This window comes from Ascaphus truei, unplaced genomic scaffold (genome assembly GCF_040206685.1).
Source record: "Ascaphus truei isolate aAscTru1 unplaced genomic scaffold, aAscTru1.hap1 HAP1_SCAFFOLD_1082, whole genome shotgun sequence".
NCBI lineage: Eukaryota > Metazoa > Chordata > Amphibia > Anura > Ascaphidae > Ascaphus > Ascaphus truei.
In genome coordinates, this window is record NW_027453948.1 from 1 (window position 1) to 117,955 (window position 117,955).

The window sequence follows — 117,955 nt, forward strand, 5'->3', positions numbered from 1 at the left end:
CTCTCCCTCCTCTCTCCTTGTCACCCCATCTCTCTCCCTCTACCTTCTCTCTCCCTCATACCTTCTCTCTCCCTATATCTCATTCGCTCTTCCCTACCCATGCTCTCTACCCTTCCTTCTCTCTCCAATCTCTCCCATTCCTTTGCCTCCCCTTTCCTTCGCTCTCCCTCTCCCTTCTCTCTCTCTCCACTCCCTTCTCTCTCTCTCCACTCCCTACTCTCTCTCTCCCCCTCCCTTCTCTCTCCCTCTCCCTATAACCTCCCTCGTCAATTCCCTCTACCCTCTCTCACTCCACTCCCTTCTCTCACTCTCCCTTTCTCTCTCCTCTCTCCCTCTCCCTCTCTCTCCCTCACCCTTCTCTCTCCCTTTTCCTTGTCACTCCCTCATCACTCTCTTTCTCTCCCTTCTCTCTCTCTCTCCCTTTTCTCTCTCCCTCTTCCTTTCGCTCTCCCTTTCCTTCTCTCTCCCTTTTCCTTCTCTCTCCCTTTTCCTTCTCTCTCCTTTTCCCTTCTCTCTCCCTTTCTTTCTCTCTCCCTTTTCTCACTCCCTTCTCTATCCCTCTGCCTTTCTCTCCCTTCTCTCTCCCTATCCCTTCTCTCTCCTCTTCCTTCTCTCTCCCTCTTCCGTCTCTCTCCCTTTCCATGCTATCTCCCTTTTCCTTATCTCTCCATTCTCTCCTTTCCTTTCCCCTACCCTTTCCTTCGCTCTCCCTCTCCCTTCTCTCTCTCTCCACTCCCTTCTCTCTCTCCCCCTCCCTTCTCTCTCCCTCTCCCTTAATAACTCCCTCGTCATTCCCTCTCCCTCTCCCTTCTCTCTCTCAACCATTCCTTTCTCTCTCACCCTCTTCCTTCTCTCTGTCTCTCCCTCTCTCTTCTCTCTCTCCCTTCTCTCTCCTCTCTCCCTCTCCCTTCTCTCTCACTCTCCCTTCTCTCTCCATTTTCCTTGTCACTCCCTCATCTCTCTCTCTCTCTCTCTCTCTCTCTCTCTCCCTTCTCCATCTTCCTTCTTCTCCATCTCCCTTCTCTCTACATCTACCTTCTCTCTCTCCGTATCCCTTCTCTCTCTCCCTCTTCCTTCTCTCTCTCCCTCTTCCTTCTCTCTCTCCCTCTTCCTTCTCTCTCCCTCTTCCTTCTCTCTCCCTATCCCTTGTCGCTCCCTCTCCCTTGTTTCTACCTCTCCCTTGTCTCTCCATTCTCTCTCCCTCTTCCTTCTCTCTCCTCTTCCTTCTCTCTCCCTCTTCCTTCTCTCTCCCTCTTCCTTCCCTCTCCCTCTCCCTTCTCTCTCTCCCTTCTCTCTCTCCTCTCTCCCTCTACCTTCTCTCTCCCTCTCCCTTCTCAATCCCTTTTCCTTGTCACTCCCTCATCACTCTCTCTCTCTCCCTTCTCTCTCTCGTCCCTTCTCCATCTTCCTTCTTTCTCCATCTCCCTTCTCTCTACAATCTACCTTCTCTCTCTCCCTATCCCTTCTCTCTCTCCCTGTCCCTTCTCTCTCTCCCCTATCCCTTCTCTCTCTCCCTATCCTTCTCTCTCTCCCCTTCTTCTCTCTCCCTATCCCTTGTCGCTCCCTCTCCCTTGTTTCTACCTCTCCCTTGTCTCTCCATTCTCTCTCCCTCTTCCTTCCCTCTCCCTCTTCCTTCTCTCCCATCTTCCTTCTCTCTCCATCTTCCTTCTCTCTCCATCTTCCTTCTCTCTCCATCTTCCTTCTCTCTCCCTTTCCATTCTCTCTTTCCATTTTCCTTTTCCTCCCTTTTCCTTCTCTCTCCCTCTCCCTTCTCTCTCCCTCCTCTCTCCCTTGTCTCCCCCTTCTATCTCCCTCTCCCTATACCTTCTCTCTCTCCTCTTCCTTCTCTCTCCCTCTTACTTCTCTCTCCCTTTCCATGCTCTCTCCCTTTTCCTTATCTTTCCATTCTCTCCCTTTTCCTTTCCCCTCCCCTTTCCTTCGCTCTCCCTCTCCCTTCTCTCTCTCTCTCTCCACTCCCTTCTCTCTCTCTCTCCCCCTCCCTTCTCTCTCCCTCTCCCTTATAACTCCCTCGTCATTCCCTCTACCTCTCTCTCTCCCTCTCCCTTCTCTCTCTCTCTCCCTTTCCCTTCTCACTCACCCTCTTCCTTCTCTCTGTCTCTCCCTCTCCCTTCTCTCACTCTCCCTTCTCTCTCTCCTCTCTCCCTCTCTCCTTCTCTCTCCCTCTCCATGCTCTCTCCCTTTTCCTTATCTCTCCATTCTCTCCCTTTTCCTTTCCCCTCCCCTTTCCTTCGCTCTCCCTCTCCCTTCTCTCTCTCTCCACTCCCTTCTCTCTCTCTCTCCCCCTCCCTTCTCTCTCCCTCTCCCTTATAACTCCCTCGTCATTCCCTCTACCTCTCTCTCTCCCTCTCCCTTCTCTCTCTCCCTTCTCTCTCTCTCCCTTTCCCTTCTCTCTCACCCTCTTCCTTCTCTCTGTCTCTCCCTCTCCCTTCTCTCTCTCTCCCTTCTCTCTCTCCTCTCTCCCTCTCCCTTCTCTCTCCCTTCTCTCTCCCCTTTTCCTTGTCACTCCCTCATCACTCTCTCTCTCTCCCTCTCTCTCTCTCTCTCTCTCCCTTCTCTCTCTCTCCCTTCTCCATCTTCCTTCTTTCTCCATCTCCCTTCTCTCTACATCTACCTTCTCTCTCTCCGTATCCCTTCTCTCTCTCCGTATCCCTTCTCTCTCTCCGTATCCCTTCTCTCTCTCCCTATCCCTTTTCTCTCTCCCTCTTCCTTCTCTCTCCCTATCCCTTGTCGCTCCCTCTGCCTTGTTTCTACCTCTCCCTTGTCTCTCCATTCTCTCTCCCTCTTCCTTCCCTCTCCCTCTTCCTTCCCTCTCCCTCTTCCTTCTCTCTCCATCTTCCTTCTCTCTCCATCTTCCTTCTCACTCCATCTTCCTTCTCTCTCCCTTTCCATTCTCTCTCCCTTTTCCTTTCCGCTCCCTTTTCCTTCTCTCTCCCTCTCCCTTCTCTCTCCCTCCTCTCTCCCTTGTCACCCCCCTCCTCTCTCCCTCTCCCTTCTCTCTCCCTATCCCTTCTCTCTCCCTTTCCTTGTCTCTCCCTCTCCCTTGTCTCTCCATTCTCTCTCCCTTTTCCTTCCCTCTCCCTTTCCTTCTCTCTCCCTTTTCCTTCTCTCTCCCCTTTCCTTCTCTCACCTTTTCCCTTCTCTCTCCCTTTTCTTTCTCTCTCCCTTTTCTCACTCCCTTCTCTATCCCTCTGCCTTTCTCTCCCTTCTCTCTCCCTATCCCTTCTCTCTCCCTCTTCCTTCTCTCTCCCTCTTCCGTCTCTCTCCCTTTCCATGCTATCTCCCTTTTCCTTATCTCTCCATTCTCTCCCTTTTCCTTTCCCCTACCCTTTCCTTCGCTCTCCCTCTCCCTTCTCTCTCTCTCCACTCCCTTCTCTCTCTCCCCCTCCCTTCTCTCTCCCTCTCCCTTATAACTCCCTCGTCATTCCCTCTCCCTCTCCCTTCTCTCTCTCAACCATTCCTTTCTCTCTCACCCTCTTCCTTCTCTCTGTCTCTCCCTCTCTCTTCTCTCTCTCCCTTCTCTCTCCTCTCTCCCTCTCCCTTCTCTCTCACTCTCCCTTCTCTCTCCATTTTCCTTGTCACTCCCTCATCTCTCTCTCTCTCTCTCTCTCTCTCTCTCTCTCTCCCTTCTCCATCTTCCTTCTTCTCCATCTCCCTTCTCTCTACATCTACCTTCTCTCTCTCCGTATCCCTTCTCTCTCTCCCTCTTCCTTCTCTCTCCCTCTTCCTTCTCTCTCCCTCTTCCTTCTCTCTCCCTCTTCCTTCTCTCTCCCTCTTCCTTCTCTCTCCCTCTTCCTTCTCTCTCCATCTTCCTTCTCTCTCCATCTTCCTTCTCTCTCCATCTCCCTTCTCTCTCCCTCCTCTCTCCCTTGTCACCCCCTTCTCTCTCCCTCTCCCTTCTCTCTCCCTATCCCTTCTCTCTCCCTTTCCTTGTCTCTCCCTCTCCCTTGTCTCTCCATTCTCTCTCCCTATCCCTTCTCTCTCCCTCTTCCTTCTCTCTCCCTCTTACTTCTCTCTCCCTTTCCATGCTCTCTCCCTTTCCATGCTCTCTCCCTTTTCCTTATCTCTCCATTCTCTCCCTTTTCCTTGCCTCCCCTTTCCTTCGCTCTCCCTCTCCCTTCTCTCTCTCTCCACTCCCTTCTCTCTCTCTCCACTCCCTTCTCTCTCTCTCCCCCTCCCTTCTCTCTCCCTCTCCCTTATAACTCCCTCGTCATTCCCTCTACCTCTCTCTCTCCCTCTCCCTTCTCTCTCTCTCCCTTTTCTCTCTCCTCTCTCCCTCTCCCTTCTCTCTCCCTCTCCCTTCTCTCTCCCTTTTCCTTGTCACTCCCTCATCACTCTCTTTCTCTCCCTTCTCTCTCTCTCTCCCTTTTCTCTCTCCCTCTTCCTTCGCTCTCCCTATCCCTTCTCTCTCCCTTTCCTTGTCTCTCCCTCTTCCTTGTCTCTCCATTCTCTCTCCCTTCTCATTCTCTCTCCCTTTTCCTTCTATCTCCCTTTCCTTCTCTCTCCCTTTCCTTCTCTCTCCCTTTTCCTTCTCTCTCCCTTTTCCTTCTCTCTCCCTTTTCTTTCTCTCTCCATTTTCTCACTCCCTTCTCTATCCCTCTGCCTTCTCTCTCCCTTCTCTCTCCCTATCCATTCTCTCTCCCTCTTCCTTCTCTCTCCCTCTTCCTTCTCTCTCCCTTTCCAATCTCTCTCCCTTTTCCTTGTCTCTCCATTCTCTCCCTTTTCCTTTCCCCTCCCCTTTCCTTTGCTCTCCCTCTCCCTTCTCTCTCTCTCCACTCCCTTCTCTCTCTCTCTCTCTCCCCCTCCCTTCTCTATCCCTCTCCCTTATAACTCCCTGATCATTCCCTCTACCTCTCTCTCCCCCTCTCCCTTCTCTCTCTCTCCCTTTCCCTTCTCACGCACCCTCTTCCTTCTCTCTGTCTATCCCTCTCCCTTCTCTCTCTCCCTTCTCTCTCTCCTCTCTCCCTCTCCCTTCTCTCTCCCTCTCCCTTCTCTCTCCCTTTTCCTTGTCACTCCCTCATCACTCTCTCCCTCTCCCTTCTCTCTCCCTCTCCCTTCTCTCTCCCTATCCCTTCTCTCTCCCTATCCCTTCTCTCTCCCTTTCCTTGTCTCTCCCTCTCCCTTGTCTCTCCATTCTCTCTCCCTCTTCCTTCTCTCTCCCTCTTCCTTCTCTCTCCCTTTTCCTTCTATCTCCCTTTCCTTCTCTCTCCCTTTTCCTTCTCTCTCCCTTTACCTTCTCTCTCATTTTGCCTTCTCTCTCCCTTTTCTCTCCCTTTTCTCTCCCTTTTCTCTACCTTTTCTCTCCCTTTTCTCTCCCTTTTCTTTTCCTTTTCTCTCCCTTTTCCTTTTCTCTCCCTTTTCCTTTTCTCTCCCTTTTCCTTTTCTCTCCCTTTTCCTTTTCTTTCCCTTTTCCTTTTCTCTCCCTCACCCTTCTCTCTCCCTTCTCTCTCCATCTCCCTTCTCTCTACATCTACCTTCTCTCTCTCCGTATCCCTTCTTCCTCTCCCTATCCCTTCTCTCTCTCCCTATCCCTTCTTTCTCTCCCTATCCCTTCTCTCTCTCCCTCTTCCTTCTCTCTCCCTATCCCTTCTCTCTCCCTTTCCTTGTCTCTCCCTCTCCCTTCTCTCTCCCTTTTCTTTCTCTCTCCATTCTCTCTCCCTTTTCTCACTCCCTTCTCTATCCCTCTGCCTTCTCTCTCCCTTCTCTCTCCCTATCCCATCTCTCTCCCTCTTCCTTCTCTCTCCCTCTTCCTTCTCTCTCACTTTCCATGCTCTCTCCCTTTTCCTTGTCTCTCCATTCTCTCCCTTTTCCTTTCCCCTCTCCTTTCCTTCGCTCTCCCTCTCCCTTCTCTCTCCCTCCTCTCTCCCTTGTCACTTCCATCTCTCTCCCTCTCCCTTCTCTCTCACTATCCCTTCTCTCTCCCTTTCCTTGTCTCTCCCTCTCCCTTATCTCTCCATTCTCTCTCCCTCTTCCTTCTCTCTCCCTTTTCCTTCTATCTCCATTTCCTTCTCTCTCCCTTTTCATTTTCTCTCCCTTTTCCTTTTCTCTCCCTCTCCCTTCTCTCTCCCTCTCCCTTCTCTGTCCCTCCTCTCACACTTGTCTCTCCCTGCTTTCTCTCTCTCCCTTCTCTCTCCCTCTCTTCTCTCTCCCTCTCCCTTCTCTCTCCCTCTCCCTTCTCTCCATTTTTTTCTCTCTTACTCCCACTCTATCTCTTTCACTTCAACCCGTCTCTTGCTCTCACACACATTTCTTTCTTCCACTTCTCTCTCTCTCTTTTTCTTTCTCAAACCCTCTCTTTCTCTCCCTGCTCTCTATTACTCTCCCTGACTAGCATCCCTGCTCCTTCTAAATCACCTGTATTTTACTCTCACAAATGTCCTTTCTTTCTCTCTCTCTCTTTCAAGGACTACCACTCTCCCCTCTCTCTCACAAACCCCTCTCTCACTCAGTCTAAGCATTGTTTATTTAGTTCATCAGTGAAAGAGGGTCCTCAACTGCATTGCTCTAAAGGGGATTGCATTATATTTTTTCACTTATCTTGGGTAAAATTTATTTGCAGTATGAAAATAGGTAAGTTCGTCTATCAAGATGATGTTCACAAAGGACATACTAACAAGGAGGTAAGTAGTTGAGGTAAGTGAGTACACCTACACAATGCATTGCTTTTATCTCTCAGGATATAAAGCTTTGAGTTGATTTCTCTCCCTTTACACGAGTGTGCCCTTTTAGAGTCAGGCAGTGAACTCTTCGCTACTGTCCCATCTGCAGCGCTAGCTCGACTGTAAATTGGGGGAAGAAAGCATACCTCTTTACGGACGATAGACAGTAGTGCTTCTTCACTCCTAGCATACGGCAGAGGATAAGCTCCGCTCTGTACAAAACGGATCTAGTCCTCAATGTCCAAGTACTTAGTAGTGAGGTAAAAGCTAGCTCTTTACCTCTAAGGGTGCCTCTCGCTAACATGCAACGAATGCAAGAGTTTTCAAATTTTTGAATGACTAACTGCATATAAATGCAACATGTCAATTGGATAGGGAATAGAATATATACAACAAAATAGAAAGGGCAGGCTCACAGACTGATTCCATGCCCTCCCTCACCCGCTCTTGACCCATGTTCACTATCACCCACCACCTCATCCACCTTCACCCTCACACTCATCCACCTTCACCCACCCACCATTGCCCCCTCACCAACACCTTCACTCACCCACACCTTCACTCATCCCCCTACCTCACCTACATTCACCAACCTTTAACCCCACTTAAACACACCCTCCCTCTTCCACCTTAATCCTCACCCTCCCTCACCCATGTTCACTCTACCTTACTGGCCTCAACCTTACCTACAAAGCCTCCTATACCCATATTAACCATCCCTCACCCACCTTCAACATCACCTTCCCACACCCTCCTTCACCCAACCTCCCTCACCCACCTTCTACCCTCATCATCCATATTAAAATTCACCTTCACCACCCTTACCTGCACACCAATACCCAGCCTCACCCTTGCCCACTCACCCATACCTGAACTGACCCACACTTTTTTCACCCACCTTCATCCTCACCCTCCCAGACACATTTACTCACCCTCCCTAATCCACCTTCAACACCACCTACCCACTCTCTTCATCATCCACCTTCCCTCAAAAACCTTCAACCTCCTTACCCACACCCACCATACATCCCTAAACCTCCCTCACCCACCTACCCACAACCTCCCTCACGTTCTTACCCACTTACACTTTTTCTTACCACACTTTCAACCCCAAACCACACCCTCCCTATATTGTTCAGAACTTAACTCTCATTGGCCAAGTACCTAAATGAGTCACATAACTAAAAATGTTCTATTCTTTTTTCACCAAACACAAATACAAAAATAATCGTAAGGGTCAACCCTAACCCTAACTTTCAACGCTAACCCTAACTCTTCTCTGATTGGTTAGTACCCAAATGAGTCACATACCTAAATTTTCGTATTCCCCTATAACCCTAACCCTAACCCTAACCCTAACCCTAACCCTAACCCTAACTCTAAATTTTCGTATTCCCCTATAACCCTAACCCTAACCCTAACTTTCAACCCTAACCCTAACCCTAACTTTCAACCCTAACTTTCAACCCTAACTTTCAACCCTAACTTTCAACCCTAACTCTTCTCTGATTGGTTAGTACCCAAATGAGTCACATACCTAAATTTTCGTATTCCCCTATAACCCTGGGCCAAACAAAAATAGAAAAATAATCCTAAGTGTCAACCCTAACTTTCAACCCTAACTTTCAACCCTAACTTTCAACCCTAACTTTCAACCCTAACTCTTCTCTGATTGGTTAGTACCCAAATGAGTCACATACCTACATTTTCGTATTCCCCTATAACCCTAACCCTAACCCTAACCCTAACCCTAACCCTAACCCTAATCCTAAGTGTCAACCCTAACTTTCAACCCTAACTTTCAACCCTAACTCTTCTCTGATTGGTTAGTACCCAAATGAGTCACATACCTAAATTTTCGTATTCCCCTATAACCCTGGGCCAAACAAAAATAGAAAAATAATCCTAAGTGTCAACCCTAACTTTCAACCCTAACTTTCAACCCTAACTTTCAACCCTAACTTTCAACCCTAACTTTCAACCCTAACTCTTCTCTGATTGGTTAGTACCCAAATGAGTCACATACCTACATTTTCGTATTCCCCTATAACCCTGGGCCAAACAAAAATAGAAAAATAATCCTAAGTGTCAACCCTAACTTTCAACCCTAACTTTCAACCCTAACTTTCAACCCTAACTTTCAACCCTAACTCTTCTCTGATTGGTTAGTACCCAAATGAGTCACATACCTAAATTTTCGTATTCCCCTATAACCCTGGGCCAAACAAAAATAGAAAAATAATCCTAAGTGTCAACCCTAACTTTCAACCCTAACTTTCAACCCTAACTTTCAACCCTAACTTTCAACCCTAACTCTTCTCTGATTGGTTAGTACCCAAATGAGTCACATACCTAAATTTTCGTATTCCCCTATAACCCTAACCCTAACCCTAACCCTAACCCTAACCCTAACCCTAACCCTAACCCTAACCCTAACCCTAACCCTAACTTTCAACCCTAACTTTCAACCCTAACTCTTCTCTGATTGGTTAGTACCCAAATGAGTCACATACCTAAATTTTCGTATTCCCCTATAACCCTAACCCTAACCCTAACCCTAACCCTAACCCTAACCCTAACCCACCTAAATTTTCGTATTCCCCTATAACCCTAACCCTAACCCTAACCCTAACCCTAACCCTAACCCAACCCTAACTTTCAACCCTAACTTTCAACCCTAACTTTCAACCCTAACTTTCAACCCTAACTTTCAACCCTAACTCTTCTCTGATTGGTTAGTACCCAAATGAGTCACATACCTAAATTTTCGTATTCCCCTATAACCCTGGGCCAAACAAAAATAGAAAAATAATCCTAACTTTCAACCCTAACTTTCAACCCTAACTTTCAACCCTAACTTTCAACCCTAACTCTTCTCTGATTGGTTAGTACCCAAATGAGTCACATACCTAAATTTTCGTATTCCCCTATAACCCTGGGCCAAACAAAAATAGAAAAATAATCCTAAGTGTCAACCCTAACTTTCAACCCTAACTTTCAACCCTAACTTTCAACCCTAACTCTTCTCTGATTGGTTAGTACCCAAATGAGTCACATACCTAAATTTTCGTATTCCCCTATAACCCTAACCCTAACCCTAACCCTAACCCTAACCCTAACCCTAACCCTAACCCTAACCCAAACAAAAATAGAAAAATAATCCTAAGTGTCAACCCTAACTTTCAACCCTAACTTTCAACCCTAACTTTCAACCCTAACTTTCAACCCTAACTTTCAACCCTAACTCTTCTCTGATTGGTTAGTACCCAAATGAGTCACATACCTAAATTTTCGTATTCCCCTATAACCCTGGGCCAAACAAAAATAGAAAAATAATCCTAAGTGTCAACCATAACTTTCAACCCTAACTTTCAACCCTAACTTTCAACCCTAACTTTCAACCCTAACTTTCAACCCTAACTCTTCTCTGATTGGTTAGTACCCAAATGAGTCACATACCTAAATATTCGTATTCCCCTATAACCCTAACCCTAACCCTAACCCTAACCCTAACCCTAACCCTAAATTTTCGTATTCCCCTATAACCCTAACCCTAACCCTAACCCTAACCCAACCCTAACTTTCAACCCTAACTTTCAACCCTAACTTTCAACCCTAACTTTCAACCCTAACTCTTCTCTGATTGGTTAGTACCCAAATGAGTCACATACCTAAATTTTCGTATTCCCCTATAACCCTGGGCCAAACAAAAATAGAAAAATAATCCTAAGTGTCAACCCTAACTTTCAACCCTAACTTTCAACCCTAACTTTCAACCCTAACTTTCAACCCTAACTCTTCTCTGATTGGTTAGTACCCAAATGAGTCACATACCTAAATTTTCGTATTCCCCTATAACCCTAACCCTAACCCTAACCCTAACCCTAACCCTAACCCACCTAAATTTTCGTATTCCCCTATAACCCTAACCCTAACCCTAACCCTAACCCTAACCCAACCCTAACTTTCAACCCTAACTTTCAACCCTAACTTTCAACCCTAACTTTCAACCCTAACTTTCAACCCTAACTCTTCTCTGATTGGTTAGTACCCAAATGAGTCACATACCTAAATTTTCGTATTCCCCTATAACCCTGGGCCAAACAAAAATAGAAAAATAATCCTAACTTTCAACCCTAACTTTCAACCCTAACTTTCAACCCTAACTTTCAACCCTAACTCTTCTCTGATTGGTTAGTACCCAAATGAGTCACATACCTAAATTTTCGTATTCCCCTATAACCCTGGGCCAAACAAAAATAGAAAAATAATCCTAAGTGTCAACCCTAACTTTCAACCCTAACTTTCAACCCTAACTTTCAACCCTAACTCTTCTCTGATTGGTTAGTACCCAAATGAGTCACATACCTAAATTTTCGTATTCCCCTATAACCCTAACCCTAACCCTAACCCTAACCCTAACCCTAACCCTAACCCTAACCCAAACAAAAATAGAAAAATAATCCTAAGTGTCAACCCTAACTTTCAACCCTAACTTTCAACCCTAACTTTCAACCCTAACTTTCAACCCTAACTTTCAACCCTAACTCTTCTCTGATTGGTTAGTACCCAAATGAGTCACATACCTAAATTTTCGTATTCCCCTATAACCCTGGGCCAAACAAAAATAGAAAAATAATCCTAAGTGTCAACCATAACTTTCAACCCTAACTTTCAACCCTAACTTTCAACCCTAACTTTCAACCCTAACTCTTCTCTGATTGGTTAGTACCCAAATGAGTCACATACCTAAATTTTCGTATTCCCCTATAACCCTGGGCCAAACAAAAATAGAAAAATAATCCTAAGTGTCAACCCTAACTTTCAACCCTAACTTTCAACCCTAACTTTCAACCCTAACTTTCAACCCTAACTTTCAACCCTAACTTTCAACCCTAACTTTCAACCCTAACTCTTCTCTGATTGGTTAGTACCCAAATGAGTCACATACCTAAATTTTCGTATTCCCCTATAACCCTAACCCTAACCCTAACCCTAACCCAAAATAATCCAAACTTTCAACCCTAACTTTCAACCCTAACTTTCAACCCTAACTTTCAACCCTAACTCTTCTCTGATTGGTTAGTACCCAAATGAGTCACATACCTAAATTTTCGTATTCCCCTATAACCCTAACCCTAACCCTAACCCTAACCCTAACCCTAATCCTAAGTGTCAACCCTAACTTTCAACCCTAACTTTCAACCCTAACTTTCAACCCTAACTTTCAACCCTAACTCTTCTCTGATTGGTTAGTACCCAAATGAGTCACATACTTAAATTTTCGTATTCCCCTATAACCCTGGGCCAAACAAAAATAGAAAAATAATCCTAAGTGTCAACCCTAACTTTCAACCCTAACTTTCAACCCTAACTTTCAACCCTAACTTTCAACCCTAACTCTTCTCTGATTGGTTAGTACCCAAATGAGTCACATACCTAAATTTTCGTATTCCCCTATAACCCTAACCCTAACCCTAACCCTAACCCTAACCCTAACCCTAACCCTAACCCAACCCTAACTCTTCTCTGATTGGTTAGTACCCAAATGAGTCACATACCTAAATTTTCGTATTCCCCTATAACCCTGGGCCAAACAAAAATAGAAAAATAATCCTAAGTGTCAACCCTAACTTTCAACCCTAACTTTCAACCCTAACTTTCAACCCTAACTTTCAACCCTAACTTTCAACCCTAACTTTCAACCCTAACTCTTCTCTGATTGGTTAGTACCCAAATGAGTCACATACCTAAATTTTCGTATTCCCCTATAACCCTAACCCTAACCCTAACCCTAACCCTAACCCTAACCCTAACCCTAACCCTAACCCTAACCCTAACCCTAACCCTAACCCTAACCCTAACCCTAACCCTAACCCTAACCCAAATGAGTCACATACCTAAATTTTCGTATTCCCCTATAACCCTGGGCCAAACAAAAATAGAAAAATAATCCTAACTTTCAACCCTAACTTTCAACCCTAACTTTCAACCCTAACTTTCAACCCTAACTTTCAACCCTAACTCTTCTCTGATTGGTTAGTACCCAAATGAGTCACATACCTAAATTTTCGTATTCCCCTATAACCCTGGGCCAAACAAAAATAGAAAAATAATCCTAAGTGTCAACCCTAACTTTCAACCCTAACTTTCAACCCTAACTTTCAACCCTAACTTTCAACCCTAACTCTTCTCTGATTGGTTAGTACCCAAATGAGTCACATACCTAAATTTTCGTATTCCCCTATAACCCTGGGCCAAACAAAAATAGAAAAATAATCCTAAGTGTCAACCCTAACTTTCAACCCTAACTTTCAACCCTAACTTTCAACCCTAACTTTCAACCCTAACTTTCAACCCTAACTCTTCTCTGATTGGTTAGTACCCAAATGAGTCACATACCTAAATTTTCGTATTCCCCTATAACCCTGGGCCAAACAAAAATAGAAAAATAATCCTAACTTTCAACCCTAACTTTCAACCCTAACTTTCAACCCTAACTTTCAACCCTAACTCTTCTCTGATTGGTTAGTACCCAAATGAGTCACATACCTAAATTTTCGTATTCCCCTATAACCCTGGGCCAAACAAAAATAGAAAAATAATCCTAACTTTCAACCCTAACTTTCAACCCTAACTTTCAACCCTAACTTTCAACCCTAACTTTCAACCCTAACTCTTCTCTGATTGGTTAGTACCCAAATGAGTCACATACCTAAATTTTCGTATTCCCCTATAACCCTGGGCCAAACAAAAATAGAAAAATAATCCTAACTTTCAACCCTAACTTTCAACCCTAACTTTCAACCCTAACTTTCAACCCTAACTTTCAACCCTAACTCTTCTCTGATTGGTTAGTACCCAAATGAGTCACATACCTAAATTTTCGTATTCCCCTATAACCCTGGGCCAAACAAAAATAGAAAAATAATCCTAAGTGTCAACCCTAACTTTCAACCCTAACTTTCAACCCTAACTTTCAACCCTAACTTTCAACCCTAACTCTTCTCTGATTGGTTAGTACCCAAATGAGTCACATACCTAAATTTTCGTATTCCCCTATAACCCTGGGCCAAACAAAAATAGAAAAATAATCCTAACTTTCAACCCTAACTTTCAACCCTAACTTTCAACCCTAACTTTCAACCCTAACTTTCAACCCTAACTCTTCTCTGATTGGTTAGTACCCAAATGAGTCACATACCTAAATTTTCGTATTCCCCTATAACCCTAACCCTAACCCTAACCCTAACCCTAACCCTAACCCTAACCCTAACCCTAACCCTAACCCTAACCCTAACCCTAACCCTAACCCTAACCCTAACTTTCAACCCTAACTTTCAACCCTAACTTTCAACCCTAACTCTTCTCTGATTGGTTAGTACCCAAATGAGTCACATACCTAAATTTTCGTATTCCCCTATAACCCTGGGCCAAACAAAAATAGAAAAATAATCCTAAGTGTCAACCCTAACTTTCAACCCTAACTTTCAACCCTAACTTTCAACCCTAACTTTCAACCCTAACTCTTCTCTGATTGGTTAGTACCCAAATGAGTCACATACCTAAATTTTCGTATTCCCCTATAACCCTGGGCCAAACAAAAATAGAAAAATAATCCTAAGTGTCAACCCTAACTTTCAACCCTAACTTTCAACCCTAACTTTCAACCCTAACTTTCAACCCTAACTCTTCTCTGATTGGTTAGTACCCAAATGAGTCACATACCTAAATTTTCGTATTCCCCTATAACCCTAACCCTAACCCTAACTTTCAACCCTAACTTTCAACCCTAACTTTCAACCCTAACTTTCAACCCTAACTTTCAACCCTAACTCTTCTCTGATTGGTTAGTACCCAAATGAGTCACATACCTAAATTTTCGTATTCCCCTATAACCCTGGGCCAAACAAAAATAGAAAAATAATCCTAAGTGTCAACCCTAACTTTCAACCCTAACTTTCAACCCTAACTTTCAACCATAACTTTCAACCCTAACTCTTCTCTGATTGGTTAGTACCCAAATGAGTCACATACCTAAATTTTCGTATTCCCCTATAACCCTGGGCCAAACAAAAATAGAAAAATAATCCTAAGTGTCAACCCTAACTTTCAACCCTAACTTTCAACCCTAACTTTCAACCCTAACTTTCAACCCTAACTCTTCTCTGATTGGTTAGTACCCAAATGAGTCACATACCTAAATTTTCGTATTCCCCTATAACCCTGGGCCAAACAAAAATAGAAAAATAATCCTAAGTGTCAACCCTAACTTTCAACCCTAACTTTCAACCCTAACTTTCAACCCTAACTCTTCTCTGATTGGTTAGTACCCAAATGAGTCACATACCTAAATTTTCGTATTCCCCTATAACCCTGGGCCAAACAAAAATAGAAAAATAATCCTAAGTGTCAACCCTAACTTTCAACCCTAACTTTCAACCCTAACTTTCAACCCTAACTTTCAACCCTAACTCTTCTCTGATTGGTTAGTACCCAAATGAGTCACATACCTAAATTTTCGTATTCCCCTATAACCCTGGGCCAAACAAAAATAGAAAAATAATCCTAAGTGTCAACCCTAACTTTCAACCCTAACTTTCAACCCTAACTTTCAACCCTAACTCTTCTCTGATTGGTTAGTACCCAAATGAGTCACATACCTAAATTTTCGTATTCCCCTATAACCCTAACCCTAACCCTAACCCTAACCCTAACCCTAACCCTAACCCTAACCCTAACCCTAACCCTAACCCTAACCCTAACCCTAACCCTAACCCTAACCCTAACCCTAACCCTCTCCCTCTCCCTCTCCCTCTCCCTCTCCCTCTCCCTCTCCCTCTCCCTCTTCCTTCCCTCTCCCTCTTCCTTCTCTCTCCATCTTCCTTCTCTCTCCATCTTCCTTCTCTCTCCATCTTCCTTCTCTCTCCCTTTCCATTCTCTCTCCCTTTTCCTTTCCGCTCCCTTTTCCTTCTCTCTCCCTCTCCCTTCTCTCTCCCTCCTCTCTCCCTTGTCACCCCCTCCTCTCTCCCTCTCCCTTCTCTCTCCCTATCCCTTCTCTCTCCCTTTCCTTGTCTCTCCCTCTCCCTTGTCTCTCCATTCTCTCTCCCTTTTCCTTCCCTCTCCCTTTCCTTCTCTCTCCCTTTTCCTTCTCTCTCCCTTTTCCTTCTCTCTCCTTTTCCCTTCTCTCTCCCTTTTCTTTCTCTCTCCCTTTTCTCACTCCCTTCTCTATCCCTCTGCCTTTCTCTCCCTTCTCTCTCCCTATCCCTTCTCTCTCCCTCTTCCTTCTCTCTCCCTCTTCCGTCTCTCTCCCTTTCCATGCTATCTCCCTTTTCCTTATCTCTCCATTCTCTCCCTTTTCCTTTCCCCTACCCTTTCCTTCGCTCTCCCTCTCCCTTCTCTCTCTCTCTCCACTCCCTTCTCTCTCTCCCCCTCCCTTCTCTCTCCCTCTCCCTTATAACTCCCTCGTCATTCCCTCTCCCTCTCCCTTCTCTCTCTCAACCATTCCTTTCTCTCTCACCCTCTTCCTTCTCTCTGTCTCTCCCTCTCTCTTCTCTCTCTCCCTTCTCTCTCCTCTCTCCCTCTCCCTTCTCTCTCACTCTCCCTTCTCTCTCCATTTTCCTTGTCACTCCCTCATCTCTCTCTCTCTCCCTCTCTCTCCCTTCTCCATCTTCCTTCTTCTCCATCTCCCTTCTCTCTACATCTACCTTCTCTCTCTCCGTATCCCTTCTCTCTCTCCCTCTTCCTTCTCTCTCTCCCTCTTCCTTCTCTCTCTCCCTCTTCCTTCTCTCTCTCCCTCTTCCTTCTCTCTCCCTATCCCTTGTCGCTCCCTCTCCCTTGTTTCTACCTCTCCCTTGTCTCTCCATTCTCTCTCCCTCTTCCTTCTCTCTCCCTCTTCCTTCTCTCTCCCTCTTCCTTCTCTCTCCCTCTTCCTTCTCTCTCCCTCTTCCTTCTCTCTCCCTCTTCCTTCTCTCTCCCTCTTCCTTCTCTCTCCCTCTTCCTTCTCTCTCCATCTTCCTTCTCTCTCCATCTTCCTTCTCTCTCCATCTTCCTTCTCCCTCCCTCTTCCTTCTCTCTCCCTTTTCCTTTCCCCTCCCTTTTCCTTCTCTCTCCCTCTCCCTTCTCTCTCCCTCCTCTCTCCCTTGTCACCCCCTTCTCTCTCCCTCTCCCTTCTCTCTCCCTATCCCTTCTCTCTCCCTTTCCTTGTCTCTCCCTCTCCCTTGTCTCTCCATTCTCTCTCCCTATCCCTTCTCTCTCCCTCTTCCTTCTCTCTCCCTCTTACTTCTCTCTCCCTTTCCATGCTCTCTCCCTTTCCATGCTCTCTCCCTTTTCCTTATCTCTCCATTCTCTCCCTTTTCCTTGCCTCCCCTTTCCTTCGCTCTCCCTCTCCCTTCTCTCTCTCTCCACTCCCTTCTCTCTCTCTCCACTCCCTTCTCTCTCTCTCCCCCTCCCTTCTCTCTCCCTCTCCCTTATAACTCCCTCGTCATTCCCTCTACCTCTCTCTCTCCCTCTCCCTTCTCTCTCTCTCTCCCTTTTCTCTCTCCTCTCTCCCTCTCCCTTCTCTCTCCCTCTCCCTTCTCTCTCCCTTTTCCTTGTCACTCCCTCATCACTCTCTTTCTCTCCCTTCTCTCTCTCTCTCCCTTTTCTCTCTCCCTCTTCCTTCGCTCTCCCTATCCCTTCTCTCTCCCTTTCCTTGTCTCTCCCTCTTCCTTGTCTCTCCATTCTCTCTCCCTTCTCATTCTCTCTCCCTTTTCCTTCTATCTCCCTTTCCTTCTCTCTCCCTTTTCCTTCTCTCTCCCTTTTCCTTCTCTCTCCCTTTTCTTTCTCTCTCCATTTTCTCACTCCCTTCTCTATCCCTCTGCCTTCTCTCTCCCTTCTCTCTCCCTATCCATTCTCTCTCCCTCTTCCTTCTCTCTCCCTCTTCCTTCTCTCTCCCTTTCCAATCTCTCTCCCTTTTCCTTGTCTCTCCATTCTCTCCCTTTTCCTTTCCCCTCCCCTTTCCTTTGCTCTCCCTCTCCCTTCTCTCTCTCTCCACTCCCTTCTCTCTCTCTCTCCCCCTCCCTTCTCTATCCCTCTCCCTTATAACTCCCTGATCATTCCCTCTACCTCTCTCTCCCCCTCTCCCTTCTCTCTCTCTCCCTTTCCCTTCTCTCGCACCCTCTTCCTTCTCTCTGTCTATCCCTCTCCCTTCTCTCTCTCCCTTCTCTCTCTCCTCTCTCCCTCTCCCTTCTCTCTCCCTCTCCCTTCTCTCTCCCTTTTCCTTGTCACTCCCTCATCACTCTCTCCCTCTCCCTTCTCTCTCCCTCTCCCTTCTCTCTCCCTATCCCTTCTCTCTCCCTATCCCTTCTCTCTCCCTTTCCTTGTCTCTCCCTCTCCCTTGTCTCTCCATTCTCTCTCCCTCTTCCTTCTCTCTCCCTCTTCCTTCTCTCTCCCTTTTCCTTCTATCTCCCTTTCCTTCTCTCTCCCTTTTCCTTCTCTCTCCCTTTACCTTCTCTCTCATTTTGCCTTCTCTCTCCCTTTTCTCTCCCTTTTCTCTCCCTTTTCTCTCCCTTTTCTCTCCCTTTTCTCTCCCTTTTCTCTCCCTTTTCTTTTCCTTTTCTCTCCCTTTTCCTTTTCTCTCTCTTTTCCTTTTCTCTCCCTTTTCCTTTTCTCTCCCTTTTCCTTTTCTTTCCCTTTTCCTTTTCTCTCCCTCACCCTTCTCTCTCCCTCTCCCTTCTCTCTCCATCTCCCTTCTCTCTACATCTACCTTCTCTCTCTCCGTATCCCTTCTTCCTCTCCCTATCCCTTCTCTCTCTCCCTATCCCTTCTCTCTCCCTATCCCTTATCTCTCCCTTTCCTTGTCTCTCCCTCTCCCTTCTCTCTCCCTTTTCTTTCTCTCTCCCTTCTCTCTCCCTTTTCTCACTCCTTTCTCTATCCCTCTGCCTTCTCTCTCCCTTCTCTCTCCCTATCCCATCTCTCTCCCTCTTCCTTCTCTCTCCTTCTTCCTTCTCTCTCACTTTCCATGCTCTCTCCCTTTTCCTTGTCTCTCCATTCTCTCCCTTTTCCTTTCCCCTCTCCTTTCCTTCGCTCTCCCTCTCCCTTCTCTCTCCCTCCTCTCTCCCTTGTCACTTCCATCTCTCTCCCTCTCCCTTTTCTCTCACTATCCCTTCTCTCTCCCTTTCCTTGTCTCTCCCTCTCCCTTGTCTCTCCATTCTCTCTCCCTCTTCCTTCTCTCTCCCTTTTCCTTCTATCTCCATTTCCTTCTCTCTCCCTTTTCATTTTCTCTCCCTTTTCCTTTTCTCTCCCTCTCCCTTCTCTCTCCCTCTCCCTTCTCTGTCCCTCCTCTCACACTTGTCTCTCCCTGCTTTCTCTCTCTCCCTTCTCTCTCCCTCTCTTCTCTCTCCCTCTCCCTTCTCTCTCCCTCTCCCTTCTCTCAATTTTTTTCTCTCTTACTCCCACTCTATCTCTTTCACTTCAACCCGTCTCTTGCTCTCACACACATTTCTTTCTTCCACTTCTCTCTCTCTCTTTTTCTTTCTCACACCCTCTCTTTCTCTCCCTGCTCTCTATTACTCTCCCTGACTAGCATCCCTGCTCCTTCTAAATCACCTGTATTTTACTCTCACAAATGTCCTTTCTTTCTCTCTCTCTTTCAAGGACTACCACTCTCCCCTCTCTCTCACAAACCCCTCTCTCACTCAGTCTAAGCATTGTTTATTTAGTCCATCAGTGAAAGAGGGTCCTCAACTGCATTGCTCTAAAGGGGATTGCATTATATTTTTTCACTTATCTTGGGTAAAATTTATTTGCAGTATGAAAATAGGTAAGTTCGTCTATCAAGATGATGTTCACAAAGGACATACTAACAAGGAGGTAAGTAGTTGAGGTAAGTGAGTACACCTACACAATGCATTGCTTTTATCTCTCAGGATATAAAGCTTTGAGTTGATTTCTCTCCCTTTACACGAGTGTGCCCTTTTAGAGTCAGGCAGTGAACTCTTCGCTACTGTCCCATCTGCAGCGCTAGCTCGACTGTAAATTGGGGGAAGAAAGCATACCCCTTTACGGACGATAGACAGTAGTGCTTCTTCACTCCTAGCATACGGCAGAGGAGAAGCTCCGCTCTGTACAAAACGGATCTAGTCCTCAATGTCCAAGTACTTAGTAGTGAGGTAAAAGCTAGCTCTTTACCTCTAAGGGTGCCTCTCGCTAACATGCAACGAATGCAAGAGTTTTCAAATTTTTGAATGACTAACTGCATATAAATGCAACATGTCAATTGGATAGGGAATAGAATATATACAACAAAATAGAAAGGGCAGGCTCACAGACTGATTCCATGCCCTCCCTCACCCGCTCTTGACCCATGTTCACTATCACCCACCACCTCATCCACCTTCACCCTCACACTCATCCACCTTCACCCACCCACCATTGCCCCCTCACCAACACCTTCACTCACCCACACCTTCACTCATCCCCCTACCTCACCTACATTCACCAACCTTTAACCCCACTTAAACACACCCTCCCTCTTCCACCTTAATCCTCACCCTCCCTCACCCATGTTCACTCTACCTTACTGGCCTCAACCTTACCTACAAAGCCTCCTATACCCATATTAACCATCCCTCACCCACCTTCAACATCACCTTCCCACACCCTCCTTCACCCAACCTCCCTCACCCACCTTCTACCCTCATCATCCATATTAAAATTCACCTTCACCACCCTTACCTGCACACCAATACCCAGCCTCACCCTTGCCCACTCACCCATACCTGAACTGACCCACACTTTTTTCACCCACCTTCATCCTCACCCTCCCAGACACATTTACTCACCCTCCCTAATCCACCTTCAACACCACCTACCCACTCTCTTCATCATCCACCTTCCCTCAAAAACCTTCAACCTCCTTACCCACACCCACCATACATCCCTAAACCTCCCTCACCCACCTACCCACAACCTCCCTCACGTTCATACCCACTTACACTTTTTCTTACCACACTTTCAACCCCAAACCACACCCTCCCTAAATTGTTCAGAACTTAACTCTCATTGGCCAAGTACCTAAATGAGTCACATAACTAAAAATGTTCTATTCTTTTTTCACCAAACACAAATACAAAAATAATCGTAAGGGTCAACCCTAACCCTAACTTTCAACGCTAACCCTAACTCTTCTCTGATTGGTTAGTACCCAAATGAGTCACATACCTAAATTTTCGTATTCCCCTATAACCCTGGGCCAAACAAAAATAGAAAAATAATCCTAAGTGTCAACCCTAACTTTCAACCCTAACTTTCAACCCTAACTTTCAACCCTAACTCTTCTCTGATTGGTTAGTACCCAAATGAGTCACATACCTAAATTTTCGTATTCCCCTATAACCCTGGGCCAAATAAAAATAGAAAAATAATCCTAACTTTCAACCCTAACTTTCAACCCTAACTTTCAACCCTAACTTTCAACCCTAACTTTCAACCCTAACTCTTCTCTGATTGGTTAGTACCCAAATGAGTCACATACCTAAATTTTCGTATTCCCCTATAACCCTGGGCCAAACAAAAATAGAAAAATAATCCTAACTTTCAACCCTAACTTTCAACCCTAACTTTCAACCCTAACTTTCAACCCTAACTTTCAACCCTAACTTTCAACCCTAACTTTCAACCCTAACTTTCAACCCTAACTTTCAACCCTAACTCTTCACTGATTTGTTAGTACCCAAATGAGTCACATACCTAAATTTTCGTATTCCCCTATAACCCTAACCCTAACCCTAACCCTAACCCTAACCCTAACCCTAACTTTCAACCCTAACTCTTCTCTGATTGGTTAGTACCCAAATGAGTCACATACCTACATTTTCGTATTCCCCTATAACCCTGGGCCAAACAAAAATAGAAAAATAATCCTAACTTTCAACCCTAACTTTCAACCCTAACTTTCAACCCTAACTTTCAACCCTAACTCTTCTCTGATTGGTTAGTACCCAAATGAGTCACATACCTAAATTTTCGTATTCCCCTATAACCCTGGGCCAAACAAAAATAGAAAAATAATCCTAAGTGTCAACCCTAACTTTCAACCCTAACTTTCAACCCTAACTCTTCTCTGATTGGTTAGTACCCAAATGAGTCACATACCTAAATTTTCGTATTCCCCTATAACCCCGGGCCAAACAAAAATAGAAAAATAATCCTAAGTGTCAACCCTAACTTTCAACCCTAACTTTCAACCCTAACTTTCAACCCTAACTTTCAACCCTAACTTTCAACCCTAACTTTCAACCCTAACTTTCAACCCTAACTTTCAACCCTAACTCTTCTCTGATTGGTTAGTACCCAAATGAGTCACATACCTAAATTTTCGTATTCCCCTATAACCCTAACCCTAACCCTAACCCTAACCCTAACCCTAAAAATAATCCTAAGTGTCAACCCTAACTTTCAACCCTAACTTTCAACCCTAACTTTCAACCCTAACTTTCAACCCTAACTTTCAACCCTAACTTTCAACCCTAACTTTCAACCCTAACTCTTCTCTGATTGGTTAGTACCCAAATGAGTCACATACCTAAATTTTCGTATTCCCCTATAACCCTAACCCTAACCCTAACCCTAACCCTAATTCCCCTATAACCCTGGGCCAAACAAAAATAGAAAAATAATCCTAAGTGTCAACCCTAACTTTCAACCCTAACTTTCAACCCTAACTCTTCTCTGATTGGTTAGTACCCAAATGAGTCACATACCTAAATTTTCGTATTCCCCTATAACCCTGGGCCAAACAAAAATAGAAAAATAATCCTAAGTGTCAACCCTAACTTTCAACCCTAACTTTCAACCCTAACTTTCAACCCTAACTTTCAACCCTAACTCTTCTCTGATTGGTTAGTACCCAAATGAGTCACATACCTAAATTTTCGTATTCCCCTATAACCCTGGGCCAAACAAAAATAGAAAAATAATCCTAACTTTCAACCCTAACTTTCAACCCTAACTTTCAACCCTAACTTTCAACCCTAACTCTTCTCTGATTGGTTAGTACCCAAATGAGTCACATACCTAAATTTTCGTATTCCCCTATAACCCTGGGCCAAACAAAAATAGAAAAATAATCTTAAGTGTCAACCCTAACTTTCAACCCTAACTTTCAACCCTAACTTTCAACCCTAACTTTCAACCCTAACTCTTCTCTGATTGGTTAGTACCCAAATGAGTCACATACCTAAATTTTCGTATTCCCCTATAACCCTGGGCCAAACAAAAATAGAAAAATAATCCTAACTTTCAACCCTAACTTTCAACCCTAACTTTCAACCCTAACTTTCAACCCTAACTTTCAACCCTAACTCTTCTCTGATAGGTTAGTACCCAAATGAGTCACATACCTAAATTTTCGTATTCCCCTATAACCCTGGGCCAAACAAAAATAGAAAAATAATCTTAAGTGTCAACCCTAACTTTCAACCCTAACTTTCAACCCTAACTTTCAACCCTAACTTTCAACCCTAACTTTCAACCCTAACTTTCAACCCTAACTTTCAACCCTAACTCTTCTCTGATTGGTTAGTACCCAAATGAGTCACATACCTAAATTTTCGTATTCCCCTATAACCCTGGGCCAAACAAAAATAGAAAAATAATCCTAAGTGTCAACCCTAACTTTCAACCCTAACTTTCAACCCTAACTTTCAACCCTAACTCTTCTCTGATTGGTTAGTACCCAAATGAGTCACATACCTACATTTTCGTATTCCCCTATAACCCTGGGCCAAACAAAAATAGAAAAATAATCCTAAGTGTCAACCCTAACTTTCAACCCTAACTTTCAACCCTAACTTTCAACCCTAACTTTCAACCCTAACTTTCAACCCTAACTTTCAACCCTAACTTTCAACCCTAACTCTTCTCTGATTGGTTAGTACCCAAATGAGTCACATACCTAAATTTTCGTATTCCCCTATAACCCTGGGCCAAACAAAAATAGAAAAATAATCCTAAGTGTCAACCCTAACTTTCAACCCTAACTTTCAACCCTAACTTTCAACCCTAACTTTCAACCCTAACTCTTCTCTGATTGGTTAGTACCCAAATGAGTCACATACCTAAATTTTCGTATTCCCCTATAACCCTGGGCCAAACAAAAATAGAAAAATAATCCTAAGTGTCAACCCTAACTTTCAACCCTAACTTTCAACCCTAACTTTCAACCCTAACTTTCAACCCTAACTTTCAACCCTAACTTTCAACCCTAACTCTTCTCTGATTGGTTAGTACCCAAATGAGTCACATACCTAAATTTTCGTATTCCCCTATAACCCTGGGCCAAACAAAAATAGAAAAATAATCCTAAGTGTCAACCCTAACTTTCAACCCTAACTTTCAACCCTAACTTTCAACCCTAACTCTTCTCTGATTGGTTAGTACCCAAATGAGTCACATACCTACATTTTCGTATTCCCCTATAACCCTGGGCCAAACAAAAATAGAAAAATAATCCTAAGTGTCAACCCTAACTTTCAACCCTAACTTTCAACCCTAACTTTCAACCCTAACTTTCAACCCTAACTTTCAACCCTAACTTTCAACCCTAACTTTCAACCCTAACTCTTCTCTGATTGGTTAGTACCCAAATGAGTCACATACCTAAATTTTCGTATTCCCCTATAACCCTGGGCCAAACAAAAATAGAAAAATAATCCTAAGTGTCAACCCTAACTTTCAACCCTAACTTTCAACCCTAACTTTCAACCCTAACTTTCAACCCTAACTCTTCTCTGATTGGTTAGTACCCAAATGAGTCACATACCTAAATTTTCGTATTCCCCTATAACCCTAACCCTAACCCTAACCCTAACCCTAACCCTAACCCTAACCCTAACCCTAACCCTAACCCTGGGCCAAACAAAAATAGAAAAATAATCCTAAGTGTCAACCCTAACTTTCAACCCTAACTTTCAACCCTAACTTTCAACCCTAACTTTCAACCCTAACTCTTCTCTGATTGGTTAGTACCCAAATGAGTCACATACCTAAATTTTCGTATTCCCCTATAACCCTAACCCTAACCCTAACCCTAACCCTAACTTTCAACCCTAACTTTCAACCCTAACTCTTCTCTGATTGGTTAGTACCCAAATGAGTCACATACCTAAATTTTCGTATTCCCCTATAACCCTGGGCCAAACAAAAATAGAAAAATAATCCTAAGTGTCAACCCTAACTTTCAACCCTAACTTTCAACCCTAACTTTCAACCCTAACTCTTCTCTGATTGGTTAGTACCCAAATGAGTCACATACCTAAATTTTCGTATTCCCCTATAACCCTGGGCCAAACAAAAATAGAAAAATAATCCTAAGTGTCAACCCTAACTTTCAACCCTAACTTTCAACCCTAACTTTCAACCCTAACTTTCAACCCTAACTTTCAACCCTAACTCTTCTCTGATTGGTTAGTACCCAAATGAGTCACATACCTAAATTTTCGTATTCCCCTATAACCCTGGGCCAAACAAAAATAGAAAAATAATCCTAAGTGTCAACCCTAACTTTCAACCCTAACTTTCAACCCTAACTTTCAACCCTAACTTTCAACCCTAACTCTTCTCTGATTGGTTAGTACCCAAATGAGTCACATACCTAAATTTTCGTATTCCCCTATAACCCTAACCCTAACCCTAACCCCTATAACCCTGGGCCAAACAAAAATAGAAAAATAATCCTAAGTGTCAACCCTAACTTTCAACCCTAACTTTCAACCCTAACTTTCAACCCTAACTTTCAACCCTAACTTTCAACCCTAACTTTCAACCCTAACTCTTCTCTGATTGGTTAGTACCCAAATGAGTCTTACCTAAATTTTCGTATTCCCCTATAACCCTGGGCCAAAAAAAAATAGAAAAATAATCCTAACTTTCAACCCTAACTTTCAACCCTAACTTTCAACCCTAACTTTCAACCCTAACTTTCAACCCTAACTCTTCTCTGATTGGTTAGTACCCAAATGAGTCACATACCTAAATTTTCGTATTCCCCTATAACCCTGGGCCAAACAAAAATAGAAAAATAATCCTAAGTGTCAATCCTAACTTTCAACCCTAACTTTCAACCTTAACTTTCAACCCTAACTCTTCTCTGATTGGTTAGTACCCAAATGAGTCACATACCTAAATTTTCGTATTCCCCTATAACCCTGGGCCAAAAAAAAATAGAAAAATAATCCTAAGTGTCAACCCTAACTTTCAACCCTAACTTTCAACCCTAACTTTCAACCCTAACTTTCAACCCTAACTCTTCTCTGATTGGTTAGTACCCAAATGAGTCACATACCTAAATTTTCGTATTCCCCTATAACCCTGGGCCAAACAAAAATAGAAAAATAATCCTAAGTGTCAACCCTAACTTTCAACCCTAACTTTCAACCCTAACTTTCAACCCTAACTTTCAACCCTAACTTTCAACCCTAACTCTTCTCTGATTGGTTAGTACCCAAATGAGTCACATACCTAAATTTTCGTATTCCCCTATAACCCTGGGCCAAACAAAAATAGAAAAATAATCCTAAGTGTCAACCCTAACTTTCAACCCTAACTTTCAACCCTAACTTTCAACCCTAACTTTCAACCCTAACTTTCAACCCTAACTCTTCTCTGATTGGTTAGTACCCAAATGAGTCACATACCTAAATTTTCGTATTCCCCTATAACCCTGGGCCAAACAAAAATAGAAAAATAATCCTAAGTGTCAACCCTAACTTTCAACCCTAACTTTCAACCCTAACTTTCAACCCTAACTTTCAACCCTAACTTTCAACCCTAACTCTTCTCTGATTGGTTAGTACCCAAATGAGTCACATACCTAAATTTTCGTATTCCCCTATAACCCTGGGCCAAACAAAAATAGAAAAATAATCCTAAGTGTCAACCCTAACTTTCAACCCTAACTTTCAACCCTAACTTTCAACCCTAACTCTTCTCTGATTGGTTAGTACCCAAATGAGTCACATACCTAAATTTTCGTATTCCCCTATAACCCTAACCCTAACCCTAACCCTAACCCTAACCCTAACTTTCAACCCTAACTTTCAACCCTAACTCTTCTCTGATTGGTTAGTACCCAAATGAGTCACATACCTAAATTTTCGTATTCCCCTATAACCCTAACCCTAACCCTAACCCTAACCCTAACCCTAACCCTAACTTTCAACCCTAACTTTCAACCCTAACTTTCAACCCTAACTTTCAACCCTAACTTTCAACCCTAACTTTCAACCCTAACTCTTCTCTGATTGGTTAGTACCCAAATGAGTCACATACCTAAATTTTCGTATTCCCCTATAACCCTGGGCCAAACAAAAATAGAAAAATAATCCTAAGTGTCAACCCTAACTTTCAACCCTAACTTTCAACCCTAACTTTCAACCCTAACTCTTCTCTGATTGGTTAGTACCCAAATGAGTCACATACCTAAATTTTCGTATTCCCCTATAACCCTAACCCTAACCCTAACCCTAACCCTAACCCTAACTTTCAACCCTAACTTTCAACCCTAACTTTCAACCCTAACTCTTCTCTGATTGGTTAGTACCCAAATGAGTCACATACCTAAATTTTCGTATTCCCCTATAACCCTAACCCTAACCCTAACCCTAACCCTAACTTTCAACCCTAACTTTCAACCCTAACTTTCAACCCTAACTTTCAACCCTAACTCTTCTCTGATTGGTTAGTACCCAAATGAGTCACATACCTAAATTTTCGTATTCCCCTATAACCCTAACCCTAACCCTAATCCTAACCCTAACCCTAACCCTAACTTTCAACCCTAACTTTCAACCCTAACTTTCAACCCTAACTCTTCTGATTGGTTAGTACCCAAATGAGTCATATACCTAAATTTTCGTATTCCCCTATAACCCTGGGCCAAACAAAAATAGAAAAATAATCCTAAGTGTCAACCCTAACTTTCAACCCTAACTTTCAACCCTAACTTTCAACCCTAACTCTTCTCTGATTGGTTAGTACCCAAATGAGTCACATACCTAAATTTTCGTATTCCCCTATAACCCTGGGCCAAACAAAAATAGAAAAATAATCCTAAGTGTCAACCCTAACTTTCAACCCTAACTTTCAACCCTAACTTTCAACCCTAACTTTCAACCCTAACTCTTCTCTGATTGGTTAGTACCCAAATGAGTCACATACCTAAATTTTCGTATTCCCCTATAACCCTAACCCTAACCCTAACCCTAACCCTAACCCCTATAACCCTGGGCCAAACAAAAATAGAAAAATAATCCTAAGTGTCAACCCTAACTTTCAACCCTAACTTTCAACCCTAACTTTCAACCCTAACTTTCAACCCTAACTTTCAACCCTAACTTTCAACCCTAACTTTCAACCCTAACTCTTCTCTGATTGGTTAGTACCCAAATGAGTATTACCTAAATTTTCGTATTCCCCTATAACCCTGGGCCAAAAAAAAATAGAAAAATAATCCTAACTTTCAACCCTAACTTTCAACCCTAACTTTCAACCCTAACTTTCAACCCTAACTCTTCTCTGATTGGTTAGTACCCAAATGAGTCACATACCTAAATTTTCGTATTCCCCTATAACCCTGGGCCAAACAAAAATAGAAAAATAATCCTAAGTGTCAATCCTAACTTTCAACCCTAACTTTCAACCTTAACTTTCAACCCTAACTCTTCTCTGATTGGTTAGTACCCAAATGAGTCACATACCTAAATTTTCGTATTCCCCTATAACCCTGGGCCAAAAAAAAATAGAAAAATAATCCTAAGTGTCAACCCTAACTTTCAACCCTAACTTTCAACCCTAACTTTCAACCCTAACTTTCAACCCTAACTCTTCTCTGATTGGTTAGTACCCAAATGAGTCACATACCTAAATTTTCGTATTCCCCTATAACCCTGGGCCAAACAAAAATAGAAAAATAATCCTAAGTGTCAACCCTAACTTTCAACCCTAACTTTCAACCCTAACTTTCAACCCTAACTTTCAACCCTAACTCTTCTCTGATTGGTTAGTACCCAAATGAGTCACATACCTAAATTTTCGTATTCCCCTATAACCCTGGGCCAAACAAAAATAGAAAAATAATCCTAAGTGTCAACCCTAACTTTCAACCCTAACTTTCAACCCTAACTTTCAACCCTAACTCTTCTCTGATTGGTTAGTACCCAAATGAGTCACATACCTAAATTTTCGTATTCCCCTATAACCCTGGGCCAAACAAAAATAGAAAAATAATCCTAAGTGTCAACCCTAACTTTCAACCCTAACTTTCAACCCTAACTTTCAACCCTAACTTTCAACCCTAACTTTCAACCCTAACTCTTCTCTGATTGGTTAGTACCCAAATGAGTCACATACCTAAATTTTCGTATTCCCCTATAACCCTGGGCCAAACAAAAATAGAAAAATAATCCTAAGTGTCAACCCTAACTTTCAACCCTAACTTTCAACCCTAACTTTCAACCCTAACTCTTCTCTGATTGGTTAGTACCCAAATGAGTCACATACCTAAATTTTCGTATTCCCCTATAACCCTGGGCCAAACAAAAATAGAAAAATAATCCTAAGTGTCAACCCTAACTTTCAACCCTAACTTTCAACCCTAACTTTCAACCCTAACTCTTCTCTGATTGGTTAGTACCCAAATGAGTCACATACCTAAATTTTCGTATTCCCCTATAACCCTGGGCCAAACAAAAATAGAAAAATAATCCTAAGTGTCAACCCTAACTTTCAACCCTAACTTTCAACCCTAACTTTCAACCCTAACTTTCAACCCTAACTCTTCTCTGATTGGTTAGTACCCAAATGAGTCACATACCTAAATTTTCGTATTCCCCTATAACCCTAACCCTAACCCTAACCCTAACCCTAACCCTAACCCTAACCCTAACTTTCAACCCTAACTTTCAACCCTAACTCTTCTCTGATTGGTTAGTACCCAAATGAGTCACATACCTAAATTTTCGTATTCCCCTATAACCCTGGGCCAAACAAAAATAGAAAAATAATCCTAAGTGTCAACCCTAACTTTCAACCCTAACTTTCAACCCTAACTTTCAACCCTAACTCTTCTCTGATTGGTTAGTACCCAAATGAGTCACATACCTAAATTTTCGTATTCCCCTATAACCCTGGGCCAAACAAAAATAGAAAAATAATCCTAAGTGTCAACCCTAACTTTCAACCCTAACTTTCAACCCTAACTTTCAACCCTAACTTTCAACCCTAACTTTCAACCCTAACTCTTCTCTGATTGGTTAGTACCCAAATGAGTCACATACCTAAATTTTCGTATTCCCCTATAACCCTGGGCCAAACAAAAATAGAAAAATAATCCTAAGTGTCAACCCTAACTTTCAACCCTAACTTTCAACCCTAACTTTCAACCCTAACTTTCAACCCTAACTTTCAACCCTAACTCTTCTCTGATTGGTTAGTACCCAAATGAGTCACATACCTAAATTTTCGTATTCCCCTATAACCCTAACCCTAACCCTAACCCCTATAACCCTGGGCCAAACAAAAATAGAAAAATAATCCTAAGTGTCAACCCTAACTTTCAACCCTAACTTTCAACCCTAACTTTCAACCCTAACTTTCAACCCTAACTTTCAACCCTAACTTTCAACCCTAACTCTTCTCTGATTGGTTAGTACCCAAATGAGTCTTACCTAAATTTTCGTATTCCCCTATAACCCTGGGCCAAAAAAAAATAGAAAAATAATCCTAACTTTCAACCCTAACTTTCAACCCTAACTTTCAACCCTAACTTTCAACCCTAACTCTTCTCTGATTGGTTAGTACCCAAATGAGTCACATACCTAAATTTTCGTATTCCCCTATAACCCTGGGCCAAACAAAAATAGAAAAATAATCCTAAGTGTCAATCCTAACTTTCAACCCTAACTTTCAACCTTAACTTTCAACCCTAACTCTTCTCTGATTGGTTAGTACCCAAATGAGTCACATACCTAAATTTTCGTATTCCCCTATAACCCTGGGCCAAAAAAAAATAGAAAAATAATCCTAAGTGTCAACCCTAACTTTCAACCCTAACTTTCAACCCTAACTTTCAACCCTAACTTTCAACCCTAACTCTTCTCTGATTGGTTAGTACCCAAATGAGTCACATACCTAAATTTTCGTATTCCCCTATAACCCTGGGCCAAACAAAAATAGAAAAATAATCCTAAGTGTCAACCCTAACTTTCAACCCTAACTTTCAACCCTAACTTTCAACCCTAACTTTCAACCCTAACTCTTCTCTGATTGGTTAGTACCCAAATGAGTCACATACCTAAATTTTCGTATTCCCCTATAACCCTGGGCCAAACAAAAATAGAAAAATAATCCTAAGTGTCAACCCTAACTTTCAACCCTAACTTTCAACCCTAACTTTCAACCCTAACTTTCAACCCTAACTCTTCTCTGATTGGTTAGTACCCAAATGAGTCACATACCTAAATTTTCGTATTCCCCTATAACCCTGGGCCAAACAAAAATAGAAAAATAATCCTAAGTGTCAACCCTAACTTTCAACCCTAACTTTCAACCCTAACTTTCAACCCTAACTTTCAACCCTAACTTTCAACCCTAACTTTCAACCCTAACTCTTCTCTGATTGGTTAGTACCCAAATGAGTCACATACCTAAATTTTCGTATTCCCCTATAACCCTGGGCCAAACAAAAATAGAAAAATAATCCTAAGTGTCAACCCTAACTTTCAACCCTAACTTTCAACCCTAACTTTCAACCCTAACTCTTCTCTGATTGGTTAGTACCCAAATGAGTCACATACCTACATTTTCGTATTCCCCTATAACCCTAACCCTAACCCTAACCCTAACCCTAACCCTAACCCTAACTTTCAACCCTAACTTTCAACCCTAACTCTTCTCTGATTGGTTAGTACCCAAATGAGTCACATACCTAAATTTTCGTATTCCCCTATAACCCTAACCCTAACCCTAACCCTAACCCTAACCCTAACCCTAACTTTCAACCCTAACTTTCAACCCTAACTTTCAACCCTAACTTTCAACCCTAACTTTCAACCCTAACTTTCAACCCTAACTCTTCTCTGATTGGTTAGTACCCAAATGAGTCACATACCTAAATTTTCGTATTCCCCTATAACCCTGGGCCAAACAAAAATAGAAAAATAATCCTAAGTGTCAACCCTAACTTTCAACCCTAACTTTCAACCCTAACTTTCAACCCTAACTCTTCTCTGATTGGTTAGTACCCAAATGAGTCACATACCTAAATTTTCGTATTCCCCTATAACCCTAACCCTAACCCTAACCCTAACCCTAACCCTAACTTTCAACCCTAACTTTCAACCCTAACTTTCAACCCTAACTCTTCTCTGATTGGTTAGTACCCAAATGAGTCACATACCTAAATTTTCGTATTCCCCTATAACCCTAACCCTAACCCTAACCCTAACCCTAACTTTCAACCCTAACTTTCAACCCTAACTTTCAACCCTAACTTTCAACCCTAACTCTTCTCTGATTGGTTAGTACCCAAATGAGTCACATACCTAAATTTTCGTATTCCCCTATAACCCTAACCCTAACCCTAACCCTAACCCTAACCCTAACTTTCAACCCTAACTTTCAACCCTAACTTTCAACCCTAACTCTTCTGATTGGTTAGTACCCAAATGAGTCACATACCTAAATTTTCGTATTCCCCTATAACCCTGGGCCAAACAAAAATAGAAAAATAATCCTAAGTGTCAACCCTAACTTTCAACCCTAACTTTCAACCCTAACTTTCAACCCTAACTCTTCTCTGATTGGTTAGTACCCAAATGAGTCACATACCTAAATTTTCGTATTCCCCTATAACCCTGGGCCAAACAAAAATAGAAAAATAATCCTAAGTGTCAACCCTAACTTTCAACCCTAACTTTCAACCCTAACTTTCAACCCTAACTTTCAACCCTAACTTTCAACCCTAACTTTCAACCCTAACTTTCAACCCTAACTCTTCTCTGATTGGTTAGTACCCAAATGAGTCACATACCTAAATTTTCGTATTCCCCTATAACCCTGGGCCAAACAAAAATAGAAAAATAATCCTAAGTGTCAACCCTAACTTTCAACCCTAACTTTCAACCCTAACTTTCAACCCTAACTTTCAACCCTAACTTTCAACCCTAACTCTTCTCTGATTGGTTAGTACCCAAATGAGTCACATACCTAAATTTTCGTATTCCCCTATAACCCTAACCCTAACCCTAACCCCTATAACCCTGGGCCAAACAAAAATAGAAAAATAATGCTAAGTGTCAACCCTAACTTTCAACCCTAACTTTCAACCCTAACTTTCAACCCTAACTTTCAACCCTAACTTTCAACCCTAACTTTCAACCCTAACTCTTCTCTGATTGGTTAGTACCCAAATGAGTCTTACCTAAATTTTCGTATTCCCCTATAACCCTGGGCCAAAAAAAAATAGAAAAATAATCCTAACTTTCAACCCTAACTTTCAACCCCAACTTTCAACCCTAACTTTCAACCCTAACTTTCAACCCTAACTCTTCTCTGATTGGTTAGTACCCAAATGAGTCACATACCTAAATTTTCGTATTCCCCTATAACCCTGGGCCAAACAAAAATAGAAAAATAATCCTAAGTGTCAATCCTAACTTTCAACCCTAACTTTCAACCTTAACTTTCAACCCTAACTCTTCTCTGATTGGTTAGTACCCAAATGAGTCACATACCTAAATTTTCGTATTCCCCTATAACCCTGGGCCAAAAAAAAATAGAAAAATAATCCTAAGTGTCAACCCTAACTTTCAACCCTAACTTTCAACCCTAACTTTCAACCCTAACTTTCAACCCTAACTCTTCTCTGATTGGTTAGTACCCAAATGAGTCACATACCTAAATTTTCGTATTCCCCTATAACCCTGGGCCAAACAAAAATAGAAAAATAATCCTAAGTGTCAACCCTAACTTTCAACCCTAACTTTCAACCCTAACTTTCAACCCTAACTTTCAACCCTAACTTTCAACCCTAACTCTTCTCTGATTGGTTAGTACCCAAATGAGTCACATACCTAAATTTTCGTATTCCCCTATAACCCTGGGCCAAACAAAAATAGAAAAATAATCCTAAGTGTCAACCCTAACTTTCAACCCTAACTTTCAACCCTAACTTTCAACCCTAACTCTTCTCTGATTGGTTAGTACCCAAATGAGTCACATACCTAAATTTTCGTATTCCCCTATAACCCTGGGCCAAACAAAAATAGAAAAATAATCCTAAGTGTCAACCCTAACTTTCAACCCTAACTTTCAACCCTAACTTTCAACCCTAACTTTCAACCCTAACTTTCAACCCTAACTCTTCTCTGATTGGTTAGTACCCAAATGAGTCACATACCTAAATTTTCGTATTCCCCTATAACCCTGGGCCAAACAAAAATAGAAAAATAATCCTAAGTGTCAACCCTAACTTTCAACCCTAACTTTCAACCCTAACTTTCAACCCTAACTCTTCTCTGATTGGTTAGTACCCAAATGAGTCACATACCTAAATTTTCGTATTCCCCTATAACCCTGGGCCAAACAAAAATAGAAAAATAATCCTAAGTGTCAACCCTAACTTTCAACCCTAACTTTCAACCCTAACTCTTCTCTGATTGGTTAGTACCCAAATGAGTCACATACCTAAATTTTCGTATTCCCCTATAACCCTGGGCCAAACAAAAATAGAAAAATAATCCTAAGTGTCAACCCTAACTTTCAACCCTAACTTTCAACCCTAACTCTTCTCTGATTGGTTAGTACCCAACTGAGTCACATACCTAAATTTTCGTATTCCCCTATAACCCTAACCCTAACCCTAACGTTTATCTCTATGGCAATGAACAGACCCGCTTATTGCCCCCCCGGTCCGACCCCCCAGAGATGGACTCCAACTGGACAAGCACAGTCTCACCAAGTATGTGGAGGGCACTGATCGGATTGACATGTTTCTAAGGAACTTTGAAACGCAGTGCCGGCGGTACGGGGTGCTTCCCCAGCATAGGGTTGCACGCCTGGACCCGCTACTCTCCAGCTTGGCTAAACAGACTTTGATGGCGCTTACAGAGGAGTTTGCTGATGACTATGACCACCTGAAAGAACTTTTGCTGTTTCAGCATGGTTTTACCCCTGAAGCTTACCGGGGTAAGTTCCGGCTGGAGGAGAGGCACCCTCAGGAGACCTATGTCACTTATGTGACCCGCATGGCTTTGTATGGGTTACACTGGGTGGAGGGCTCTGAGGCCAAGACTTACCAACGCCTGCTGGACCTCATCTTTCAGGAGCAGCTCATGCAGCAGTGCCCGCTGGCGGTGAGGGCTTTTGTGTATGATAAAAAGCCCAAGACCTACACCGAGGCGGCGAGGATGGCAGATGACTATGTGGTCAGCCGGTCCCAGATGACCGCCAAGGTACCAGCCAAAGCGGTAACCCCACCGGCGCCGGCCAAGAAAGCTGTGAGTACCCCCCAGTGGACCCAAAAGCCGCCTGCGGGCAGCGGGTCACAGAAGGCGGGAGAGCTCCGGCATGAGCGCCGGTGCTACAATTGCAACAGCACTGGTCACATCAGACCAGATTGCCCGGAACCCCTGCGTTCCAACGGACCCTATCGAGGGCAACGCACCCCAGCTGCAAAGCCGGTAGCCCGCGTGCGGGTGGCTTCCACCAAAGAACCAGGACCGGTCATGGAAACAACTCCCAGCGAGACGTCCCATGTCACCCCTACCCCGGTTTCTTCAGTGCCTACAGCCAGGAGCGGAGGACATCACAGCGCAGACCTGCAGCAGACGGACGGCAGGAGCAAGCATCTCACCCCGGTCACAGTCGGTGACCGGCAAGCAGTTGGCTTACTTGATTCAGGAGCTGCAGTGACCCTGGTCCGACCTGATATGGTCCGGCCAGAGGAATTGATCCCAGGCCCTGGGATACAGATCACTGTGGCTGACGGAGAGCCACGTTTCCTGCAGGTGGCCCGCATTTTTTTGGATTGGGGGTGGGCAAGGGTGTGCGGGAGGTGGGGGTTTTACCAGGTTTGGATGCTGAAATTCTTTTGGGCAATGACCTGGGACCGATGACCTGCACCTACGACCGTGTGCCCCAGCCCGCTGCAGTGGCGGCGGTTACCCGGAGCCAGACCGCGGCAATGTCGGCGGTGGCCACCCCAGTCCCCCAGCCTTTGGGACCAACGTTAGCGGAGGGCACAGAGGAGCCCAGGGAGGTAAGCCAGGATCAGTTGCAACCACAGGCTGACTTACTGTTCCCCCTTACCGTGTCCCCTTCCCCTGACAATGACATGACTGGGGGGGGGGGCAGATTTAGGAGCCCAGTTTAGGGAGGCAGTGAAGGCAGACCCTACCCTGGCCGGCGTGAGACTTCGGGCGTCCGAATCTCAGGCAGGGGAGGGCACTGAGCGCTGCCTATGGCATAAGGGACTCCTATACAGAGAAGAAGGGAACCCGAGAATAGAGAAGGGATTGACCGGTAAGCGACAGCTAGTAGTACCCCAGGGGTACCGACAGCAATTGTTACGGGTAGCTCACTCTATTCCGTTAGCGGGACATCAGGGGGTCACCAGAACGCGAGCCCGGTTATTGCAGCGTTATTTCTGGCCGGGGGCATCCAGGGATGCGGCTGATTTCTGCCGCTCCTGTGATGCCTGCCAGCGAGTAGGTAAGGCGGGCGACCGTGTGAAGGCACCCCTGAGACCCCTACCGATAATAGGGGAACCCTTCCAGAAGGTAGCGATGGACCTGATAGGACCCCTCATGATTCCTAGCAGGTCAGGGAAGTGCTACATCCTCACGGTGGTGGATTTTGCCACCCGGTACCCTGAGGCGGTAGCGCTGGGCACCATAAGTGCCAAGACAGTGGCAGCAGCTTTGCTGAACATTTTTGCTAGGGTAGGTTTCCCTAGTGAGATCCTAACTGATCAGGGGTCGCAGTTCATGAGTGAACTGTTACATTGTCTCTGGGATGCCTGCGGTGTACAGCACCAGCGCACTTCCCCTTACCATCCCCAAACAAACGGATTATGTGAGAGGTTTAATGGTACCCTGAAGCAGATGCTTCGGACCTTTATAGAGGTGGAGGGGAAAGACTGGGAGATTCACCTGCAGCACTTGCTGTTTGCATACCGAGAGGTACCGCAAGAATCTACAGGCTTCTCCCCCCTTCGAGCTACTATATGGCCGCAGGGTACGTGGACCTCTGGACCTCTTCCGTGAGGGATGGGAGGGGGAGACTACTGCTACTGATGCTTCAGTGATCCAGTATGTAGTAGATCTCAGAGACCGGTTAGAGATGCTTATGGGGGTGGCCCAGGACCACCTCAGGGCTGCTCAGACCAAGCAGAAGCAATGGTATGACCAGCAGGCCGTAGCAGAGAATTCATCCCAGGACAGCAGGTGCTTGTTCTCAAACCCACTCGGGAGAACAAGCTGATGGCTGCCTGGTCGGGACCGTACCCGGTTATCCGAAAGGTGAATGAGTGCAACTATGTTGTACAGGTAGCGCCTGAGAGGCACAAGACATATCACATTAATATGTTAAAGGAATACAGAGCACCGAGTATGGGAGCAGTAATGGCCATTTGTAGCCCACTGCTGGAGGATCCGGCGAGCAATGCTCTGCCTGATCTCCTAGGGGAGGCAAAGCAAGGAAACACTGTTGAGCAGGTAGAGATCGGGGCACAGTTGAGTGCTAGGCAGAAGGGAGAAGCCAGGGACATGCTAGCTCAGTATAGCGCCCTCTTCACTGACATGCCAGGGACCACACATCTCACCAAACACCCAGTACACACAGGGGACCTGCAGCCTCTGCATAAGCACGCTTATAGAGTGTCAGCAGAGGTCAAGACAAGTATGGAGAGAGAGATTGAGGAGATGCTGACCCTAGGGGTAATTACTCCGTCCCAGAGCCCTTGGGCAAGTCCAGTAGTCCTAGTGCCTAAGAAGGACAAAACCACCCGGTTTTGTGTGGACTACCGGTTGCTCAATGCTGGGACGGTGTCAGATGCTTACCCCATGCCCCGCATGGATGAGTTACTAGATGAACTCGTGGGGGCAAAGTATCTGACCACCATGGATCTGAGCAAAGGCTACTGGCAGATTCCCCTGACCCTGGAGGCTAGGGAGAAGTCAGCATTCATCACTCCAAGTGGCCTCTATGAGTTTTTGGTGATGCCATTTGGGATGAAGAATGCCCCGGCTACCTTCCAACGCCTGGTCAATAGGTTACTGGAAGGGATGCAGAGCTATGCCAGGGCTTACTTAGATGACATTGCTGTCTTTAGTAATTCCTGGGAATCCCACATAGGACATGTAGCTGCGGTGCTGGATAGAATCAGGGAGGCTGGGCTTACCTTAAAACCCACTAAGTGTATGGTAGGTATGGCAGAAGTCCTGTACTTAGGGCACAGGGTGGGTGGAGGGCATTTCAAGCCAGAGCCAGCCAAGGTAGAAGCCATAGGTCAGTGGCCTGTTCCAAAAACCAAGAAACAGGTCATGGCCTTTTTGGGCACCGCAGGGTACTACAGGAAATTTGTCCCACAGTACAGCGCCGTGGCCAAACCCCTGACTGATCTGACTAAGAAGCAACTGCCTGTGCTTATTACCTGGTCTCCTGCTGTGAAACTGCTTTCCAGGCACTGAAAGCTGCGCTTGCTGAGGCCCCCATCCTGGCTGCCCCAGATTATACCAAGCATTTTCTTATTCAGACTGATGCCTCAGACTTTGGTGTGGGGGCTGTGTTGAGCCAGGTGGGGGACGACGGCAAAGAGCACCCTGTGGTGTATCTCAGTCGCAAACTGCTCCCCAGGGAGGTGGCATATGCCACCATTGAAAAGGAGTGCTTGGCCATTGTGTGGGCACTCAAAAAGCTCCAGCCCTATGTCTATGGGAGGGCTTTCACGGTCATTACCGACCACAATCCCCTGAGCTGGCTACAGAGGGTATCAGGGGAAAATGCCAAACTGCTGAGATGGAGCTTGGCTTTGCAAGAATTTGAATTCACCATTCAGCACAAAAAGGGTAGTGAAAACAGCAATGCTGATGGACTTTCACGCCAGGACTATCCCTCTGAGACTGAATTCATTAATGGTGCCAGCAGTGCCCCACTCCCCGTCAGGGCCAGTGGGCCACAGGACACGCATTAAGAAGGGGAGGTGTAGAGGGAGAGAGGGGGTGGCCCGGTATTAAAGGGGTTGCACCCCATTTGGCCACCCCTGACCGCACCAGGGAGACAAGGGGTTAACTGGGCTGAGGTCCAGAAATGTGATGTAACCCTTGTTATGACATGTAAATGTATTTTCCCCTGTTCCATTGTAATGTCTGGTTACTCAGTGTTTGCATCACACACACACTAGAATCCATCCGGGAGCACAAGGGTTAATAATTCTTTAATGATTATAGCTCTTTGTGTAAGTTTCCCGCCTTTTCGGGCACCATTTTGCAGGTCCCCATTGGCCGCCATTAGGGCTCAATGCATTTCAATAGGAATTTGTGCTGTTTTCGTCCTGTTTCCTGTAGTGACCAGCAGGTGGCGTCCGAGAGGGAGAGCGGCGGTTTCCCATTGAAAGTCAATGGGCTCATTGACTTCAATGGAGATGCCTCGAGGTAACCTAGTTGGCTGCCGTCCAGACCGCAAACCGCAAAGCGGATACAATGTCCTTCAAAAGAGCTAAAATCACTGGGTCAAGTTCAACGTCAATTAGCGGGGAAATAAACTGTTTTAGGGCACCTAGGGATAAAATTCTTTTTGCCCCTAGTTCCTAAGCGTCCCCCCACTCGACCACCACCGGGTCCCCGAATCCTGGACCCCCGATAAGGGTCGAACCAGATAGAGCGGGTCGCGCCATAGGCTTTGCCGGCGGCGGCAGAAACGGCTCAGAAAAATGACTAAGTGAGAAATGCTGAATTTTAGGAATCCATATCTCCGGTTCCGGAGGGTTCAGCGGATCAGGGTTTGGGGTATCTGTAGCCACTGCTCCGGCATCGCTGCAGAACCATCCTTGACCCGCTTGGACCAACCCGACGGAGTATGGACCCCCTTGAAGTTCGGGACTTTTCCCATAAACTTCAATGGCAGAAAACCCCCATTGACTTCAATGGCGGCGATTTACCATTGAAAGTCTATGGCGGAGCTGCCCGTTGTTTTCAATGGGGATTTAGTGAAAAGCTGAGATTTCTTTTTCAATGGAGATTTTTGTATTAAAATGATTTAATGTGCATTGGTGTAACTTCGGTTTCTTAGGTCGTAGCAAGTCGCTTTTTGGACCATATGGTGTCCCAGTTCTGGCAATGCGAACTGGGAAGTTTGGACCTGCTAAACCTAACGGAACCGGATATTTTAATACGTTTATGTTTTATGCTTAATAGTGTATCTTAAGGTATGGACAAAGACCCAGAAGAGATTCTTTTGGGCCATAAGGTAGCAGATGGCCCTGGGGACGCCGCTATGTCTAGGATTTAAGTGCTGTTCAAAGAGTTTTATCACCCTCACTGTTTATCCGAAGCCCAAACCAGGGCAGGTCTTAAGTGTTCCAGTTAACACCTTTCAACAAAGGTTTTCCTGCCAGAACTCCAAATGGTAGACTGTCTGGCATTCCTGACGTAAATGTGGGGCTTCAGAAATGAGACCCCCAGAGTTCTACTGCGCATGTGCCAACTAGCAGGGGGGCATGGGTCAGAATGCTTTCCCACGTTAGTGAGTGGCTGGAGGTAATTGTAAACCAATCCCCTGTGCTTAAGGTTAAGAATAGAAGGAGAATGGTTTATAAACTGCTGTCCACCCATATATCCTTTGTCTTCGTTTGCTGATATGGTTACCTGATATCACCTGAATGATTTCCTCACTGCTGAAAGAAATGCTACATCATACTTCTCATTCCCCAACCCTTAAGTAAGTGTACTTCTTGTTCGTTACTGTATTATCTGTTGTGTTCACCTATATTCTAAGGAATAAATACAATTTATTATATCTTAAGCCTCGTTCAGTTCAAACCCAATTATTTTTGTGTAATATTAATAAGCCTGTGGAAGCTATCGTCACAAGGAGGTATTATAGTGTGTATTGTGGGGAGAATTAGTGTGTGTGTTGTTTGGGAGTGATATTCGGGAGGATTGTGTGTGCAGAAGGAAGAATGAGTGAGGGGGGAGTAAGGGAGCAGGATTGAATGAGAGGGGGTCATTGAGTGATAGCGGGGAGGGGAGGGAAGAGTGAGGAGAGTGGGTGTAGGAGGGAGCAGTGCAAGAGACCGTCGGGGGCAGAATACATGGTGAGAAGGGAGGCTGCCTAGAAGCATAAAAATCTACTTCACCACTGTTCTGTACTCTCTTCAATACTCTGTGTTACAGATCTCTCTGGCAAGAAATGGGGTCCAATGGCAAAGACTGCTCTAAATAAGATAGTATAAATGAACACAGAGAGAAATTCCAAAGAGTAACCCAAGAAAATACAAGTGAAATCTAATCGTAAGGTAATTAGTCCCATTAAGTGAAATACATAAAGGAATAGTCCATAAAAAAGCACAAAGGAAAAAAATAGGAGTACTTTATTGTGATGTTACATTTCAGAGAATATAAAATTATAGGAAAACAATTCCACTTTGTTCAGAAAACCAGAAAGTCTTGGTCCCAGGTGGACTGAATTTTTATTGCAAATAAGTTCCTTAATACACAAGTAAAGAATATAGTTACTTATTCTATTCTCTACTGTAAGACGTGCCACATTGCCCAATATTTGGGTACAGTGCCCAGATTGTGACCATGCACTACAGAGGTGAGATTCCCCCAACTCCAATTTGCTACACACTCCAAGAGAGATTATTGTGATCAGAGGTGGAATGAGAGGGGTGAGAAGGGTCGCTGCCCAGGGAGTAGCCTGACAGGGGGTACAGAAATCTCTTTTGGTGCATATATTGCGGAGCTGCATTGATTGACTTGTCAATCAGCTCTGCTGCCTATCCCATTGACATCATGATCCGGCACTGTGATCAGCTGCAGCGCTGACCCAGGTGTGTTAGTGCAGCACTTTACAGGGAGGGAACAGAGGTTGTGGATGACAGATGCTGGGGATAGGCCATGAGTACGGGCCAGAGTAAGGTGGAGACTTTCTGTACTCTGCATACAGGACACTGCATGCATGACAGTGTCTGTGTGTGTGTGTGTGTGTGTGTGTGTGTATTCCAAGTGTCAGTGTGCATAAGTAAGTGTGCTCTGTAAGTATGCCTGTGTGGCAGGTATAGGGGGGTGGTTCAGCTGGAGGAACTTATCCAGGCACAAAAGCACATAGATGCCCCAGATTATACCACCCCAAATGCTGATAATATCCTGCTGCACTTTACAGAAGATGATGCAGATGTCAGTGGGTGGTGGGTTCATTAAATCCATCCATCATATCATAGCCACACTGTGCATATGATGTACTGAATCAATCACAGGAAGACATCTCCATGGTAGGGGTAGAAGTTAACAGAATATGTCCAGCACTGTGGTGTGTAGCCCATAAATAATAATTGTGCACATTACAGAACATACTTGCAACTGCAAGATCATTTTGCTGCTTGTAGTGTTTGCTCTTGTCCTGTGCAGTGTTGTCGTAGATCCGTCTCTTCAGTGTTCACTGCAATAAAAGTAAGACATTGCATTAATATTACAGAAGTTTGGGAGCTGAAATCCCACTATGCTGCAGACATTTTCCCTTTGCATAAGATTCTTGTGATTATATCTCAATGATGATCAATAACAACTACATCATAACACAGCCGCTCAATACAAAATATGTATTTGCTATCAATGGTCATGGAGGCCAAACGTCACACAATGTACAGATATACTGCTGCGGCCGAGTTTATTCGAGCATTTGCCCGTTCTTGGCCGCAGCAGTAACCTGGCGCGCGCCGGAGGGTGCCGGGCGCACGCCGAAGCAGCGGAGGAGCGCCCTCCGATCGGGGCTTTCTCCCTTCCGCTGCCGGGTCCGTCGGATCCCCCGGAACCCCCTGCCGCTGTCCCCCACATCGCGGGACACCAGTGCTCCCTCGGGGAGCCCTGGACGCGCGTGCAGGGGGCGCAGGCACCCGATGACGCGTGACCGTGCATCGGTGATGCGCGGCACGCTGAGGGAGTGCGGCTAGCACGCCGGGGCATCCCCCGGCTTGCGGTGCTAGCCGTGCTTCAATAAAACGTGTCGGTAGTGTAGCAAGGATTATTTCTTCCTCTGGTGCATTATGATGGGATGTGTTGTAAGATTCTGCATTATTAGCATCACTGAATCTTTTGGAAACTGAGTAATATTCTATGTTTTAATGCAATATTATGGATGATCAGCCGGTAAAATAAAGCTTACTGTATCTGTAGCCATGCTCTACCCATGATGTGCTGAATCAATGACTGCAGAGTGATTCAGAGTGGTAAACATGACTGGAACTCATCTCTGAATAGAGGACAGAACAGCAGTGCAGAGTAGGAGGTGAATGTATCTCAAATGGAAGACTTAGTAGCTGTGTGGGGAGTAGACAGTACAGACTGATCAAATAAATAGTTAAAGGAGTATCTTCAACATTACTTGGCTTTGTTATCAACATTGAAGTTTCTCTTGTTTTTTCTGTTCTTTAAATCACTACTACTGATGCCATGTGTAACCTGTACTGAGAGATATACACTCTACTGGCCTAGATGAAACCATATGATGCAAACAGGATTCATCCCACTCCAGATTCATATGATTGCACCACTTCAACCTTTAATAAAACACATAGAACTACAGCAGTGCGCTACTGCACATGTTCTTGTTATGAATGGTAGTAGATGTGGTCCTTGGGTCAATACTTCATACAGCAGCCACACTCTACTCATGATGTATTGAATCAACAAAAACCTGCATGGTACAGATCACAGGAAGGGTAGAGTAGAGGGGAATATGTCCAATGCGAAACCCTTAGCAGCTGGATTGTGTGGAGTCAACAAAACGACAAATACTAAATGAGAAATATACACATTGCTTATCTGTCTCTGTGTAGTCATTTTCCTCCTCTTCAACGGTCTTTCAAAATTTCTCTTCTGACAGAAAAGAAACACATGGCTTCAATATTCACTGTTCTTCCCTCCTGAAATAAAAGTTAAGCATTGCATGGTTATGATCATACATACAATGAACCTTGCGCCAAACCATGTGATCCAAAGTAAATCCACCTCCCTCCCATAGCTGTGTTCCTTCTAGAGCTTCTACCACACAAGTCATTAATGTTCGTGACACTGTACTGCAGTCACAGTCTGCACACAAAGTACTGAATCAATTACATCACACTGAAAAGGCAGTCTACATGATGCAATAGTTAACCATAATAACTCTGTCATGCAAATGACAGGAAAACCTATATGTATATCATTAGGGGAGAGGGGAAAAATAATTAAAAAATAAGTGCGACAAATAAAAACAGATTATAGGAAAGTAAATCCTTGCCCTGGGAACTTTACAATCTAATAGAAATGTTAGAAGACTTAAAGAGAGGCAGCAGTTGGGGGAAGAAGTGCAGTAGATGACAATGCTTGTCCTTAATGGTGGGTACAATTAGTAGAAAGCACATCTTGGGAACAATAGTTGTTAGCAGTGACTGTGGGTGTGGGACAGTAGCCACGAGTCAAAGTTTTTTAAATGCTTGATTTAAGTCGTGAATTTTAAGATTGGTCTTACATGTGGGTGGAAGAGGTTATGTTGGCATATACTGAGTGTGAGGAAGTTTCACATGTACGGTGCAGTGATGGAAAATGGTTTCAGGCAAGTGAGAGAACAGTAGAGGTGAAAGAAGTTTACAGGAGACAGTTATGGTTATAGTGCAAGAGACAAGCAAGGGCATAACGAGAGATCAAAGATGATATGCAAGAAGGAGCAGATTAATGGAGAGCCTTAACAAAAAGGTAAGGAGGAGAACTTTGTAGGTGATACAAAAACTTGATGGGATGCCAGGACAGGGATTTAAGGAGATGAGCAGAGACTGTTGTGGGAGAAAGTGAGATAATTCAAGCAGCAGAGTTTTGCATAGGAGAAAGTTGTGAAGCATGGAGGCCTGTTAGTAGTATGTTAAAATAACCTATAGGATAACAGTATACATTGGAGTTTTAGCAGTAGGTTGAGAGGGGAAAGGGAAGATCTTGGCAATATTACAGAGAAAGAGGCAACACATTTTACCCATAGCCGTGCATGTGAATGGAGATGGAATTGAAGAGCCAAATGTTACTCCTATGCAACATGTTTGATGACAAGATAGATGGTAGTACTGTTTACTGTGATGGAGAAAGGGGATAATATGAGCCCAGTGTTAGACATTAAGTTTAAGGCAGTGGAGTGCCATCCATGAGCATATAGCCAGGAGACAACCCAAGAGTAGGGACTGGATTGCAGGAGTGAGAACAGGGGTGGATAGATTTGTGTGTGTATCATCCGCATAGAGATTATATCTAAGGCCAAAAGCATTGATGAAGTCACCAAATGATAGTATGTAGAGAGAAAGAGAGATCTCAGAACAGAGCCCTGATGTATACCCACAGACAGATCAATAGAAGACGAAGACATGTTAGCAACAGAGATGGAGAATGTGTGACAGGAAAGTTATGATGAAAACCAGGATAGAACTTTGTTACTGATACCAAGAGAGAGTTTAGAATATGAAGGAGGAGAGTGATTGAGAGCATCAAACGCAGCCGATAGATCAAGTCGGATTAGTAGGGAAAAACCTTGGGAATTAGCTTTAAGCACAGTCTGTAGAACGTGCTGTACGAAAGGCAGGTTGTAAAGGATCCAGGAGGGCATGTGATTTAAGAATGTTGACACTAGCAATTAGAAGGCAAACAGCATGAGGGATACAGAGCGGTAGTTAGTAAGGCACATAGGGTGTAGTTTGTTTCTGACAAAAGGGTGACCGCTACAGGCTTAAAGTAAGAGGGCAAAAATCCAGAGAATAGGGAGAAATTGAAGATGTGGGTGAGAGTGGGGACTAAGAGATGCAGTAAGGTGTGAGGGGATACGATCTAGAGGGCATGTGGTAGAGGGAGAATAGAAGATGATTAGCTTCCAGCTCTGTAAGAGAAGAAAAGGAGTCAAGTGCAGAAGGAGATTTGGGAAGAAGGAGAGAAGGGGGAAGGGACAGAAGGAATCTCCTTTTGGGTGGCATCCACCTTGCCTCTGAAGTAGTCAAATGCTTGAGGAGAAGTGAAGGAAGGATGGCAAGTGGGAGGAGAAGGTCAGTGGAGGGAGTCAAATACAGAGAAAAAAAACAGCGTAAATTAAATTTGAGTGTTGATGAGTGTGGAAAAAAGTAGTGTATTTAGCCCTAGAGAGCAGCTTTATACAGGACAGGAGACATTTTTACTGTAGAAAAATCAAACAAAGTGTGAGATTTCCTCCGTAGGTATTAAGAACAGCGAGTGGAAGTGTGATGAGTGTGTTTGGGAATTTAGCCAAAGGTGTGGGTTAGAGGGATGAGTGTGTCAGAGCCTATAGGGGGCATATAGATAGGAGGATAGCATTGTAAGAGTTAATAAGATTGTTAGTTTAAGCAGAAAGAAAGAGAGAGAAGAGAGAAGAGAGGTTAGAGTAGATGTCAGAGGAGAGTTTAATTAAGCAGAGGCAAATCAGTGGGACAGGTAAGATGCGGTGAGGGGAATGACTGATTGTGACTGATGAGAGCAGAAGAGGTTATGTACAACTAGAGCCTTGTTAGTAAGAGTGGACATTCCAGAGGGCACAGGAGAAGGGAAGAGAAAAGTAAGGAAAGGAATGTGGATTACATTAGATAGGTTAACACTCTTAGTAGGGAGGCCTGATGTGTATATGAGCCGGTCCAAGATTATAAGAGATATCCCCCAACATCAGCGAGCATAGAAGGAGACACAGAGATAGGTGTAGAGAGAGACAGAGATAGGGATATGTAGAGAGAGAAGGGCGTCAAGAGAATGAGACAGATAGGCGTAGAGAGAGGAGACATAGAGAGAGGGGGCTTTGAGAGGGGGGCGTAGAGAATGAGGGAAGGTGGAAGAGAATAGGATGTGCAGGAGTGCATTTCATTGAGCAGTGCAGAAATAGCTGCAATAGAGGTCTGTACAAATGGTGCTTTGTGTAGACACATGCAAAGGTAGGGGAAGGAAAGTGTATAGAACATGTGGATAAAAGCAGGAGTGTGGAAGTTAGAGAAATTAGAAAAGTTTTACAGAGGAGTGAGGAAACAGTAAACAGAAAGAACAAGAGAGAGGTTACATTGGGATGACGTGCTGTGGTAGAGAGAAATGCTAGGAGAGAGCCTCCAGATATTAGAGGACATGAATTGAGAGAGCAAATGTATAAATCAAAACCGGAGGGGGAGGTATAGCACGAAAGCTTGCACAGCAGTTGATGAAGATTATAGTCTTAAAGTTGCGTGTACCTGTCAGGGCACTCAAGAAGGTCAATGCTCACAAGTGCAGAGTTCATGAAGAAATGCTGAATCCAGTTCCCCTCCAATTTAATTTTAATATAACTTTTTCATTCTTCATTACTGCAAAAAGCAAACAAAACAAAACCACATTGCATTACTATTTTCAAAATGGATTGAATGACATATTCAACAGTAACTGTGTGATGCCAATATTGCCTTCTCACTCGTAGGCCAGTACGGTCAGGTACCCAGTACTGATAAAACAATAAGTGCCCGTACTAAGTACCAATATGAATTATAAGGAAATGTAAAATCTCCAGGTCTCTCTCCATCTCTGCAACAGATATATGGATAAGCCCATATTAAGGCATCACGTGACCGGAGCCGTCACTGACTGGGTATACGCAAAGATGCAGGGAGATGCAAAGAAAGGGAGGGAGAGAGACAGGGAGAAGATGGGAAACGGAGGGAGGCACGGATGGCAGGCCTCTCTCTTTCACTGGTGCATGCAAGGAGCTGGTCCCAACATCCACAAAGTGTGTGTGTATTATTGGTTGTGTTTTATGGCGGTAGGAGGATAGTGTGTATATTGTGTGTGTGTGGGAGTATTATATTGTGTGTAGGGTATTATAGTGTGTATATTATGTTGAGGTGCAGAGGAGAGTGTTAGATTGGGTATCTTGTGTTAGGGGGTATTGTGTATATTGTGTTTAAGACTATAATATTATTGGGGAGATTATTATTGAGGAGGTATTAAAGTGTGTATTGTGGGGAGTATTAGTGTATGTATTATTTGTGGGTGACAGATGCTGTGGGTAGGCCAAGAGTACGGGCCAGACTAAGGTGGAGACTTTCTGTACTCTGCATACAGGACTCTACATGCACTGCAGAGGTGAAATTCCCCCAACTCCAATTTGCTACACTCTCCAAGAGAGAATATTGTGATCAGAGGTGGAAGATGAGCAGGGTCACTGCCCAGGGAGTAGCCTGTCAGGGGGCATGGAAATCTCTTTTGGTGCGTATGTTGCCACGTGGCATTGATTGACCGGTCAATTAGCACTGCTTCCTATCACAGTGACATGATCCGGTGCTGTGATCGGTTGCAGCGCTGACCAAGGTGTGTTAGTGCAGCAATTTACAGGGAGGGAACAGAGGTTGTGGGTGACAGATGCTGGGGGTAGGCCAAGAGTACGGGCCAGAGCAAGGTGGAGATATTCTGTACTCTGCATGCCCATCCTGCATGCCCAGGACTCTGCATGCATGCCAGTGGCTGTGGGGTGTGTGTGTGTAGGTATGCCAAGTGTCAGTGTGCATAAGTAAGTGTGCTGTGTGTGTAAGTAAGTTTGCCTGTGTGGCAGGAGGTGTAGGGGGGTGGGGGGCGGGGGGCGGTTCAGCTGGAGGACTTTACCCAGCACAAAAGCACATAGATGCCTCTGATTATATCACCCCAAATGCTGATAATATCCTGCTGTAGATGCACTTTACAGAAGATGATACAGATGTCATCAGTGTTTGGTGGGTTCATTAAATCAATCCATCATATAATAGCCACACTATGCATATGATGTACTGAATCAGTAACACCAATCACAGGAAGACATCTCCATGGTAGGGGTAGTGTTGAAGTTAACAAAATATGTCCAGCACTGTGGTGTGGAGCCCATACATAATAATTGTGCACATTACCAGAACAACATATTGTCAACTGCATGATCATTTTGCTGCTTGTAGTGTATACTCTTGTCCTGTGCAGTGTTGTAGTAGATCCGTCTCTTCGGTGTTCACTGCAATAAAAGTAAGACATTGCATTAATATTACAGAAGTTTGGGGGCTGAAATCCCACTATGCTAATGACAGTTTCCCTTTGCATAAGATTCTTGTGATTATATCTCAATGATGATCAATAACAACTACATCATAACACAGCTGCTCTATACAGAATATGTATTTGCCATCAATGGTCATGGAGGCAATATGTCACACAATGTACATATATAGCAAGGATTATTTCTTCCTCTGGTGTATTATGATGGGAGGGTGAGATTCTGCATTATCAGCATCAGTAAATCTGTAGGAAACTGAGTGATATTCTATTTTTTAATGCAATATTAGGGTAAAATAAAGCTTGCTGTATCTATAGCCATGCTCTACCCATGATGTGCTGAATCAATGACTGCAGAGCGATTTAGAGTGGTAAACATGACTTGAACTCATCTCTGAATAGAGGGTAGCACAGTAGTGCAGAGTAGAAGGTGAATGTATCTCAAATGGAAACCCTTAGCAGCTGTGTGGGGAGTAGACAGTACAGACTGACCAAGTAAATAGTAAAAAGTAGTAACTTCAACATTACTTGGTTTTGTTCTCCACTCCTGTTTTTCTGTTCTTTAAATCACTAATACTGATGCCATATGTAACCTGTACTGAGAGTTATATACTCTACTGGCCTAGATCAAATTAAATGATGCAAACAGGATCCCTCCCACTCAAGATTCATATGATTGCACCACCTCAACCTTTCATAGCAATAACATAGAACTGCAGCAGTGCGCTACTGCACATGTTCTTGTTATGAATGGTAGTAGATGTGGTCCTTGGGTCAGTACTTCATACTGTAGCCACACTCTATTCATGATGTATTGAATCAACAAAAATCTGCATGGTACAGATCACAGGAAGGGGTGGAGTAGAGGTGAATATGTCCAATGCGAAACCCTTAGCAGCCGGATTTTTTGGAGTCAATAAAACGACAAATACTAAATGAGAAATATACACATTGCTTATCTGTCTCTGTGTAGTCATTTTCCTCCTCTTCAACTGTCCTTCAATTTTCTATTTTGCAAGAAAATGAACACATGGCTTCAATATTCACTTCTGTTCTGCAGTCTTTCCTCTTGAAATAAAAAAGTTAAGCATTGCATTATTATTATTATAATTATTATTGACGATACATACAATGAACCTTGCTCCAAACCATGTGATACAAAGCAAATCCACCTCCCTCCCACAGCTGTGCTCCTTCTAGAGCTTCTACCACACAAGTTATTCATGTCAGTGAAACTGTACTGCAGTCCCGGTCTGCACACAATCTACTGAATCAATGACATCACACTGTGTCACACAATGTCATGCTAACGACAGGAAACAATCTTTGTATATATCTTTGTATATATAATAATAATAATAATAATAATAATAAAAAAATAAGACAGGACAGACACTCCTACATTGCAATCAATAGAAAATAACTGGGACAGGCACTTCAAGGATGCATACGGTCCCGGATAAACTGTAGCTACCTATACACGTGTGCCTTGTCTCTAGACTCTGCATATATCTCTATTTATATACCACCCATTGTGTACTCAGCGCTTTACAAGAGAGACCAAAAAGTACAGGAAATTATTATACAATAAGTTCAACAAACAAAAACAGACAATAGGAAAGTAAATCCCTGTCCTGGGTAGTTTACAATCTAAGAGAAATGTAAGGAGACTTACAGAGAGACAACAGGTGGGGGAACAAGTGCAGTAGATGACAATGCTTGTCCTTAATGGTGGGTACTTGTAGTATAAAGCACTTCTTGGGAACAATAGTTAGTGACTGAATGAGTGACAGTAGCAACGAGTAAAAGCTATTGAAATGCTTCATTTAAGTTGTGAATTTTAAGGTTGATCTTAAATGTGGGTGGAAGAGGGTATGTTGGCATATACTGAGTGTGTGTGAGTTTCACAGGTAAATTGATGGGAAAGGGTTTCAGGCAAGAGAGCGAGTGCGCAGTAGAGGTGTAAGAAGTATAATGGAGACAGCTATTAGTAGAGCTTAGGAGACGAGGAAGGGCATAACGAGACCAAAGATGATATGTAGGAAGGAGCAGATGAATAGAGAATAGTGTTGGACTGGGTCCTCAACTATAAAAAAATGGGTAACGGGTACCCGGCCAAAATGAAAGGTTCTACCCGGTCGGGTACACGGTTTGGCACTTACCTTCCGGGTGGCGGTGACATCTAGGATCAGCAGCAGTCCTGTGACGGTGGCAGCATCTGTGGTGTCTTCAGCCGGCGGGGGAGCTGCAGGCTCACAGACACAGCTTACCTGCTTCGGTGCTGTGGAAGTGATTCCTGCAGCTCCCCCCGCCAGGTGAAGACACCTCTGATGCTGCCAACATCAGAGGACTGCTGCTGCTGATCCTAGATGTCTTAGGAAAGGTAAGTATAAAAGATTATTTCCAGCTGCCCTGACATTACCCGACGCCGGGTATTACCCGGCCAAGTCCACTTCTCAGTGGCCGGTTTCGAGTAATGTCCGGGTAGCTGGAAATGTGTCGGGTAACGCCGGGTACTCGGTACACCACTAATAGAGAACCTTAACAAAAAGGTAAGGAGGAGAACTTTGTAGGTGATCTGAAACTTGATGGGAAGCAAGGAGAGGGATTTAAGGAGGAGGAGGAGGAGATGAGCAGATACTGTTGTGGGAGAAAGGGAAATTATTCAAGCAGCAGAGTTTTGGATAGATTGCAAATGAGAAAGTTGTGAAGCAGGGAGCCCTGTTAGCAGTATGTTAACCCATACGATAAGGGCATGCATTGGCGTTTTAGCAGTAGATTGACAGAGAAAAGGGCAAATCTTGGAAATATTACAGAGAAAGAATCGACAAACTTTAGCCAGTGTCGTGAATGAAGATGGAAAGGGAAGAGTCAAATGTTACTCCTAGGCAATGTGCTTTCATGACAGGATGATGGTAGTACTGTTTACTGCGATGGAGAAAGGTGATATTAGGCCAGATTTAGGGGGAAATATGAGGAGCTCAGTTTTAGACATTAGGTTTAAGGCAGAAGAGTGTCATCCATGGAGGATATAGCCAGGAGGCGACCCGAAACTAGGAACTAAATTGCAGGAGTGACGGTAGGGTGGATAGGTGTGTGTATCATCTGCATAGAGATGATATCAAGGGCCAAAATAGTTGATAAGGTCAACTAGTGATAGTATGTAGTGAGAGAGGTCCCAGAACAGAGTCCTGAGGTATACCAACAGACAAAACAACAGGAGACAAAGACACATTAGCAACAGAGATGGAGAATGTGTGATGGAGAAGTATGATGAAAACCAGGATATAAGTTTGCTGCGGATACGAAGAAAGAGTTTAGAATATGAATGAGAAGAGTGATTGACAGTATCAAAAGCAGAAGAGAGATCAAGCAGGATTAGTAAGTAAAATGGACCTTGGGAATTTTCTTTATGTACATAATTGGTTACATTGGGAAAGGCAGATTGTGAAGGGCCCAGAGGAGCATGTGATTTAAGAATGTTGATCAAACGGGAGATCACAAGACGTTCTAGCAATTAGGAGGCAAATGGTAGGACGGATACAGGGCGATAGTTAGAAATTCACACAAGGTCAAGGTTATTTTTGAGAATAGGGGTGACCACTGCATGCTTAAAAGGAAGAGTTGAAAGAGCCAAAGGATATGGAGGAATTGAAGATGTGGGTGAGAGTGAGAATATAGGATTGAGAGGGCATGTGGTAGAGGGAGAAGAGAAGATCAGGTTCCAGCTTTGTGACAGGAGAAAAGGAGTCAAGAGTGCAATGAGATCTAGATAGAAAAAGAGAGAGGGGGAAGGGAGAGAACGAATCTACTTGTGGATGGCATCCACCTTGCCTCAAGTGAGCAAAGGCTTGAGGAGAAATAAAGGATGGATGTTAAGTGGGAGGAGAAAGTCAGTGGTGGGACTCAAATACATAGAAGACAGTGTGAATGAAATTGGAGTGTTGATGAGTGAGGAAAAAGTAGTGTTTGACCTTAAAAAAAGGAGCAGAGTTTTACAGAACAGGACAAAGGTTTAGTGTAGAAAATCAGACTGTGAGATTTCCTCCATAGGTGTTAAGAGCAGCAGTGTGATGTGATGAAGTGTGATGAGAGCGTGCTTGTGAATTAAACCAATGCATGGGTTAGGCTGCGTCTATAGTAAGCACGCAACAGATGGCAAAGTTAGCGCATGCCTGTCGCTCCAGCAATCCCTGCACTGAGGTCCGAGGCGACGGGGAGGCCCTGCATCGCTCGCACGCACTGTGGACAACCAAGCGTGTGCCCATGATAATCACGGCCTTAGAGGGATGAGTGTGTCAGAGCCTAGAAGGGGCATATAGATGATGGAGGAGGAGGGAGGAGGAGATGATAGCATTGTAAGAGTTAACAAGATAGCTAGTTTAAGCAGAAAGTGAGGAGAGGTTAGAGATAAGGGTAGATGTCAGAGGAGAGAGTTCAATTAAGCTGAGGTATCGAGTAGGACAGGGGTGAGGGGAATGAGAAGTGGTGGATGATGAGAGCAGAAGAGGTCATGTACAAATAGACCATGTTAGTCGTAGAGCAGACATTCCAGAGGGCACGTGAGAAGGGAAGAGTAAAGTGAGACAAGGAATGTGGATTACATTAGATGGGTTAATACGCTTAGCAGGGAGGTGGAGAGAGAGGCAAGAGGCAGAGGGTGGTGTAGGGGTAGAGGAAGAGATGTTGCATGTACCTTGTCAGAACATTAAAGAACGTCAATTCACACTGGTGCAGAGTTGATGATGAAATGCTGAATCCAGTTCACGTCCAATTCAATTTTAACAGAACTTTTTCATTCTTCATTACTGCAAAAAAAAATTAAAAAACAATGCATTACTATTTTCAAAATGGATTGAATTCCCCCACCAATGACTATGTGTTACCAATATATCCCTCTCAGTCCCACTGCAGCACATACTGTACCAGTGTGAAAGTAAGAAGGTACACAGTACCGGTAAAACAATACGTGCCGGTACTATGCACCATATGAATTATAAGGGGATGTAAATCTCCCAGTCTCTCTCCATATCCGCAACAGAGCGGGCTCCGGTCAGTGGCATGGATGCCCATATATGGGTATGCTCATATTTGGGCATCCCATGTCACTGACCGGAGCCGGCTCTGAGTATAGGGATATATGCGGAGACGCACAGGTGCAAGGAAATGGGAGGAGGCACGGTGAGAAACAGGGAGAGACCACAGGAAGATAGAGGGCAACAACTTCCACAAGGTACTTGTATGGGTATAATTGTTTGTATTTTGTGCAGAGGGGGTAATTTCAGATAAAATACAATTCTCCACCCTCTACGAAACAATTCCACTTTGTTCAGTAAGCCAGAAAGTCTTGGTCCCATGTGGACTGAATTTAATGCAAATAAGGTCCTTAATACACAAGTAAAGAATAAAGTTACTTATTCTCTACTGTAAGAAGTGCCACATTGCCCACTATTTGGGTCCTGTGCCCAGATTGTGACCATGCATGGCAGAGGTGAGATTCCCCCAACTCCAATTTGCTACACTCTCCAAGAGAGATAATTGTGATCAGAGGTGGAACTAGGGGAGGGTGTGAGCAGGGTCACTGCCCAGGGAGTAACCTGACTGGGGGCACGGAAATCTCATTTAGTGCATATGTTGCGGCACTGCATTGATTGACCGGTCAATCTGCACTGCTGCCTGTCACAGTGACATCCTGATCGGGCACTGTGATCAGCTATAGCACTGACCCAGGTGAGATAGTTCAGCACTTTACAAGGAGGGAACAGATGTTGTGGGTGACAGATGCTGGAGGTAGGCCAAGACTGTTGGCCAGAGTAACGTGGAGACTTACTGCACTCTGCATGCCCATCCTCTCCCTGACATCAGGGGAAGGAAGTGGCCCTGGGGTGTGTGTAGGTATGCCAGATGTCAGTGTATGCATAAGTAAGTATGCCTGTGTAGTGGGAGGTGTAGGGGCGTTAAGCTGGAGGACTTAAAACAGGCACAAAAGCACATAGATACCTCTGATTATACCGCACCAAATGCTGATAATATCATGCTGTAGCTGCACTTTACAGAAGATGATGCAGATGTCATCATTGGTTGGTGGGTTCATTAAATCAATCCATCATATCATAACCACACTGTGCATATGATGTACTGAATCAGTAACACCAGGAAGACATCTCCATGTTAGGAGTAGAGTTGAAGTTAACAGAATATGTCCAGCACTGTGGTGTGTAGCCCATAAATAATAATTGTGCACATTACCAGAACAACATACTGTCAACTGCAAGATCATTTTGCTGCTTGTAGCGTATGCTCATCCTGTACAGTGTTGTAGTAGATCCGTCTCTTCAGTGTTCACTGCAACAAAAGTAAGACATTGCATTAATATTACAGACGTTTGGGGGCTGAAATCTCACTTCGCTGCGGACAATTTCCCTTTGCATAAGATTCTTGTGATTATGTCAATGATGATCAATAACTGCATCATAACACAGCCGCTCTATACAGAAGATGTACTTGCTCTCATTGGTCATTGAGGTAATACGTCACACAATGTACAGATATAGCAAGGATTATTTCTCCCACTTGTGCATTATGGCATTATGATGGGAAATGTTGTGAGATTCTGCATTATCAGCATCACTGAATCTTTTGGAAATTAAGTGATATTCTATGTTTTAATGCAATATTATGGGTGATCAGCCGGTAAAATAATAATAGCTTGCTGTATCTGTAGCCATGCTCTACCCATGATGTGCTGAACCAATGACTGCAGAGAGATTCAGAGTGCTAAACATGACTGGAACGCATCTCTGAATAATGGGCAGCAAAGCAGTGCAGAATAGGAGGTGAAAGTATTTAAAATGGAAGATCCTTAGCAGCTGTGTGGAGAGTAGACAGTACAGACTGACCAAGTAAATGGTAAAAGGAGTAACTTCAACATTACTTGGCTTTGTTCTCCACATTGAAGCTTTCCTCCTCTTTAAATCACTAATACTGATGCCATGTGTAACCTGTACTGAGAGTTATATAATCTACTGGCCTAGATGAAACCATATGATGCAAACAGGATCCATCCCACTCCAGATTCATAGAATTGAACCACCTCAACCTTTCATAACAATCACATAGAACTGCAGCTGTGCGCTACTGCACATGTTCTTGTTATGAATGGTAGTAGATGTGGTCCTTGGGTCTTTACTTCATACTGTAGCCACACTCTACTCATGATGTATTGAATCAACGAAAACTTGCATGGTTCAGATCACAGGAAGGGGTAGAGTAGAGATGAAAATATTCAATGTGAAACCCGTAGCAGCCGGATTGTGTGGAGTCAATAAAACGACAAATACTAAATGGTAAATGAGAAATATACACATTGCTTATCTGTCTCTGTGTAGTAATTTTCCTTCTCTTCAACTGTCCTTCAAATTTTCTCTTTTGCAAGAAAAGGAACACATGGCTTCAATATTCAATTCTGTTCTGCAGTCATCCCTCCTGAAATAAAAGTTAAGCATTGCATTGTTATTATGATAATACAGTAGCGACATCTTTTATTGCACTGAATGCCGCCGGCAAGCCGGGATCTACCCCAGCTGCCGCCAGTAACAACCGCGCGCCGCCGCGTTTCCCCCACGCACCCCCCCTCCACTTCGCGTGCAATTTAAATCCCTTCCCGACCCCGTACAAGGCTCCTGCTATGCCGCTCTGCTTCCCCGCACCCCCGCTTACCTTCATTTGATCTCCAGGGGTGTCGGGGAAGCCTGCGGAAGCCGGGGAAGACGGGGAAGCCGGGCGCGCATGTTACTGTGACGTCACAGTGCGCCGCCACGCGCCGCGGCTACCCGCTTCCCAGACGCATGCAGCCGGCGGCTTTTACTCGAATAAAAGCTGCCGCTGCTGTACATACAATAAACCTTGCTCCAAACCATTTGATGCAAAGCAAATCCACCTCCCACCCACAGCTGTGCTCCTTCTAGAGCATGCATGTCAAACTCCAGTCCTCGAGGGTCCCAAACAGGCCAGGTTTTCAGTAGGGATATCCTGAAAACCTGGCCTGTTTGCGGCCCTCGAGGACTGGAGTTTGACATCCTTGTTCTTGAGCTTCTACCACGCAAGTCATCCATGTGAGTGACACTGTACTGCAGTCCTGGTCTGCACACAATCTACTGAATCAATGACATCACACTGTAAAGGCAATCTACAAGATGTATTAGTTGTCCACACTTCCGAAATGTTACTTTTATGTCCAAATCACTTATTCCCATGACCTGATATTTGTATTTGTTATTTATAGGATTGTCACAAAGAGTTGATGAGGTCACCAAATGATAGTATGTAGAGAGAAAGAGAGATCTCAGAACAGAGCCCTGATGTATACCCACAGACAGATCAATAGAAGACGAAGACATGTTAGCAACAGAGATGGAGAATGTGTGACAGGAAAGTTATGATGAAAACCAGGATAGAACTGTGTTACGGATACCAAGAGAGAGTTTAGAATATGAAGGAGGAGAGTGATTGAGAGCATCAAACGCAGCAGATAGATCAAGTAGGATTAGTAGGGAAAAGTGACCTTGGGAATTTGCTTTAAGCACAGTCTGTAGAACGAGCTGTACGAAAGGCAGGTTGTAAAGGATCCAGGAGGGAATGTGATTTAAGAATGTTGACATTCTAGCAATTAGGAGACAAACAGCAGGAGGGATACAGGGCGGTAGTTAGTAAGGCACATAGGGTGTAGGTTGTTTCTGAGAAAAGGGTGACCACTACAGGCTTAAAGTAAGAGGGTAAAGAGCCAGAGAATAGGGAGGAATTGAAGATGTGGGTGAGAGTGGGGACTAAGAGATGCAGTAAGGTGTGAGGGGATACGATCTAGAGGGCATGTGGTAGAGGGAGAAGAGAAGATGATTTGCTTCCAGCTCTGTAAGAGAAGAAAAAGAGTCAAATGCAGAAGGAGAATTAGGTAGAAGGAGAGAAGGGGGAAGGGACAGAAGGAATCTCCTTGTGGGTGGCATCCACCTTGCCTCTGAAGTAGTCAAATGCTTGAGGAGAAGTGAAGGAAGGATGGCAAGTGTGAGGAGAAGGTTAGTGGAGGGAGTCAAATACAGGGAAAAAAAGACAGCGTAAATTAAATTTGAGTGTTGATGAATGTGAAAAAAAAGTAGTGTGGTTTGGCCCCAGAGAGCAGCTTTATACAGGACTGGAGACATTTTTACTGTAGAAAAATCAAATATCAATTGTGTGATTTCCTTCATAGGCATTAAGAACAGCGAGTGGAAGTGTGATGAACATGTTTGGGAATTTAGCCAAGGGTGTGGGCTAGAGGGACAAGTGTGTCAGAGCCTAGAGGGGGCATATAGATAGGAGGATAGCATTGTAAGAGTTAATAAGATTGTTAGTTTAAGCGGAAAGAGAGAGAGAGCAGAGAGGTTAGAGTAGATGTCAGAGGAGAGTTTAATTAAGCAGAGGCAAATCAGTGGGACAGGTAAGATGGGGTGAGGGGAATGACTGATTGTGAATGATGAGAGCAGAAGAGGTCATGTACAACTAGAGCCTTGTTAGTCAGAGAACGGACATTCCAGATGGCATAGGAGAAGGGAAGAGAAAAGTAAGGAAAGGAATGTGGATTACATTAGATAGGTTAACACTCTTAGCAGGGAGGCAGAGGCAGGGAGGCCCGATGTGTATATGAGCAGGTTCAAGATTATAAGAGATATCCCACACATCAGCAAACATAGAAGGAGACACAGAGATAGGTGTAGAGAGAGACAGAGATAGCTCTATGTAGAGAGAGAGGGACGTAGAGAGAATGAGACAGATAGGCGCAGAGAGAGGGGGCGCAGAGAGAGGAGGCGCCAAAAGAGGGGGCGCAGAGAGAGGGGGCACAGAGAATAGGATATTAAAGAGTGCTTTTCATTGAGCAGTGCAGAAATAGCTGCAATAGAGGTCTGTACAAATGGTGCAGTGTGTAGACACATGCAAAGGTAGGGGAAGGAAAGAGGAGAACATGTGGATAAAAGCAGGAGTGTGGAAGTTAGAGAAATTAGAAAAGTTTAACAGAGGAGTGAGGAAACAGCCAGCAGAAAGAACAAGAGAGAGGTTACATTGGGATGACGTTCTGTGGTAAAGAGAAAATGCTAGGAGAGAGCTTTCAAATATTAGAGGACATGAATTGAGGGAGCAAATGTATAAATCAAAACCTGAGGGGGAGGTATAGCACGAAAGCTTGCACAGCAGATTATAGTCTTAATGTTGCGTGTACCTGTCAGGGTATTCAAGAAGTTAAATTCTCACAAGTGCAGAGTTCATGATGAAATGCTGAATCTAGTCCCCCTCCAATTTAATTTTAATATAACTTTTCCATTCTTCATTACTGCAAAAAGCAAACAAAACAAAACCACATTGCATTACTATTTTCAAAATGGATTGAATGGCATATTCAACAGTGACTGTGTGATGCCAATATTCCCCACTCACTCGTAGTGAAGCACATATTGTACTAGTGTTGAAAGTAGGCCGGTAGAGTCAGGTACGCAGTACTGATAAAACAATAAGTGCCCGTCGTAAGTACCAGCTCCGCAACAGTGCGGGCATCACATTAGTGACGTGGATGAACATATATGGATAAGCCCATATTAAGGTATCACGTGACCAGAGCCGTCACTGACTGGGTATACGTAAAGACGCAGGGAGATGCAAGGAAAGGGAGGGAGAGAGACAGGGAGAAGATGTGAAACGGAGGAAGGCACGGATGGAGGGAGTTCTTCCGAGCTTCTGCGGGCCTCTCTCTTTCACTGGTGCATGCCGGGAGCTGGTCCCAACATCCACAAAGTGTGTGTGTATTATTGGTTGTATTTTATGGGGGTAGGAGGGTAGTGTGTATATTGTGTGTGTGGGAGTATTATATTGTGTGTAGAGGTGCAGAGGAGAGTACTAGATTGTGTATCTTGTGTAAGGGTGTTGTGTATATTGTGTTTGGAGCTATAATATTATTGGGGAGATTAGTATTGAGGAGGTATTATAGTGTGTATTGTGGGGAGTATTAGTGTGTGTATTGTTTGTGGGTGACAGATGCTGGGGGTATGCAGCAATCCCTGCACTGAGGTCCGAGGCGGCTCTGCATCGCTCGCACGCACTGTGGATGACCAAGCATGTGCCCATGATAATCATGGCCTTACAGGGATGAGTGTGTCAGAGCCTAGAAGGGGCATATATATGATGGAGGAGGGAGGAGGAGGAGGGAGGAGGAGGAGATGATAGCATTGTAAAAGTTAACAAGATAGTTAGTTTAAGCAGAAAGTGAGGAGAGGTTAGAGATAAGGGTAGATGTCAGAGGAGAGAGTTCAATTAAGCTGAGGTATCGAGTAGGACAGGGGTGAGGGGAATGAGAGGTGGTGGATGATGAGAGCAGAAGAGGTCATGTACAAATAGACCTTGTTAGTCAGAGAGCAGTCATTCCAGAGGGCACGTGAGAAGTGAAGAGTAAAGTGAGACATGGAATGTGGATTACATTAGATGGGTTAATACGCTTAGCAGGGAGGTGGAGAGAGAGAGGCAAGAGGCAGAGAGTGGTGCAGGGGTTGAGGAAGAGATGTTGCATGTACCTTATCAGAACATTAAAGAACATCAATTCACACTGGTGCAGAGTTGATGATGAATCCAGTTCACCTCCAATTCAATTTTAACAGAAATGTTTCATTCTTCATTACTGAAAAAAAAGAAAAGTAAAAAACATTTCATTACTATTTTCAAAATGGATTGAATTCCCCCAACAATGACTATGTGTTACCAATATATCCCTCTCAGTCCCACTGCAGCATATACTGTACCAGTGTGAAAGTAGGAAGGTACACAGTACCGGTAAAACAATACGTGCCGGTACTATGCACCATATGAATTATAAGGGGATGTAAATCTCCCAGTCTCTCTCCATATCCGCAACAGAGCGGGCTCCGGTCAGTGGCATGGATGCCCATATATGGGTATGCTCATATTTGGGCATCCCATGTCACTGACCGGAGCCGGCTCTGAGTATAGGGATATATGCGGAGACGCACAGGTGCAAGGAAATGGGAGGAGGCACGGTGAGAAACAGGGAGAGACCACAGGAAGATAGAGGGCAACAACTTCCACAAGGTACTTGTATGGGTATAATTGTTTGTATTTTGTGCAGAGGGGGTAATTTCAGATAAAATACAATTCTCCACCCTCTACGAAACAATTCCACTTTGTTCAGTAAGCCAGAAAGTCTTGGTCCCATGTGGACTGAATTTAATGCAAATAAGGTCCTTAATACACAAGTAAAGAATAAAGTTACTTATTCTCTACTGTAAGAAGTGCCACATTGCCCACTATTTGGGTCCTGTGCCCAGATTGTGACCATGCATGGCAGAGGTGAGATTCCCCCAACTCCAATTTGCTACACTCTCCAAGAGAGATAATTGTGATCAGAGGTGGAACTAGGGGAGGGTGTGAGCAGGGTCACTGCCCAGGGAGTAACCTGACTGGGGGCACGGAAATCTCATTTAGTGCATACACTACCGACACACTTTATTGAAGTGTGGTCGGTACCGCAAGCCGGGAAATCTCCCGGCTTGCTAGTGGCCGCCCCTCGGCGTGCCGCGCGTCATAGACGCGCGGTCACGCGTCATCGGGAGCGTGCGCCCGCTGCACGCATGTCCAGGGGCTCCCCGAGGGAGCCCTGGTGTCCCGCGATCGCGGGACAGCGGCAGGGGGTTCCGGGGGACCCGGCGGACCCGGCAGCGGTAGGGAGAGCGCCCCGATCGGAGGGCGCTCTTCCGCTGCTTCGGCGTGCGCCCGTCACACTCGGGCGCGCGCCAGGCTACTGCTGCGGCACAGAACGGGCAAATGCTCGAATAAACTGTGCCGCAGCAGTATGTTGCGGCACTGCATTGATTGACCGGTCAATCTGCACTGCTGCCTGTCACAGTGACATCCTGATCGGGCACTGTGATCAGCTATAGCACTGACCCAGGTGAGATAGTTCAGCACTTTACAAGGAGGGAACAGATGTTGTGGGTGACAGATGCTGGAGGTAGGCCAAGACTGTTGGCCAGAGTAACGTGGAGACTTACTGCACTCTGCATGCCCATCCTCTCCCTGACATCAGGGGAAGGAAGTGGCCCTGGGGTGTGTGTAGGTATGCCAGATGTCAGTGTATGCATAAGTAAGTATGCCTGTGTAGTGGGAGGTGTAGGGGCGTTAAGCTGGAGGACTTAAAACAGGCACAAAAGCACATAGATACCTCTGATTATACCGCACCAAATGCTGATAATATCATGCTGTAGCTGCACTTTACAGAAGATGATGCAGATGTCATCATTGGTTGGTGGGTTCATTAAATCAATCCATCATATCATAACCACACTGTGCATATGATGTACTGAATCAGTAACACCAGGAAGACATCTCCATGTTAGGAGTAGAGTTGAAGTTAACAGAATATGTCCAGCACTGTGGTGTGTAGCCCATAAATAATAATTGTGCACATTACCAGAACAACATACTGTCAACTGCAAGATCATTTTGCTGCTTGTAGCGTATGCTCATCCTGTACAGTGTTGTAGTAGATCCGTCTCTTCAGTGTTCACTGCAACAAAAGTAAGACATTGCATTAATATTACAGACGTTTGGGGGCTGAAATCTCACTTCGCTGCGGACAATTTCCCTTTGCATAAGATTCTTGTGATTATGTCAATGATGATCAATAACTGCATCATAACACAGCCGCTCTATACAGAAGATGTACTTGCTCTCATTGGTCATTGAGGTAATACGTCACACAATGTACAGATATAGCAAGGATTATTTCTCCCACTTGTGCATTATGGCATTATGATGGGAAATGTTGTGAGATTCTGCATTATCAGCATCACTGAATCTTTTGGAAATTAAGTGATATTCTATGTTTTAATGCAATATTATGGGTGATCAGCCGGTAAAATAATAATAGCTTGCTGTATCTGTAGCCATGCTCTACCCATGATGTGCTGAACCAATGACTGCAGAGAGATTCAGAGTGCTAAACATGACTGGAACGCATCTCTGAATAATGGGCAGCAAAGCAGTGCAGAATAGGAGGTGAAAGTATTTAAAATGGAAGATCCTTAGCAGCTGTGTGGAGAGTAGACAGTACAGACTGACCAAGTAAATGGTAAAAGGAGTAACTTCAACATTACTTGGCTTTGTTCTCCACATTGAAGCTTTCCTCCTCTTTAAATCACTAATACTGATGCCATGTGTAACCTGTACTGAGAGTTATATAATCTACTGGCCTAGATGAAACCATATGATGCAAACAGGATCCATCCCACTCCAGATTCATAGAATTGAACCACCTCAACCTTTCATAACAATCACATAGAACTGCAGCTGTGCGCTACTGCACATGTTCTTGTTATGAATGGTAGTAGATGTGGTCCTTGGGTCTTTACTTCATACTGTAGCCACACTCTACTCATGATGTATTGAATCAACGAAAACTTGCATGGTTCAGATCACAGGAAGGGGTAGAGTAGAGATGAAAATATTCAATGTGAAACCCGTAGCAGCCGGATTGTGTGGAGTCAATAAAACGACAAATACTAAATGGTAAATGAGAAATATACACATTGCTTATCTGTCTCTGTGTAGTAATTTTCCTTCTCTTCAACTGTCCTTCAAATTTTCTCTTTTGCAAGAAAAGGAACACATGGCTTCAATATTCACTTCTGTTCTGCAGTCATCCCTCCTGAAATAAAAGTTAAGCATTGCATTGTTATTATGATAATACATACAATAAACCTTGCTCCAAACCATTTGATGCAAAGCAAATCCACCTCCCACCCACAGCTGTGCTCCTTCTAGAGCATGCATGTCAAACTCCAGTCCTCGAGGGTCCCAAACAGGCCAGGTTTTCAGTAGGGATATCCTGAAAACCTGGCCTGTTTGCGGCCCTCGAGGACTGGAGTTTGACATCCTTGTTCTTGAGCTTCTACCACGCAAGTCATCCATGTGAGTGACACTGTACTGCAGTCCTGGTCTGCACACAATCTACTGAATCAATGACATCACACTGTAAAGGCAATCTACAAGATGTATTAGTTGTCCACACTTCCGAAATGTTACTTTTATGTCCAAATCACTTATTCCCATGACCTGATATTTGTATTTGTTATTTATAGGATTGTCACAAAGAGTTGATGAGGTCACCAAATGATAGTATGTAGAGAGAAAGAGAGATCTCAGAACAGAGCCCTGATGTATACCCACAGACAGATCAATAGAAGACGAAGACATGTTAGCAACAGAGATGGAGAATGTGTGACAGGAAAGTTATGATGAAAACCAGGATAGAACTGTGTTACGGATACCAAGAGAGAGTTTAGAATATGAAGGAGGAGAGTGATTGAGAGCATCAAACGCAGCAGATAGATCAAGTAGGATTAGTAGGGAAAAGTGACCTTGGGAATTTGCTTTAAGCACAGTCTGTAGAACGAGCTGTACGAAAGGCAGGTTGTAAAGGATCCAGGAGGGAATGTGATTTAAGAATGTTGACATTCTAGCAATTAGGAGACAAACAGCAGGAGGGATACAGGGCGGTAGTTAGTAAGGCACATAGGGTGTAGGTTGTTTCTGAGAAAAGGGTGACCACTACAGGCTTAAAGTAAGAGGGTAAAGAGCCAGAGAATAGGGAGGAATTGAAGATGTGGGTGAGAGTGGGGACTAAGAGATGCAGTAAGGTGTGAGGGGATACGATCTAGAGGGCATGTGGTAGAGGGAGAAGAGAAGATGATTTGCTTCCAGCTCTGTAAGAGAAGAAAAAGAGTCAAATGCAGAAGGAGAATTAGGTAGAAGGAGAGAAGGGGGAAGGGACAGAAGGAATCTCCTTGTGGGTGGCATCCACCTTGCCTCTGAAGTAGTCAAATGCTTGAGGAGAAGTGAAGGAAGGATGGCAAGTGTGAGGAGAAGGTTAGTGGAGGGAGTCAAATACAGGGAAAAAAAGACAGCGTAAATTAAATTTGAGTGTTGATGAATGTGAAAAAAAAGTAGTGTGGTTTGGCCCCAGAGAGCAGCTTTATACAGGACTGGAGACATTTTTACTGTAGAAAAATCAAATATCAATTGTGTGATTTCCTTCATAGGCATTAAGAACAGCGAGTGGAAGTGTGATGAACATGTTTGGGAATTTAGCCAAGGGTGTGGGCTAGAGGGACAAGTGTGTCAGAGCCTAGAGGGGGCATATAGATAGGAGGATAGCATTGTAAGAGTTAATAAGATTGTTAGTTTAAGCGGAAAGAGAGAGAGAGCAGAGAGGTTAGAGTAGATGTCAGAGGAGAGTTTAATTAAGCAGAGGCAAATCAGTGGGACAGGTAAGATGGGGTGAGGGGAATGACTGATTGTGAATGATGAGAGCAGAAGAGGTCATGTACAACTAGAGCCTTGTTAGTCAGAGAACGGACATTCCAGATGGCATAGGAGAAGGGAAGAGAAAAGTAAGGAAAGGAATGTGGATTACATTAGATAGGTTAACACTCTTAGCAGGGAGGCAGAGGCAGGGAGGCCCGATGTGTATATGAGCAGGTTCAAGATTATAAGAGATATCCCACACATCAGCAAACATAGAAGGAGACACAGAGATAGGTGTAGAGAGAGACAGAGATAGCTCTATGTAGAGAGAGAGAGGGACGTAGAGAGAATGAGACAGATAGGCGCAGAGAGAGGGGGCGCAGAGAGAGGAGGCGCCAAAAGAGGGGGCGCAGAGAGAGGGGGCACAGAGAATAGGATATTAAAGAGTGCTTTTCATTGAGCAGTGCAGAAATAGCTGCAATAGAGGTCTGTACAAATGGTGCAGTGTGTAGACACATGCAAAGGTAGGGGAAGGAAAGAGGAGAACATGTGGATAAAAGCAGGAGTGTGGAAGTTAGAGAAATTAGAAAAGTTTAACAGAGGAGTGAGGAAACAGCCAGCAGAAAGAACAAGAGAGAGGTTACATTGGGATGACGTTCTGTGGTAAAGAGAAAATGCTAGGAGAGAGCTTTCAAATATTAGAGGACATGAATTGAGGGAGCAAATGTATAAATCAAAACCTGAGGGGGAGGTATAGCACGAAAGCTTGCACAGCAGATTATAGTCTTAATGTTGCGTGTACCTGTCAGGGTATTCAAGAAGTTAAATTCTCACAAGTGCAGAGTTCATGATGAAATGCTGAATCTAGTCCCCCTCCAATTTAATTTTAATATAACTTTTCCATTCTTCATTACTGCAAAAAGCAAACAAAACAAAACCACATTGCATTACTATTTTCAAAATGGATTGAATGGCATATTCAACAGTGACTGTGTGATGCCAATATTCCCCACTCACTCGTAGTGAAGCACATATTGTACTAGTGTTGAAAGTAGGCCGGTAGAGTCAGGTACGCAGTACTGATAAAACAATAAGTGCCCGTCGTAAGTACCAGCTCCGCAACAGTGCGGGCATCACATTAGTGACGTGGATGAACATATATGGATAAGCCCATATTAAGGCATCACGTGACCAGAGCCGTCACTGACTGGGTATACGTAAAGACGCAGGGAGATGCAAGGAAAGGGAGGGAGAGAGACAGGGAGAAGATGTGAAACGGAGGAAGGCACGGATGGAGGGAGTTCTTCCGAGCTTCTGCGGGCCTCTCTCTTTCACTGGTGCATGCCGGGAGCTGGTCCCAACATCCACAAAGTGTGTGTGTATTATTGGTTGTATTTTATGGGGGTAGGAGGGTAGTGTGTATATTGTGTGTGTGGGAGTATTATATTGTGTGTAGAGGTGCAGAGGAGAGTACTAGATTGTGTATCTTGTGTAAGGGTGTTGTGTATATTGTGTTTGGAGCTATAATATTATTGGGGAGATTAGTATTGAGGAGGTATTATAGTGTGTATTGTGGGGAGTATTAGTGTGTGTATTGTTTGTGGGTGACAGATGCTGGGGGTATGCAGCAATCCCTGCACTGAGGTCCGAGGCGGCTCTGCATCGCTCGCACGCACTGTGGATGACCAAGCATGTGCCCATGATAATCATGGCCTTACAGGGATGAGTGTGTCAGAGCCTAGAAGGGGCATATATATGATGGAGGAGGGAGGAGGAGGAGGGAGGAGGAGGAGATGATAGCATTGTAAAAGTTAACAAGATAGTTAGTTTAAGCAGAAAGTGAGGAGAGGTTAGAGATAAGGGTAGATGTCAGAGGAGAGAGTTCAATTAAGCTGAGGTATCGAGTAGGACAGGGGTGAGGGGAATGAGAGGTGGTGGATGATGAGAGCAGAAGAGGTCATGTACAAATAGACCTTGTTAGTCAGAGAGCAGTCATTCCAGAGGGCACGTGAGAAGTGAAGAGTAAAGTGAGACATGGAATGTGGATTACATTAGATGGGTTAATACGCTTAGCAGGGAGGTGGAGAGAGAGAGGCAAGAGGCAGAGAGTGGTGCAGGGGTTGAGGAAGAGATGTTGCATGTACCTTATCAGAACATTAAAGAACATCAATTCACACTGGTGCAGAGTTGATGATGAATCCAGTTCACCTCCAATTCAATTTTAACAGAAATGTTTCATTCTTCATTACTGAAAAAAAAGAAAAGTAAAAAACATTTCATTACTATTTTCAAAATGGATTGAATTCCCCCAACAATGACTATGTGTTACCAATATATCCCTCTCAGTCCCACTGCAGCATATACTGTACCAGTGTGAAAGTAGGAAGGTACACAGTACCGGTAAAACAATACGTGCCGGTACTATGCACCATATGAATTATAAGGGGATGTAAATCTCCCAGTCTCTCTCCATATCCGCAACAGAGCGGGCTCCGGTCAGTGGCATGGATGCCCATATATGGGTATGCTCATATTTGGGCATCCCATGTCACTGACCGGAGCCGGCTCTGAGTATAGGGATATATGCGGAGACGCACAGGTGCAAGGAAATGGGAGGAGGCACGGTGAGAAACAGGGAGAGACCACAGGAAGATAGAGGGCAACAACTTCCACAAGGTACTTGTATGGGTATAATTGTTTGTATTTTGTGCAGAGGGGGTAATTTCAGATAAAATACAATTCTCCACCCTCTACGAAACAATTCCACTTTGTTCAGTAAGCCAGAAAGTCTTGGTCCCATGTGGACTGAATTTAATGCAAATAAGGTCCTTAATACACAAGTAAAGAATAAAGTTACTTATTCTCTACTGTAAGAAGTGCCACATTGCCCACTATTTGGGTCCTGTGCCCAGATTGTGACCATGCATGGCAGAGGTGAGATTCCCCCAACTCCAATTTGCTACACTCTCCAAGAGAGATAATTGTGATCAGAGGTGGAACTAGGGGAGGGTGTGAGCAGGGTCACTGCCCAGGGAGTAACCTGACTGGGGGCACGGAAATCTCATTTAGTGCATATGTTGCGGCACTGCATTGATTGACCGGTCAATCTGCACTGCTGCCTGTCACAGTGACATCCTGATCGGGCACTGTGATCAGCTATAGCACTGACCCAGGTGAGATAGTTCAGCACTTTACAAGGAGGGAACAGATGTTGTGGGTGACAGATGCTGGAGGTAGGCCAAGACTGTTGGCCAGAGTAACGTGGAGACTTACTGCACTCTGCATGCCCATCCTCTCCCTGACATCAGGGGAAGGAAGTGGCCCTGGGGTGTGTGTAGGTATGCCAGATGTCAGTGTATGCATAAGTAAGTATGCCTGTGTAGTGGGAGGTGTAGGGGCGTTAAGCTGGAGGACTTAAAACAGGCACAAAAGCACATAGATACCTCTGATTATACCGCACCAAATGCTGATAATATCATGCTGTAGCTGCACTTTACAGAAGATGATGCAGATGTCATCATTGGTTGGTGGGTTCATTAAATCAATCCATCATATCATAACCACACTGTGCATATGATGTACTGAATCAGTAACACCAGGAAGACATCTCCATGTTAGGAGTAGAGTTGAAGTTAACAGAATATGTCCAGCACTGTGGTGTGTAGCCCATATATAATAATTGTGCACATTACCAGAACAACATACTGTCAACTGCAAGATCATTTTGCTGCTTGTAGCGTATGCTCATCCTGTACAGTGTTGTAGTAGATCCGTCTCTTCAGTGTTCACTGCAACAAAAGTAAGACATTGCATTAATATTACAGACGTTTGGGGGCTGAAATCTCACTTCGCTGCGGACAATTTCCCTTTGCATAAGATTCTTGTGATTATGTCAATGATGATCAATAACTGCATCATAACACAGCCGCTCTATACAGAAGATGTACTTGCTCTCATCGGTCATTGAGGTAATACGTCACACAATGTACAGATATAGCAAGGATTATTTCTCCCACTTGTGCATTATGGCATTATGATGGGAAATGTTGTGAGATTCTGCATTATCAGCATCACTGAATCTTTTGGAAATTAAGTGATATTCTATGTTTTAATGCAATATTATGGGTGATCAGCCGGTAAAATAATAATAGCTTGCTGTATCTGTAGCCATGCTCTACCCATGATGTGCTGAACCAATGACTGCAGAGAGATTCAGAGTGCTAAACATGACTGGAACGCATCTCTGAATAATGGGCAGCAAAGCAGTGCAGAATAGGAGGTGAAAGTATTTAAAATGGAAGATCCTTAGCAGCTGTGTGGAGAGTAGACAATACAGACTGACCAAGTAAATGGTAAAAGGAGTAACTTCAACATTACTTGGCTTTGTTCTCCACATTGAAGCTTTCCTCCTCTTTAAATCACTAATACTGATGCCATGTGTAACCTGTACTGAGAGTTATATAATCTACTGGCCTAGATGAAACCATATGATGCAAACAGGATCCATCCCACTCCAGATTCATAGAATTGAACCACCTCAACCTTTCATAACAATCACATAGAACTGCAGCTGTGCGCTACTGCACATGTTCTTGTTATGAATGGTAGTAGATGTGGTCCTTGGGTCTTTACTTCATACTGTAGCCACACTCTACTCATGATGTATTGAATCAACGAAAACTTGCATGGTTCAGATCACAGGAAGGGGTAGAGTAGAGATGAAAATATTCAATGTGAAACCCGTAGCAGCCGGATTGTGTGGAGTCAATAAAACGACAAATACTAAATGGTAAATGAGAAATATACACATTGCTTATCTGTCTCTGTGTAGTAATTTTCCTTCTCTTCAACTGTCCTTCAAATTTTCTCTTTTGCAAGAAAAGGAACACATGGCTTCAATATTCACTTCTGTTCTGCAGTCATCCCTCCTGAAATAAAAGTTAAGCATTGCATTGTTATTATGATAATACATACAATAAACCTTGCTCCAAACCATTTGATGCAAAGCAAATCCACCTCCCACCCACAGCTGTGCTCCTTCTAGAGCATGCATGTCAAACTCCAGTCCTCGAGGGTCCCAAACAGGCCAGGTTTTCAGTAGGGATATCCTGAAAACCTGGCCTGTTTGCTGCCCTCGAGGACTGGAGTTTGACATCCTTGTTCTTGAGCTTCTACCACGCAAGTCATCCATGTGAGTGACACTGTACTGCAGTCCTGGTCTGCACACAATCTACTGAATCAATGACATCACACTGTAAAGGCAATCTACAAGATGTATTAGTTGTCCACACTTCCGAAATGTTACTTTTATGTCCAAATCACTTATTCCCATGACCTGATATTTGTATTTGTTATTTATAGGATTGTCACAAAGAGTTGATGAGGTCACCAAATGATAGTATGTAGAGAGAAAGAGAGATCTCAGAACAGAGCCCTGATGTATACCCACAGACAGATCAATAGAAGACGAAGACATGTTAGCAACAGAGATGGAGAATGTGTGACAGGAAAGTTATGATGAAAACCAGGATAGAACTGTGTTACGGATACCAAGAGAGAGTTTAGAATATGAAGGAGGAGAGTGATTGAGAGCATCAAACGCAGCAGATAGATCAAGTAGGATTAGTAGGGAAAAGTGACCTTGGGAATTTGCTTTAAGCACAGTCTGTAGAACGAGCTGTACGAAAGGCAGGTTGTAAAGGATCCAGGAGGGAATGTGATTTAAGAATGTTGACATTCTAGCAATTAGGAGACAAACAGCAGGAGGGATACAGGGCGGTAGTTAGTATAGGGTTAGTATAGGGTGTAGGTTGTTTCTGAGAAAAGGGTGACCACTACAGGCTTAAAGTAAGAGGGTAAAGAGCCAGAGAATAGGGAGGAATTGAAGATGTGGGTGAGAGTGGGGACTAAGAGATGCAGTAAGGTGTGAGGGGATACGATCTAGAGGGCATGTGGTAGAGGGAGAAGAGAAGATGATTTGCTTCCAGCTCTGTAAGAGAAGAAAAAGAGTCAAATGCAGAAGGAGAATTAGGTAGAAGGAGAGAAGGGGGAAGGGACAGAAGGAATCTCCTTGTGGGTGGCATCCACCTTGCCTCTGAAGTAGTCAAATGCTTGAGGAGAAGTGAAGGAAGGATGGCAAGTGTGAGGAGAAGGTTAGTGGAGGGAGTCAAATACAGGGAAAAAAAGACAGCGTAAATTAAATTTGAGTGTTGATGAATGTGAAAAAAAAGTAGTGTGGTTTGGCCCCAGAGAGCAGCTTTATACAGGACTGGAGACATTTTTACTGTAGAAAAATCAAATATCAATTGTGTGATTTCCTTCATAGGCATTAAGAACAGCGAGTGGAAGTGTGATGAACATGTTTGGGAATTTAGCCAAGGGCGTGGGCTAGAGGGACAAGTGTGTCAGAGCCTAGAGGGGGCATATAGATAGGAGGATAGCATTGTAAGAGTTAATAAGATTGTTAGTTTAAGCGGAAAGAGAGAGAGAGCAGAGAGGTTAGAGTAGATGTCAGAGGAGAGTTTAATTAAGCAGAGGCAAATCAGTGGGACAGGTAAGATGGGGTGAGGGGAATGACTGATTGTGAATGATGAGAGCAGAAGAGGTCATGTACAACTAGAGCCTTGTTAGTCAGAGAACGGACATTCCAGATGGCATAGGAGAAGGGAAGAGAAAAGTAAGGAAAGGAATGTGGATTACATTAGATAGGTTAACACTCTTAGCAGGGAGGCCCGATGTGTATATGAGCAGGTTCAAGATTATAAGAGATATCCCACACATCAGCAAACATAGAAGGAGACACAGAGATAGGTGTAGAGAGAGACAGAGATAGCTCTATGTAGAGAGAGAGGGACGTAGAGAGAATGAGACAGATAGGCGCAGAGAGAGGGGGCGCAGAGAGAGGAGGCGCCAAAAGAGGGGGCGCAGAGAGAGGGGGCACAGAGAATAGGATATTAAAGAGTGCTTTTCATTGAGCAGTGCAGAAATAGCTGCAATAGAGGTCTGTACAAATGGTGCAGTGTGTAGACACATGCAAAGGTAGGGGAAGGAAAGAGGAGAACATGTGGATAAAAGCAGGAGTGTGGAAGTTAGAGAAATTAGAAAAGTTTAACAGAGGAGTGAGGAAACAGCAAGCAGAAAGAACAAGAGAGAGGTTACATTGGGATGACGTTCTGTGGTAAAGAGAAAATGCTAGGAGAGAGCTTTCAAATATTAGAGGACATGAATTGAGGGAGCAAATGTATAAATCAAAACCTGAGGGGGAGGTATAGCACGAAAGCTTGCACAGCAGATTATAGTCTTAATGTTGCGTGTACCTGTCAGGGTATTCAAGAAGTTAAATTCTCACAAGTGCAGAGTTCATGATGAAATGCTGAATCTAGTCCCCCTCCAATTTAATTTTAATATAACTTTTCCATTCTTCATTACTGCAAAAAGCAAACAAAACAAAACCACATTGCATTACTATTTTCAAAATGGATTGAATGGCATATTCAACAGTGACTGTGTGATGCCAATATTCCCCACTCACTCGTAGTGAAGCACATATTGTACTAGTGTTGAAAGTAGGCCGGTAGAGTCAGGTACGCAGTACTGATAAAACAATAAGTGCCCGTCGTAAGTACCAGCTCCGCAACAGTGCGGGCATCACATTAGTGACGTGGATGAACATATATGGATAAGCCCATATTAAGGCATCACGTGACCAGAGCCGTCACTGACTGGGTATACGTAAAGACGCAGGGAGATGCAAGGAAAGGGAGGGAGAGAGACAGGGAGAAGATGTGAAACGGAGGAAGGCACGGATGGAGGGAGTTCTTCCGAGCTTCTGCAGGCCTCTCTCTTTCACTGGTGCATGCCGGGAGCTGGTCCCAACATCCACAAAGTGTGTGTGTATTATTGGTTGTATTTTATGGGGGTAGGAGGGTAGTGTGTATATTGTGTGTGTGGGAGTATTATATTGTGTGTAGAGGTGCAGAGGAGAGTACTAGATTGTGTATCTTGTGTAAGGGTGTTGTGTATATTGTGTTTGGAGCTATAATATTATTGGGGAGATTAGTATTGAGGAGGTATTATAGTGTGTATTGTGGGGAGTATTAGTGTGTGTATTGTTTGTGGGTGACAGATGCTGGGGTTATGCAGCAATCCCTGCACTGAGGTCCGAGGCGGCTCTGCATCGCTCGCACACACTGTGGATGACCAAGCATGTGCCCATGATAATCATGGCCTTAGAGGGATGAGTGTGTCAGAGCCTAGAAGGGGCATATATATGATGGAGGAGGGAGGAGGAGGAGGGAGGAGGAGGAGATGATAGCATTGTAAAAGTTAACAAGATAGTTAGTTTAAGCAGAAAGTGAGGAGAGGTTAGAGATAAGGGTAGATGTCAGAGGAGAGAGTTCAATTAAGCTGAGGTATCGAGTAGGACAGGGGTGAGGGGAATGAGAGGTGGTGGATGATGAGAGCAGAAGAGGTCATGTACAAATAGACCTTGTTAGTCAGAGAGCAGTCATTCCAGAGGGCACGTGAGAAGTGAAGAGTAAAGTGAGACATGGAATGTGGATTACATTAGATGGGTTAATACGCTTAGCAGGGAGGTGGAGAGAGAGAGGCAAGAGGCAGAGAGTGGTGCAGGGGTTGAGGAAGAGATGTTGCATGTACCTTATCAGAACATTAAAGAACATCAATTCACACTGGTGCAGAGTTGATGATGAATCCAGTTCACCTCCAATTCAATTTTAACAGAAATGTTTCATTCTTCATTACTGAAAAAAAAGAAAAAGTAAAAAACATTTCATTACTATTTTCAAAATGGATTGAATTCCCCCAACAATGACTATGTGTTACCAATATATCCCTCTCAGTCCCACTGCAGCATATACTGTACCAGTGTGAAAGTAGGAAGGTACACAGTACCGGTAAAACAATACGTGCCGGTACTATGCACCATATGAATTATAAGGGGATGTAAATCTCCCAGTCTCTCTCCATATCCGCAACAGAGCGGGCTCCGGTCAGTGGCATGGATGCCCATATATGGGTATGCTCATATTTGGGCATCCCATGTCACTGACCGGAGCCGGCTCTGAGTATAGGGATATATGCGGAGACGCAGAGGTGCAAGGAAATGGGAGGAGGCACGGTGAGAAACAGGGAGAGACCACAGGAAGATAGAGGGCAACAACTTCCACAAGGTACTTGTATGGGTATAATTGTTTGTATTTTGTGCAGAGGGGGTAATTTCAGATAAAATACAATTCTCCACCCTCTACGAAACAATTCCACTTTGTTCAGTAAGCCAGAAAGTCTTGGTCCCATGTGGACTGAATTTAATGCAAATAAGGTCCTTAATACACAAGTAAAGAATAAAGTTACTTATTCTCTACTGTAAGAAGTGCCACATTGCCCACTATTTGGGTCCTGTGCCCAGATTGTGACCATGCATGGCAGAGGTGAGATTCCCCCAACTCCAATTTGCTACACTCTCCAAGAGAGATAATTGTGATCAGAGGTGGAACTAGGGGAGGGTGTGAGCAGGGTCACTGCCCAGGGAGTAACCTGACTGGGGGCACGGAAATCTCATTTAGTGCATACACTACCGACACACTTTATTGAAGTGTGGTCGGTACCGCAAGCCGGGAAATCTCCCGGCTTGCTAGTGGCCGCCCCTCGGCGTGCCGCGCGTCATAGACGCGCGGTCACGCGTCATCGGGAGCGTGCGCCCGCTGCACGCATGTCCAGGGGCTCCCCGAGGGAGCCCTGGTGTCCCGCGATCGCGGGACAGCGGCAGGGGGTTCCGGGGGACCCGGCGGACCCGGCAGCGGTAGGGAGAGCGCCCCGATCGGAGGGCGCTCTTCCGCTGCTTCGGCGTGCGCCCGTCACACTCGGGCGCGCGCCAGGCTACTGCTGCGGCACAGAACGGGCAAATGCTCGAATAAACTGTGCCGCAGCAGTATGTTGCGGCACTGCATTGATTGACCGGTCAATCTGCACTGCTGCCTGTCACAGTGACATCCTGATCGGGCACTGTGATCAGCTATAGCACTGACCCAGGTGAGATAGTTCAGCACTTTACAAGGAGGGAACAGATGTTGTGGGTGACAGATGCTGGAGGTAGGCCAAGACTGTTGGCCAGAGTAACGTGGAGACTTACTGCACTCTGCATGCCCATCCTCTCCCTGACATCAGGGGAAGGAAGTGGCCCTGGGGTGTGTGTAGGTATGCCAGATGTCAGTGTATGCATAAGTAAGTATGCCTGTGTAGTGGGAGGTGTAGGGGCGTTAAGCTGGAGGACTTAAAACAGGCACAAAAGCACATAGATACCTCTGATTATACCGCACCAAATGCTGATAATATCATGCTGTAGCTGCACTTTACAGAAGATGATGCAGATGTCATCATTGGTTGGTGGGTTCATTAAATCAATCCATCATATCATAACCACACTGTGCATATGATGTACTGAATCAGTAACACCAGGAAGACATCTCCATGTTAGGAGTAGAGTTGAAGTTAACAGAATATGTCCAGCACTGTGGTGTGTAGCCCATAAATAATAATTGTGCACATTACCAGAACAACATACTGTCAACTGCAAGATCATTTTGCTGCTTGTAGCGTATGCTCATCCTGTACAGTGTTGTAGTAGATCCGTCTCTTCAGTGTTCACTGCAACAAAAGTAAGACATTGCATTAATATTACAGACGTTTGGGGGCTGAAATCTCACTTCGCTGCGGACAATTTCCCTTTGCATAAGATTCTTGTGATTATGTCAATGATGATCAATAACTGCATCATAACACAGCCGCTCTATACAGAAGATGTACTTGCTCTCATTGGTCATTGAGGTAATACGTCACACAATGTACAGATATAGCAAGGATTATTTCTCCCACTTGTGCATTATGGCATTATGATGGGAAATGTTGTGAGATTCTGCATTATCAGCATCACTGAATCTTTTGGAAATTAAGTGATATTCTATGTTTTAATGCAATATTATGGGTGATCAGCCGGTAAAATAATAATAGCTTGCTGTATCTGTAGCCATGCTCTACCCATGATGTGCTGAACCAATGACTGCAGAGAGATTCAGAGTGCTAAACATGACTGGAACGCATCTCTGAATAATGGGCAGCAAAGCAGTGCAGAATAGGAGGTGAAAGTATTTAAAATGGAAGATCCTTAGCAGCTGTGTGGAGAGTAGACAGTACAGACTGACCAAGTAAATGGTAAAAGGAGTAACTTCAACATTACTTGGCTTTGTTCTCCACATTGAAGCTTTCCTCCTCTTTAAATCACTAATACTGATGCCATGTGTAACCTGTACTGAGAGTTATATAATCTACTGGCCTAGATGAAACCATATGATGCAAACAGGATCCATCCCACTCCAGATTCATAGAATTGAACCACCTCAACCTTTCATAACAATCACATAGAACTGCAGCTGTGCGCTACTGCACATGTTCTTGTTATGAATGGTAGTAGATGTGGTCCTTGGGTCTTTACTTCATACTGTAGCCACCCTCTACTCATGATGTATTGAATCAACGAAAACCTGCATGGTTCAGATCACAGGAAGGGGTAGAGTAGAGATGAAAATATTCAATGTGAAACCCGTAGCAGCCGGATTGTGTGGAGTCAATAAAACGACAAATACTAAATGGTAAATGAGAAATATACACATTGCTTATCTGTCTCTGTGTAGTAATTTTCCTTCTCTTCAACTGTCCTTCAAATTTTCTCTTTTGCAAGAAAAGGAACACATGGCTTCAATATTCACTTCTGTTCTGCAGTCATCCCTCCTGAAATAAAAGTTAAGCATTGCATTGTTATTATGATAATACATACAATAAACCTTGCTCCAAACCATTTGATGCAAAGCAAATCCACCTCCCACCCACAGCTGTGCTCCTTCTAGAGCATGCATGTCAAACTCCAGTCCTCGAGGGTCCCAAACAGGCCAGGTTTTCAGTAGGGATATCCTGAAAACCTGGCCAGTTTGCGGCCCTCGAGGACTGGAGTTTGACATCCTTGTTCTTGAGCTTCTACCACGCAAGTCATCCATGTGAGTGACACTGTACTGCAGTCCTGGTCTGCACACAATCTACTGAATCAATGACATCACACTGTAAAGGCAATCTACAAGATGTATTAGTTGTCCACACTTCCGAAATGTTACTTTTATGTCCAAATCACTTATTCCCATGACCTGATATTTGTATTTGTTATTTATAGGATTGTCACAAAGAGTTGATGAGGTCACCAAATGATAGTATGTAGAGAGAAAGAGAGATCTCAGAACAGAGCCCTGATGTATACCCACAGACAGATCAATAGAAGACGAAGACATGTTAGCAACAGAGATGGAGAATGTGTGACAGGAAAGTTATGATGAAAACCAGGATAGAACTGTGTTACGGATACCAAGAGAGAGTTTAGAATATGAAGGAGGAGAGTGATTGAGAGCATCAAACGCAGCAGATAGATCAAGTAGGATTAGTAGGGAAAAGTGACCTTGGGAATTTGCTTTAAGCACAGTCTGTAGAACGAGCTGTACGAAAGGCAGGTTGTAAAGGATCCAGGAGGGAATGTGATTTAAGAATGTTGACATTCTAGCAATTAGGAGACAAACAGCAGGAGGGATACAGGGCGGTAGTTAGTAAGGCACATAGGGTGTAGGTTGTTTCTGAGAAAAGGGTGACCACTACAGGCTTAAAGTAAGAGGGTAAAGAGCCAGAGAATAGGGAGGAATTGAAGATGTGGGTGAGAGTGGGGACTAAGAGATGCAGTAAGGTGTGAGGGGATACGATCTAGAGGGCATGGGTTAATACGCTTAGCAGGGAGGTGGAGAGAGAGAGGCAAGAGGCAGAGAGTGGTGCAGGGGTTGAGGAAGAGATGTTGCATGTACCTTATCAGAACATTAAAGAACATCAATTCACACTGGTGCAGAGTTGATGATGAATCCAGTTCACCTCCAATTCAATTTTAACAGAAATGTTTCATTCTTCATTACTGAAAAAAAAGAAAAGTAAAAAACATTTCATTACTATTTTCAAAATGGATTGAATTCCCCCAACAATGACTATGTGTTACCAATATATCCCTCTCAGTCCCACTGCAGCATATACTGTACCAGTGTGGAAGTAGGAAGGTACACAGTACCGGTAAAACAATACGTGCCGGTACTATGCACCATATGAATTATAAGGGGATGTAAATCTCCCAGTCTCTCTCCATATCCGCAACAGAGCGGGCTCCGGTCAGTGGCATGGATGCCCATATATGGGTATGCTCATATTTGGGCATCCCATGTCACTGACCGGAGCCGGCTCTGAGTATAGGGATATATGCGGAGACGCAGAGGTGCAAGGAAATGGGAGGAGGCACGGTGAGAAACAGGGAGAGACCACAGGAAGATAGAGGGCAACAACTTCCACAAGGTACTTGTATGGGTATAATTGTTTGTATTTTGTGCAGAGGGGGTAATTTCAGATAAAATACAATTCTCCACCCTCTACGAAACAATTCCACTTTGTTCAGTAAGCCAGAAAGTCTTGGTCCCATGTGGACTGAATTTAATGCAAATAAGGTCCTTAATACACAAGTAAAGAATAAAGTTACTTATTCTCTACTGTAAGAAGTGCCACATTGCCCACTATTTGGGTCCTGTGCCCAGATTGTGACCATGCATGGCAGAGGTGAGATTCCCCCAACTCCAATTTGCTACACTCTCCAAGAGAGATAATTGTGATCAGAGGTGGAACTAGGGGAGGGTGTGAGCAGGGTCACTGCCCAGGGAGTAACCTGACTGGGGGCACGGAAATCTCATTTAGTGCATACACTACCGACACACTTTATTGAAGTGTGGTCGGTACCGCAAGCCGGGAAATCTCCCGGCTTGCTAGTGGCCGCCCCTCGGCGTGCCGCGCGTCATAGACGCGCGGTCACGCGTCATCGGGAGCGTGCGCCCGCTGCACGCATGTCCAGGGGCTCCCCGAGGGAGCCCTGGTGTCCCGCGATCGCGGGACAGCGGCAGGGGGTTCCGGGGGACCCGGCGGACCCGGCAGCGGTAGGGAGAGCGCCCCGATCGGAGGGCGCTCTTCCGCTGCTTCGGCGTGCGCCCGTCACACTCGGGCGCGCGCCAGGCTACTGCTGCGGCACAGAACGGGCAAATGCTCGAATAAACTGTGCCGCAGCAGTATGTTGCGGCACTGCATTGATTGACCGGTCAATCTGCACTGCTGCCTGTCACAGTGACATCCTGATCGGGCACTGTGATCAGCTATAGCACTGACCCAGGTGAGATAGTTCAGCACTTTACAAGGAGGGAACAGATGTTGTGGGTGACAGATGCTGGAGGTAGGCCAAGACTGTTGGCCAGAGTAACGTGGAGATTTACTGCACTCTGCATGCCCATCCTCTCCCTGACATCAGGGGAAGGAAGTGGCCCTGGGGTGTGTGTAGGTATGCCAGATGTCAGTGTATGCATAAGTAAGTATGCCTGTGTAGTGGGAGGTGTAGGGGCGTTAAGCTGGAGGACTTAAAACAGGCACAAAAGCACATAGATACCTCTGATTATACCGCACCAAATGCTGATAATATCATGCTGTAGCTGCACTTTACAGAAGATGATGCAGATGTCATCATTGGTTGGTGGGTTCATTAAATCAATCCATCATATCATAACCACACTGTGCATATGATGTACTGAATCAGTAACACCAGGAAGACATCTCCATGTTAGGAGTAGAGTTGAAGTTAACAGAATATGTCCAGCACTGTGGTGTGTAGCCCATAAATAATAATTGTGCACATTACCAGAACAACATACTGTCAACTGCAAGATCATTTTGCTGCTTGTAGCGTATGCTCATCCTGTACAGTGTTGTAGTAGATCCGTCTCTTCAGTGTTCACTGCAACAAAAGTAAGACATTGCATTAATATTACAGACGTTTGGGGGCTGAAATCTCACTTCGCTGCGGACAATTTCCCTTTGCATAAGATTCTTGTGATTATGTCAATGATGATCAATAACTGCATCATAACACAGCCGCTCTATACAGAAGATGTACTTGCTCTCATTGGTCATTGAGGTAATACGTCACACAATGTACAGATATAGCAAGGATTATTTCTCCCACTTGTGCATTATGGCATTATGATGGGAAATGTTGTGAGATTCTGCATTGTCAGCATCACTGAATCTTTTGGAAATTAAGTGATATTCTATGTTTTAATGCAATATTATGGGTGATCAGCCGGTAAAATAATAATAGCTTGCTGTATCTGTAGCCATGCTCTACCCATGATGTGCTGAACCAATGACTGCAGAGAGATTCAGAGTGCTAAACATGACTGGAACGCATCTCTGAATAATGGGCAGCAAAGCAGTGCAGAATAGGAGGTGAAAGTATTTAAAATGGAAGATCCTTAGCAGCTGTGTGGAGAGTAGACAGTACAGACTGACCAAGTAAATGGTAAAAGGAGTAACTTCAACATTACTTGGCTTTGTTCTCCACATTGAAGCTTTCCTCCTCTTTAAATCACTAATACTGATGCCATGTGTAACCTGTACTGAGAGTTATATAATCTACTGGCCTAGATGAAACCATATGATGCAAACAGGATCCATCCCACTCCAGATTCATAGAATTGAACCACCTCAACCTTTCATAACAATCACATAGAACTGCAGCTGTGCGCTACTGCACATGTTCTTGTTATGAATGGTAGTAGATGTGGTCCTTGGGTCTTTACTTCATACTGTAGCCACACTCTACTCATGATGTATTGAATCAACGAAAACTTGCATGGTTCAGATCACAGGAAGGGGTAGAGTAGAGATGAAAATATTCAATGTGAAACCCGTAGCAGCCGGATTGTGTGGAGTCAATAAAACGACAAATACTAAATGGTAAATGAGAAATATACACATTGCTTATCTGTCTCTGTGTAGTAATTTTCCTTCTCTTCAACTGTCCTTCAAATTTTCTCTTTTTCAAGAAAAGGAACACATGGCTTCAATATTCACTTCTGTTCTGCAGTCATCCCTCCTGAAATAAAAGTTAAGCATTGCATTGTTATTATGATAATACATACAATAAACCTTGCTCCAAACCATTTGATGCAAAGCAAATCCACCTCCCACCCACAGCTGTGCTCCTTCTAGAGCATGCATGTCAAACTCCAGTCCTCGAGGGTCCCAAACAGGCCAGGTTTTCAGTAGGGATATCCTGAAAACCTGGCCTGTTTGCGGCCCTCGAGGACTGGAGTTTGACATCCTTGTTCTTGAGCTTCTACCACGCAAGTCATCCATGTGAGTGACACTGTACTGCAGTCCTGGTCTGCACACAATCTACTGAATCAATGACATCACACTGTAAAGGCAATCTACAAGATGTATTAGTTGTCCACACTTCCGAAATGTTACTTTTATGTCCAAATCACTTATTCCCATGACCTGATATTTGTATTTGTTATTTATAGGATTGTCACAAAGAGTTGATGAGGTCACCAAATGATAGTATGTAGAGAGAAAGAGAGATCTCAGAACAGAGCCCTGATGTATACCCACAGACAGATCAATAGAAGACGAAGACATGTTAGCAACAGAGATGGAGAATGTGTGACAGGAAAGTTATGATGAAAACCAGGATAGAACTGTGTTACGGATACCAAGAGAGAGTTTAGAATATGAAGGAGGAGAGTGATTGAGAGCATCAAACGCAGCAGATAGATCAAGTAGGATTAGTAGGGAAAAGTGACCTTGGGAATTTGCTTTAAGCACAGTCTGTAGAACGAGCTGTACGAAAGGCAGGTTGTAAAGGATCCAGGAGGGAATGTGATTTAAGAATGTTGACATTCTAGCAATTAGGAGACAAACAGCAGGAGGGATACAGGGCGGTAGTTAGTAAGGCACATAGGGTGTAGGTTGTTTCTGAGAAAAGGGTGACCACTACAGGCTTAAAGTAAGAGGGTAAAGAGCCAGAGAATAGGGAGGAATTGAAGATGTGGGTGAGAGTGGGGACTAAGAGATGCAGTAAGGTGTGAGGGGATACGATCTAGAGGGCATGTGGTAGAGGGAGAAGAGAAGATGATTTGCTTCCAGCTCTGTAAGAGAAGAAAAAGAGTCAAATGCAGAAGGAGAATTAGGTAGAAGGAGAGAAGGGGGAAGGGACAGAAGGAATCTCCTTGTGGGTGGCATCCACCTTGCCTCTGAAGTAGTCAAATGCTTGAGGAGAAGTGAAGGAAGGATGGCAAGTGTGAGGAGAAGGTTAGTGGAGGGAGTCAAATACAGGGAAAAAAAGACAGCGTAAATTAAATTTGAGTGTTGATGAATGTGAAAAAAAAGTAGTGTGGTTTGGCCCCAGAGAGCAGCTTTATACAGGACTGGAGACATTTTTACTGTAGAAAAATCAAATATCAATTGTGTGATTTCCTTCATAGGCATTAAGAACAGCGAGTGGAAGTGTGATGAACATGTTTGGGAATTTAGCCAAGGGTGTGGGCTAGAGGGACAAGTGTGTCAGAGCCTAGAGGGGGCATATAGATAGGAGGATAGCATTGTAAGAGTTAATAAGATTGTTAGTTTAAGCGGAAAGAGAGAGAGAGCAGAGAGGTTAGAGTAGATGTCAGAGGAGAGTTTAATTAAGCAGAGGCAAATCAGTGGGACAGGTAAGATGGGGTGAGGGGAATGACTGATTGTGAATGATGAGAGCAGAAGAGGTCATGTACAACTAGAGCCTTGTTAGTCAGAGAACGGACATTCCAGATGGCATAGGAGAAGGGAAGAGAAAAGTAAGGAAAGGAATGTGGATTACATTAGATAGGTTAACACTCTTAGCAGGGAGGCAGAGGCAGGGAGGCCCGATGTGCATATGAGCAGGTTCAAGATTATAAGAGATATCCCACACATCAGCAAACATAGAAGGAGACACAGAGATAGGTGTAGAGAGAGACAGAGATAGCTCTATGTAGAGAGAGAGGGACGTAGAGAGAATGAGACAGATAGGCGCAGAGAGAGGGGGCGCAGAGAGAGGAGGCGCCAAAAGAGGGGGCGCAGAGAGAGGGGGCACAGAGAATAGGATATTAAAGAGTGCTTTTCATTGAGCAGTGCAGAAATAGCTGCAATAGAGGTCTGTACAAATGGTGCAGTGTGTAGACACATGCAAAGGTAGGGGAAGGAAAGAGGAGAACATGTGGATAAAAGCAGGAGTGTGGAAGTTAGAGAAATTAGAAAAGTTTAACAGAGGAGTGAGGAAACAGCCAGCAGAAAGAACAAGAGAGAGGTTACATTGGGATGACGTTCTGTGGTAAAGAGAAAATGCTAGGAGAGAGCTTTCAAATATTAGAGGACATGAATTGAGGGAGCAAATGTATAAATCAAAACCTGAGGGGGAGGTATAGCACGAAAGCTTGCACAGCAGATTATAGTCTTAATGTTGCGTGTACCTGTCAGGGTATTCAAGAAGTTAAATTCTCACAAGTGCAGAGTTCATGATGAAATGCTGAATCTAGTCCCCCTCCAATTTAATTTTAATATAACTTTTCCATTCTTCATTACTGCAAAAAGCAAACAAAACAAAACCACATTGCATTACTATTTTCAAAATGGATTGAATGGCATATTCAACAGTGACTGTGTGATGCCAATATTCCCCACTCACTCGTAGTGAAGCACATATTGTACTAGTGTTGAAAGTAGGCCGGTAGAGTCAGGTACGCAGTACTGATAAAACAATAAGTGCCCGTCGTAAGTACCAGCTCCGCAACAGTGCGGGCATCACATTAGTGACGTGGATGAACATATATGGATAAGCCCATATTAAGGCATCACGTGACCAGAGCCGTCACTGACTGGGTATACGTAAAGACGCAGGGAGATGCAAGGAAAGGGAGGGAGAGAGACAGGGAGAAGATGTGAAACGGAGGAAGGCACGGATGGAGGGAGTTCTTCCGAGCTTCTGCGGGCCTCTCTCTTTCACTGGTGCATGCCGGGAGCTGGTCCCAACATCCACAAAGTGTGTGTGTATTATTGGTTGTATTTTATGGGGGTAGGAGGGTAGTGTGTATATTGTGTGTGTGGGAGTATTATATTGTGTGTAGAGGTGCAGAGGAGAGTACTAGATTGTGTATCTTGTGTAAGGGTGTTGTGTATATTGTGTTTGGAGCTATAATATTATTGGGGAGATTAGTATTGAGGAGGTATTATAGTGTGTATTGTGGGGAGTATTAGTGTGTGTATTGTTTGTGGGTGACAGATGCTGGGGGTATGCAGCAATCCCTGCACTGAGGTCCGAGGCGGCTCTGCATCGCTCGCACGCACTGTGGATGACCAAGCATGTGCCCATGATAATCATGGCCTTACAGGGATGAGTGTGTCAGAGCCTAGAAGGGGCATATATATGATGGAGGAGGGAGGAGGAGGAGGGAGGAGGAGGAGATGATAGCATTGTAAAAGTTAACAAGATAGTTAGTTTAAGCAGAAAGTGAGGAGAGGTTAGAGATAAGGGTAGATGTCAGAGGAGAGAGTTCAATTAAGCTGAGGTATCGAGTAGGACAGGGGTGAGGGGAATGAGAGGTGGTGGATGATGAGAGCAGAAGAGGTCATGTACAAATAGACCTTGTTAGTCAGAGAGCAGTCATTCCAGAGGGCACGTGAGAAGTGAAGAGTAAAGTGAGACATGGAATGTGGATTACATTAGATGGGTTAATACGCTTAGCAGGGAGGTGGAGAGAGAGAGGCAAGAGGCAGAGAGTGGTGCAGGGGTTGAGGAAGAGATGTTGCATGTACCTTATCAGAACATTAAAGAACATCAATTCACACTGGTGCAGAGTTGATGATGAATCCAGTTCACCTCCAATTCAATTTTAACAGAAATGTTTCATTCTTCATTACTGAAAAAAAAGAAAAGTAAAAAACATTTCATTACTATTTTCAAAATGGATTGAATTCCCCCAACAATGACTATGTGTTACCAATATATCCCTCTCAGTCCCACTGCAGCATATACTGTACCAGTGTGAAAGTAGGAAGGTACACAGTACCGGTAAAACAATACGTGCCGGTACTATGCACCATATGAATTATAAGGGGATGTAAATCTCCCAGTCTCTCTCCATATCCGCAACAGAGCGGGCTCCGGTCAGTGGCATGGATGCCCATATATGGGTATGCTCATATTTGGGCATCCCATGTCACTGACCGGAGCCGGCTCTGAGTATAGGGATATATGCGGAGACGCAGAGGTGCAAGGAAATGGGAGGAGGCACGGTGAGAAACAGGGAGAGACCACAGGAAGATAGAGGGCAACAACTTCCACAAGGTACTTGTATGGGTATAATTGTTTGTATTTTGTGCAGAGGGGGTAATTTCAGATAAAATACAATTCTCCACCCTCTACGAAACAATTCCACTTTGTTCAGTAAGCCAGAAAGTCTTGGTCCCATGTGGACTGAATTTAATGCAAATAAGGTCCTTAATACACAAGTAAAGAATAAAGTTACTTATTCTCTACTGTAAGAAGTGCCACATTGCCCACTATTTGGGTCCTGTGCCCAGATTGTGACCATGCATGGCAGAGGTGAGATTCCCCCAACTCCAATTTGCTACACTCTCCAAGAGAGATAATTGTGATCAGAGGTGGAACTAGGGGAGGGTGTGAGCAGGGTCACTGCCCAGGGAGTAACCTGACTGGGGGCACGGAAATCTCATTTAGTGCATATGTTGCGGCACTGCATTGATTGACCGGTCAATCTGCACTGCTGCCTGTCACAGTGACATCCTGATCGGGCACTGTGATCAGCTATAGCACTGACCCAGGTGAGATAGTTCAGCACTTTACAAGGAGGGAACAGATGTTGTGGGTGACAGATGCTGGAGGTAGGCCAAGACTGTTGGCCAGAGTAACGTGGAGACTTACTGCACTCTGCATGCCCATCCTCTCCCTGACATCAGGGGAAGGAAGTGGCCCTGGGGTGTGTGTAGGTATGCCAGATGTCAGTGTATGCATAAGTAAGTATGCCTGTGTAGTGGGAGGTGTAGGGGCGTTAAGCTGGAGGACTTAAAACAGGCACAAAAGCACATAGATACCTCTGATTATACCGCACCAAATGCTGATAATATCATGCTGTAGCTGCACTTTACAGAAGATGATGCAGATGTCATCATTGGTTGGTGGGTTCATTAAATCAATCCATCATATCATAACCACACTGTGCATATGATGTACTGAATCAGTAACACCAGGAAGACATCTCCATGTTAGGAGTAGAGTTGAAGTTAACAGAATATGTCCAGCACTGTGGTGTGTAGCCCATAAATAATAATTGTGCACATTACCAGAACAACATACTGTCAACTGCAAGATCATTTTGCTGCTTGTAGCGTATGCTCATCCTGTACAGTGTTGTAGTAGATCCGTCTCTTCAGTGTTCACTGCAACAAAAGTAAGACATTGCATTAATATTACAGACGTTTGGGGGCTGAAATCTCACTTCGCTGCGGACAATTTCCCTTTGCATAAGATTCTTGTGATTATGTCAATGATGATCAATAACTGCATCATAACACAGCCGCTCTATACAGAAGATGTACTTGCTCTCATTGGTCATTGAGGTAATACGTCACACAATGTACAGATATAGCAAGGATTATTTCTCCCACTTGTGCATTATGGCATTATGATGGGAAATGTTGTGAGATTCTGCATTATCAGCATCACTGAATCTTTTGGAAATTAAGTGATATTCTATGTTTTAATGCAATATTATGGGTGATCAGCCGGTAAAATAATAATAGCTTGCTGTATCTGTAGCCATGCTCTACCCATGATGTGCTGAACCAATGACTGCAGAGAGATTCAGAGTGCTAAACATGACTGGAACGCATCTCTGAATAATGGGCAGCAAAGCAGTGCAGAATAGGAGGTGAAAGTATTTAAAATGGAAGATCCTTAGCAGCTGTGTGGAGAGTAGACAGTACAGACTGACCAAGTAAATGGTAAAAGGAGTAACTTCAACATTACTTGGCTTTGTTCTCCACATTGAAGCTTTCCTCCTCTTTAAATCACTAATACTGATGCCATGTGTAACCTGTACTGAGAGTTATATAATCTACTGGCCTAGATGAAACCATATGATGCAAACAGGATCCATCCCACTCCAGATTCATAGAATTGAACCACCTCAACCTTTCATAACAATCACATAGAACTGCAGCTGTGCGCTACTGCACATGTTCTTGTTATGAATGGTAGTAGATGTGGTCCTTGGGTCTTTACTTCATACTGTAGCCACCCTCTACTCATGATGTATTGAATCAACGAAAACCTGCATGGTTCAGATCACAGGAAGGGGTAGAGTAGAGATGAAAATATTCAATGTGAAACCCGTAGCAGCCGGATTGTGTGGAGTCAATAAAACGACAAATACTAAATGGTAAATGAGAAATATACACATTGCTTATCTGTCTCTGTGTAGTAATTTTCCTTCTCTTCAACTGTCCTTCAAATTTTCTCTTTTGCAAGAAAAGGAACACATGGCTTCAATATTCACTTCTGTTCTGCAGTCATCCCTCCTGAAATAAAAGTTAAGCATTGCATTGTTATTATGATAATACATACAATAAACCTTGCTCCAAACCATTTGATGCAAAGCAAATCCACCTCCCACCCACAGCTGTGCTCCTTCTAGAGCATGCATGTCAAACTCCAGTCCTCGAGGGTCCCAAACAGGCCAGGTTTTCAGTAGGGATATCCTGAAAACCTGGCCTGTTTGCGGCCCTCGAGGACTGGAGTTTGACATCCTTGTTCTTGAGCTTCTACCACGCAAGTCATCCATGTGAGTGACACTGTACTGCAGTCCTGGTCTGCACACAATCTACTGAATCAATGACATCACACTGTAAAGGCAATCTACAAGATGTATTAGTTGTCCACACTTCCGAAATGTTACTTTTATGTCCAAATCACTTATTCCCATGACCTGATATTTGTATTTGTTATTTATAGGATTGTCACAAAGAGTTGATGAGGTCACCAAATGATAGTATGTAGAGAGAAAGAGAGATCTCAGAACAGAGCCCTGATGTATACCCACAGACAGATCAATAGAAGACGAAGACATGTTAGCAACAGAGATGGAGAATGTGTGACAGGAAAGTTATGATGAAAACCAGGATAGAACTGTGTTACGGATACCAAGAGAGAGTTTAGAATATGAAGGAGGAGAGTGATTGAGAGCATCAAACGCAGCAGATAGATCAAGTAGGATTAGTAGGGAAAAGTGACCTTGGGAATTTGCTTTAAGCACAGTCTGTAGAACGAGCTGTACGAAAGGCAGGTTGTAAAGGATCCAGGAGGGAATGTGATTTAAGAATGTTGACATTCTAGCAATTAGGAGACAAACAGCAGGAGGGATACAGGGCGGTAGTTAGTAAGGCACATAGGGTGTAGGTTGTTTCTGAGAAAAGGGTGACCACTACAGGCTTAAAGTAAGAGGGTAAAGAGCCAGAGAATAGGGAGGAATTGAAGATGTGGGTGAGAGTGGGGACTAATCGATGCAGTAAGGTGTGAGGGGATACGATCTAGAGGGCATGTGGTAGAGGGAGAAGAGAAGATGATTAGCTTCCAGCTCTGTAAGAGAAGAAAAGGAGTCAAATGCAGAAGGAGAATTAGGTAGAAGGAGAGAAGGGGGAAGGGACAGAAGGAATCTCCTTGTGGGTGGCATCCACCTTGCCTCTGAAGTAGTCAAATGCTTGAGGAGAAGTGAAGGAAGGATGGCAAGTGTGAGGAGAAGGTTAGTGGAGGGAGTCAAATACAGGGAAAAAAAGACAGCGTAAATTAAATTTGAGTGTTGATGAATGTGAAAAAAAAGTAGTGTGGTTTGGCCCCAGAGAGCAGCTTTATACAGGACTGGAGACATTTTTACTGTAGAAAAATCAAATATCAATTGTGTGATTTCCTTCATAGGCATTAAGAACAGCGAGTGGAAGTGTGATGAACATGTTTGGGAATTTAGCCAAGGGTGTGGGCTAGAGGGACAAGTGTGTCAGAGCCTAGAGGGGGCATATAGATAGGAGGATAGCATTGTAAGAGTTAATAAGATTGTTAGTTTAAGCGGAAAGAGAGAGAGAGCAGAGAGGTTAGAGTAGATGTCAGAGGAGAGTTTAATTAAGCAGAGGCAAATCAGTGGGACAGGTAAGATGGGGTGAGGGGAATGACTGATTGTGAATGATGAGAGCAGAAGAGGTCATGTACAACTAGAGCCTTGTTAGTCAGAGAACGGACATTCCAGATGGCATAGGAGAAGGGAAGAGAAAAGTAAGGAAAGGAATGTGGATTACATTAGATAGGTTAACACTCTTAGCAGGGAGGCAGAGGCAGGGAGGCCCGATGTGTATATGAGCAGGTTCAAGATTATAAGAGATATCCCACACATCAGCAAACATAGAAGGAGACACAGAGATAGGTGTAGAGAGAGACAGAGATAGCTCTATGTAGAGAGAGAGAGGGACGTAGAGAGAATGAGACAGATAGGCGCAGAGAGAGGGGGCGCAGAGAGAGGAGGCGCCAAAAGAGGGGGCGCAGAGAGAGGGGGCACAGAGAATAGGATATTAAAGAGTGCTTTTCATTGAGCAGTGCAGAAATAGCTGCAATAGAGGTCTGTACAAATGGTGCAGTGTGTAGACACATGCAAAGGTAGGGGAAGGAAAGAGGAGAACATGTGGATAAAAGCAGGAGTGTGGAAGTTAGAGAAATTAGAAAAGTTTAACAGAGGAGTGAGGAAACAGCCAGCAGAAAGAACAAGAGAGAGGTTACATTGGGATGACGTTCTGTGGTAAAGAGAAAATGCTAGGAGAGAGCTTTCAAATATTAGAGGACATGAATTGAGGGAGCAAATGTATAAATCAAAACCTGAGGGGGAGGTATAGCACGAAAGCTTGCACAGCAGATTATAGTCTTAATGTTGCGTGTACCTGTCAGGGTATTCAAGAAGTTAAATTCTCACAAGTGCAGAGTTCATGATGAAATGCTGAATCTAGTCCCCCTCCAATTTAATTTTAATATAACTTTTCCATTCTTCATTACTGCAAAAAGCAAACAAAACAAAACCACATTGCATTACTATTTTCAAAATGGATTGAATGGCATATTCAACAGTGACTGTGTGATGCCAATATTCCCCACTCACTCGTAGTGAAGCACATATTGTACTAGTGTTGAAAGTAGGCCGGTAGAGTCAGGTACGCAGTACTGATAAAACAATAAGTGCCCGTCGTAAGTACCAGCTCCGCAACAGTGCAGGCATCACATTAGTGACGTGGATGAACATATATGGATAAGCCCATATTAAGGCATCACGTGACCAGAGCCGTCACTGACTGGGTATACGTAAAGACGCAGGGAGATGCAAGGAAAGGGAGGGAGAGAGACAGGGAGAAGATGTGAAACGGAGGAAGGCACGGATGGAGGGAGTTCTTCCGAGCTTCTGCGGGCCTCTCTCTTTCACTGGTGCATGCCGGGAGCTGGTCCCAACATCCACAAAGTGTGTGTGTATTATTGGTTGTATTTTATGGGGGTAGGAGGGTAGTGTGTATATTGTGTGTGTGGGAGTATTATATTGTGTGTAGAGGTGCAGAGGAGAGTACTAGATTGTGTATCTTGTGTAAGGGTGTTGTGTATATTGTGTTTGGAGCTATAATATTATTGGGGAGATTAGTATTGAGGAGGTATTATAGTGTGTATTGTGGGGAGTATTAGTGTGTGTATTGTTTGTGGGTGACAGATGCTGGGGGTATGCAGCAATCCCTGCACTGAGGTCCGAGGCGGCTCTGCATCGCTCGCACACACTGTGGATGACCAAGCATGTGCCCATGATAATCATGGCCTTAGAGGGATGAGTGTGTCAGAGCCTAGAAGGGGCATATATATGATGGAGGAGGGAGGAGGAGGAGGGAGGAGGAGGAGGGAGGAGGAGGAGATGATAGCATTGTAAAAGTTAACAAGATAGTTAGTTTAAGCAGAAAGTGAGGAGAGGTTAGAGATAAGGGTAGATGTCAGAGGAGAGAGTTCAATTAAGCTGAGGTATCGAGTAGGACAGGGGTGAGGGGAATGAGAGGTGGTGGATGATGAGAGCAGAAGAGGTCATGTACAAATAGACCTTGTTAGTCAGAGAGCAGTCATTCCAGAGGGCACGTGAGAAGTGAAGAGTAAAGTGAGACATGGAATGTGGATTACATTAGATGGGTTAATACGCTTAGCAGGGAGGTGGAGAGAGAGAGGCAAGAGGCAGAGAGTGGTGCAGGGGTTGAGGAAGAGATGTTGCATGTACCTTATCAGAACATTAAAGAACATCAATTCACACTGGTGCAGAGTTGATGATGAATCCAGTTCACCTCCAATTCAATTTTAACAGAAATGTTTCATTCTTCATTACTGAAAAAAAAGAAAAGTAAAAAACATTTCATTACTATTTTCAAAATGGATTGAATTCCCCCAACAATGACTATGTGTTACCAATATATCCCTCTCAGTCCCACTGCAGCATATACTGTACCAGTGTGAAAGTAGGAAGGTACACAGTACCGGTAAAACAATACGTGCCGGTACTATGCACCATATGAATTATAAGGGGATGTAAATCTCCCAGTCTCTCTCCATATCCGCAACAGAGCGGGCTCCGGTCAGTGGCATGGATGCCCATATATGGGTATGCTCATATTTGAGCATCCCATGTCACTGACCGGAGCCGGCTCTGAGTATAGGGATATATGCGGAGACGCAGAGGTGCAAGGAAATGGGAGGAGGCACGGTGAGAAACAGGGAGAGACCACAGGAAGATAGAGGGCAACAACTTCCACAAGGTACTTGTATGGGTATAATTGTTTGTATTTTGTGCAGAGGGGGTAATTTCAGATAAAATACAATTCTCCACCCTCTACGAAACAATTCCACTTTGTTCAGTAAGCCAGAAAGTCTTGGTCCCATGTGGACTGAATTTAATGCAAATAAGGTCCTTAATACACAAGTAAAGAATAAAGTTACTTATTCTCTACTGTAAGAAGTGCCACATTGCCCACTATTTGGGTCCTGTGCCCAGATTGTGACCATGCATGGCAGAGGTGAGATTCCCCCAACTCCAATTTGCTACACTCTCCAAGAGAGATAATTGTGATCAGAGGTGGAACTAGGGGAGGGTGTGAGCAGGGTCACTGCCCAGGGAGTAACCTGACTGGGGGCACGGAAATCTCATTTAGTGCATATGTTGCGGCACTGCATTGATTGACCGGTCAATCTGCACTGCTGCCTGTCACAGTGACATCCTGATCGGGCACTGTGATCAGCTATAGCACTGACCCAGGTGAGATAGTTCAGCACTTTACAAGGAGGGAACAGATGTTGTGGGTGACAGATGCTGGAGGTAGGCCAAGACTGTTGGCCAGAGTAACGTGGAGACTTACTGCACTCTGCATGCCCATCCTCTCCCTGACATCAGGGGAAGGAAGTGGCCCTGGGGTGTGTGTAGGTATGCCAGATGTCAGTGTATGCATAAGTAAGTATGCCTGTGTAGTGGGAGGTGTAGGGGCGTTAAGCTGGAGGACTTAAAACAGGCACAAAAGCACATAGATACCTCTGATTATACCGCACCAAATGCTGATAATATCATGCTGTAGCTGCACTTTACAGAAGATGATGCAGATGTCATCATTGGTTGGTGGGTTCATTAAATCAATCCATCATATCATAACCACACTGTGCATATGATGTACTGAATCAGTAACACCAGGAAGACATCTCCATGTTAGGAGTAGAGTTGAAGTTAACAGAATATGTCCAGCACTGTGGTGTGTAGCCCATAAATAATAATTGTGCACATTACCAGAACAACATACTGTCAACTGCAAGATCATTTTGCTGCTTGTAGCGTATGCTCATCCTGTACAGTGTTGTAGTAGATCCGTCTCTTCAGTGTTCACTGCAACAAAAGTAAGACATTGCATTAATATTACAGACGTTTGGGGGCTGAAATCTCACTTCGCTGCGGACAATTTCCCTTTGCATAAGATTCTTGTGATTATGTCAATGATGATCAATAACTGCATCATAACACAGCCGCTCTATACAGAAGATGTACTTGCTCTCATTGGTCATTGAGGTAATATGTCACACAATGTACAGATATAGCAAGGATTATTTCTCCCACTTGTGCATTATGGCATTATGATGGGAAATGTTGTGAGATTCTGCATTATCAGCATCACTGAATCTTTTGGAAATTAAGTGATATTCTATGTTTTAATGCAATATTATGGGTGATCAGCCGGTAAAATAATAATAGCTTGCTGTATCTGTAGCCATGCTCTACCCATGATGTGCTGAACCAATGACTGCAGAGAGATTCAGAGTGCTAAACATGACTGGAACGCATCTCTGAATAATGGGCAGCAAAGCAGTGCAGAATAGGAGGTGAAAGTATTTAAAATGGAAGATCCTTAGCAGCTGTGTGGAGAGTAGACAGTACAGACTGACCAAGTAAATGGTAAAAGGAGTAACTTCAACATTACTTGGCTTTGTTCTCCACATTGAAGCTTTCCTCCTCTTTAAATCACTAATACTGATGCCATGTGTAACCTGTACTGAGAGTTATATAATCTACTGGCCTAGATGAAACCATATGATGCAAACAGGATCCATCCCACTCCAGATTCATAGAATTGAACCACCTCAACCTTTCATAACAATCACATAGAACTGCAGCTGTGCGCTACTGCACATGTTCTTGTTATGAATGGTAGTAGATGTGGTCCTTGGGTCTTTACTTCATACTGTAGCCACCCTCTACTCATGATGTATTGAATCAACGAAAACTTGCATGGTTCAGATCACAGGAAGGGGTAGAGTAGAGATGAAAATATTCAATGTGAAACCCGTAGCAGCCGGATTGTGTGGAGTCAATAAAACGACAAATACTAAATGGTAAATGAGAAATATACACATTGCTTATCTGTCTCTGTGTAGTAATTTTCCTTCTCTTCAACTGTCCTTCAAATTTTCTCTTTTGCAAGAAAAGGAACACATGGCTTCAATATTCACTTCTGTTCTGCAGTCATCCCTCCTGAAATAAAAGTTAAGCATTGCATTGTTATTATGATAATACATACAATAAACCTTGCTCCAAACCATTTGATGCAAAGCAAATCCACCTCCCACCCACAGCTGTGCTCCTTCTAGAGCATGCATGTCAAACTCCAGTCCTCGAGGGTCCCAAACAGGCCAGGTTTTCAGTAGGGATATCCTGAAAACCTGGCCTGTTTGCTGCCCTCGAGGACTGGAGTTTGACATCCTTGTTCTTGAGCTTCTACCACGCAAGTCATCCATGTGAGTGACACTGTACTGCAGTCCTGGTCTGCACACAATCTACTGAATCAATGACATCACACTGTAAAGGCAATCTACAAGATGTATTAGTTGTCCACACTTCCGAAATGTTACTTTTATGTCCAAATCACTTATTCCCATGACCTGATATTTGTATTTGTTATTTATAGGATTGTCACAAAGAGTTGATGAGGTCACCAAATGATAGTATGTAGAGAGAAAGAGAGATCTCAGAACAGAGCCCTGATGTATACCCACAGACAGATCAATAGAAGACGAAGACATGTTAGCAACAGAGATGGAGAATGTGTGACAGGAAAGTTATGATGAAAACCAGGATAGAACTGTGTTACGGATACCAAGAGAGAGTTTAGAATATGAAGGAGGAGAGTGATTGAGAGCATCAAACGCAGCAGATAGATCAAGTAGGATTAGTAGGGAAAAGTGACCTTGGGAATTTGCTTTAAGCACAGTCTGTAGAACGAGCTGTACGAAAGGCAGGTTGTAAAGGATCCAGGAGGGAATGTGATTTAAGAATGTTGACATTCTAGCAATTAGGAGACAAACAGCAGGAGGGATACAGGGCGGTAGTTAGTATAGGGTTAGTATAGGGTGTAGGTTGTTTCTGAGAAAAGGGTGACCACTACAGGCTTAAAGTAAGAGGGTAAAGAGCCAGAGAATAGGGAGGAATTGAAGATGTGGGTGAGAGTGGGGACTAAGAGATGCAGTAAGGTGTGAGGGGATACGATCTAGAGGGCATGTGGTAGAGGGAGAAGAGAAGATGATTAGCTTCCAGCTCTGTAAGAGAAGAAAAGGAGTCAAATGCAGAAGGAGAATTAGGTAGAAGGAGAGAAGGGGGAAGGGACAGAAGGAATCTCCTTGTGGGTGGCATCCACCTTGCCTCTGAAGTAGTCAAATGCTTGAGGAGAAGTGAAGGAAGGATGGCAAGTGTGAGAAGAAGGTTAGTGGAGGGAGTCAAATACAGGGGAAAAAAGACAGCGTAAATTAAATTTGTGTGTTGATGAATATGGAAAAAAAAGTAGTGTGGTTTGGCCCCAGAGAGCAGCTTTATACAGGACTGGAGACATTTTTACTGTAGAAAAATCAAACATCAAGTGTGAGATTTCCTTCATAGGCATTAAGAACAGCGAGTGGAAGTGTGATGAACATGTTTGGGAATTTAGCCAAGGGTGTGGGTTAGAGGGACGAGTGTGTCAGAGCTTGAAGGGGCATATAGAGGATAGCATTGTAAGAGTTAATAAGATTGTCAGTTTAAGCAGAAAGAGAGAGAGAGAGCAGAGAGGTTAGAGTAGATGTCAGAGGAGAGTTTAATTAAGCAGAGGAAAATCAGTGGGACAGGTAAGATGGGGTGAGGGGAATGACTGATTGTGAATGATGAGAGCAGAAGAGGTCATGTACAACTAGACCCTTGTTAGTAAGAGTGGACATTCCAGAGGGCACAGGAGAAGGGAAGAGAAAAGTAAGGAAAGGAATGTGGATTACATTAGATAGGTTAACACTCTTAGCAGGGAGGCAGAGGCAGGGAGGCCCGATGTGTATATGAGCAGGTTCAAGATTATAAGAGATATCCCACACATCAGCAAACATAGAAGGAGACACAGAGATAGGTGTAGAGAGAGACAGAGATAGCTCTATGTAGAGAGAGAGGGACGTAGAGAGAATGAGACAGATAGGCGCAGAGAGAGGGGGCGCAGAGAGAGGAGGCGCCAAAAGAGGGGGCGCAGAGAGAGGGGGCACAGAGAATAGGATATTAAAGAGTGCTTTTCATTGAGCAGTGCAGAAATAGCTGCAATAGAGGTCTGTACAAATGGTGCAGTGTGTAGACACATGCAAAGGTAGGGGAAGGAAAGAGAACATGTGGATAAAAGCAGGAGTGTGGAAGTTAGAGAAATTAGAAAAGTTTAACAGAGGAGTGAGGAAACAGCAAGCAGAGAGAACAAGAGAGAGGTTACATTGGGATGACGTTCTGTGGTAGAGAGAAAATGCTAGGAGAGAGCTTTCAAATATTAGAGGACATGACTTGAGGGAGCAAATGTATAAATCAAAACCTGAGGGGGAGGTATAGCACGAAAGCTTGCACAGCAGATTATAGTCTTAAAGTTGCGTGTACCTCTCAGGGCATTCAAGAAGGTAAATTCTCACAAGTGCAGAGTTCATGATGAAATGCTGAATCCAGTTCCCCTCCAATTTAATTTTAATATAACTTATCCATTCTTCATTACTGCAAAAAGCAAACAAAACAAAACCACATTGCATTACTATTTTCAAAATGGATTGAATGGCATATTCAACAGTGACTGTGTGATGCCAATATTCCCCACTCACTCGTAGTGAAGCACTTATTGTACTAGTGTTGAAAGTAGGCCGGTAGAGTCAGGTACGCAGTACTGATAAAACAATAAGTGCGCGTCGTAAGTACCAGCTCCGCAACAGTGCGGGCATCACATTAGTGACGTGGATGAACATATATGGATAAGCCCATATTAAGGCATCACGTGAGCAGAGCCGTCACTGACTGGGTATACGTAAAGACGCAGGGAGATGCAAGGAAAGGGAGGGAGAGAGACAGGGAGAAGATGGGAAACGGAGGGAGGCACGGATGGAGAGAGGGAGTTCTTCCGAGCTTCTGCTGGCCTCTCTCTTTCACTGGTGCATGCCGGGAGCTGGTCCCAACATCCACAAAGTGTGTGTGTATTATTGGTTGTATTTTATGGGGGTAGGAGGGTAGTGTGTATATTGTGTGTGTGGGAGTATTATATTGTGTGTAGAGGTGCAGAGGAGAGTACTAGATTGTGTATCTTGTGTAAGGGTGTTGTGTATATTGTGTTTGGAGCTATAATATTATTGGAGAGATTAGTATTGAGGAGGTATTATAGTGTGTATTGTGGGGAGTATTAGTGTGTGTATTGTTTGTGGGTGACAGATGCTGGGGTATGCAGCAATCCCTGCACTGAGGTCCGAGGCGGCTCTGCATCGCTCGCACGCACTGTGGATGACCAAGCATGTGCCCATGATAATCATGGCCTTAGAGGGATGAGTGTGTCAGAGCCTAGAAGGGGCATATAAATATATAATGGAGGAGGGAGGAGGGAGGAGGAGGGAGGAGGAGGAGATGATAGCATTGTAAAAGTTAACAAGATAGTTAGTTTAAGCAGAAAGTGAGGAGAGGTTAGAGATAAGGGTAGATGTCAGAGGAGAGAGTTCAATTAAGCTGAGGTATCTAGTAGGACAGGGGTGAGGGGAATGAGAAGTGGTGGATGATGAGAGCAGAAGAGGTCATGTACAAATAGACCTTGTTAGTCAGAGAGCAGACATTCCAGAGGGCACGTGAGAAGTGAAGAGTAAAGTGAGACATGGAATGTGGATTACATTAGATGGGTTAATACGCTTAGCAGGGAGGTGGAGAGAGAGAGGCAAGAGGCAGAGAGTGGTGTAGGGGTTGAGGAAGAGATGTTGCATGTACCTTATCAGAACATTAAAGAACATCAATTCACACTGGTGCAGAGTTGATGATGATTCCAGTTCACCTCCAATTCAATTTTAACAGAACTTTTTCATTCTTCATTACTGCAAAAAAAAAAAAAGTATAAAACATTGCATTACTATTTTCAAAATGGATTGAATTCCCCCAACAATAACTATGTGTTACCAATATATCCCTCTCAGTCCCACTGCAGCACATACTGTACCAGTGTGAAAGTAGGAAGGTACACAGTAACGGTAAAACAATACGTGCCGGTACTATGCACCATATGAATTATAAGGGGATGTAAATCTCCCAGTCTCTCTCCATATCCGCAACAGAGTGGGCTCCGGTCAGTGGCATGGATGCCCATGTATGGATATGCTCATATTTGGGCATCCCATGTCACTGACCGGAGCCGGCTCTGAGTATAGGGATATATGCGGAGACGCAGAGGTGCAAGGAAATGGGAGGAGGCACGGTGAGAAACAGGGAGAGACCACAGGAAGATAGAGGGCAACAACTTCCACAAGGTACATGTATGTGTATAATTGTTTGTATTTTGTGCAGAGGGGGTAATTTCAGATAAAATACAATTCTCCACCCTCTACGAAATAATTCCACTTTGTTCAGTAAGCCAGAAAGTCTTGGTCCCATGGGGACTGAATTTTAATGCAAATAAGGTCCTTAATACACAAGTAAAGAATATAGTTACTTATTCTCTACTGTAAGAAGTGCCACATTGCCCACTATTTGGGTCCTGTGCCCAGATTGTGACCATGCATGGCAGAGGTGAGATTCCACCAACACCAATTTGCTACACTCTCCAAGAGAGATAATTGTGGTCAGAGGTGGAACTAGGGGAGGGGGTGAGCAGGGTCACTGCCCAGGGAGTAACCTGACAGGGGGCACGGAAATCTCATTTAGTGCATATGGTGCGGCACTGCATTGATTGACCGGTCAATCTGCACTGCTGCCTGTCACAGTGACATCATGATCGGGCACTGTGATCAGCTATAGCACTGACCCAGGTGAGATAGTTCAGCACTTTACAAGGAGGGAACAGATGTTGTGGGTGACAGATGCTGGGGGTAGGCCAAGACTGTTGGCCAGAGTAACGTGGAGACTTACTGCACTCTGCATGCCCATCCTCTCCCTGACATCAGGGGAAGGAAGTGGCCCTGGGGTGTGTGTAGGTATGCCAGATGTCAGTGTATGCATAAGTAAGTATGTCTGTGTAGTGGGAGGTGTAGGGGCGTTAAGCTGGAGGACTTAAAACAGGCACACATCTCACTTCGCTGCGGACAATTTCCCTTTGCATAAGATTCTTGTGATTATGTCAATGATGATCAATAACTGCATCATAACACAGCCGCTCTATACAGAAGATGTACTTGCTATCAATGGTCATGGAGGTAATACGTCACACAATGTACAGATATAGCAAGGATTATTTCTTCCTCTGGTGCATTATGGCATTATGATGGGAAATGTTGTGAGATTCTGCATTATCAGCATCACTGAATCTTTTGGAAATTAAGTGATATTCTATGTTTTAATGCAATATTATGGGTGATCAGCCGGTAAAATAATAATAGCTTGCTGTATCTGTAGCCATGCTCTACCCATGATGTGCTGAATCAATGACTGCAGAGAGATTCAGAGTGGTAAACATGACTGGAACGCATTTCTAAATAATGGGCAGCAAAGCAGTGCAGAATAGGAGGTGAAAGTATTTAAAATGGAAGACCCTTAGCAGCTGTGTGGGGAGTAGACAGTACAGACTGACCAAGTAAATGGTAAAAGGAGTAACTTCAACATTACTTGGCTTTGTACTCCACATTGAAGCTTTCCTCCTCTTTACATCACTAATACTGATGCCATGTGTAACCTGTACTGAGAGTTATATAATCTACTGGCCTAGATGAAACCATGTGATGCAAACAGGATCCATCCCACTCCAGATTCATAGAATTGAACCACCTCAACCTTTCATAACAATCACATAGAACTGCAGCTGTGCGCTACTGCACATGTTCTTGTTATGAATGGTAGTAGATGTGGTCCTTGGGTCTTTACTTCATACTGTAGCCACACTCTACTCATGATGTATTGAATCAATGAAAACTTGCATGGTTCAGATCACAGGAAGGGGTAGAGTAGAGATGAAAATGTTCAATGTGAAACCCGTAGCAGCTGGATTGTGTGGAGTCAATAAAACGACAAATACTAAATGGTAAATGAGAAATATACACATTGCTTATCTGTCTCTGTGTAGTAATTTTCATTCTGTTCAACTGTCCTTCAAATTTTCTCTTTTGCAAGAAAAGGAACACATGGCTTCAATATTCACTTCTGTTCTGCAGTCATCCCTCCTGAAATAAAAGTTAAGCATTGCATTGTTATTATGATAATACATACAATAAACCTTGCTCCAAACCATTTGATGCAAAGCAAATCCACCTCCCACCCACAGCTGTGCTCCGTCTAGAGCATGCATGTCAAACTCCAGTCCTCGAGGGTCCCAAACAGGCCAGGTTTTCAGTAGGGATATCCTGAAAACCTGGCCTGGTTGCTGCCCTCGAGGACTGGAGTTTGACATCCTTGTTCTTGAGCTTCTACCACGCAAGTCATCCATGTGAGTGACACTGTACTGCAGTCCTGGTCTGCACACAATCTACTGAATCAATGACATCACACTGTAAAGGCAATCTACAAGATGTATTAGTTGTCCACACTTCCGAAATGTTACTTTTATGTCCAAATCACTTATTCCCATGACCTGATATTTGTATTTGTTATTTATAGGATTTTCACATGTATTACTACTGTGAAACGCTATATACATTAATAGTGCTATATAAATAAATACATACACATTTATATATAATAATAATAACAGCATGTTCTTTTAAAGCGCTGCTAGTTTTACGTAGCGCTATACAGAGACATTTTGCAGACACAAGTCCCTGCCCCATAGAGCTTACAATCTATGACATTGGTGCCTGAGGCACAGAGGATATGAAGTGACTTGCCCAAGGTCACACACACACAAATATATATACATAAATATATACATATATACACACACACACACACACACACATATATATGAAAACTAACACAGAAAAAAAGAATCCCCTGAATAGCACTCTAACATACACAAATTGTATCAATAAAGGTTTATTAATCACATACACATAAATGGTTAAAATGAGGAGCAGTGGTGACCTACAAAGCTGTTATAAACTGAACCTTAAGGTGTGGGGAAAAATGCTACACTGCAGTAATAAGTACAAAGTGTGTAAATAAAGTGTAGAGGCAAGAAATATATGGAAATGAGAACACTCAGACCGGCCGGTCAAGTACTACCTAAGTTGAAGCCCCCTGTGTGAAGTGCTTGTATGAAACTAGTGTATAACTAACAAGCAAGGAAATGAATAAGTTAATTATATAAGTTAGTAATATGATCCAAGCCTATAGATATGAAACACACAGATGAGCAAAAAATTGGCAGATATAACTAACAAGCCAAAATAGGTAGCAAAAGTACTTAGACCAGTCCTGAGTGTACAGCAAAGTGTCCAGCAGAGTGATAGCATATATCCACAGCTTAACTGCTCGTAGGTTCAGGGAGAGTGAGTCTCAGCACATGCTCCCAGGGTTGCTTGGAGCACAGACTGCAAGATTCAGCGGAGAGAAGGAGAAACAGCTGAGATCACCACCACATCCTAGATGAGACAGACAAGTCCTGACATGCATGTTTCACCACTTGCTTGTCCGGGGGCTTAACATATAGACAGTTGATAGATGTATTTGAAGTTGCATATTCTGTGCCGTGGATTAATCAGTATACTGAAAGCAACTGAAGATGGTACAGTAGCTGTGATAGGTTGGCCTCATAGCTCCTCCTTCAATGGAGGAATCGGCTCACAGAGCACTTAAATCTCTAAATGCCCAAAGAAAAAAATAAGCATGCAGTACTTAAAGTGAAAGTAAAATGAGAAATGAAATAAACACACACATTGAAAAATCACTCACCCGACTGAGAGCGCCTTCTACAGAGCGCTGTACCACTGCTCAGCTAGCAGCTAAAACTGTCTCATTTTCCCACCATTGAAGTTTACACATGTCCACGCCCCACTCTAACAAGACGCTGTGTACGGAAGCTCGCAGGAGACAAACTAGTGAGAGAAGGTGTAGCTGCTAGCCACACTCCACGAGGTGCATTGTGGGAAATGTAGTTCTTTGCCTGCTAGCTTCTCTGACTGGTTACTGATCAGGTGATGTCACTAGGGGCGGGATTAGTGTGTTGCAATGTAACGGCCCGGCTGTATGATTGTCACAGAAGGGGGGAGCCTGAGAATGTCACGGATTTAATTACACATGTAATGATGTAATAACACAGCCATGAACTAAGTCAGTATACATATGGTCATGTGATATTTATAATGCATTTATTAACATTATTGTGTGGATTTGGGCTGAATTAAACTTGTATGGGATTGTCACTTTAATATCACAGTACCACTACTGTTTTAACACTTATAATGACCTCCTGATTACAGATTATTAGGGACAGACTTAAAAAGGCCTGTGTAAATATTTATTATAGAGTGGCCTCTTTACTTTATAATATCAGGGAGTATCAGACAGGCCTGTGTTTATTTTTAATATACATTAGGGTGACCTGACTCCAGATTATTGGCCTTTCCCTCTGACAAATGCATATTTTCCTATACTGTGTTAATTTTGTTAGAACAAAATAAATATTCATGCGCTAAATGACAGTACCAGTGTGAGTCCCAATAAGAAGTAGTGAGGTAAAAAACCATGGTACCAGCAACATATGTAACTGATGGGGAGGGTGCTAAAATATATGGAGTGTGGCGTCCTGATTGCTAAATGAGGTGTATTATATCATAAGTGCATATAACAATATCCCTCATAGCAATCTATTAAGAACCAACAAGAACTAGGTAGCACAATAATCAGTGCTGCAGTTATAGCCTAATAATAAGTATATATATATATATATATATATATATATACTGCTGCGGCCAAGTTTATTCGAGCATTTGCCCGTTCTTGGCCGCAGCAGTAGCCTGGCGCGCGCCCGAGAGTGACGGGCGCGCGCCGAAGCAGCGGAAGAGCGCCCTCCGATCGGGGCGCTCTCCCTACCGCTGCCGGGTCCCCCGGAACCCCCTGCCGCTGTCCCGCGATCGCGGGACACCAGGGCTCCCTCGGGGAGCCCCTGGACGCGCGTGCAGGGGGCGCACGCTCCCGAAGACGCGTGACCGCGCGTCTATGACGCGCGGCACGCCGAGGGGCGGCCACTAGCAAGCCGGGAAATCTCCCGGCTTGCGGTACCGGCCACACTCGAATAAAGTGTGTCGGTACTATATATATATAATATATATATGTAACCCATATTCCCCCACCCAATCGCAGATAGGGTGCATGTGAGGGGAGCTATATGTATTACCAGTGTGGTGCTTTACCTGTGAGGCTCACAGGAGGCCTGAGCCTCCGCCAATGAGAGCCTGGGGTGTATCCTCCTGAACAATACTATATGGTGCAGCGCCTCCACCTGTGATGGCTCCAAGCAGAGCGGGAGTTGTTCCTCACAGGACAATAATATAATATCACGCACACAGCATATAAAAGAACAGTGACTTTTCTAACAGTAACATAACTATGCATGTCATACATTAAGTGTCTCTCTTCTAGGAGACACAGTAACTCACGTGTCTCGCAGGATGCAACCCCTCACCGTGTACCCACACCATGTCCAACTCCCCACACCACAACCCCACCCCCAAAATAAGGTATGTGTGTGTGTGACTGCACAGCCACTATGTACTGATTTATAGTTGGTGCACTTATGGATGTTACCTGCCGAGCGCTCCAGCGCTAGGACCTGCAAACAGACTTCGCAAAGGATCCGACGGTGAAGATACGTCAGGGTTACCTTCCAGGGCGATCCCACCCGGTTGGTTGCTGCTGTGCTTGAAGAGGTCTGATCCTAAACCTCTGTAATGGTGCTGCGACAGTCTCTGCTTCCTTCACTTCTCTCTCTCTCTAAAGTGACAGGTTCCTGTACTAGGGCCTGTCCCTGTGACCACCCACCCTCACTAGTGGGAAGTCAGGGCCTCAACTCTAGCCTGGGGATTTCTGGCCTAGGGCAGAATCTCGCAGCTCTCTGCCCACCTTCTTTCCCCCTTTGTCCCCTAAGTCTCACTCACTCACGTGCTTCCCAGTCTGCTTCCTGACTGCACAAAACAATGTATCAAATTCCCTGCTGCAGAGAATCTGCAAGTCTCAGTGGCTGGTTGGTTGCAGGTGACAGGGAACATAGGGCATTCACCAGAGGCTGCTGGGGGATGTAGTCCACTCAGAACCTCTTTCCTATGGGGACTGTGTGCGCGGTCTCTACTGCACCTGTGCAAAGCTGTAGTGGCCACCGCTACACATAACTGCACCTGCGCAACCTACCAGATCTCCTGTACACTTGTAATGGCCACCACTACCCTTGCCAACCTCTGCGTATTGCGCGAACCTCGCACCAAACACAACATGGCCGCTGTGGCTATCTGCGCATGCTCGAGCATCAGGGCCCCCGACGGCGCCGGCACAGATAGCAGCGCCAACTGGGAAAAGTCGCCATCCCCTTCCCCCACTGCCACAGGGGTAAGGCAAGGGGCAAAGGAACATCAGGGAAGCCGGGAGTGGCCCCCTTACATATATATATATATATATTGTGGTTGACAAATCACCCAAAAATCTACTCGCTGAACAAAAAAATCTACTCATCACCTAGCCCCGCCCCAGGCCCGCTTTAAAAAAAATTGAATAAATTCCTAGTAAGAACAACATTCGTTTTTGACATGTTTATTTATTGTATTACATTATACTACAATTAGTCCTTGTTAAGAGTGTGTGTGTGACACAGAGAGAGTGTGCGTGTGTGTGTGACACAGAGAGTGTGTGAGACACAGAGAGTGTGTGAGACACAGAGAGTGTGTGAGACACAGAGAGTGTGTGAGATAGGGTGAGGCAGAGGGTGACAGGGTGAGGCAGAGGGTGACAGGGTGAGACAGAGAATGACAGGGTGATACCGAGAGATACAGAGGTTGACAGGGAGAAAATGGGTGACATGGTGTGACACAGGGTGACAGGGTGAGACAGAGGGTGACAGGGTGAGACAGAGGGTGACAGGGGGAAACAGAGGGTGACAGAAAGTGAGACAGAGGGTGACAGAAAGTGAGACAGAGGGCGACAGAAAGTGAGACAGAGGGAAACAGGGTGGGTGACACACACACACACACACACACACACACACACACACACACACACACACACACACACACACACACACACACACACACACACACACACACACACTCTCCCTCTTACACACACACTCTCTCTCTCCCTCTCACACACACACACACACAGACAGACAGACATCAAACCCCTCCCCTCTGCGAGAGCGAGGGTCCGCCCTCACAAATTCCTCTATGCCTCTTATCAGCGGTGCAGACAGGAGATGAAATACAGCAGTGACCGCACGACCCTTCTTTTGGCGATGTTACATATATATACTGATAATAGTAAAAAGCAGAACAAATAATATAAAAAGGCAATTGCTTGCTTGGGAAGTAGCTTCTGCTGGGCCCAATTTGAGGAATCCCTTGTCAGTAGGGCCGCCAGCAGAAATCTTGGGGCCCAGGACAAATGCAAGGATCAGGCCCCCCTCCCTACCCCATAGCACACCTACCATGACATTTTTTTTAGGGCACAACTTTTACTCAAATGGTAGTGTTGCAAGGCCTATTTCACACCTCGCAAACCCCCCCATTTTACACTTTTTTATATTTTTATATATATATAAAAAGAGAGAGAGAGAGAGAGAGACAATCAAGTGGTTTCTTCTTCTCTTAGCCAAAGACGTACTACTCTATGTTCCTTTTCTCATTCTCCTATTTTTGTACCTTGGTATAATTGTATATACATACTTCACAGCATATGTTCCACCAAAGTAACTACGTCAGCGATGACAGCGACCAACAGTGGCACTACTGTGTTTAGGGTTCTACAGTGCACAGCCACCCTACACTACCCATCTGGTATTTCCACAGCCCAGATAGTTGAACAAACTGGCTGCGGTCCATATTACCTCTGACTCCAGCAATGCTTGGACAGTTTCCCCTATCTCTTTCTGCTCAATTTATTGGATACATAGCTTTGGATATATTTCAGCATTCTATGACACTCAGGATAGCGCTCATGATGTCATCAACAACCAGGGGACTCCCAATAGTTGCTATTATGTGATCAATTTTTACTGCACGCAGTCCTGAGTATACTATCAGCTTTGCCACAGTTGAGAGTCTGGCACATTTCTCTGCTGTACAAATGTGTCAGAGAACACATCCAGGCATTCAGTATACATCCCAGTTAGGCAGCGCTTATAGTAAGTGCGACGCGACGGGAGTAACGCTGGCGACTCAAAATTTGGAGCTGGGGAAATCAGATTTTTCAGAGGCTGTCGCCACATGTGACAGCCTCTGAACCAATCAATGCCCATGTCGCCAGCGACATCCCCGAAAGTTAAATTATAACTTTCGCAGGTGACGTCACCCGTCACTTCGCCAGTCGCGTTGCTGGCACTATAAGCATGACCTAGGGGAGGGCCCAGGAGACTCCCATACAACTCTGGAGAGTTTCTCTTAATTAAGGTAACTTTCCACTATGTGTCCTGTTCACAGCAATGCAGTACTAACTACATTTAAGCATGTCTGTAAGATACAAAAGTTAACCCATCATGCACCTTGGCCTAGGGAGGATTTGTTCCTATAAAGTACACCCAGTTTGGCAATGATTTTGGATGTCAGATTATCAATATGCAACTCAAATTTTAAATGGGAGTGAAACCAAATGCCAAGATATTTAAAATTAGTGACACTTTAGTTGGCTTCAATTAATTACTGCATTTATAAAATTCTGCAGAGCATCTAGTAACCTTGTAATATTAAAAGATGGCAGCCTTGGTATGTTATGCCTCTTTTTTCCTGTACACCGCAAAGGATTTTGTGGCCTATTCTAGTAACTCTGAAGTGAGGCAAACCACTTCTAAATAGCTCTCTTTATGTGAATTGGCCTACTTTGCTATGCTGTAAGCCAGGCCTGCACAGTTCCAGTCCTCGAGAGCCGCAAACAGGCCAGGTTTTCAGGATACCCTAACCCTAACTTCTTTCACTGCAGCCATTGTAATCAGACACTGCTAATGGAGGGTATGATACATTCTCTACCACTGAAAGAATATACATCTCAGTGGTAGACGGCTGATAAGAAGCTGTTTCAGTCTGGTTCTGCCAATTCGATCGGTTTAAAAAATCCTCCATTTTCAGGTCTATGTATGTTGATCTGATTTCTTAGGCTTTCAAGACGTTATAGCAGTCCTGTTTTTAGTGCTCATTCTCTCCCCCTTTATCTCTCAACTTTTCTCTCTCCCTTTATCACTCACTCCCCCTTTATCTCCTTCTATATGACCCTTGCCTCACTTCCCCTGACTCAAACTAATCAATCTTTAATCACCTCTCTCTACCTCTTCTCCCTCTCCCACTCCCTTCTCGCTCCCTTCTCTCTCACTCTCCCTTCTCTCCATTTTTTCACTCGGACTCCCACTGGTATTAGTATCTCAGATTTATTTTGATTTTTGGTGTGCAACATTTTTCCACATTACATAGCACTTGTGAGCAAGACATCCAGTCCAGCCACGGCTGATGGGACACTGTTCTTTCACTGATCGCTATATCTGAGCTATTGGGAAACAATTTTAAACACTATTACATTCTCTGCTCTTTCTCTCAGCTGCTATCTCGGTCATTGTGCCCAGCATATGGCGTCATCAGGCATATTAATGCTTCCAACATCCCAGGAGAAAATGGTTATATTGTTTTGAACAAGGGGCCTATTTCTGATGACTTATTCCTGCATTAGTAATATGTGTCATATATCTTGGCTCAATCAGAGGCTTGGTTGAAAACTGAGCCCCTGATGGAACCACATGTGCTTAAGGTGGGATATCCTGAAAACCTGACCTGTTGGACAGGCTTGAGTACTGGAGTTGAGAACCCCTGTTCAAACATTTATCTTCCTACCAGTACATAGGTAATTTCAAGAAATTAAACAAAAAAAGGTAGAAAAACTTTAAACAGCAAAATAACCATACAGTAACTTGTAAACCTTGAGAAATGCATCTTAATAGGGTCATGTCACACTGAAAATATAGTATTCCCAGGTTTAACCCTTGCATTCATCAGCCAGATATGTTGAGTCTTTAAGTTGCATTCATTGTTTTGAAATAGACTTGGTATTTTATGTCTCTTTTTTCCTGTACACCGTAAAGGATTTTGCGGCCTAGTCTAGAAACTCTGAAGTGAGACAAATCACTTCGAAAGAGCACTCTACAGTAGATGCGAATTGGCATGGTTTGCTATGCTGCATGCCCTTCTCGCATGTCCAATCTGTATCTAAAAAGGCTTTGTACGAAGCTGTTTCAGTCTGGTTCTGCCAATTCGATCGGTTTTAAAAAATCCTTCATTTTCAGTGTATGTTGATCTGATTTCTTAGGCTTTAAAAACATTAAAGCAGTCCTGTTTTAAGAGCTCATTCTCTCCCCCTTTCTCTCTCCCTTTATCACTCACTCCCCCTTTATCTCTCTCGATATGACCCTTGCCTTACTTCCCCGACTAAAACTGCCCCCGCTTTAAACACCACTCTTTACCTCTGCTCTCTCTCCCTCTCCCTTCTCTCTCCCTCTCCCTTCTCTCTCATTTTCCCTTCTATCTCACATTCCCTTCTCTCTCACTTTCCCTTCTCTCCATTTTTTCACCCTGACTCCCACTCTATTTCTTTCACTCAACCCGTCTCTTGCTCTCACACATACTCCCAAAGAGTAACCCTAGAAAATACAAGAGATATCTAGAAATCTAATTGCAAGGTAATAAGTCACATTAAGTGAAATGCACAATGGAATAGTCCCCCCCTTTTTTAAAAAAAACGGTAGATTCCTTACATTTTAGCTATTTGCACTTCTATATTTGTAACACTGGTAATTGCTATAATAACACTGTTACTTTTTTTTAGTTTGTACATGCACACACACACAATTAAATGACCTACTGTATCTCAGTACCTCAGATAGACACAGACACACACACACGCCTATGCAGTAAGCGTTCATAAGCCACTTATCAAGCACTTAATGCCTACTGCTATTCAGTAAGCAGTGATAGTGGGTGATAAGGCGGGAAGGTTGGAAGAGATCACGTGCCACTACATGGGTATTCTGAAGTATACACAGCGTGAAGTGTTCGAATAAAGGCCGCTGCTGCTGCAGCTGTACATTCATATGTGCAATAATGAAAGAAAAATCAATGGCGTCTATCCTCATACAATGAGTTTTGGATTCAAATAAGGCATTTCATAGCACAAGGAGAAAAACATATTAGTTAGTAATTTTGCATTTAAAATGGGAAATGCTCAATAATATAATAATATAATTTATAATAATATAATATAGGTCCCTGCCCCATGGAGCTTACAATCTATGTTTTTGGTGCCTGAGGCACAGGGAGATAAAGTGACTTGCCCAAGGTCACAAGGATCTGACACCAGGAATTGAACCAGGCCCCAGGCTTCAAACTCTCAGTGCCACTCAGTGTCTTTTACTCACTGAGCCACTCCCTCTCCACAAGAGTGCAAGAGTGCAAGAGTGCAAGAGTGCAAGAGTGCAAGAGTGCAAGAGTGCAAGAGTGCAAGAGTGCAAGAGTGCAAGAAAGCAAGAAAGAAAGAAAGCAACTGTCTATACTTCCTAATGTGTGGATTCAGAACCACAAACATGAAAAAATATATAATTAAGCAATAATTAAGAGCGGAGAGAAAAATACTAAAATAATTCAGTCAATTCATAGTGAATTAAAAGAAATTAGAGAATTAGTACATGTAAAATATTTTTATTTGTTAAGAATAGATTGATTTAAGATGACACACACACATACACACACACACACACACAATTAAATGACATATCCCTGGACCTCAGACACACACACTGACATTACAATAAGCAGAATAGATACATTTAGTTTTTGTTACAATTTGTCTCACTCCCAGTTGTAAGACATCAATCATTGTAAACTCTTGAACTCCAGGATGAGTTTGCAGCAAAGCTTCATGGGCACTGTAGTTTTTTTGTCTGCTACAAATTCTCTAATTGGTCACTGATCATGTGATGTCAGATGGGCCTGGGCTTTAATTCAAAGTGTTTAACCGAGTGGTGTGTGTCTCAAATACAGTAAGTTGCTTTATTTTTTTATCTCTGGGAATCTTCTGTGATTAAAGAGGGTCTGTTACTGAAAAAGCACAAAGCTGCTGATTACTTTCTGTTTAATAGAGAAATATTCATAAGGTATCAGTGTTTATTTGAGATGTGTCTGTACCTGAAAGGCTCAACCACCCCTGTTTGTGGGGCTCTTGTGTATGAAATAGCCCAGAGCAACTACCCCTAGAGATAATATACACACATACACACCCACATACTGTAATGTGTGTGTGTGTGTGTGTGTGTGTGTGTGTGTGTGTGTGTGTGTGTGTGTGTGTGTGTGTGTGTGTGTGTGTGTGTGTGTGTGTGTGTGTGTGTATATATATCCACTTTTTATTGTCTCTATAAGAGTTCTGATAAAGATTGTAAATACTGTAAATGTTTATCAGTTGATCAAAAAAGATTTGATCAGAAGAGTTGCCCTGTAAATTATCTATTCAGAGCAGCAATACCAGTATATATGTTAGACAGTGATTGTGGTTTGAATGGTGAATTTTGCAAGTATCTATCTGCGAGTTAATAACATACAAAACATTTACAGACCTGCTGTTATTACTCTGTGAGTTATGATATGATCTCAAACTGTGATTTTTGCCAACATTTGTTTGCTAGCTAGCCACATACAAATCAATTACAGACCTGCTGTTATTACTCTGAGAGTCATGATATGATGATATATGGCAAGAGATCCAAATAATCCTCATCCTATTTACATATCAGCCACAAAAAGGGATTTTTAATAATGTATATGTGTTTTTAATTATCTATGTAGAATTAATAAAATGTTATTATTTTCTGATATCCGCAGTGATTCTGGCCAACCTGACAGATCTGCAGTAATATACTGCAAGACCAATTTGTTTGCTAGCTAGCCACATGCAAATCAATTACAGACCTGCTGTTATTACTCTGAGAGTCATGATATGATGATATATGGCAATAGATTCAAATAATCCTCATCCTATTTACATATCAGCCACAAAAAGGGATTTTTAATAATGTATATGTGTTTTTAATTATCTATGTAGAATTAATAAAATTTTATTATTTTCTGATATCCGCAGTGATTCTGGCCAACCTGACAGATCTGCAGTAATATACTGCAAGACCAATTTGTTTGCTAGCTAGCCACATACAAATCAATTACAGACCTGCTGTTATTACTCTGAGAGTCATGATATGATGATATATGGCAATAGATCCAAATAATCCTCATCCTATTTACATATCAGCCACAAAAAGGGATTTTTAATCATGTATATGTGTTTTTAATTATCTATGTAGAATTAATAACATTTTATTATTTTCTGATATCCGCAGTGATTCTGGCCAACCTGACAGATCTGCAGTAATATACTGCAAGACCAATTTGTTTGCTAGCTAGCCACATACAAATCAATTACAGACCTGCTGTTATTACTCTGAGAGTCATGATATGATGATATATGGCAATAGATCCAAATAATCCTCATCCTATTTACATATCAACCACAAAAAGGGATTTTTAATCATGTATATGTGTTTTTAATTATCTATGTAGAATTAATAAAATTTTATTATTTTCTGATATCCGCAGTGATTCTGGCCAACCTGACAGATCTGCAGTAATATACTGCAAGACCAATTTGTTTGCTAGCTAGCCACATACAAATCAATTACAGACCTGCTGTTATTACTCTGAGAGTCATGATATGATGATATATGGCAATAGATCCAAATAATCCTCATCCTATTTACATATCAGCCACAAAAAGGGATTTTTAATCATGTATATGTGTTTTTAATTATCTATGTAGAATTAATAAAATTTTATTATTTTCTGATATCCGCAGTGATTCTGGCCAACCTGACAGATCTGCAGTAATATACTGCAAGACCAATTTGTTTGCTAGCTAGCCACATACAGTAGCGACATTGCTTATTGAAGCAAAAGCCGCTGGCTCCATGCGGCTGGGAAGCGGGTAGCCGCGGCGCGTGGCGGCGCACTGTGACGTCACAGTAACATGCGCGCCCGTCTTCCCCAGGCTTCCCCGACACCCCTGGAGATCAAATGAAGGTAAGCGGGGGTGCGGGGAAGCAGAGGGGCAGAGCAGGAGCCGGGTACGGTGTCGGGAAGGGAGGTAAATTGCGCGCGAAGTGGAGGGGGGGTGCGTGGGGGAAACGCGGCGGCGCGCGGTTGTTACTGGCGGCAGCTGGGGTAGATCTCGGCGTGCCGTCGTGATTTAGTGCAATAAACAATGTCGGTGCTGTACAAATCAATTACAGACCTGCTGTTATTACTCTGAGAGTCATGATATGATGATATATGGCAATAGATCCAAATAATCCTCATCCTATTTACATATCAGCCACAAAAAGGGATTTTTAATCATGTATATGTGTTTTTAATTATCTATGTAGAATTAATAAAATTTTATTATTTTCTGATATCCGCAGTGATTCTGGCCAACCTGACAGATCTGCAGTAATATACTGCAAGACCAATTGTTGTCTACCTTTACCATACGAATGACAATAGAGTGCTGTATATAAGGGGAACTCTTCTGATCAAATCTTTTTTGATCAACACTGATAAACATTATATCTATACCCCTTGAGCACCTGTCGTTTGATCCTATATACCTATTCATAACGGTGATTGCGGTCACATTCACGTACTTTAAATACTGTACATGTTAATTTTTCTTTGGTTTGAAATATGGTATTCATTGGTTTATCATCAACCAGCCCTGTTTGTGGGTGGCTCTTTGCATAGTTCTGTGTATTCTCTGTGTTTTTTCTGTTAAGTTTGCTGAGTAACCTTGTGATATAAAGAGATGGCAGCCTTAGTTTGTTATGCCTCTTTTTTTCCCTGTAAACCTCAATGGCTTTTGCGGCCTATCCTAGCCACTCTGAAGTGAGACAAACCGCTTCTAAAGAGTACTCTAGATGCAAATGTAAATAAAAAGTATAATAGAATTTGAACACATGGCTGCTCAACTCAAGTCCTTAAGCCACGAAACATGTCTGAATTTCAGGATTTTCCAGCTTCAGCACAAGTGGCTCAAACAGAGGCTTGTTTGAAGACAGAGACCCTGATTGAGCCACCTGTGCTGAAGCAGGGACTGATTAAAGCATCTGTGTTGAAGCTTGGATATCCTGAACACCTGACCTCCCTTCTCTCTCTCCCTTTCCCTTCTCTCTCTTTCCATTCTCAACCTCTCCCTTCTCTCTCCTCTCTCCCTCTCCCTTCTCTCTCCTCTCTCCCTCTCCCTTCTCTCTCCTCTCGCCCTTCTCTCTCCTCTCTCTCTCTCTCGCCCTTCTCTCTCCTCTCTCTCTCTCGCCCTTCTCTCTCCTCTCTCTCTCTCGCCCTTCTCTCTCCTCTCTCTCTCTCGCCCTTCTCTCTCCTCTCTCTCTCTCGCCCTTCTCTCTCCTCTCTCTCTCTCGCCCTTCTCTCTCCTCTCTCTCTCTCGCCCTTCTCTCTCCTCTCTCTCTCTCGCCCTTCTCTCTCCTCTCTCTCTCTCGCCCTTCTCTCTCCTCTCTCTCTCTCGCCCTTCTCTCTCCTCTCTCTCTCTCTCTCGCCCTTCTCTCTCCTCTCTCTCTCGCCCTTCTCTCTCCTCTCTCTCTCTCTCTCTCTCGCCCTTCTCTCTCCTCTCTCTCTCTCGCCCTTCTCTCTCCTCTCTCTCTCTCTCTCTCTCTCTCTCGCCCTTCTCTCTCCTCTCTCTCTCTCTCTCGCCCTTCTCTCTCCTCTCTCTCTCTCTCTCGCCCTTCTCTCTCCTCTCTCTCTCTCTCTCGCCCTTCTCTCTCCTCTCTCTCTCTCTCGCCCTTCTCTCTCCTCTCTCTCTCTCTCTCGCCCTTCTCTCTCCTCTCTCTCTCTCGCCCTTCTCTCTCCTCTCTCTCTCTCGCCCTTCTCTCTCCTCTCTCTCTCTCGCCCTTCTCTCTCCTCTCTCTCTCTCGCCCTTCTCTCTCCTCTCTCTCTCTCGCCCTTCTCTCTCCTCTCTCTCTCTCGCCCTTCTCTCTCCTCTCTCTCTCTCGCCCTTCTCTCTCCTCTCTCTCTCTCGCCCTTCTCTCTCCTCTCTCTCTCTCGCCCTTCTCTCTCCTCTCTCTCTCTCGCCCTTCTCTCTCCTCTCTCTCTCTCGCCCTTCTCTCTCCTCTCTCTCTCTCGCCCTTCTCTCTCCTCTCTCTCTCTCGCCCTTCTCTCTCCTCTCTCTCTCTCGCCCTTCTCTCTCCTCTCTCTCTCTCGCCCTTCTCTCTCCTCTCTCTCTCTCTCTCTCTCTCGCCCTTCTCTCTCCTCTCTCTCTCTCGCCCTTCTCTCTCCTCTCTCTCTCTCTCTCGCCCTTCTCTCTCCTCTCTCTCTCTCTCTCGCCCTTCTCTCTCCTCTCTCTCTCTCTCTCGCCCTTCTCTCTCCTCTCTCTCTCTCGCCCTTCTCTCTCCTCTCTCTCTCTCTCTCGCCCTTCTCTCTCCTCTCTCTCTCTCTCTCGCCCTTCTCTCTCCTCTCTCTCTCTCTCTCGCCCTTCTCTCTCCTCTCTCTCTCTCGCCCTTCTCTCTCCTCTCTCTCTCTCTCGCCCTTCTCTCTCCTCTCTCTCTCTCGCCCTTCTCTCTCCTCTCTCTCTCTCGCCCTTCTCTCTCCTCTCTCTCTCTCGCCCTTCTCTCTCCTCTCTCTCTCTCGCCCTTCTCTCTCCTCTCTCTCTCTCGCCCTTCTCTCTCCTCTCTCTCTCTCGCCCTTCTCTCTCCTCTCTCTCTCTCTCGCCCTTCTCTCTCCTCTCTCTCTCTCGCCCTCTCTCCCTCTCTCTCCTCTCTCTCTCTCTCTCTCGCCCTTCTCTCTCTCCTCTCTCTCTCGCCCTTCTCTCTCTCCTCTCTCTCTCGCCCTTCTCTCTCTCCTCTCTCTCTCGCCCTTCTCTCTCCTCTCTCTCTCTCGCCCTTCTCTCTCCTCTCTCTCTCGCCCTTCTCTCTCCTCTCTCTCTCTCGCCCTTCTCTCTCCTCTCTCTCTCTCGCCCTTCTCTCTCCTCTCTCTCTCTCGCCCTTCTCTCTCCTCTCTCTCTCTCGCCCTTCTCTCTCCTCTCTCTCTCTCGCCCTTCTCTCTCCTCTCTCTCTCTCGCCCTTCTCTCTCCTCTCTCTCTCTCGCCCTTCTCTCTCCTCTCTCTCTCTCGCCCTTCTCTCTCCTCTCTCTCTCTCGCCCTTCTCTCTCCTCTCTCTCTCTCGCCCTTCTCTCTCCTCTCTCTCTCTCGCCCTTCTCTCTCCTCTCTCTCTCTCGCCCTTCTCTCTCCTCTCTCTCTCTCGCCCTTCTCTCTCCTCTCTCTCTCTCGCCCTTCTCTCTCCTCTCTCTCTCTCGCCCTTCTCTCTCCTCTCTCTCTCTCGCCCTTCTCTCTCCTCTCTCTCTCTCGCCCTTCTCTCTCCTCTCTCTCTCTCGCCCTTCTCTCTCCTCTCTCTCTCTCGCCCTTCTCTCTCCTCTCTCTCTCTCGCCCTTCTCTCTCCTCTCTCTCTCTCGCCCTTCTCTCTCCTCTCTCTCTCTCGCCCTTCTCTCTCCTCTCTCTCTCTCGCCCTTCTCTCTCCTCTCTCTCTCTCGCCCTTCTCTCTCCTCTCTCTCTCTCGCCCTTCTCTCTCCTCTCTCTCTCTCGCCCTTCTCTCTCCTCTCTCTCTCTCGCCCTTCTCTCTCTCCTCTCTCTCTCGCCCTTCTCTCTCTCCTCTCTCTCTCTCGCCCTTCTCTCTCTCCTCTCTCTCTCTCGCCCTTCTCTCTCTCCTCTCTCTCTCGCCCTTCTCTCTCCCCTCTCTCTCTCGCCCTTCTCTCGCCCTTCTCTCTCTCTCGCCCTTCTCTCGCCCTTCTCTCTCTCTCGCCCTTCTCTCTCTCTCGCCCTTCTCTCGCCCTTCTCTCTCTCTCGCCCTTCTCTCTCTCTCGCCCTTCTCTCTCTCTCGCCCTTCTCTCTCTCTCGCCCTTCTCTCTCTCTCGCCCTTCTCTCGCCCTTCTCTCGCCCTTCTCTCTCCCTTCTCTCTCCCTTCTCTCTCCCTTCTCTCTCCCTTCTCTCTCCCTTCTCTCTCCCCTCTCTCCCCTCTCTCCCCTCTCTCCCCTCTCTCCCCTCTCTCCCGTCTCTCCCTCTCCCCCTCTCCCCCTCTCCCCCTCTCCCCCTCTCCCCCTCTCCCCCTCTCCCCCTCTCCCCCTCTCCCCCTCTCCCCCTCTCCCCCTCTCCCCCTCTCTCCCTCTCTCTCTCTCTCTCTCTCTCTCTCTCTCTCTCTCTCTCTCTCCTCCTTCTTATCCATCTCCCTTCTCTCTACATCTACCTTCTCTCTCTCCGTATCCCTTGTCGCTCCCTCTCCCTTGTTTCTACCTCTCCCTTGTCTCTCCATTCTCTCTCCCTCTTCCTTCTCTCTCCCTCTTCCTTCTCTCTCCCTCTTCCTTCTCTCTCCCTCTTCCTTCTCTCTCCCTCTTCCTTCTCTCTCCCTCTTCCTTCTCTCTCCCTCTTCCTTCTCTCTCCCTCTTCCTTCTCTCTCCCTCTTCCTTCTCTCTCCCTCTTCCTTATCTCTCCCTCTACCTTATCTCTCCCTCTTCCTTCTCTCTCCCTCTTCCTTCTCTCTCCCTCTTCCTTCTCTCTCCCTTTTCCTTTCCCCTCCCTTTTCCTTCTCTCTCCCTCTCCCTTCTCTCTCCCTCCTCTCTCCCTTGTCACCCCCTTCTCTCTCCCTCTCCCTTCTCTCTCCCTATCCCTTCTCTCTCCCTTTCCTTGTCTCTCCCTCTCCCTTGTCTCTCCATTCTCTCTCCCTTTCCTTCTCTCTCCCTTTTCCTTCTCTCTCCCTTTCCCTTCTCTCTCCCTTTTCTTTCTCTCTCCCTTCTCTCTCCCTTTTCTCACTCCCTTCTCTATCCCTCTGTCTTCTCTCTCCCTTCTCTCTCCCTATCCCTTCTCTCTCCCTCTTCCTTCTCTCTCCCTTTCCAATCTCTCTCCCTTTCCAATCTCTCTCCCTTTTCCTTGTCTCTCCATTCTCTCCCTTTTCCTTTCCCCTCCCCTTTCCTTCGCTCTCCCTCTCCCTTCTCTCTCTCTCTACTCCCTTCTCTCTCTCTCTCTCCCCCTCCCTTCTCTCTCCCTCTCCCTTATAACTCCCTCATCATTCCCACTACTCTCTCTCCCTCTCCCTCCTCTCTCTCCCTTTCCCTTCTCTCTCACCCTCTTCCTTCTCTCTGTCTATCCCTCTCCCTTCTCTCTCTCTCTCTCCCTTCTCTCTCTCCTCTCTCCCTCTTCCTTCTCTCTCCCTCTCCCTCCTCTCTCCCTTTTCCTTGTCACTCCCTCATCACTCTCTTTCTCTAACTTCTCTATCTCTCTCCCTTCTCTCTCTCCCTCTTCCTTCTCTCTCCCTATCCCTTGTCACTCCCTCTCCCTTGTTTCTACCTCTCCCTTGTCTCTCCATTCTCTCTCC

The 117,955-nt window shown here is 44.3% G+C and overlaps 1 long non-coding RNA gene across 10 annotated transcripts; it reads right to left on the bottom strand.

The window, feature by feature from the left end:
• Positions 1 to 41,466: 41,466 nt before the first annotated feature.
• Positions 41,467 to 102,329, bottom strand: LOC142475175 (uncharacterized). Of its 10 annotated transcripts, XR_012790765.1 has the most exons (36): positions 102,226 to 102,329; positions 101,738 to 102,133; positions 100,438 to 100,559; positions 98,185 to 98,288; positions 96,832 to 96,942; positions 94,318 to 94,437; positions 93,202 to 93,297; positions 91,654 to 91,757; positions 90,299 to 90,409; positions 87,779 to 87,898; positions 86,663 to 86,758; positions 85,115 to 85,218; positions 83,773 to 83,883; positions 81,255 to 81,374; positions 80,139 to 80,234; positions 78,229 to 78,332; positions 77,003 to 77,122; positions 75,887 to 75,982; positions 73,976 to 74,079; positions 72,634 to 72,744; positions 70,126 to 70,245; positions 69,010 to 69,105; positions 67,462 to 67,565; positions 66,120 to 66,230; positions 63,600 to 63,719; positions 62,484 to 62,579; positions 60,574 to 60,677; positions 59,232 to 59,342; positions 56,348 to 56,467; positions 55,232 to 55,327; positions 53,679 to 53,790; positions 49,931 to 50,050; positions 48,847 to 48,944; positions 47,170 to 47,280; positions 43,748 to 43,857; positions 41,467 to 42,374 (listed from the first exon to the last, which is right to left on the bottom strand). It is a non-coding gene; the product is annotated as an uncharacterized LOC142475175 (long non-coding RNA). The 10 variants fall into 10 exon arrangements; XR_012790764.1 differs by lacking the exon at positions 101,738 to 102,133 and having other exon boundaries at positions 41,468 to 42,374; XR_012790771.1 differs by lacking the exons at positions 41,467 to 42,374; positions 101,738 to 102,133 and adding an exon at positions 43,141 to 43,251 and having other exon boundaries at positions 43,746 to 43,857.
• Between the last annotated feature and the right edge of the window lie 15,626 nt (positions 102,330 to 117,955).